Source organism: Diabrotica virgifera, chromosome 3 (genome assembly GCF_917563875.1).
Source record: "Diabrotica virgifera virgifera chromosome 3, PGI_DIABVI_V3a".
Taxonomy (NCBI): Eukaryota; Metazoa; Arthropoda; class Insecta; order Coleoptera; family Chrysomelidae; genus Diabrotica; species Diabrotica virgifera.
In genome coordinates this window covers 214828349-214972527 of record NC_065445.1, presented here as the reverse complement: position 1 = coordinate 214972527, position 144179 = coordinate 214828349, and the positions used below count along the sequence as shown (strand labels likewise).

The 144179-nt window shown below is 33.6% G+C and overlaps 2 protein-coding genes and 1 long non-coding RNA gene across 3 annotated transcripts in view; all 3 read left to right on the top strand.

The window, feature by feature from the left end:
- The first annotated feature begins 65288 nt into the window (after positions 1–65288).
- LOC126882362 (astacin-like metalloprotease toxin 5) lies at positions 65289–90461 on the top strand. Its single transcript, XM_050647255.1, has 2 exons — positions 65289–66225; positions 90252–90461. The coding sequence occupies exon 1, from the start codon at positions 65341–65343 to the stop codon at positions 66196–66198; it is 858 nt and encodes a 285-aa protein (XP_050503212.1). The 5' UTR covers positions 65289–65340; the 3' UTR covers positions 66199–66225; positions 90252–90461.
- Positions 90462–96790: 6329 nt separating this feature from the next.
- LOC126882363 (uncharacterized) lies at positions 96791–111104 on the top strand. Its single transcript, XR_007697296.1, has 2 exons — positions 96791–97561; positions 110890–111104. It is a non-coding gene; the product is annotated as an uncharacterized LOC126882363 (long non-coding RNA).
- A 31249-nt stretch (positions 111105–142353) lies between these two features.
- Positions 142354–144179, top strand: part of LOC114344770 (zinc metalloproteinase nas-1-like) — a 2945-nt gene continuing 1119 nt past the window's right edge. Inside the window, exon 1 of the mRNA XM_050647254.1 lies at positions 142354–143284. Within this exon, the coding sequence (XP_050503211.1) occupies positions 142393–143256 (864 nt within the window). The 5' untranslated portion in view covers positions 142354–142392 and the 3' untranslated portion in view covers positions 143257–143284. The remainder of the gene's footprint in view (positions 143285–144179) is intronic.

The following is a 144179-nucleotide window of genomic DNA, read 5'->3' as shown; positions in this document are numbered from 1 at the left end:
GCCTAAGATAAACAAGTTTGAGTGATGCGGGCCATTATAGTGTTCGCGGAAGATTCGATCATTAGCCTACGCTAAATAAGACTCAGTGAAATAGATAATAGGTCATTAAGTTTTGTAAAAAGTAGAAAGTAAGTTTAAATTGGGAAATGATTATTTTTTTCTTGAAATCCATTAAACATATTTAGAAAGATTAAAAGTTGGTATTGAGGAATACGGCGAATTAAAATTTGTGGTGGAATGTTGATTTTTGAATCTGGAAGGGATATTTAGAAAGTAGGGAAATGAATGAGGATGAGAGATCAGAATGTTTTGAGAGTGGAGAGGTGAAGTCCAATGGTGGACGGTAGTGTACGAAGAGTGAAAACGCCGGTATAGTTCCGTGAGTGTTGAGTACCCATCGGAACGAGAGGTAGGCCGAGTCGAGAGAAAAGAATCTCCTTGAGCAAAGAGTATCCCGGTGGCTGATTGAAGTGGTTCGAAAAAGGTAGAACACTGCATCACGAGAAAAGCAGGAACGCGAGCGATACGAGGTAGTTTTCAAAGGAGAACATTACTGGAGGCCAGGACGAGTTTTTCATCGCAACCAAGGGTAGGAGGAAACGGGTTTTGTGTGAGGACATTCGCAGTTCACCAGATAAAGGTCAGTCTCATTTGTCAAGACATGAATGTATGGGTTTTTGTATTAAATACCACATTAAAAATTGAAGAACATAATCGCTAATATCAGAAGATTTTCATCAAACTTAAATCAATTTGTTGCTAATAAATCCTAATAGTTTCATTATTAATAAAAGTTTTAAATTGGAAACCAAAAGGAAATAAGATTCCCATTTTTAAATGTTTGTATTAAATAAATATAAGATCTAACAAATATTAAGCAGTAATTGCCATTTATATAAAATAAACAAAATTTTGATTTATAATTGTAATCCATATGTGTGTATTATTTTATTTTTTCCTATCCCGATTAGGAACCACTGAGAAATACTTAGAAGTCACGAAAGTAAGTAAGTAATTTTATAATTCGCCCTGAGATTGAAAACATATTGATATGTGATCTGGTTGATTAATTAGATTATCATTAATGCATTAATTAAATTAAATTACATATAAGAATATCATCACATATAAATAAATGAGATCGCAACAGTACCTATTAAAAAAACAAAAAAAAATTAAGGTCATGTACACTCGACCTTCGGGTCCATAAAAATAGATGTTTTGTAAAAGCCTCAGATGTGCGTGTGAATTTTTTGTAATTTATAATTTAATTGCAAACCAACTTAAAAAAAATAAAATCGAAAAATTGACATTTTTTTTAATTTTTTTTATCACATAAAACGTAAAAAAATAAAAAATATATTCAGACTGTATCGACCTCAAAAAATATGATTAGACCTGCAGAAACCCTTACAAAACTTTAAAAAACATGGTTTTTGGGGGGTTTAAAAGTGATTCGCCCAATTTTTAAATATCGTAAAATACTCACTTATTTCAAATTATACATGATCTATCAACAAAATCTTAAGTCGATCTATTTTGAAGTCTATAAAATGGAGAAAGTCCCCAAAAACCCCCTAAAAAAACCGTTTTGCGGATTTTTCAAGATGGCCCAGTTGATGGAAAAATCTGAAAAAAATCAGATAGATAGTTTTTGATGAAATACACAAAATGCAAAAAAAATTGTACCTGCAGCCATCTTAAAAAAAAGTTATGTTTTAAAAAAATAAAAAAAAATTGAGGTTATGTACACTCGACCGACTAGTCCATAAAAAATGGACCTGGTTTGTGAAAGCCTCAGCTATACGTGTGAATTTTTAAAAAATTTTAAATCAATTTCAGCCCAACTAAAAAAAAATAAATCTAAAAATCTAAGTTTTTGGCTGTGGGGGAGGGGTAAAGGGGATGGCGAGCTAAAAATCTGGGTAATCTCATTTTTTAATTGCATAGAACGTAAAAAAAATGAAAAAAAATTGATTCTGGTAGTGAGGGCATTTTGCCTATCTTAACGGGGGGTATCCTTTGCATTTTCTATCGTAAAGTGTCAATGGAAAAAATAATATGTATTTTAATAGAAGGGACTCAAAAATGTCATTATATGGCATTATGACAAGTTATTTTGATTTAAAAAAAAGATTTTGATCAAATTTTATACTGTAGAAAACGTTAAAATACCGTTTTGACATTTTCTTCCATTCCCAAAATACGTCAAAATCGATTTGGCTGAAAATTTGCTCACAGATAGCCAAAACATAGTATTTTAAGTAGTTAGAAGGATTTTAATTATATTACAATACTAAAAAAGTTACATTCAATCATATCAGACTCAAAAGTATATTAGTCCAGTCGGGATAGCATTTGGCCTTGCATGCCGAGCTGCCCAAAATTTTATTTTTCTAATCTTTAGGGGGGTTAATAGTAGCCTAAATTTAAAATCGCTAATGAATTCCTCCGTTACGTTAGCCGCCATCTTGATTTTTTTTTGGAAAATGGGAACCTGTTTTGATCCATATCTCCACCATTTTTAACTTTGCGACAAAAATGGTAGGAACTGAAATTGTTCCAAATAAATCGTATTTTTATTACAATTTTTTTTTTAATTTTTGTCGTGAGGTCGATATTTTCCGAGTTAATTGTACTTAGAGTAGACGCCTATATTTTTGACTATGATATTGCATGTAACTTTTCTGGTATTGTAATATAATTTAAATCATTCTAACCACTCAAAGTCCTATGTTTTAGCTATCTGCGGGCAAATTTTCATTGCACCTACAACTACATACCCAAAGATCAAGACGATGCTGTCATCACATTCCTTTCTTGTGAGTCATTCGGTAATGAGTTGTGAAGATATTGGCGAGGAACTGATGTAAACACCTCACTCGCATCGATATCGCATTTCGGGCAATATTTCCGTCAGCGGCAGAAGCAGTGGCAATAGCTGAGTATAAATCCGGCATTAAAATAATAACCCCGCGATATTTCGCGAAATGAACATAAGATCGACAAACTCCAAAATACACGTATTCAATATTTTTGAAAAATCTATCGAACGGCACCAAACACTGCCCCCACGGAGGTGGGGTGGAGAGTTAAGTACTTTAAAATCTTAAATAGGAGTCCCCAATGTTTATTGCAGATTTGGATTCTTTACGTAAACATAGGCAACTTTTATTCGAGACTATTCGACATTTTTTTGAATTGTGGATAGATGTCGCTAAAATTGGAAAAAATGATTGTTGGAAATGGAAAATCAAATTAAAAAATGGAATGTCCCCCACTTTATGAAAAACTTAACTCATCTTTTTTTGTTTTAGGACCTCTTCATAACACAATATATCCCCATAACGCTCGAACATCTCCAAAATCAAAATTTTTATCGTCTACTATTAATTGTTTTATTGTTATTTTTTAAACGTTGGTGTTTAGAACAGTTTTATAAATACTATTGCTATTTATACTATTGCTATTTATAGATGCAATTTAATACGAGTGGTGTTTTAACGTTTTTTTTTACTATTAAAAATCGATTGCAAAACACGTTAATTCATTTGATATCAATTTAAAATTTAGTAATTGATAGAACTATTAATTGGATGTAGATATAGAACAGGGAACCAACCGCCAAATTTTGAAATATTGGTTTCTGTCGTTAAATAGATTTACACAATACCCCTGCACCCAGCTACAGAATATAAATCTTAAATAATACCCCTAGCGCCATCTATTGACGAAAGGTCTATGTTCTTGTACAGGTTCGCGAAATAGTAATTTTAGAACAAAGATCCACAGTTTTTAGATTACGATTTAGTGATTTCAAAATAATCTGAAAGTTTATAAGAATGTCGCGTGGAAAAAAATATGTAAATCTTTTAAAAGCCAATTCACATAATAAACAGCAGGTAAGTTTACAAATTATAACATTTTTATATGGATTTTATAACCTCGAATATGTTACCTGGTTCCTTTTTCAATAATGAAGTTAAGTGAAATGTGGGGGTTTGGTACTTTTTATTGTTGTTTGGTTCCATGTTCTAAAATGTCTAGTAGGATATATGGATTCTCTTCTTATTGGTTCTTTGTTCAGAAATATGATATTTATGGAATCCGAAGTGATGTACATATAGGTATGTACCTAAATGTTTCCGTATTTTCTAAGATGTTTTTTGAAGTACGATTTGCACGATAATATTTCTAATCATCTTATTCGATGAACACAAATTAGGTAATCAGCCATAATTACTTTGGTGTTTTGTAATAAATCAAAATATATTTAGATACCGTTTTTTTATAGTCAGTTTGAAAAAAATACTGGTTACCGTATAACGAGCAAAACTTTTTTACATCATTGCTTGCTAATTACGCTATTATAGATGATGTAGATGGTTATGATGGTGACGTGATTTTGAGTTTGAAACTGAAACTGAATAATGAGGCAGATTTTGTTAAAGTTCTATCAAAAATAATAATTATCATTTTTTTATTTTCTTTTGCCTTTATTGATACCTGTTTGTAGCATTAAATATTATTTTTACGATTTTGTACAAGGAACCACATTACTTTGTTCGAAAATAAATCTGTTTTATTTGGTGACTTGACATTTTCTTGTGTTCATTGAAACCCGTTCGTTTCAATATATTTTATGTTTCTTTATAAAAAAAATAATCCTACTTATGCATGGAACCAAGTGACTGGTTCTTTTTAAAATTGTATAAAAAATATTGAAATTTAATTTTTTTAAACGGAACCAAGTAGCATATTTATTTAATGAATGATATTTTTTAAACTACTTTCAGACAACAAAAGTATAAATTACCTATACTAACATTGGGCGTAACCTAAAATATCTTAAAATAACCGTTGTTCCAAATAATCGATTCTAACTGACGACAATCAATTTTGTTGATTTTCTCAGTTGTTACTGACTTGATGATGCTTGGTTGCCTGTTCTATATCTACATCCAATTATAATACACCCATGGTAAAAATTTATATTAAAGCGTAGGCGCAAAATTCGGGCCAACGCTTTTTAAATTATGCATTCATTTTTTTCGAATCGTGAGAAAAATTAAAAGGATTTTTGAAAATGTTTTGTTATGGATTTTTGAAAATGTTAACTATTTTGCTTGGAAAATAAATAAATTGAAATAGTTATTTTCCTAACAACTGCAGAAAGTCATACTTTTCCGCACGCAATTGCAGTTTGCGAAACGACGCGAAGCGTATTTCGGCAAGCAGTCGAGTGCGGAAAAGAGACTTTCTGCAAGAGTTAGGAACAATATTTTTTCTACGAATCTCTAAAAATGACCAAATCTAAATCAATTAATTTAATTAATATGATTATTTCATTCATAGGAGATTCTGACCAATAGAAGGCTACAGAAATAAAAATTAAACTGATGATTTTTGACAATTTCCCGTCGTCAAGTATATTACGTCAGATGCCCTTCGTTGCCACGAAAAAATACATTCAGTGACATTAATGACAATTAATGTTTTAAAAATTTTAAAAGTGATGACTTTCAACCGTCAAATGTTTATTATAGTCCAGGCTAATAAGCTAGAAATAGACCATGTTCGGGACACTCAAAGATCCAGGTAGCTGACTACTTTTTTAGTTATTATAGACCTATAGAAAGAAAACCTACCTGTTTCCTGCCTAGAGTTCACGTCCGTTTTTTAATTATTAACAATTTAGTGCAAAAATCGCGATTTTTTCGATTTTTTGCACCTCATTCAAAAGCTAAACAGTTGACATAAACCTACAAAATTTAATTTTTTAGAACATTGAAATCCCTTCAAAATGCCGATTTTTGAAAGTTAAAAAGTTAATTTGTTGCTACGCAAACTGCAAAATAAGCGAAAATCGTTATTTGTTAATAAGTTTTACTAAAACTACTTCAGAATTTTAGTGTTTCACCCAAAGTTGTGTATTGGGGTACATAAGAAACCCCCTCAAAACTTGGAACCAATCCATTAATTAGTTTAAAATTATTCTATTTGTTTTTCCCAGAGACATTTATTTTGCAATAACCTAAGACATAAAATAATAAAGATATGGCAATTCTGCGTATGTCAAATGAAAGTAGTCATTCGCCTAGTGAGAACAATAGTGACGAAACTTCAAAATGAACATTTAGAGATAATCGTATTTGAAGTTTTGATGAAACTGCTAAACAGTATAACTGACTTATAGGTAATCATTTTGCAAAATCTTTCTAACAATGTGCTTTCTAGATATGTAAACCAATTAGTAGAAGTAATTTTATTTGAAGAAAAGATGGGTATTGTATTTATTTTTGATTTTTTTTCTGCGTTACGCCATTATTGCACTATCGAAGATGTTTAATTTGATATTTCGCCACTATACTTTAATACTACTATACTACAACAGTTTAGTTTCTGTTTTAAATAATTAAAAAATTTACTTTACCCGCGGCTATCGAGAATACGAACCCGAAAACTTCAAACTGTTATCACACGTCTGCGTATAGGTCACACAAGATTCACGCACTCTCACCTGTTTACAAGAGACGATCCCCCTAAATGTGAAATTTGTGACGAAATAAATAATGTAAAACATTTTTTAATTGACTGTCCACTTTTTGCAAATGAACGAATTAGATTCAATATTCCTAACAACATCAACAAACTTTTAGGCACAGATGGTTACTATGACAATATCGCAAACTATTTAAAATGTATAGGGCTATATTATAGAATCTAAATTACTGGAAGTTATACCTACACTGTATTCTTAATTTAAGATACATACTGTAATTATAGATAATAATATCGATAATTATTTAAAACTCATAGAATTATATTATAGATTGTAAGTTATTGGAACTGTACTCCTACACTGTATTCCCGCTAATCACCTCTTGGTGGATGCGGTAAATTTTCAATAAAAAAAAAAAAAAATTTACTTTTAAAAATAAATTAAACGTATCAAATAAAATATTTTATTGTAGTGTAGGAAACAGAGGTTGAACCTTGCAAAATGGACACAAGTCCGGTTTTATTTTTTTTCTGGTAGATCAAGGGGTGCTTTTTATAAGACTAACTTTTTCTGAAAAAATTTCGCCCCGGAACCCCCTTTTTCACCCCTTTAAAGGGGGTAATTTGTGGTTTTTGCGGAACGTAGCCCTTCCTGTACCTTTTACAAAAAAATTTTTTTATAGAAATATGAAGAGGACTATATTTTCTATGATTTATTTTCCGACAGAATATGTCTATCATCCACCGTTTAGCGGGGGTGGCGCCCCAAAGTTGACAAGTTTTTAAAAAAGATGTTTTTAAAAAATATATATTTTTCCCTAACTGTAACGGAAATTAGGAAGAAATCCTGCGACAAGTATTCACAAATAAGTGGCTGATTTTTTGGTATAGGTTTCACGTAAGGGCAATTAGCCTATTTTTAATTACAGGGTGTTACATTTTAAAAAACTCCTTTTTATACCATCTGAACCGTTTATGCTAGAGTAAAAAGACTTTCAGCGATTACCCACGTACTGGTGCTATTTACAAATTTGTATAATTTACCCCCATTTTTTCCTCGGAACCACCCCAAAAAAAGAAGAATTAATAAATAAAGTGATTTTCTTGAAATCCTTCACACACAATGCCCTTTATTAATATGCTTCATATATCATTTTGTGCACGTTATTATTATTCATGCATGGAAACCAAAAGCGATTTCCTAGTGCAACCCCTGTAGCCAAAAATAAATAAATAAAATGGGGGTTGAAACTTTTTTTTTGTTTTTTGCTTTTTGATCCATACGGGCATATGCTTCATCAATAGTGCTTTTTAAAAATATATATGGTTATTGCAACATTCCTGCGGAAACCACCCCTATCCTTGAAAATATACTGCAGAAACTACCCCTATCCCTTCGCGAGCATGTTTTTACGATTTCCTCATTACTTATGCATTATTTTTAAACAAAACTTATACAAGGTTAAAGACCACTATTTACTCTAAAAATTAGGTTCTATTCATTTTTTTCGTATAAGCAACCGTTACGGCACAGTGGCGCCGTAAACTTCGTGATATGCTTTGGCGGGCTCCAGTTTTTGTTTTTTTATTTCGTCACTTGTTTGTTTTATTGATAAAGTACTTATGTAAAATAAAACAACACAGTGTAAGCTACAAATTATGACCTATACACATTTTACATTCTTTGCCCCCCAAAGCCACAGTGGTGGCCCAAAATCAATTTTTGCATATTTTCGCCACCTACACGCATTTTATTTCATTAATGCTACCTTAATAGCACAATATTTACCCTTAAGTGGTCGCTAAGCAGTGGTGTATCCAGGGAGGGGTGATGGGGGCGATCACCCCCCTCAAACCAAAAGTGATATTATATTTAAAGATTATAAAAATATTCATTTATTTTTATAGAAATATTTATATTATTATTTTTATAATGATGGCGTACTTTTTATGTTTTAGCGACAGTGGCGGATCCAGCATCGTTAAGGGGGGTGCCAATTGGCTAAATTTCTATAAAAATAAATGAATATTTTAATAATCTTTAAATATAATATCACTTTGGGTGTGAGAGGGGCGTGATCGCCCCCATCACCCCTCCCTGGATCCGCCACTGCTTAGCGACCACTTAAGGGTGAATATTGTGCTATTAAGGTAACATTAATGAAATAAAATACGTGTAGGTGGCGAAAATATGCAAAAATTGATTTTGGGCCACCACTGTGGCTTTGGGGGGCAAAGAATGTAAAATGTGTATAGGTCATAATTTGTAGCTTACACTGTGTTGTTTTATTTTACATAAGTACTTTATCAATAAAACAAACAATGACGAAATAAAAAACAAAAACTGGAGCCCGCCAAAGCATATCACGAAGTTTACGGCGCCACTGTGCCGTAACGGTTGCTTATACGAAAAAAATGAATAGGGCCTAATTTTTAGAGTTAATAGTGGTCTTTAACCTTGTATAAGTTTTGTTTAAAAATAATGCATAGGTAATGAGAAAATCGTAAAAATATGCTCGCCAAGGGATAGGGGTAGTTTGTGCAGTATATTTTCAAGGATAGGGGTGGTTTCCGCAGGAATGTTGCAATAACCATATATATTTTTGAAAAGCAGAATTGATGAAGCATATGCCCATATGGAACAAAAAGCAAAAAACAAAAAAAAAATTCAACCCCCATTTTATTTATTTTTTTTTGGCTACAGGGGTTGCACTAAGAAATCGCTTTTGGTGTCCGCGCATGGGTAATAATAACGTGCACAAAATGATATATGAAGCATATTAATAAAGGGCATTGTGTGTGAAGGATTTCAAGAAAATCACTTTATTTATTAATTATTCTTTTTTTTGGGGTAGTTCCGAGGAAAAAATGGGGGTAAATTATACAAATTTGTAAATAGCACCAGTACGTGGGTAATCTCTGAAAGTCTTTTTACTCTAGCATAAACGGTTCAGATGGTATAAAAAGGGGTTTTTTAAAATGTAACACACTGTAATTAAAAATAGGGCAATTACCCTTAAGTGAAACCTATACCAAAAAATCAGTCACTTATTTGTGAAAAATTGTCGCAGGACTTTTTCTTAATTTCCGTTAGAGTTAGGGAAAAATATATTTTTTTTTAAAACATCTTTTTTAAAAACTTGTCAACTTTGGGGCGCCACCCCCGCTAAACGGTGGATGATAGACATATGCTGTCGATTAATAAATCATAGAAAATATAGTCACCTTCATATTTCTATAAAAAAATTTTTTTGTAAAAGGTACAGGAATGGCTACGTTCCGCAAAAACCACAAATTACCCCCTTTAAAGGGGTGAAAAAGGGGGTTCCGGGGCGAAATTTTTTCAGAAAAAGTTAGTCTTATAATAAGCACCCTTTGATCTACCAGAAAAAAAATAAAACCGGACTTGTGTCCATTTTGCAAGGTTCAACCTCTGTTTCCTACACTATTGTACACACCAGTTTTGCGCAAAATGAAACTAAAGTACAATAGAAAAATAACAAAATAAGATCTTAAGTAATAATTATGAAAACGATAAACATGATAAAAGATAAAAAGTAAGCAAAAGAACTATGAATAGTAAAATTAAATTCATCATTTCACTCACCTATGTTTCGTATTTCAAACTACTAAAGAAATGATTGTGGGTAGAAGGAATTGATTTATTTTGTAAGACTTCTTTTTGGAAATGAATATTGGTTCTCGATAGTGTGGAATTAAACAATACTGATCCAAAGTGGATAGACGCTTTCTTGATTTGCTATTTCTAAGTACCTAAGAACGATTGAAACTGAGTTTCTCTGTAAGAAGTTTTATAAAAAAAAACACAAAAGCAAAAACGACCACATAGACAAAAGTGCTCATTCGCCACTATTGCACATTGTACTACTATCTTTAATAAAATATCTAATATTTCAAATACATGTAGGCACGGCGTAATTACAGATTCGCCAGTATTGATATAAAGTTTTGGTGTGCTTTCGTCGTTAATGCATCAAAATATTTGACAAATTCACAATACCATAAAGACTTGTAGGCGCCCTCTAGTAATAAGGAAATTAAATAATTGTTAGCCGATATTGCACATAAAAGAGGGCATATTTAGATGTCGATTGGTGGACTTAACTCAAAAACGTTAGTTTTCGAGTTTGGCCACTATTGTTCTCACTAAGCGATATAGTCAAATAGTCAAATGTCATATAGTCAAAAATACTAATGCCAAATTTTTGAAATTTTGTAGTTTATAATCATTTAGAACAACTTTAAAAATATTGTACTAGGAGCCGACAAATGCACGAGTTCAAAAACTAAAAAAGGCAACTTAAAACTACATTTTCTATATCTCGGGATCAGCTAAATATATCTTGATCTTTCTTTTTTTAATTTGTATGTAATTTTTCTTTACATTACAAATATTTAATTCGCCTATTTGCAATTTGACATTCATTAATTAATGAAAAGTTCAATTTTTTTAAACAATTTTTGAAAATTTTTTTTTCCCAAAAATCCATGTTTTTAATCAAACTATCATAATTAATCATACAAAAAGTTAAGGTATACTTTTTTTTTGTTCTGATTCTGGCCTTGGTTTCTAACCTTTAGCCACGTAATTACATATAAAATTATTATTCGTTCATAAGTACAAAATTGTCCCGTATACACTTAAAAATAAAGAATAATAAAAAATAAAGCTTACAAATAACAATGTCTACTTACTATGTTATTAAATACAATTATGCTATTTTTTTTCTTCACTACGGTAGGAACTAAATCCGATTCATCCTCTCGGAGATTTAGAAACTCTTAGTGATTTTTTTTATTTATTAATTTATTTTTTTTTAATTTTTAATTTTTTTTATATATATATTTTTTTATTATTCTTTTTAATCTTTTTTTTATTATTTTTTTTATCTTTCTTTTCCTTTTTTTTTGAACATAGATAGGTTACAATATTATATAATTAATTACAGGAAATATCTCATTCTTACATTACATAATACAAAGGAAATACCTATCCATTCAAACGATTAGTTTCACATTCACACTTTTAATTTAATTTTTTGAAGAAATGTCATAATTAGTTTAAAAATTTTAATGTTGTCTTCACTTAATAGTACATTTAAGTCTAGGGGAGTACTTAAACCTGCTTTCAGCAATTCTTGTAGCAGCCACATATACCTCGTCCAATTTACTTACCGTTGCACGTCATCCGCGTCATAGCCTGTGACACGATACCAACACGAAATATCTAGGCGGTAGGTGTGTTCCCCTTTAAAATCATTTTGATTCTAAAAAAGAACACACCCACCGCCTGAAAATTTCGTGTTGGTATCGTGTCACAGGCTATGGCGCGGATGACGTGCAACGGTAAGTAAACTGGACGAGGTATACTTGAATTGAGATGTAAGGGACCGTTACGAAATATGTGATTTAGATTAGCTATGCTAGTTCCACAGTCACATTTGCCTGTTGGGAGAACTCCGATTTTATGTAGATGCTTCGGAAAACATCCATGATCTACTTTTAATCTTAGGATGGTCGACACTGTATTTCTACTTAGTGCAGCAACTTTGTAAAATTGGTTAACAGCTACTGTTGGTTGTAATTTAAACAAATTAGTGCCTGTACTTTCAACGAACTGAATCCAACGTCTATCCCATTTACATTTAATATGCTGTTTAACACATGCAAAAAGATCACATGTGTTAAGTTCTTCAATCAATATATGAGGGTGCTTTAGTGGATTTTTAGCTATTGAATCCGCAATACTATTACCCAATATGTCTGAATGTCCCTTAACCCACACAAATTTAACACTATATGGTAAAGCTGATAATTTTAGTAATTGTTGCAATATTTTTAATATAAATATATTACTGTTAATTGTGACTTTAAAGTTTTGTAATGCATTTAATACTGATAGTGAATCACTGCACACAACAATTTTATTCCATTGTTTCTCACAACACCATTCAAGAGCTTTCTATATAGCACATGCTTCGGCGGAAAATATGCTGGATTGATTATTTAGAGTAAATTTATTTTTGGTACAAAGTAAGCACTTGTACAGTTTACTGATTTTGACCCATATTTAATAAATAAATAAAGGTATATTTAATAAATTATAAGGTATACTTTAATAAATAAATTATCTTCAATAAATAATTATTTAATAATAGTATATTACTTTATGAGGCGGAGAAGCATGACTTTTCTTGACGCGCCCGATATTACGCGCCGAACGAAGTGAGGCGCGTAATAGAGGGCAAGTCAAGAAAAGTCGCTTCTTTGCCGAATAAAGTATACTATTTTTTCTTCAAACGTAGCAAAATCTAGAATGCCTCAAACGACATGGGGGCTGGAAATCAAGCACGGTTGCCGAAGGATATATAGAGGATTCAATAAGAAATAAGAACGATAATGCTCAAAAAATTTTAAACCCTCATGATTCGCCAACATCGGGAATGATTGCTGAAAGTTGTGCTCGACCATCAGTATCATCAACAATTACTAATGCGTATCAAGAGTCGGGAACATTTTTGCACGGTTTCAATTTTGAAAATGCCTCATTAACTAATTGTACTTTGAATATTACTATAAATAAAAATGATGTTTAATTGTTGTTAATGACATTTGTATTGTTGCTTTGTGACATGTTTCATATTGTTGCCATGACAACATTTTTCCCTCCGCCGTAAAGAAATGGGAAAAAAAACTGCTGCCGGCGGAGACATCAAACTTTGAGAGGATCAAGTTAGATAAGTAATGTCATCATTATTTGACGTTTGAAGAAAAAAATATTTTTCATGGACTTTTATTATGATACATGCATAGCTTGGGTTACCTCACACTTTGCCTCGTTCAGAACAACCTTTACTACCGTTCAGCATAAAGCTACAGTCCTTAGTCATATTATTATGGCCACATTGGCCACCCATAATTTTTTACAAAAATCAACTATTCCACTAGGTACGTTTTGTTTAAAATATGATTTTTAGATTCAATTCTGTTACGTAATGTTATTGTTACGCATTAACTATATTATATTTAATAATAAACACCAATAAAACATTTTAAAATATTACATGTTTATATAATTTTTAATAATTTGTTGAAATTCTGACCTTAATCAGATGGAAAATATTTGGGAGCTTTTAAAACAAGAAATTTCTGATGAAAAGGTCACTAACGAAATTGTTTTGATTAAAGGACTAACATATCATTGAAACTACAATGACAAATTGAAACAAAAAAAATTAACTGCATTCAAAGTATGCCAAGACCTATATTATTTCCTGATGAAATATTCGATTTGGAATTGGAAGAATAAGAACAGTTTTTCATGAGACACAACTTTGCTTTTACTGTGTCGATAGACTTAATGAATACACCATTTTTTGCTAGAATACACCATAAGCTACATTTTGATAATATTTAATTCGATAAAATCTTATTTTTTGTGCTTTTTGCGAAAAACCGCAACATTTTCACTCGCAAATAACTTGAAAAGTATTGACTTATCTCTATAGAACAAGAGTTGCTTATAGTTAGTCAATTTATCCATTTCCAGACTTATTTTAAAAGTATGGTTTTCACCCCCGAGAAGGAGTGACTTTCACTCCCCAGCAAATACGTCGTGACGCTCATAATTACACTCCAAAACGGTCATTTACTGGGCTATTTCATGCACTGTTTAAGACAACTTGCATTTTTCATATGTATTGGTATCGTATAGAATAGAACGGAAATTAATAAACGATAGTGGATAGTGTTATTCTATGAGATAAACTTTCTTCGTTCACTACTATACTCGAATATATCTACAATTTTATTAATACATATCTATCCGTTGAGCAACTATTCAATACTGAATTGCTTAAAAAACGTTACGTAGTATGTATGCGTAAAATAATATAAACTTACGGGCATAAAAATCGGCCAATTTAAAAATTTGGTCATTTTTGAAGTCTCGTATTTCCTAAACCTGCTTAAGTGATTTTTTTAATATATTATAGCCTTATTCTTTATCAATATCGTAATAATGTCATTGCTAAACATGTAAGTGTCATTGTATACCGGGTGTAACAATGATAGTGTTCTTTTTCCTCAAAGTTCGTAACACCCTGTGGAATGTTCTAGAGTATATAAAATATTGAAATTAAAACCCGACTGTAGCCTTAGGCTTTCTTAACATTTTGTTTTTTGATTCATTCGCTTATGTTGGATAATAAAAATGTTAGTTATTTTAACAACTAGCAACGTTCTTCATTTATGGCTCCTCGTGCCACATTCCGGGCAACTGCATTGGCCTGCAGGCTAAACTAAGTGAGGGTAACCAGATATGGTGAAATCTACCGAATGATTGCCGGTATATGCAATCCCACCACTTACTGGCCAACGGCTTCGGGCGGATGAGCTAGTATGTGGAAGGGCACTCTTTTCTCCTGAGATCGAGAAATCGGTCTCGAAGGCGGATGAACCAAGGATGGTCAACGGTGGAAGGATGCAGAAGGCAACGGGGAACCACTGCATTAAAGACTCATAGAGTACCCCTAGTTAAGTCATTACGGTGTACACCAAAAATAGCGGAAACTCTACTGATCATGGGAATCGGATACCAAGATCCGGCAGAGAGAGAAAAGCACAAGACTACAAGACTCACTCGGTCGTAAACCTGCAAAATTCTTGTACAAAAATGCAGAAACCAACAACTTTAAGAGTTGCAACGTGGAATGTGAGAAGTTTGTTCTCTGCAGGAAAACTGGATAATGTTGAACAAGAAATGAATAGACTAAACATCGATGTTTTAGGAATCAGCGATACACAATGGCCAGGATCCGGGAAATGTTCAACACGAAATGATGGCGTATTTTATTACTCCGGAATCGACAACAACACCCATCGGCACGGAGTTGGAATCATCATTTCAAAGAAATGGAAAAATTCTCTGATTACCTGTACTCCTTACTCAGAACGCTTAATATTAATACAAATTAAAGAAAGACATAACTTTATAAATCTTATTCAAGCCTATGCACCAACAGCAGATAAAGATGACGATGAAATAGAACAATTCTACAACGACTTAGAAGAAATGCTGAAAGCAATAAAAAAGCAACACATTAACATAATAATGGGCGATCTTAATGCCAAGGTCGGTCAAGGTAAGGTAGGAGAACATGTAGGAAACTATGGACTTGGAAACAGAAACGACAGAGGAGATCAATTGATTCAATTTTGCCAGAGCGAAGACTTCGTAATAACAAACACCCTTTTTAAATTACCTCTTCAGCGATTATATACATGGACATCTCCACAACATACCAAAGAAAAAATAGTGAGAAATCAAATAGACTACATTCTGATAGCAAGGAGGTATCGTAATGCTGTTAAATGTACTAAGACGTACCCAGGAGCTGATATAGGCTCAGATCATAATCCGGTAGTTACTGTGATAGAGGCGAGACCAAAAAAGATAAGGAGACCACAAAGAAAGACACTAGATTTAGTTAAACTTAGAAACAAAAATATACAACAAGAAACAGGAGAAGAAATAAATGAAAATCTCAGTTCAGTGCAACAACAAATTAACGATACAGATAACGTTAACCAAAAATTAAAGTACATAAATACAGCTATACAAACAGCAGGAAAGAAACATCTGACAAAAACGACAACAAAGAACAAGGGGTGGATGACACAGGACATACTAGACTTGATGGAACAAAGAAGAAATATGAATAATTACCTAGACAAATACAAAGAAATAAACAAACACATAAAAAAGAGAATAAAAGAAGCCAAAGAGGCGTGCATTAAAGAACAGTGTGAATAAATGGAAACCTATGAGAAAAAGTACGATGCGTTCAATATGCACAAAAAAGTAAAAGAGATAACAGGAAGCATAAAGAAATGCCAAATAGGTAAACTTAAAGACAAAGATGGAAACCTTATTGTAGATCTAGAGAATAAAATAAAAAGATGGACAGAATACCTGAATGAATTATTTGAAGACGATAGAAACAACTTAACTCAGATAATCAATGCAACTGGGCCAGACATATTAAATAAATAAAATAAATAAATAAATAAATAAATAATAGCTTTATTGTCCAACAGGTATCCATTTATAGGACAATTTTATATTAACTATAAACTTGAAATTATATTATTTTAAGAGTTTACAATATTTAAAGAAAAGAAAAAAGAAAAGATAATTACCAAGTGAATTAAGAATTCAAATGAGACTTAGCCATTCTGACAAGTTAACTTATACTACAGTTGAATATATCACAATAGTTTACCAAACAATTATAATTTTCACACATAACAAATATGGGGGAGTTTAATATCAGGTTTGTTCTGGCTTGTGTAGTTCTGAACATGGAAACATTTCTAACAGGATAAGAAGGTACATTAAAATTTATTTGTTTTAGAATATCTGGGCAGTCAATTGAATTATGCAGCAATTTAAATAAAAATATTAGTGAAGCACAATTTCGCCTCATTTCTAATGAAACCATATCTAAACTATTACACAACTCACTATTTCTGATACCTCTCTCTGGATATATGCCGTTAATCTTAAATGATAAATATTTCAAAAATTTACGCTGCACCTTTTCAATCAACTGAACATGTGAATTATAAAATGGAGACCAAATTATAGACGCATATTCTAATTTACAACGTACATAAGAGAAATATAGTAATTTGACAGTTTTTATGTTAGTAATATTTCGGCTATTTCTGACTATGAATCCATATGATTTAAGTGCTTCAGAAACTTTTAAAGATATATGTTCAGTAAATGAAAGTTTACAGTCAAAAATTATGCCAAGATCTTTAATTTTATTCACATGTTCCAGTTCGCTACCATCAATAGTATAAACATAGTTTATACTATTATGTTTCCTTGAGTAACTTACAACTTTGCATTTATTTGCATTAAGATTTAAATAGTTTTCTTTGCACCATTCATGCACACCACTCAGTTCATTCTGAATAGTGTGACAATCATTGATATCGTTAATTTCTAAGTAAACTTTTAAATCATCTGCATAACACAAACAGGGCACAGAAATTTTCTCACATAAGTCATTAATAAATAACAAAAACAAGAGTGGACCTAGATTTGATCCTTGTGGGACTCCAGATGAAGGTATGTATTTGTGAGAGTTATAACCATTATAAGATACAAATTGAGTTCTACCAGACAAATAGGATTTTATGAAAGCGACAGCATCTTTAGAAAAACCAAAAAGGGACAATTTGGAAAGAAGAACTCCATGATGAATTTTGTCAAAAGCCTTTGAAAAATCAGTATATATAACGTCAACTTGGGATCTCCTATCCAACGCCTTAGATATGTACTCTGTTATTCCCAATAAGTTTGTAACTGTGGATCGATTAGCAATGAATCCATGCTGATATTGTGAAATTTGATTACGAGTGAAAGAGTATATACGATTATAAAGTATGATTTCAAAAATTTTGGATAAATTGCATATAATAGATATGGGCCTATAATTTTCTACACAACACTTTTCCCCATTTTTATAAACAGGACATACCTTTGATTCCTTCCAGATACTTGGATACTGTTTGTATAATAAACACAAATTGAAAATTTTTAATAATGGCTTAGTTAAAGCACCTATGCAATCTTTAATAAAAAAAGAGGGTATTTTATCAGGTCCAGAAGTCATCTTATTTTTTAATTTTTTGCTGGCTAGAATTGTTTCAGTTTCTTGAACAGGATAAAAATTTAGACATTCAGTGTTGACCGCTAAGATATTATTGCTGGTTAGTACATTACCTGCTTGATAAACATCATTTAAGTATTCAGCAAAGACATCAACTATATTTTGTGGTTCAGAAGTAGCAATGCCTTGATATTTCATTTCACCAGGAATCCGTGAAGTGTTATTTTTAGCATTTACGTATGACCAAAACTTTCTAGGGTTTACAGAAAGGGATAATTGTATATTTTCGATGTATTCGTTGTACGCCAATTTAATTTTTAGTTTTGAAAGATGTCTTAAGCGCTGAAATTCAAGCAGATCAGACTGGTTTTTATATAATCTAAATTTTTTCCTGTGCTTAACCTTTAGTTTGATACAGCTAATAATATCGGCATCAAACCAAGGTGGATATGTGTGGCTGAAGTTTTTGTAGACAGGAACATACTTATAAATAAAAGAAAAATTCTATTATAAAAAGTGTCTACAACTTTATCAACTTAAGAAGAGTCATCTAGAAAAGCCCAATCCGTTTCATACAATTCTTCGCAGCTTCGAACATTACTTCGCAGGCTAAATGTGACATTATTAGATCTAGCGATCTACCTAAGTGATTTACAACCCCATTAAATTGACCAAGACCAAAAGAGTGCAAGAAACTTAAAATTATAGAAGTTTTATCATCGGAAGTGTTATTTTCTATAAATTTAGGGACGTTAAAATCACCTAACACTAAGACATCATTATGTAAATAATCAAGTTGTTCCAAGCACTCAAAAAAATATTCAAATTCTTGTAAACTCAGTTTGTCTGGTAAATAAATCACGAGTACATACAATTTCTTAAATTTAATTTGAGATTTAACAATAAGTAAATCAATTAACGGAAATTGTAAATCAAATGCAGAGGTGTCTATAACTTCCGAAATAATAAAATCTTGTAACGCAAGCAATACACCACCACCCCGCTTCTTATTTACCTCCTGAAATTTGCGATCTTTTCTGAAAACAATATAATTACTAGGAAATAATTCAGAGTTTAATACATCACTGTGTAGCCAAGTTTCACTTAAAGCGATTAGATCATATTCACAGTCACTTATATTACGATTAAACAGATGAATTTTGCTATTTAAACCCCGAACATTTTGGTAGTAACAGGTGAGTTCTCGGTGACCTAGATCAGATGTCCTAGAGCTGTTGGAAATATTCAGTTTAACTGTTTCTTTACAATGGTGGGTTTGCCTCTTATAAACTTAATAGTCAGATCCTTTTCTCCGTTATCCGTTCTTTGATTCAGCTCAGTACGAAGTTCGTTTAACTTAGCTCTTTGCGCAGGTGTTTTGTCATCAGAAATAGAAATTGTTGAGTGTGCGGTTGTTGCTAATTTTTTCTTGTTACGTAAAATAAACTTGGCATGTAATGGTGATGAAAAAGTCACTTTAATTAGACGTGCTTTGTTAGAAGGTTTGCCAATTCTGTGTAAATTTATTGAATTGCATTGATTGCCATCATTACCTTGTATTGACATTAATATTTCATCTACTTTTTTTTTGTCTTCAAGAGAAGAGTTGGTTTCTGGGACATTATGTAGAATTATATTATGTGAACGATTTATGCGATCAACTGCCTCCTGAATTATGTCTTCATGGGCCTCTGATGTTACCGATGAATTAACTGAAGCAAATTTCTTTTCCAAATCCTGCATTTTATTTTCAATAAGATTTGTAAGAAATTCTTTTAATGCTTCGAATTTGTCATCAGTGGTATCACATATATTGCATATTACTTTTATATTTTTACTTCTCATACGGGTGATACGACTAGCGTCATCACTTTGCAAACCAATGCATGAAGTATGCAGTAATTTTGTACAACCTGAACATTTTATCGTTTGCGAATTGGCAGTAGATTGTTTACAATTCGGACATAAAGACATTGTATCTTCCTTTAAACTTGTTGACGTGAACGAAAATAAATATATTAAATTGTTTGGAAGCTCGTTAATGATAAATTGATTATACCAGTTTTTTCCGATAGCTGATAGACAAGTAGCTATTGCAATATGGGATCTTAATAATCGCAAATATTTTAACTTTAGCGATGCATAAGAACAAAATAAGTACTCACACTTGTAGATCTTGGGGTAACAGACACTGTGTAAAAATTTCACCAAACTAGGATTACTATTTCCCAATCAAAACGACAATTTTATACGATCAAAACAAATCACGTGCGTTCACAACAACTACCATTACTTACTTGTGAATGTAATGTGTACATATTGAAAGAAGAAGTGGAATACGCAATAAGAAACGCTAAAAATGGAAAAGCAAACGGACCTGATGAAATCCCTACAGAACTGCTGAAGCTTTTGAATGTTCAATCCGTAACCATAATATTGCATATATTCAATACAATATACAGTACTGGTATAATACCACAAGAATGGTTGCTGTCTACGTTTGTCACCATACCGAAGAAAACTAAGGCAGTGCAATGTTCAGATCATCGAACAATCTCCTTGATGAGTCACCTGCTTAAAATATTTCTTAGAGTCATCCACAACCGAATCTATCAAAAACTAGACATCGATATTAACGATACACAGATGGGATTCAGAAAAGGATTAGGTACAAGGGATGCTCTCTTTGCCCTGAACGTTCTAACACAGAGATGCCTAGATGTTAACCAAGAGGTACACGCCTGCTTTATAGACTTTGAAAAGGCCTTTGACAAAGTACGCCACAGTAAACTCAAAGAAATCCTGGAGAGTAAGAACATTGACACCAGAGACATACAAATAATATTAAATCTGTACTGGAATCAGCGAGCTAATATAAAAATAGAAGACCAAACATCGGACGAAATAGAAATACGTAGAGGGGTACGACAGGGTTGTATATTGTCACCGCTCTTGTTTAATATCTACAGCGAACAAATATGCCAAGAAGCTCTCTCATATGCAAACGAAGGGGTAATAGTCAATGGAGAAGTTATCAATAACATTCGATATGCTGACGATACTGTGATAATGGCAAGAACAGCGGAAGATCTACAACATCTAGTTGAAAGTATGAATGAGATATGTAATAACTACGGCATAAGGATGAACGTCAAAAAAACCAAATATATGACCTTCAGTAAGAATCCAATAAATGACACTAGTATCACAATAAACGGTACCCAACTTGAAAAAGTAAACGAATACAAATACTTGGGAACCCTTATCAATGAAACAGGTGACCAAAATCACGAGATAAAAAGACGTATTGAAATTGCCAGGTCTACTTTTATAAAAATGAAAAAATTATTTTGTAATCGTGATATTAGTATTCATCTACGAACTAGAATGTTAAAATGCTATGTATTCAGTACTTTGCTCTACGGTGTTGAGTCATGGACTCTTAAACAGAGGAATATTAAAAATCTTGAAAGCTTTGAGATGTGGTGCTACCGCCGTATACTAAGAATAAGTTGTAGAAGTAATATGAAGAAGTAATACGCAGAATAAATAACAAGCCAGAAGTTCTACTGAATATAAAAAAGAGAAAACTTGAATACTTAGGCCACCTGATGAGGGGACAAAAATACACATTCCTACAAAACATAATGCAAGGAAAAATCCAAGGACGAAGAAATCCAGGCCGTAGAAGAATGTCCTGGATGAGAAATTTGAGAGAGTGGTTTGGCTGTACCACTAACGAATTGTTCAAAACAGCAGTAAATAAAATTAGAATCGCCCTAATGATATCCAATCTCCGATAGGAGAGGCACTCAAAGAAGAAGAAGAACGTTCTTCATCAATATAGGGTGTTTCTAAATAAGTGCGACAAACTTTAAGGGGAAATTCTGCAAGAAAAATAATGACCGTTTCATTTACAAACATATGTCCGAAAATGCTTCGTTTTCGAGATACGGGATGTTACATTTTTTTTACAAACTGACGATTTATTTACTGTTCTAAAACCGGTTGAAATATGCAAATGAAATTTGGTAGGTTTTAAAAAGTAGTTTTTGTGCATTTTTTGGCATACAACTAAGAATTTTATATTTACCATTGGCATGCATACAGGTCATATTAATCGGTCATACTAACCGTATGCAGGCCAATGGTGCATATAAAATTCTTAGTTGTATGCCAAAAAATGCGCAATAACTACCTCTTAAAACCTACCAAACTTCATTTGCATATCTCAATCGGTTTTAGAGCAGTGAATAAATCGTCAGTTGGTAAGAAAAAATTTAACATCCCGTATCTCTAAAACGAAGCATTTGCAGACATAAGTTTATAAATGAAACGGTCATTATTTTTAAACGTTTTTATTTAGTTCAATAATTTTTAGACGTTAATTTGACTGCCTTTTCTTCAATGCAAATGAATAAAAATTTGCAGATGTATTCGCGGGAACAATACACGACTACTCAATAAAAAAAATTTTATGTCTATTAATTGCTTAAATAAAAAAAAACAATTTTAGTGGAAAATGCTTAAATTCTCTTGTTTTTTACAATGTAGAAACTTAAAACTTTTACCTTTTGTAGCTAATGATATGAACTATACATAATTTCAATTTTTACGTTAATTGTTTATGTTATGCTTCATAGATAAACAATGAAGTTTCAAATTTTGAACGATCATATTTGTTTATATAAAAATCGGCGCTCATGGTAGGGGAGCCCAAGCGGGGATTTTTGCAATTATTTGAGCGCGTCAGATTATCATATGGGGAGAAACATGGTACCCTGCAGATGTACCTCTGCCATATATTGGCTCTTAACACAGGGAAGTTCGTTATGGGGGGCCCGAAAAAATCTATCCTTAAAAATACTCGAAATAGTCAAAATAAGATAAGTTAAGTACATGCAAAAGAATGTATATTTCAAAAATCTGACGATTTGAGCGGGGCGTGAATCGAAAATTTCACACAAAAAAAGCGAATATTTCGCGAAATGAACGTCAGATCGAAAAACTAGAAAATACGTCTTCAATATTTTTAAAAATCGATTGAATGGTACCAAACATGACCACCACGGAGAGGGTTGGGGGGTAAATTTTAAATTTTAAATTCAAACCCACGATATTTCGCAAAATAAACATCAGATCGGAAAACTGCAAAATATAATTTCATTGCGTTCTTGAAAAATCTATTGAATGGTATCAAACATAACCTCCCACGGATTTGGGGTTGGAAGTTATTTTAAAATCTTAAATGGAAGCCCCAAATTTTTATTGCAGGTTTGGATTCTTTACGTACAAATAGGCAACTTTTATTCGAAATATTTTTTCGAGCTATGGATAGATGGCGCTATAAACGGAAAAAACGATTGTTGGAAATGGAAAATTAAATTAAAAAGTGGAAAGTTCCCACTAAAATGGAAAATTTTACTTATATATTTTTGGTTTTAGGACCTAATAATCACAACTCAATAGGTCCCCATAACGCTCGAGTGACTGCCAATTTAGCATACTTTGCTCCTCTATATTCGTGTCAAATTTCAATATAATACGAAACAAAACTTCCAACCAAACCTCGAATTAAAAAAATCCCTGTTTTTATCGTAGTCTTAGAAAAACCACCGGTAGAGAGGTTTTGTGCTACAATTAACATTAACGCATTCGTTTTGCCGTATTAATTAAACGCTTTTCTGTAGTTCAATCGTTTGGTTCAAATATTTGGACGTTAATTTAACTGCCTTTTGCTCAATACAAATGACTAAAAATTTGCGGAAACAATACACGAATAATCAATAAAAAACATTGTTTATGTTTATTAATTGTCTAAATAAAAAAAACGATTTTAACGGAAAATTATTAAAATCTCTTGTTTTTTACAATGAAGAAACTTGAAACTTTTACAGATTGTAGCTAATTATATGAACTATACATAATTTCACTTTTTACGTTAATTGTTTACGTTATGCAATAAAGTTTCAAATTTTTTGCCGATTCCGACTACTTTTCATGTTTGTACATCATATGTTTTATACATATTTTAATAAACATGACGATATATTTTAATGTTCGAAAAGTGTAAGACTAAAAAGTAAAAAATAAAAAAATATGAAAAAAATTTTTTTAAGAAACGCTTTTCTTTAGTTACGAGTGCCTAAAATTAAAAATATTATAAAAAATCAACTAAAAAGCAAAAAATAAAAAAAATTAAAAAATCTAACACATTCGTTAAAGAAAAGAGTGGGGCGAAAACCGTTTATTCGATGAAGACGCGCACCCCACGCTTTTCAATTTTTTTTATTTTTTGCTTTTTAGTTGATTTTTTATAATATTTTTAATTTTAGGCACTCGTTACTAAAAAAACGCGTTTCTTAAATTTTTTTTTCATATTTTTTCATGCACAATTTCGAATTAAAGTTTGTAGTATTTATTTAGAAACACCCTAAATTGATGAAGAACATTGCTAGTTGTTAAAATACCTAACTTTTTTATTATCCAACATAATCTAATGAATTAAAAAGCAAAATGTTAAAAAAAACGTAAGTCTATAGTTGAATTTTAATTTTAATATTTTATATACGCTAGAATATTCCACAGGGTGTTCTGAACTTTGTTATAAAAAAACACTCTATCATTGTTACACCCGGTATACAATAACACTTACTTGTTTAGCAATAATATTATTAAATCAATATTGCTAAAAAAACACAGCTATAAAACTTTTGTCCATAGGTATATAAGACGACAAGTTGGGGCCACTGACATATTGACCCTCCCCCCACCCCCCGCAAGTTTCATGCTGCGGGGGCCTCTGTTATGCCCCTGCCTGGAATATTATTATGTTATAGTCATTCAAAATCAGCCAATAAGCATTATTCGAAGCGTTTTGGGGGCTGAGCACGAATTTTATGACGGTGATGGTCTCCGAATTATCTGATGCCCAGGGTGGAACTCATTGCATGGAGTTTAATGTTATAATCATTAAAATCAGTCCATAAACATTACATTACGTTGGGCCATTGTCTATTTTGACCGGTTAATAACGTTAGTGACCGGATTTACGTTATTGTCCGTAACATATACAGGGTATCCCAAAAGTAGTGGGACGAGTGAATAATTCGCGAAATTAAAATTGGATTGAAAAACTGAAAAATACGTGTTCAACATTTTTTTAAAATCTATCGAATGACACTAAACACCATCATGCCCATTTTTTATTGCAGATTTAAATTGCTTACGTAAAACTAAGTAACTCTTATTCGAAATATTTTTGTCGGATTGTAGATAGATGGCGCTATAATCGGAAAAAACGATTTATCGTGATATCATAGGTAAATTAGAGAAACGGTCTGATATCTCGAGAAAAGCACATCCAATAATACAAAACCACAAAAAATACATAATATTTTTCACGAACCTATCGAATAATTTCAAAGACGACCCTCCACCCCGTCACCTGGAGGCGGGGTGCGGGGTAACTTTAAAATCAAACAGGAATCCCCATGTTTGATTGCAGCTTTGGATTCCTCATCAAAAAATATGTAACATTTATTCGAAACATTTTTTAGAATTTTTGATAGATCGTGCTAATAAATAGTATTTTCCGATTATAGCGCCATCTATCCATAATTCGAAAAAATGTCGCGAATAGAAGTTACTTATTTTTACGTAAGGAATCCAAATCTGCAATAAAAATGGGGGCCCTATTTAAGATTTTAAAGTCACCCCCACCCCATCTCCGAGTGGAGGATCGTGTTGGATGTTATTCGATAGGTTCTTGAAAAAAATGAATCACGTATTTTTTGGTTTTTTATTTGGAAGTGTAATTCTTGAGATACTATAGACCTGAATACCACGTACCAAAAAAATTGAATAACAACAAGCTGAAAATTTGTTAATAGCTTAATGGTGACTAGTCGGACAATCTTGGATGTACGGGAACACTGAAAGGGGTTTTACTTGTGGAACAGGTTAAAAATTTGGAATGTCCGACTGCTAAAAGGTTCGATGTATTTTGTCGGACAGAACTTTCAATTAATTTGTTACCATTTCATTAAACTCTCATGCAAAAATCAGACTGGTGTTGATCACCAACTGGGCATTTTAATGAGTGGAACTAGAAGAACATGTCAAATGACAAGAATCATGTTGGCCAATAATAGCAGTTTGATTTTTGCATAAAAGTTTAATGAAAGGGTAACAAATCAATTGGATGTTCTGTCCGACAAAATACATGGGACGTTTTCGTAATCTGACGTTTCAAATTTTTAAACTGTTCCACAATTAAAACTTCCCTGTTTCAGTGTTCCCGTACAACAAAGTTTGTCCGACTAGACACAGTTAAGCTACTAACAAATTTTCAGTTTCTCTAATTTAGCTATAATATCACGATAAATCGTTTTTACCGATTATAGCGCCATCTATCCACAATTCCAAAAAATATTACGAATAAAAGTTGCTTAGTTTTGGGACACAATGTATACGTTACGGACAATAACGTAAATCCGGTCAGTAACGTTATTAACCGGTCAATATCGACAATGGCCCAATGTAATGTAATAAATGTTTATTGACTGATTTTGAATTATTATAACAATAAACTCCAGGCGACGAGTTCCACACTGGGCACCATGTAGGTACCTCTGAGAATTTCCCTATGCCGCTGAGAATCAGCGTGACGTGCTGGATGAAATCTGGCAACACTGCCTTACACATCAACTATATATATATATATATATATATATATATATATATATATATATATATATATATATATAAAAACATAAGATGTAGATCTTTGAAACACACTCAGTGAACCAAAGATCCAAGGTTATTGGTTTAACGACCACTCGTACGAAATCAAATAGATGAAATAGAGAATGTGGATGTGTGAATTGTTCGTAAGGGGATTTTTCCACATTCTCTATTTCATCTATATTATATATATATATATATATATATATATTTATGCACAGATATCAAAGTGAGGTCCTGACATTACGCGCACTTAGTGAGGACCGGTAGAAAACGTAGACATAATCGTTTCAACTCTTCATAGTGACCTTGACAAGTCAATAGCAATTAAAAAATGACGAGTATACACAAAAAAAATTACGTATATGTGCCCCGTATTGTTCAAGTATATTGCCACCCAAGTGAGGCCATTATACGCAGCTATTAAAGTGAGACTGTATATACTTTTTCGTTATGCGCACAAAGTGAGGACAACTTTACGTGTATATTTCCTTACAGCTCATCAAGTGAGGACCATACAGTGTTGTCGATAAATATGAGATTAATCGTTTCTACTGCCTTTTTCTGTATAACACAGTAAGAATTATTATTGTTTCGATGTTTCAGTCACTTGTAGTTATAAGAAGGATGTGGACTCTTTGTTCTTGCTCGTACTGTTTGTTAATTTTATAACATTTTAGTACCTCAGCATTAAATCACGGTAGCCTTATCGGAGACTAGCGTTAATAAAGAAATAGTTTTATATTTTTTAATAATTTACGTTAAATATGGATAGGAAAGCAAGAATTTTGAAAATAGCGTTAGTTGAGAACAATAATAATCAAAATGGAGGATACAGTGATAGTTCAGTTATGTGAAATTTATATTGAACTTATCATATAAATATAAAAGCCCGACTTTTGATCTAAGGGGAACACAGTTTTTACGGTACATACATATCTGTCATTTGTCAACCCCCTCCCTTCCATTTCCCCCACCCCTTATTTTTAAATAGGGAAGAGGGGCGTGTGCTAGCTCATTTGAAAAGATATTCAATTCTCTATCCAGTATTATTAACATTGACATAATTATCTATACAGAGTGTATTTTAGTATAGGTACTGTTGCCCCTGTCGATTTTCATTTTGAAACGACAATTTTCCAACCTTAATTTTAGTATACAAGATGATTTACTTAATTTAATTAAACTTAATGTACCGTTTTTACTGACTTAATTTTACAGTTATTCCACTAGATGGCAAATACAGTGAATATGTGCATATGTTTTATTTCGAATAATCATTTTAAAATAGTTTTAGTTTTCTATTTTCTCTGAAAATTGTTGCAAGCTTCTTGTTCTTATACTTAAAATCATGTCACTACAAATTTATACGAGACTACATATTAAGAGTATAGAAAGTATTATAATATATGACATACATGCTTTTTTCCATTTATTGAAGATATTTCACCTTATCCTGAAACAATGCAATGTGACCAAGTGTCCTCAACTAAAAAAATATATCCCACTATTTTGATATTAAATGTATAGTTTGTACTATAAACCGTATTGAAATAGATTGCAACATGTGTGTGTGGTTGGGATATTGACTGCGAAACCTAAGGCTTCATTCGCCTAATCATATTTACCTTTGATTCTTATAACAATAAATAAAATGATTAACATTTTATATCAATATTATAAGTGTTTTTAAACAATATCAGTATGATATATCAGTATGATAAAGTCAAGATAAACAATACTATAACAGAAAGCTTTGAGGTAAAACAAGGACTGCGACAGGGTGATCCATTATCGTCTATAATGTTTAGCATATTACTAGAAAAGGTTATACAAGAAGCAAACATTAATAGAACAGGTCTGATCTACCACAAAAAACATCAGTGCTTGGCATTCGCAGACGATTTGGTAATCTTGGCTAGGAGCAAAATATAACTTATAGAAACACTCATGAAACTCGAGGAGAGGGCAGCAACCAAAGGATTGTATATAAATGAAGTAAAAACAAAGTATATGGAATGGACAAATAAGCAATTCGTTCGGGGGCAATACATAACAATGACAACAGCGAAGGGAACACAGTATAAATTCGAAGAAGTTGAGAGATTTGAGTACTTAGGAACTGTCTTCACAAGAGATCCTAACTGTGAAGAAAAAATACAAAAGAGAATTATGTCGGGCAACCGCGCTATATTTGCTTTTAATGGGTTGTTAGGAAGTAAACATATATCACTAAGGGCAAAACTAAGAACTTACAAGACCGTAATAAGGCCGATAGTAACGTATGCTTCTGAAACATGGGTCACAACAAAAAAACATCAAGAGTTGTTATTAGTTTGGGAGAGGAAAATACTGCGCAAAATCTTCGGTGGGAAAAACTTAAATGGACAATGGGTAAGAAGAACAAATAAGGAACTAACTGAGCTCTATCAAGATCCTAACATACTAGCAGTAATTAAGGCGCAAAGACTTAGATGGTTGGGCCATGTGCAGAGGATGATTCCATCTAGAATTCGCAGAATTGGTACTATCTAGTGCATTGGCAGGGAAAAGACAAAGAGGAAGACCGAGGTCACGATGGAGTAATGGAGTTAGAGAAGATATGAGAAGAATTAACTTAAGGAACTGGGAAACAAAAGCGACTGACAAAAGGGAGTGGAAAAGAATAGTACATCAAGCCATGGGCCTACTAGGCTCGTAGTGCTTACATATTATAATATCAGTTTTCTAATATTATCCAGTTCCATATCCAGTTCCGAATCCAGTGGTTATATTTATTCCGTATTGTTTAGTTTCGCTTCCAGTGATTGTATTTTTTTTTCTTGTTTTTTTTTGAAATATTTATTTATTATTTTATTACTATATTTTTTTATTGTGCTCATAATAGATTGCAACATTGTCTACAGACATGAATGCAGTAACAATAAATAAAAAAATCGGAGATCCACACCCCGGATTTGAAATCGAAACCTCTGCTTTACGAATCCGAGATCCGAGGTCTACCCACTAGGTCACTAGGCTATAGCTCTTAGACAATATTTTTTCCTGAAACGGGGAACTTTTAAAGCCGGGTCTAGACTATGTAACAAAACATGCTAATAACAAAGTTGTACAACAAATTTGTTGTACAACTTTGTTATGTAACTTGTTATAATATAGCATGAGTATCCAGACTATATAACAAAAAACAAAACAACAACATGCGCATAAATTTTGCAGCATTTTAGATGGATAGCTGGTAGGTTAGGTAGTATATAAAATTGCGTCATATAAGTATGGAGGATCTCTTCATAGCAACAGCAGCTTGTGTAATATTGTGGAGGCGACACCGGCGTGTTAAATTAATATTTTAGATGTGTCCTTCATTAGCAGCTCGAGCAAAATATAGGTAGTGGTACAGCTCTTTTAGCTGATCTGGAAAGAGATAACATAGACCCATCGACAGGAGACATTAAATGTGATGGCAGTTTTAAAAACTTCTTAAGAATAGAAAGTTCTGATTTTGAATTTCTTATAAATGAAATCGGCCATAAAATAGGCAGGAAAGACATTTCGAGATGCAATTCCAGTAAGAGAAAAATTAACAGTTATATTATTAGCAAAGTATATTTTTTAAACTTTTTACTCATTGTTTCAGAGAGGAAGTATAACATTTCTCTAAAATTTAATTCCTCAGTATTATCGTCTTCACCTGTTCATGATTGAGTGTCACTGTCTGTTTGAATTGGTGTAGCTGGAGAAGTAGCGGATGTAGGTGTAGTGGACGGAATAGAAAGGCTCAGATATATTGTATGATTGAGTGCCTGTTTGAGTAGCTGATGAAGCAGTCTGCATCTGTGTAGCGAATGAAGTGAATGTTACAGGTTTTATGTCTGAACACTCTGCTCTGTAGAGAATAGTATTTATGTCAAATTTAGAGTTTATTTGCACCGATTTGCTGTTAAGGTTCCGCGTACTGCTTTTCTTTTGTTGGCCTGAGTTATAGGCGTACGTGCATTAGTTTTAACTATAGTTTCTGTATCTATTTTCACTTCTATTTCAGTCTATTCATCGTGTTTTTTATTTGTTTTTTAAATCAATAAATGTAGCTCATCCCATAGCAATCCCATAATACTCGTTACTTACGAAATAGCTCAATTAAATGAGTAGTCAGTTCTTTCAAAAATTTCATCGCGTAAATAACCCTACGTGAACAGAGCAAAGAAAAATCTAGCACAATCACTCCAGAATGAACAAGGCGATATGACTCCAACGGTTGCTGCTCGCGTAGGTACTATGCCAGAGAAATGTTTCAATAACATGTTTTTAGGTGTATATAACATGTTTTATAACTTTCTTTGATGTTTACCGACATCTGTTGGATAACATAAAACATGCTATATAACCAGAAAAATGTTATACAACACTGTGTTATAAAACTTGTTTATTTAAAATTTTGTAACAAGTTACAAAACTTTGTTATTTAACATGTTTTGTTACATAGTGTGGACCCGGCTTAACGGTAACTTCTTATAGGTAATACACTACAATTTCTGAATATTTTTTCTGAAATCTATCGAATGGTACCAAACACGACCCCCACGGAGGCGGGGGGGAGGGGGAGGTTACTTTAAAATCTTAAATAGGAACTCCTTTTTTTTTATTTCAGATTTGGATTCTTTGCGTAAAAATAAGCAACTTTTATTCGAAACGTTTTTTCTAATTACGGATAGGTGGCGCTATAATCGGAGAAAACGGGTGTTGGAAATGGAAAATTAAATTAAAATATGGAAAGTCCCCACTAAAATGGAAAATTTTACTCAACTTTTTTGGTTTTAGAACCTAATAATCACAACCCAATAGGTCCCCAAAGCGCTCGAGTGACTGCATATTTAGCATACTTTGCTCCCCTACTATATGTATTATAAATAATATGCGAAGTAATTATTAACCCAAACAACCATAATTCAACTTTTATTTACTAATAAAGAACTGGACGAAAGTGTCACATCAGCTTTTATGAAACACATGAATATTTACATAAAAAGGTAAGTGATTTGCTTGAAATCGATATTCCCAAAATCATCTAAAAATTGTTTATACTTGAGTACTTTGAGACTCTTGTATGAAATGTGAATACCGAAATACGATTAGGAATCTCCATTATGTAATTTTTAAATAATACATAATTCTTAGGAAATGAAAGGTATTATACAAACGTGTTAAAAAATACTACCTACTGAAATTTTTTGATGGCAATAAATGATGAATTGGTTTATCGAATTTATTTTTAAGGTGATACAGTAGCGATCAACAGGTAGCCAAAACGCGTTCTAAGATTGAGGCTGTATTTTTGAATATTTTTTCGAGATATTTGGCACACGTATTTGTAATATAATAAAGAATGGCGGTACAGAGCCCAATTTGAAAAATATATTAATATGTGGAAATTACTCTGTAAATAAATACAATATTAAAAAAACGAGTCTGTACCGCCATTAAGAAGAACAAAAAAATACACTTTCTTCAAATAAACTTTTTTATCAGATGCCTAGATTTTGTGTCACTTTGGAACTACTAATGAAATAAAAAATTTTAGTAGTTCCAAAATGACACAAAATCTAGGCATCGGATAAAAAAGTTTATTTGAAGAAAGTGTATTTTTTTGTTCTTCTTAGTGGCGGTACCGGCTCGTTTTTTTAATATTGTATTTAATTACAGAGTAATTTCCACATATTAATATATTTTTTAAATTGGGCTCTGTACCGCCATTCTTTATTATATTACGAATACGTGTGCCACATATCTCGAAAAAATATTCAAAATTACAGCCGCAATCTTGGAATGCGTTTTCGCTACCTGTTGATCGCTACTGTTTCCTCTTAAGTAAAATATGTCATTTGGATATTTTTTTAAACTCGATAGATCCTAGGACCATGTCGGTAGGATCATCACTTTTGGGAGTTTTGGGAATATCCCAATTGACAACGCAATATACACCGACGCCGTCTACAACGAGCGACGAATCAGAGATGCCAGATTGGGGTACTTTCGCCCATTTTTAGGGTAATTTGAAAGCACATGGGAAAATATTTATAGGTTGAATTGGTTGGGGAATTTTTCGGGAGGAATATTGAGCAAACTGAATTGCAATATAAATGTATGTAACATATAACATTATATTAACATTATAACCTATCGAGTATTTGCTTCTGATTAAAAAAACCGAAAAATGGTTTTTGGAACAACCGCTTTTTTTGACCAGTTATAATCGCCAGGTTAAACCGTAAGTAAAAAACCGGTATAACCGAAAACCGGTTTTTTGTTCAACAACCGCCATCCCTACCTTGGTTGTTACAAATACAGTTCGCTGGAATAAGTTTTACCCCCCTTATTAACTTATTTATTTTTAGCACATAAGAAAAACGCTTGGATAGGTCGATTTTTAAAATAATCATAGTATATTATAGCGTCAATGTTTCGAACTTTACGCGATCCCTCTTCTTCAGGTGACAGGCACAACTTTGATTTTTTTAAATAGGAAAGTAAGTACATCATGTGACACCTCATTTAAAGGCTTTTTTCTACAACCGTGTTAAAAATGCAATTTTTAGAACTCCATACGTGCGTTAAAAATGCTACTTTAAGGCAGGGCCGGTTTTAGGGTTCTGAGCGCCCCTGGCAAAATAAAATTTGGCGCCCCTTCATATAAGAATATACAAATTTACTGCAAATATAGAAAAATAGGAAAAAATCAAAATTTTACCAAAAAGAACTATGTAAAAATATATTTATTTAAAAAATAGTAGGATAGTTATTACTTATAACTTATCCAACATAGGGCATAGTATAGCGAGCACATTTTAAGTTCAAGCGACGAAGAAGCGAGGTAAAAGATAAATGCACATTATCAACAACCAGTAAAAAATGTGTATAAATAACTATTTAGATGGAAAATAAGCCAAAAGTAAATTGAAAAAAATAATTTTATTATCGTTTCGACGCCCAAATCGGGTGTCGTTGTCAAAATACAAAATACTACTAAATTAAACAAAAATGTTGTTGCTTAGTAAAAAATTCGTCTAATAATTTATTTAATCTGACTCATTTATAACATTTAATGTGTATAAATCTTCTACAAGACCAAAAAACATGTTGATTGTGCGCAAGATATAGCTGCATCCCCAATAACTAAATTGAGGGAGTGGCATCCACTTAGCATAAAATAGCATGCGGATATTCTTTGCAAACGCGAGCTTGTACATCTTTATTTTTTCTCTTCCTTTTAGAGCCGTTGTGATATCCTTGGCCTTACAATAATCTATGCAAATTCAAATAAAATCATTCATTATTTTTTTTATTATCTCATGAGCTTTTTATTATCTCTATGACTCGATACCTATAAAACCAAGCTATGGTTTTAGGTATCGAGTTACTAGGACAAACAATATGCTGCATACTAAAATTAAACCCGGTACTGTGGGATAAGAACATCAGTATAAAAACAAAAAGAAGAATATAATATAACACCATGACAAAAAGTATTCTGAATAATGGGTGTGAAAATTGAATAAAAAGTACGAAAACCAAATGCAAAATAAGAGCAATAGAGATCGAATACCTAAGTAGAAGCTGTAGAAGGGATAGAATAAATAACATATAGATTAAGAAAATAATGGTAATGAATTCAAGGGATAATAGACAACATAGAACAAAAGAGATTAACCTGGTATGGACATGGCAGAAGAGCAGACCAAAATCGTTGATAAACAGAATAACAGATTGGAGCCCGATAGGAAGAAGGAAGAGAGACAGACCCCGAAAATCTTTTAGAGATAAAATGGACGAAGCAATATTAGAAAAGAAACCTGCAGGACTGGAAAAACAGAAAGAACTGAAAATAACGGTCAAGTGAAATAATACAGGAAAAACTATGGAAATCCAGGGTGGTCAAGAAAAAACAGGATGATTCTAAGTAAATGCGACAAACTTTAAAGGGTAATTCTATATGAAAAAATAATGACAGTTTGCTCTATAAGCGTATGTCAGCAAATACTTCGTTTCTTTCCGAGATATGGGGTGTTGACATTTTTCTTACAAACTGACGATTTCTTTATTGTTCTAAAACCGGTTCAGATATGCAAATGAAATTTGATGTGTTTTAAGAGGTAATTATTGCGCATTTTTTGACATAAAATTAATAATTTTATATCTACTGTTGAAATGGTGTTAATTTTTTTAAAGAAAAACATAGTACGCCACTGAGATATTTCAAATAACAAATCATTTTGGAATTACTCGTTCAATTTATGATATATACAAAAATCTATTATTCCTTTTTTTCATACGTCGTTCGTGCCGTTTTTATGCAAAAAGTGAAACATCTTAAGTATTCGAAATAAATTTCTATATATTCATATTATGAAAAAGAACTTGTCAATTCTAATTCATATAGATATACCTGGTTTGTTTTTTTTTATTTCAAATTACACACCCACGGACACACGACAATGTTGATAAAGCAAAGTTTACAGAACAGGAAGACAAAACTATTTAACCATCGAGGCTATAATGACAAGCAGCAGTATAATAATATCACTGACTATTCATAAATTTGTTGATACTTCGTAAATCTGATCTTCGTGTATTTTAAGTATGTATGTATAACATTGTAATACCATAAAAGTGATAGATATTACCTGACAAATGACCTTTAAAAGCCATAACAATTTTTAGGTTGCATTATTTTTATTAGAGAATTTTTGTGAGCTAGAAATAGTTTTCTTATTGTCACAATTATTTAATATTAATTGTCTTAGGAGTAATCTTAGCCCAAAGATAATCTATAAAGTCCAAAAAAATAGTGAATGTAAAAAATATTATATTTTTTTTTTGTTTAGCTAATGCCTCGACAACTAATGGCCATTGGCATGGTAGGTACGGTAATTTTGAACAGTTAGGTACCTAGTGTCATGTGTAAGTAGTGTGTGTGTTGAGTGAGTGGCTTGTTACTTTGCAATGTCGACGTCTTTGTCTTTGCAAAGAGACGCTAATTGTATCCGAACGTCTGCGGTCCCTCCGGTGAGAACCGATCCCACGAGGACAGAAACTATATTCATTTATTAATTTATAATAAATGAAAAATTTCCGACCCTGGTGAGATCCGAACCCACAACCTTTCGGATTTTTTCGATCCAAAGGCACGCGCTCTTACCACTGAGCCACGGAGGGGGGTAAATATTATATTTATATATCAGCGTCTCTCAAAATTTGGCGCCCCCAAATACTGGCGCCCCGGGCGGTCGCCCGGCTCGCCCGCCCCTTTATCCGGCTCGGCTTTAAGGCACTAGTGCTTTAAAAATTTTATGGCACTGCAATTCGTATTGATCGTATAGGCAATTTTGATGTAATGTCAAAAAAATATAAAAATGGAATGTCAGTCAAGTTCAAGTAAAAGTTTTTGTAGATATTGTCCTGTAATTACGTTTGTAGAAAAAATATTGCATGATATGCGTGTTAAAAAGTGCATTTTTAAGGCACTCATGTGAATTGCAGAACTCGCTGTCGCTCATTCTGCAAACTTTCACATGCGTGCCTTAAACGTGTACTTTTAACACTTATATCATAAATAACTATTGAAATACTGATTACAAAAATTTATAGTATTTTAAGCCTTTCTGAGAGCATATGCGCAAAAATTTCGCTCGAATTATTTTTAAATACGTTCATTTTTTTCGAATACTGAGAAAACCTTAAGTATTTTTAAAAAATTTAAACGCAGAAAGAAATATTACTGTATTATCCATGGTCGAAAGTCCTTGAGAACTTCTATAATATTTATTTTAATATGTAACAGGGGTGAAAAAAATAGTATGATTTTTAATTTTAAATATATATTACAAAAGAAACTTTTTGTTCATTATAAGGGACTTTCTGCCCTCGGGAATAATGTAGTCTTCTATTTTGCGTTTAAATTTTTTAAAAATACCTATTAGTTATCTCAGGATTCGAAAAAAAAATAAATGCGTTTAAAAAGAACTCGACCGAAATTTTGCGCCTACGCTCTCAAAAAGGATTAAAGTATTAAACATTTTTGTACTGTTTGAATTTATGCGACGATTGACGATCCACTGTTTTAAAGATGGGTTGAACAGATGTTGCCAGTTGTATGGTCCTCACTATGTGTATCGTAAGTTATTCAACAGGGCATAGAATATACATGGTTAGAAAATATACGCCAAAGTCAGCGCCTCTATGCGGAAAATCTCTGAACTAAAAATTGATGTGGACCATACAAAGTGAGGTCCCACTTTTTTTTGTAAAAAAACAGTGTTTGCTATCAGTACATGTCTACGAAAAAGTCTTACATTGATTGACTAAGTGAGGTCCGTATACTGGACCTCACTTTGTACAGGACCTCACTTCAACCGCAGTTTCTTTTGATATGTGGCTCACTTCATACGCTGGGAGTAATATATATATATATATATATATATATATATATATATATATATATATATATATATATATATATATATCTCTCTCTCTCTCTCTCTCTCTTTCTCCTTACCACTTTCGCCTTGCTGCATTGGTCAGTGTCAGCCTAGCAGCCTTTGAAGATGAAGGTCATGGTCGCTGTTACCGCCAATGTGAAACTCATGCTGTGATACGTTTTTTAATGTAAGTTTTTAATGTAAGTATATAATTTATAATTATTTTTAGTGCTTACAAAATATGCTGTAATCAACTTACCAATTTTAGTAAACCATTAAATTACATACCTGAAAAAAAAAATGAATAATTAGATAGGGGGTAATATAAAATATTGATAAAATTTTATTTAAATATCTTGATTTTAACAGTGTGATATCGCCTTTTGGGATGTAAGGGACAGTGATGCGTAGAGTTCGGATTTAAAAGCATAAAGAATCGCAAAAAAAGCGCTTAAAAAGCATAACAATTTTACGAAAAACATTTTTCCACCTACCTCTACCGAAAGTATACTTTTCCGGACCTGTTTGTAGGGAGCAAAGTTGTACTTTTCCTCCCTAGGGAGGAAAATATTTTTCCTCCCTAGGGAGGAAAAGTAAAAGTGACGTCATGGTATTTCATTCATGAAATGTAACTTATTGACGCCCTGTACAATATCTATTTTTTATTACGTAAGTTTCTATACATTTTAACGTTTATTTATAAAACACTCTGTATTTTGCATAATGGTAAAAAACAGTAAATTGTTATTTTGATTTAACAATGTTTACATTATTTATTTGACTTATATTTGACAGTTGACAGTTATATTGTACGTACTTGTTAGTTTTAGTTCTAATAAATTTTGTTGGTTAGTTACATAAATAAACTAAGTAAAAATGAAAAAATGACTTGTTATTTGAGGAAGGTGGAAAAACCATATGTATAACATGGGAGTAAAGTGCCTTTTCCTCCCTTGAATGATTACTGCCCTCCGCTACGCGTCGGGCAGTAAACTTCATTCTCGGGAGGAAAAGTAGCACTTTCCTCCCTTGTTATACAAATAGCTATTATTATACAAAAAAGCATGAAAATAAGCATATAAATTTTGACAAACCATTTTTTTTAATATATAATTATCTCTAGGCTTAGCTTAAGAACTAGTAAAGACCTATTATGGTAGGGGAGCAAAGTATGCTAAATGTGCAGTCACTCGAGCGCTTTGGGGACCTATTGGGTTGTAAAGAGTAGGTCCTAAAATCAAAAAAAGTTAAGTAAAGTTTTCCATTTTAGTGGGCGCTTGCCATTTTTTTATTTAATTTTCCATTTCCAACAATCGTTTTTTCCGATTATAACGCCATCTATCCATAATTCGAAAAAATGTTTCGAATAAAAGTTACTTATTTTTACGTAAGGAATCCAAATCTGTAATAAAAATTGAGGGCTCCTATTTAAGATTTTAAAGTAACCCCCCACCCCACCTCCGTGGGGGGTCGTGTTTGATGCCATTCGATATATTTTTCAAAAATATTGAATAAGTGTATTTTACAGTTTTTCGATCTGATGTTCATTTCACGAAATATCGCGGGATTCGTATTAAAAATATTTAATTTTCCCCCCACCCCTCTCCTTGGGAAGTCGTGTTTGGTATCATTCGATAGATTTTTAAAAAATATTGAGCATATATTTTTTAGTTTTTCGATCTGTCATTCATTTCGCGAAATATTCGCTATTTTCTCGTGAAATTTTTGGGACTCACCCATTTCCTTACGCCCGGTTCAAATAGTCAGATTTTTGAAATATACACTCTTTTGCATGCACTTAACTTACCTTATCTTAATCTGACAATTTCGAGTTTTTTTAAGGATAGATTTTTTTTTTCGGGCCCCCCTTAACGAACTCCCCTGTGTTAAAAGCCAATATATGGTAGAGGTACATCTGCAGGGTACCAGGTTTCTCCCCATATGCTAATCTGACGCGCTCGAGTAACTGCAAAAATCCCCGCTTGGGCTCCCCTACCATTATAAATTTAATAATAAAATAGAAAAAACAAAAAAATAGATAACTGAAACAAAAATGCTGTAAACTAATTTTTATCGACACGCTTTAGATGAAGGAAAGTATATCATTTTTGTTTAAAGCATGAAATAACTAATTACTCATTTAATGCCTGGTTGCACCAACAGGTCTTAAGCTTAAGACGTGCCTTAAGCTCAGCTTACGGAACATACGCGTTGCACCATTGAGTCTTAGATCAAATTTCAGCTTGTCAAAATGGATTGCCACGTGGATTTCATCTTAAAATTTGTCTCAGTTAAGACGTGCTTAGATAAGAAACGAAAATTATGGTGAAACGGAAGTGAAGCTTAGGCGGCCCTATCTATAAACTGAGCTGGGCTAAGCTGGAGCTTAAGATTTGTTGCTGCAACCAGGCATAAATATTTCATCGTAAATTTTCGGCACCTATCGCTCAAAACATAACGCTTATACTTTGCCACTACTGCCGTATCCATATTTATATCTTCAACGTGTTCCCAATTTAAAACTGAAAATATTTTCTTCATCTTTTGAAATCCTTCGTTTTTTGTTAATACATCTTTGAATTTTGTTAATATTATCTGACCAATTTTTTCAGGGATACCTTCCATCTTTTTTTCAAGACTGTTTATTTTTTGAATCGACTCAACTAATGACATTTTGCTGTTTCTCCAAATATTTTATTGTTTCACTCACAGAACAAAAGTTGCTTTTGATAAAAGCAAAATTGTTTTGTAATTATGTTTCACCTAAAACATCCTGACAATATTTTATCGATTTGCTAGCAGTCTCTTTAAGTTCCAATACGAAGCTATTTTAAAATTTTCGAAATATTGGGCGTAGTATAAAGCTACATCTAACCATCTACCCCACCGAGTTAACACTGGTTCCGATGGTAATGGAGAGTTAAGGAATCTGTCACTAAAGAGTTGCACCCTTAAAGGAGTGTTTTCCATTTTTTATCAACTCATTAACAAGTGGAAATTGCAGCCGTATAGTCTCAGCAACACGATTCAGGCCGTGTGCTAGAGACGTACAGTGAATTAGATTTGGATAAAACACTTTAAGATTTGATGCTGTTTTGATCATATATGGTGCAGAGTCGAAAAGCATACCATTTTGTTGGTGGGCACAGCCTCGGGAAGAGAAAAATTTGTTAAAGCGTCATTTACAAATCTGGGAACTGTATTGTTATATGTTGCTTCTAGTTCTTTTGAGCACACTAATTAACCCTTCGTCAAGATTTCTTCGTGAAGTATGGCTATGATTAAATTAGCGACGTATCTTCCACAAATATACGCAAAATTCCGCAAATTTATATCGCTGGATAGGTAAATGGCGGTTTTTTCAAGTTACAGAAAAATACACTGGGTGTTTCAATAAAAAAAGTCACTAACGTTTTTTTTTCAAAAATCCGCCATTTTTTATTTAAAAGCGACATAAAAAATGGTCATTTACCTAAAATCTTGAAAAAACGGTCATTTACCTATGCAACGATATAATTTTTTTTTAAATCGGTTGTCAAATGACTGAGCAATTAATTTTTAAAATGAGAGATGCAGTGTGGAAGTCACATAACATAATATCAATTTGCTTATTAGGCCAGGGTAATAAGACAAAAATATACCCTGTTCGTTACACTTCAGCAGCCAGGGTACTGAAGCGTTTTTTCGACAAGTAATACCTATAGGAACAGATTATAACTATTTCCTGCGTAGGATCTGGCGGCCATTTTTATTTATAACCAATTAACTGTCAAAAAATATCATTTTCCTTTTTTTTTCAAATCAATCGAAAACAGTGAAACTTATGATTTTTTTAGTACAAATATCTTTGAGATTATAGAAAAAGCTTTAAAATGACATATTACAAAGTTTAATATACTCATTTATTGTTAATATAATTGCGAAAAAAGGTCGGAATTGGAAAAAAAATATTTTCGCAATAACTGTCGTAAAAATTAGTGTACAGGTTTGAAATTTTTTTTCAAGTGAGGGTTCTTTGGTGCTTAATATGTGATAAAAATTTCAAAGCGATTCATACAATTGTTTAAATTTTATTCAAATTGTTTTCCCAGAGAGCATTTTTTTTTGCAATAACATGTCATAAGTCAGAAAAACATGACGTTAGAACCATTCCACAGGTGTCAAATGAAAGAGCATGATCTATATTTTCAACTTGGTTTAAAAAAAGCGAATAAAAAATGCATTTATTAGTAATAAATAATTATGCAAAAGTATCGTAAATCTTTCCTTATAAACTTTTTGGATAACTTTTTCCAAAAAAATTAACTTTTTTACCCTGTTTTAAGTGCATACTACCAAGTAATGTTATTTATATTATAATTGATAAAAAATTGTAATAAATATATATATAATTTCTTATATAACAAAATAAAAAGTTTATAAGGAAAGATTTACGATACTTTTGCATAATTATTTATTACTAATAAATGCATTTTTTATTTGCTTTTTTTAAACCAAGTTGAAAATATAGCTCATGCTCTTTCATGTGACACCTGTGGAATGGTTCTAACGTCATGTTTTTCTGACTTATGTTATTGCAAAAAACTACTCTCTGGGATAAACAATTTGAATAAAATTTAAACAATTGAATGAATCGTTTTGAAATTTTTATCACATATTAAGCACCAAAGAACCCTTATATGACAAAAATTTTAAAGCTGTATACTAATTTTTACAATAGATATTGCGAAATTAATTTTTTTTGCAATTCCGACCTTTTTTCGCAATTATATTAACAATAAATAAGTATATCAAACTTTGTAATACGTCATTTTAAAGCTTTTTCCATAATCTGAAAGATATTTGTACTAAAAAAAACCATAAGTTTCACTGTTTTCCATTGATTTGAAAAAAAAAGGGGAATTATGCCATTTTTTGACACTTAATTGTTTATAAATAAAAATGGCCGCCAGATCATACGCAGGAAATAGTGACAATTTGCTCTTATAGGTATTACCTGTCGAAAAAACGCTTCAGTACCCTGGCTGCTCGAGTGTCATGGGAAAAACCTTATTACCCTGGACTATACAGGGTGTTTCATTAATAATTGTCCATATAGTAACTGGAGAAACCTTAGCACAGAATACGAAGATTTAATATAAAACACTTAAATAAAATGTGGTTCCTTACTGAGTTACAGGGTGTTTTATCTAAAAATTTAAAAACTATTTTTGCTCAGCATTTTAAAACTATTCGACGTATCCTTTTTATATTTGGCAGGAAGTATAGGTACTGTACAAGCTACTAAATTATGTTAAACAAATGTTTCTGGCTATAACCAGAGGCGTACGACGGGGGAAAGTGAATCGTTGACCCTTTCCAAATTCTACGCCACTGGCGGAATTGCTATTTTAGTTCAATTTTTAGATTCTCCAATAGTTTCTATGAAAATAATATACTCTTCATTCGTAACGATAAACTCATTAGTTTTCGAGATCTTTGAAGTTAAAAATGAAACGACACGGTTATTTTGATTAATGTGTTGTGTCGCTTCATTTTTAATTTTAAATATCTCGAAAACTAATCATTTTATCGTTACGACTGAAGAGTATATTATTTACATAAAAAGTATTGTAAAATCAAAAAATTACAGGAAAATAGCAATTTCGTTAGTGGCGTAGAATTTGGGAAGGGTCAACCGGCCACTATCCCCTGTCGTACGCCTCTGGTAGTAGCTATAATCGTTTATTTATCTTAATTTAGTAGGGTGTACAGCGCCTACACTTTCTGCCAAGTATTATAGGGATACGCCGAATTGTTTTAAAGTACTGGGTACAAATAATTTTTAAATTTTAATCATACAAATCATAATCATAAATTAATCAAAATAACTGTGCCGTTTCATATTTAACTTCAAATATCTCGAAATCTAATGACTTCATCGTTACTAATAAAGAGTATATGATTTTCGTAAAAAGTATTGGAGAATCCAAAAATGGCGCTAAAATAGTAATTCCTCCAGTGGCGTAGAATTTGAGAGGGGTCAACCATTCACTATCCCCTGTCGTACGCCTCTGGAAGTAGCTAGAAACGTTTTTTGTCATAATTTAGTAGGGTGTATAGTAGTCGCACTTTCTGCCAAGTATTAAAAGGATACGTCGAATAGGCTTAAAATGCTGAGCAAAAATAATTTTTAAATTTTTAGATAAAACACACTGTAACTCAGTAAGGAACCACATTTTATTTAAGTGTTTTAGGTTAAATCTTTTTATTTTGTTCTAACGTTTCTCCAGTTACTATATGGACAATTATTAATGAAACACCCTGTATATGTTATGTTATTAGTTATGTTATTTAGGTATGTGATATCCACGTTGCACCTCTCATTTTAAAAATTAAATTAATTACTAAGTGATTTGACAACCGATTTTGAAAAACTTTATATCGCTGGATAGGTGAATGACTTTGCTTTCAATTTACAAAAAAATATACTGGGTGTTCCATTAAAAAAAAGTCAACAACGTTTTTTCAAAAATCCGCCATTTTTCTTTTCGTATTTGAAAGCGATATAAAAAATTCAATACATTCAGACAAAACTTTTACTAAAATAAAACATTTTAGCGAAAACCACATATTTCTATCTTGAGCCGTTTAGAAGTTATAGGCAGTTAAAATGGGGGAAAATATAAGTGGACACCCGGTATTACAGTATGAGAATAGAAAAAATTTATAAATTAAAAGTTAATAATAAGTGTTATGTATAATCCGAGAGTAGTTAGTAATACGTCTGATTTTTGGCAAAATAAAGCAGTTAGTGATTTTTTCCAAATACTCGATAGAGCTCGTATGCTAGTAATGATTTATTAAAATAAAAACAATATTATTATTAGATTTATTATAGTTATAACAAGTTAAAATGAGTTGCTATTCTGAGAAGGCTTCTTCATCATCGTCTTCTTCATCAACGGCTGGTTCCTGTGTTAAATCCGGTACATTCGCTGTTGGTAAGGAAGCATACCAGGCATGAAGTTCCTGAGGTCTTACTTCTTTCTTGCAAAGTTGTAACAAAGTCTCTTTTTTTTTAATGAACTGATCGGAATAGGGTGCTGATGACATGGTTTCTTAATTTCGGTAACATAGGGTTGACGACCTTTTCCACTTACATTGAGTTTGACGTAAGGTCCAGTGTACCCATATCTAAACTTTATAACTCGTGGACAAGCTTTTTCAAAACGTAAACATTTGACTTAAAGCCATTTAACTGTGTCATCATTTTCATCTTTTAAACGATTTCTTATTAAGAGCTTAGCAAGATCTTTCAAATCCAACATATCGAAAAAAACGAAGCTGTTTGATTTGATACGGATTGGCGGAGTTTCTCTTTCATTTGGATCTAGATTTTTTCATGATATTAATCCAATCCATAACAGAAGTTACAGTGGCGTGCTTTTTTTCTGACTCGATGGCGCTGTGCATACTGTCCACCTCCATAAATTTATGGAGGAATGTCCAGATTCCAACAATTTATGCTCAATGACATCCAGGTGGGAATTTTGTGATACAAAGAGAAAAAGTGCTGCTATGTGCTGGTTTCTATTCTAACCTCCGCATGTGTCAGAAAACAACGAAATTTCTTTAATACTATTAGTGAATTTGACGCGATAAAAAGCTTTGATAAGATGCTGGTTAAGTGATTACAACGTGTGAAAAATATTGACTTTATTAGCTCTAAAACACTAAATTAAACAGTAAAATATAAGAAGTCCGTTACACTTTGAACTGTCTAAAGTTTTAATAAACACGACACGTCCACTTTGAAGAGATATGCACGCTAAGAGGGATTGTTTCACCCATATGACTCTGGCCGTAGTGATTCGACACGTATGCTTTACGAACCTTTCTTGGGCGAATATGCTTGGCGACTGACATTGTCGTGTGAGGACATGTGTATATATCGGTATAAAACTACCACGTTGCCACGTCATAAAAAAAGGCAAAAATAAAGAAGAAGAGGGCATAAACAATTAGGAAGGCCAGTAATCCACTGCCTTAAGGCGGTGCAAATTTCATTAGTACCCCTTTTGCCATTTACTTCAGACCATACCATACAGTGTGCTTCATTTGGAGGTGTAGCTACATAAATGCATACATTGTAAATACACAGTTTACGGCTGTAATATAATAAAGATACATTTCCTGAGGGTATCTGAAGAACAGCTTGCATATCAATTGTTGCTGACGTAAACGTAGCATCTTCTTGTGACCTAATTTTGTCATTGGTTTTTGCCTCATAGGCTGCTTCTTTTCGTTGAATATGCTCATTAACCTTCCGATGATCAATCTTTTTTTGTTACGCTGATGACCCAGGGGGGAAAAATGACCCCAGGTCAAAAATGACAATTAACACAAAAATGAAGTTTTTTTTTATTTTAATTTTTTTATGGCATGGACTTTATGTCATTCAGCCAGTCACAACATGAGTATTAGTGTCATGTGTAGTGTGTATGTTGAGTAAGTGTCTTGCTACTTTGTAAAGTAGACGTCATTAGCGTAAAACTACTTGGAATTACACATAATAGACGGTATTTTACTAAACATCAACTTCAGAATATATTTTTTATTCGTAAAATATAAGGATTTTTTTTTATTTCAAAATATGAGGATATCTAGAATGATATTGAAGTCAAATAAAAAAATAATGAGTTAAAAATTAAAAATACTTTTGGATTTATTAAAGAAAAACATACGCTGGGATCACAATTTCCCCCGCTTGGTCATCCGAAGGTTAAAGCGCTGTTCCAGCTCTTCTGTTAGTTCTCCTGCTAATTTTGCCTCAGAAACTTTATTACACAATGGTTTTTCTTTGTACAAAAAATGACAAATTGTACGATTCACAAAAAACTTTTCGGTATACTGAATGACCCACTAAAACTTTATTTTTTTCTTCACATAATGTAGTATAGAGTGAGTACATTTTGCGAATAGATAACTTGGAGTCCAAGTAGTGTCTCTTTGTACTTTTCCTACAGTAGTGCGACTCCATTGAAGGAAACATATTAATATGTTCTTTGACAAAGTCAATATCAGCAACTTTGGTTTTATTTTTTTGGAGAGCGTTTACCACGGTTGTCTTCGTTTACTAAAACTCCATTTTTACAACCTTCAAACGCTTTATTAATGGGCCCATTGCTAATTTTCAACGTCTTTTGGAAAAAGTTTTGACACACTCTTAAATTTTTATTATTCTTTACAAAAAAGTATGATCCGCTACATTTGCGTTTTTAGCTTCAGGAGTATTTACTATAGGTCTGACAGGTAATTTTCACTCAACTAATATTAAAATAAAGTCTTTCTGATGATTATAATCAGCAAGAGCCCAGAAAGTTTGACAAATATTTAATCTGTCCGCCTCATCAAATTTTCCCTGACATTTAAATTTACATAATGCACATTTTACTGGTTGTGGAGCTTTTGCTGATTTTAATACATTTTTTTAGTTCTGTATGGTAAACAAGCAAATTTTTTTCTTTTTTCGACATTACGAGACCATTCGGATGGATTTGATTTAAGCCAACGAGAACGTTTAGGTGACGTTGTCGTTGGTTGTTGCAATGGATGATGTCCGCCATTTTCAATGTTGTTTTCATACTCTGCAATCTTGGTATTATCTTTTGGAGCACTGTTGTTTACTCGTTTAGCAGGTTGTTCGTCTTCGCTGCTACTTTCCGACGTATCTCTTGCATGCCAGTCTTTATCTTTTAGGGAATAATCAGATTGGCTCTGAAATATGTAAAGTATTTATATAAAACATACTGAAAAAACTACAATAAAATTGAACTGATCAAGTCATGACATAATGCACTTTATCCCACTTTACTCTAATCATGTACCGAACAGTAAGCATTTTATATTATAAAATACATTCATTCATTCAATACATCTACAGAGATCCGGTATTTTTTACCGGAGGGCATTCCCAAAATGTGGATTTCGTGGTAACCTCACCATTTACAAGTTCATGTGTCTCTGTACCTCTTGGGTAGTTTGTATAACAATGCTAGTCAAAGCGTGTAGTGTGTATTGTCAATATTTTCTTTTCTAGCACACATCAAAAATCTTAACCGGTAAAAATTATTGGATGTCTGTTTTAAGTAAGTATTTTTATATGAGTACTATATTTGTAAATCTTAAATGTTTATATTATTTTTTTGTGTTTTTGGGAAAAAGTAAAGAAATGGACTGTGGAAGTCATCCTGGACCTTCAATGAAGGTTAAATTTGAAGATAAAAATTTTGAGGCCACTTTGCAAAAATGGAATTGCCATTTAATTCTGTGATAATTTTAACCCTTGCAGATTTTTTCTCATGTATGTAAAATTTTTCGTAAATGCTATTTTATGTTTCCTTTGTCATTCTATGTTACCTTTATTTGTTAATTAAAAGTTTAAATTTTTGTCCATAGCATTGATGGCCGTTTGTTTTATTAGACCAAAAATGTCACCAAAATTCTCGTTTAACAGATTATCCTTTTATATTATTAAAATCACTCATTTTACCATTTTTACCATGTCTAGAGACTACAGAAAAATACATAATGCATATTTTTTCTTTTTTTATTATTAACTTTATATTTTGACTCTATTTTATAATGACCGGTAAAAAATACCGGGGAACTGTAGTTACGTGGTAATATTGGGATGTCTGTAGTTAGGGTTAAAAAATTGCTTTCGACTGCGTGAACATGTATCAACTTAACGGTAAAAATCCGATATCTTTTGAATGAGTGCCTTATCTACAAAAATCAAAGACGCGTTTTAAAGGTAGTGACAGCTTTCGTGTAAAATTTTTGCATTTTGGCGCAAATTAAGTCAGTTTATATACAGCTGTTAGGCTATTGATTATGTACTATAGAAAGGAACTACAACGTTAACGGGGTTTTATTATTTAATATGGTCATTGAATCTCTATATACGAAAAAACGGCGGAGTGTTACCATTTAGAGGGGTGCGTTTTTGAGAAATGGTTGAATTAGACCCTGGGCACAGGTTACATTAGGGTGAGTTCTATGCACTTTTGGTACAAACACGACTACATAAAAATTGTTCCTGGATAAATTTCCTAGCTAAATATCACTTTTTAAAGTCAAAGATACTTTTTTTACAAAAATATATTCAAAAGAAAAAGCACAAAGAAACCCAAAAGAAAGAAATTTTGTTTTTTGTCCCATAACTTTTGTCCACGAGGATATAGGTATAGACATTTCTTCACAGAAAAAAAAACTTACATATTTTCTCTTAAAAATGATGTTTCGTAGAGGTCATTAGGATTTACAGTTTTCGAAATATGATTTTTCAAAATTCGCCACTCACAACAATTATGGGCAATGTTCATTTTTATTAAATAACAAATATTGCAAATATTGTTCTGTAACTTTTCTCTACGTAACTTTGGGCATATGCAATGGTACATGTAAGGGGAATAGAAATCAATTACCTTTAAAATGTTCTACTGTATAATGTTGTACGACTTCTTTTAAAGAGGTTATCTTTTCAAGATTTTATACTTTTAACGAGTTTTTATATGTTTTACGATTATTTTTTAAATTTCCCATTATAATTTTTTTTCTACATTTAGGTATATATTATATAATAAAAAGAAAGCTTATTCTGTTTACTTTAAAATGGTGTATTAAAAAAAATTCTAGGATTATTTTTGAGTAAGATATGCTTTTTCAAAATGTAATAAGAACTTACAACGATTTTTGATTTTAGGATTATTTTTTAAATTTCTCATTATAACTTTTTTATGTGATTGTGTGTAATGATTGAATCTTATTTTTTATAGGTAATACTTTGGATCCACTTGACTCAGCCAGGCAAACTTCAAAATATGGATTAATTCCAATATTTACTGTCAAAGCTCCTGAACCACAAGCTTTGCTTAAAATAGCATGTAAATGTACCAAAGGATGTACAAAAAACTGCGGTTGTAAGAAGATAGGAATTAGTTGATCAATATTCTGCAAAGGGTGCATGTGCATGGGTACTAATTGTGGGAACTCTAAGATAACTGAGGGGTCGGAGGAAGATATTAAAGCTTATGCTAACAAAGAGATGGACTTTGATTTTGAAAATTTTTTAAATGTCAACGTTTAAATAATTTTAACTAAAATTTATATTTTCTAAGACTAATGTTTATGTAATTTTTGTAAAAGGAATAATTTTAAATAATACATGTAAAAAAATATCAAAGAATCACTCGGTTTCCATTATTTAAATATAGATGATACACCATTTTAAAGAACAGAAAGTAAGACCTCTTTATTGAGCAATATATAGTATATTCATGTACAAGAAAAGAAAATCGTTGCAAGTTATTACATTTTGAAAAATAATATCTTATTCAAAAATAATTAATAATAATAATAATAATAATAATGACTTTATCCCATTATCCATTATCCCATTATTTATCCCATTTAATGACCCATACCAGAAACTCAACCTGACAATACACAGCAGGAAAACAACGAGTTGCGCGATAGTCTAGAAAGCGAAATGGCTCGTGCCGTACAAGAGTTTAATGGAACAAATCCACTTAGCAGACCACCGCTACCACGAATAAACTCTTGTAAGAAACTAGGTGCGCTGTTACAAATTGTGAATACTGAAGTCCTACCCAATTATGTCGTAGAAGCCCACACATTGGAATATCTGCATATGCTAATCTACTGTGCAGCAACAGCAATTGCCAATGTAATGGGCGTTAAGATCAGAACACGACGGGGTACTAATAACGGAAGGACTGGTAACAGAATTGCACCCTGGGAAAAAAGACCTCTCGGAAAAATTGAATTACTGCGTAGGGATATTGGTCAAGTCACAGAATATATAAGAGGTGTAACAAGTAGAAAAGTAATTAAGAGAGCTGAAGAAATAATGCGGAGCACTGCAAGACACTCGAGATACGATCCAGAAAATAACACAGCTCAACAGTGTCTGGATACATTAAAACAAAAACTCTCCGTCTATTCAGGACGATTAAGAAGGTATAAAGCTAGTAACAACCGAAAATGTGACAATACACTTTTTGAGAACTCTGAGAAGGCGTTTTACCGAAAACTCAATTCCACCGTAGAAAGTGTCGACAAGTCTTACCCAAGCCAAGAAGAAATTCATGAGTTTTGGGGAAATCAACTCTCCACACCAGCTGCTCTTAACAACAATGCTGGGTGGATAGAAGATACGACGCACAACTGTCACCACTACGTCACTGCTAACTACGAACCATTCACGACTGAAGAAGTCTCAAATGTCATCAAAGAGCTTCATAACTGGAAATCTCCTGGACCAGACGGAGTTCAGAACTTTTGGCTTAAAAAGTTTTGGAGTATTCATGAGTGCTTATCAACATTAATTAATCATGTTATTTCTAATCCGCAGGAATTACCATCATTTTTAACTCAGGGAACTACTTATTTAATACCCAAGGATCAAAATAACACCCAAGATCCATCCAAGTACCGCCCAATTACTTGTCTTCCAACTTTGTATAAATTGGTCACATCCTGTGTAACCCGGCGTATCTACCAACACTGTGCTCTAAACAATATCATAGAGCCTCAACAGAAAGGATGCGCTAAGGGTTCCATGGGTTGCAAAGAACAGCTTATCATCGACTCAGTCATTTCTAACCAGGCATTCACTAAAAAAAGGAACCTTTTTACTGCTTTTATTGACTATAAAAAGGCCTTTGATTCAGTACCGCATGAATGGCTAATAGATATATTGAAAATATACAAAGTCGATGATAACATAGTGACCTTTTTAAGGCATATAATGAGAGATTGGAAGACTAAAATTCACCTCCAAATACCTGGTGAAAACAATATCGAAACCGAAAATATCGCAATCAACCGGGGCCTGTTTCAAGGAGACTCGTTGAGTCCACTGTGGTTCTGTTTAGCTTTGAACCCCCTTTCCCAACTATTAAACTCCACTGACTCAGGTTTTAGCATTAAAAGCAATAATACTGTAGTAGCGAAGCTCAATCATCTGTTGTATATGGATGATTTGAAATTAATGGCTTCCACTCGAGAACACCTAGAAGAGATGCTAAAAACTGTAGAAACATTCTCTAATGATATTAGTATGCAGTTCGGTCTAGACAAATGCCGTGTTTTGAATATTATTATAGTCAGAGGAAAGGTACAGCCCGGTGGATTCGATATGCAAAATGGCCAGAACATCGAGGCCATGGGCGGTAACGATATGTACAAATATCTTGGAGTAAAGCAGGCGCGGAAAATTGACGATAAGCAAATGAAAAATGAGATAACAACTGAGTTTATAAGAAGGGTAAAACAACTGCTTCGTTCACAGCTTAACAGTAAAATTTGTTTAAGGCACTGAACACCTACGCTTGTTCCGCGCTTAGCTATTCATTTGGTATTGTTAAGTGGACAAAAACGGATATAGAAAATCTTCAGCGAAAAGTACGAACACACCTCACAAAGGCACAAAAACACCACCCTAAAAGTGCAGTAGAACGAACGACATTACCCCGGTATTTAGGAGGACGAGGACTTATGGATATAGGTGAGCAATTAGATAAACAGATTGCTAATTTAAGAACTTATTTTCAGATGCAGGCTGAGACATCTACTCTACACCGCGCAATTTGCGCAGTAGATGACACAACACCGATCAAACTGAGGGAACCAGAAATGCGCATAAACCACCTTACTAAGGACGAAAACCTGCGCACCTGGATGGGTAAACCTCTGCACGGGCGACATCCCAATGAGGTTAGCCAAGACTATGTCGACAATACAGCGTCGAACTATCGGTTGACATCAGGAAAGATGTTCCCTGAAACGGAGGGTTCATTACTGGCCATTCAGGATCAGGTTATACCAACCAGAAATTACCTGAAATATATCGTCAAAGACCCTCAGGTTCAAAACGACAGATGCCGATATGGATGTCAAGCCCAAGAAACCATCCAACATATTACAGGGGGCTGCCAGGCATTTGCTGCAACTGAATACAAGGAACGGCATGACTCAGTGGGAAAAATCCTTCATCAAGAGATAGCTAACAAGCTGGGACTTCTCCAAACGGACCGTCTCCCATATTATCAATACGTTCCTGAGAGTATGCTTGAGGATGGCAACTACAAGCTATACTGGGACCGCAGTGTGCTCACAGACCAAACAGTGGCACATAATAGACCAGATCTCGTACTAGTTAATAAATTAACAAGACAAACAACACTAATTGATGTGGCGATACCTAACAACAATAATCTACGTAGTAAATTTACTGAAAAGATCGCCAAGTATAGAGATCTGGAAATTCAAATACGGAGACAATGGAGAATGCAAAGTACCCAGACGATACCTATTGTTATGTCTACTACTGGAGTCATTCCGAAGACCCTCCTCGAAAGCATAAAAAAGCTGGGTCTCAATGAACATATTTATAAGACCATGCAGAAAGCTGTACTACTTGCGACGGCCAGAAGTGTAAGAAAATTTTTGGGAGATACACCTGCATTCCAAGTCACCTAGGGCTCGATAACACAGAAAGAGTCCCACCAGAGCTCAATCCTTTTGATACCGTAGGTATCTGGGATGAGTCAATTTTCCCCTCAGAGGGAGTGTGAGCCGTATGGCTAAATCTGGATGACTTTATTGCTTTTTTTCAAAAAAAAAATACAAACTAGACAAACAGTAATAATTATAATAAAGCAAAAGGCGACGTTCGCTCTTAGATGATGTTCCTAGAAACACCAGCTAAGAAGCGCTCTTCCACGTAACCGCAATACAAATAATTACTATGCTAGTGTAACCTAAAGACCTTATTTACATGCTAAAATAAATTTATCGTATATGATAATAACACTAATTATCTATTTTTATTGAATAAATTTTTATTGAATAAACTTTGCAATCATTCAAACGAATGCAGCCAAATTTACTTGTTTATAATCTAAATTTTAATTTTATGCTATTATTAAATAGAGACTTGTTTACGTTGGATTTAAATTGAGAGATGGGTAAAGTTTTGAAATTTTCAGGGATCATATTGTACAGATTAGCAATATTGTAAGAGAAGCAAGATCGAAATAACGAGGTTTTATGTTTCGGTATATTAAGGGCCGGTATTTCAATAGCTACTTAAGCTTTTGCTTAGCTAAGCCTGTGTCAAAAGTTAAGGAGAAGCTTAAGCCGAATGCCGTATTTCCATCATTTCCTTAACTAAACTGATGCTCAACTGTAAAGTTAATTGGTTTGGTACCTCTGAATACGTCAAAATGCCAGAACTAACTGTTCTGAGGTAAAAACCACTACTGTTGACGTTTAATTTTATATTGTCATCTTATCAATATCAATGTCAATTACTTCACTTAATTTTGTGTACATGGTACATGTGTTGTTAGTTTATATTTTCTCTGGTTATATTTTATTGTTATTTTGCATAAGCAATAGACCCGTCTTTGTAATTGTGTTTATTGTAAATATATTCCTTAAAATGTCAAATTCGAATGTAAGTTTATTTTTGTAAAATAAATATACCTACCAAGCATTGTAGAAATAAATAATTTTCATGTGCCTACACCTTCCAAAAGTAGTAAAAATTTTAATAATCGTAATTACGGTTAATAAATTAATAGATTAATAGATTATCATTATTTAATATTCTACTAATAACGTTATTACTCAAAAGTTGGTTTTCAAAATAACTTTCTAATTAATAATCTATAGAAATAACCTCAAAAAAACAGAAAACAAATTTTAATCAAAGGCTTAAACCAACTCCCGCGCGAGCTTAAATTTGTTTTGTTTAAGCCTAGGCTTAAGCCTCAAATGGAAGTGGAAATACAGCCATCTAAGCTTAAGCAAAGGCTTAAAGTAAGCTTTGGCTTAAGTGAGGTTGAAAATACCGGCCCTAAGTTTATTTTTGAATCTGACATTAATATTATGTACTTCTGACCTTTTTTTAACTTTTTTATATAAATAATAGGGCTTTTTGGTTAGCATTATTTTATGAAATAATACTGATCCGTGAAGAATACGCCTGTTACTAACATTTAACCATCCTAGATCCGCAAGATGCTTAGAAGTTGGATTTCGACGTCTGATACCACAAATGAAACGGACACACATATTTTGAATTCGTTGCAAACGATTCTGATCTAGTTGTGTTAATGCTGGTCCATATATTACATCACAGTAATTAAACTGTGAAAGCACTAAACTATTGCAGAGCATAATTTTAGTGGTTCTATTAAACATTTGTCTATGTGAGAATAAAAGTTTTAAATTACAAAATGCTTTCTGAATTATTGATGAAATATGATTAGAGAACGTTAGGGAGTCATCTAATATGAGTCCCAGGTTTTTTTCACAATTAGATAGAATTACATTTTCGTTATTGATTTTTAAATGTATTTTATTATTTACTCGATTTTTCTCAATTCTACGTCCAAACAGCATGGCTTTGGATTTTGAGGGATTTATGCTTAAGCAGAATTTGTTTGAAATGTCTGAAATAGATTTTAGTTCTTTATTAATTTTAGAACAAGCATTTTCAACTTCTGATTCTTTAAACTCTAAGTACAATTGTGTGTCATCTGCATAATAGTGAGATTTCATATAATTTAAATAACTTGAGAACTGGGAGGTGTATATCGAAAACAACAAAGGTCCCAATATAGAACCTTGCGGAACTCCTCGTGATAGGTAAATTTTATTTGACGACTTTTTATTTAAAAACACGCTTTGACATCTTTGATCTAAATATGACTTCAACATTTTTTGCGCTTGTTTATTAAAAGACATAAAATTACATAGTGAGAGAGGTAGAGGGTGGTTAATTTTATCAAATGCCTTCGAGTAATCTAATAAAACTAGTTTGCACAGGTAGTTGGAGTCAATATAAGAGTAAATGTCATCTAAAACTTTAAGAAGTGCGGTAGTGCAGCTATATCCAGGACGGACACCTGACTGATGTTCTGGTAGGAGGTGAAATTTGGTAATGTGTTGCCTAATTTGTTCATCCATCACTTTTTCTAGGATTTTAGAAAAGGTACATAGAATGCTTATGGGACGCAGCTCATTGTAGTCAACAGGACTATCAGTTTTTGGAAGAGGTATGACTTTCGACTCTTTCCAAACAGAAGGGAAAATAGATTTTTGTAGACAAAAATTAAATATGTGAGTAAATTCTAGAATTTTTTGTAATACATCGTTTTAAAGTAAACAAAATAGGCTTTTTTATTATATAATATAATATATACCTAAATGTAGAAGAAAAAAAGTTATAATGAGCAATTTCAAAAATAATGGTAAAAAATATAAAAAATAATATTTGTTTTATATTACGTATTATATAATATATTGTATAATATTATATTATATAGACTATATGTAATATAATATTATATAATATATAATATATTATATAATAATATTATTTTATTTTTATATTATATTATAAAAAATCGTTAAAAGTATAAAATCTTAAAAAACCATAATTTCTTTAAAAAAAGTCGTACAAAGTTATACAGTAGACCGTTTTAAAGGTAATTGATTTTTATTTCTATTACGTGTACCATTGCATATACCTATAGTTGCGTAGAAAAAAGTTACAGAACATTTTGTGAAATAACAAGGAAAATTGCCCAAAATTGCTGTGACTGGCGAAGTTTGAAAAATCATATTTAGAAAACTGTAAGTGCTAATTAACTCTGCCAAACAGCATTTTAAAGAAGAAGTATGTAGATTTTTTTCTGTGAAGCAATGTCTATATCTATATCCTCGTCGACAAAAGTTATGGGACAAAAAACAAAATTTCTTTCTTTTGGGTTTCTTTGTGCTTTTTATTTTGAATATATTTTTGTAAAAAAAAAGTATCATTGACTTTAAAATGTGATATTTAGATAGTAAATTTAACCAGAAACAATTTTTATGTAAAAATGTTTGTACCAAAAGTGCATAGAACTTACCCTAATGTAACCTGTGCCCAGGGACTAATTCACCCATTTCTCAAAAACGCACCCCTTTAAATGGTAGCATTCCACGGTTTTTTTTATATATAGATGTCCGTTGACCATATGAAATAATAAAACCCCATTAACGTTGTAGTTCCTTTTAGCTATCTTATTTTGAATATAATCAATAGCCTATGTATAGAAAATAGAAAAATAAAAATTGCACGATTTTTGCAATTTTTTTCGATTTCTATGGATGTTTTAGGTGAAGCCCGGGGTGGGAGTAATTTTTTTGAGTCTGTTTGGGTCCCTGAATTAACTCAGCAAAATTCGGCTTATTCGTATGACTTTTAGAGGTTAAACCTCTCACGATTGGGCTAATAATGACAAATGTATTATACTAATACTATGACAAATGTATTATATTTTTGCAAAATTCTGGAATGTGTTTAATTCGTAGAACAAACCTAACATTTGTTCTTTTCAAGAGATTTACGTTCTCTAAAAGAAATTTCTTATGACTTTTGATGTAAAATAATTAGGGAATCAGGAACTCAACAATTGAAGGGTTAAGGGAAAAAACAAGGAATGTCGCGTTATCTTTGTTTTGAGAAAATAGGAAATTTAATGTTTGTAACTACATATCTTTAACTGGTCACTGTCCTAGGTATTCCCAACGGTTCACCTTAGAATTTATTAATTATTGTTGCACACATCACTGTTGTGGCTAGGTTCACTGTCCGAATTTAAACTGACATTGACATTTATAGATTTATCACTATCACACAAGTTCAAAAGGTTTGATGCGTTTGAGCCTGCGGACTAGGTCTTGAATATCTAAAAGTCCTAACACTTCCCTGTTTGTATGGTTGTGGAGTCGTTTTTCGTGACCCTTGGGAATCTTCTTTATTTGTTCTTTGATTGTTGCTATACAAAGTTCCCGATGTAGGTCTTTGTTGCGGATATACCATGGAGTTTGTTTCTATGTTTGGACATGTTTCCATACCATGGACTATGTTTCTTAGTATTCGGTTTTGCACTCTTTGAAGGCAAGCATAGTTACTCTCACTAGTACAGCCCCGTAACTGTAAACCATAGGACCATACTGGTTGGAGCATTTGTTTGTAAACTAATACTTTGTTTTTGATTGTAAGTTGTGAGCTTCTACCCAATAACCAATATAACTTCTTGTACTTCAGTTTTAGGTCTTCAGTTTTCTTTCTAAAATGTTCCTGCCACTTTAATTTGCTATCCAAATATAGCCCTAGATATTTAACTGTTTTCTTGTACGGAACGATTTTATTGTTTATTCTAACTGGGTGACTATTTATTTTTTTGTAAGTGAAATCGATATGGGCAGATTTCCCTTCATTGATTTTAATGCGCCATTTATTATTTCAAGTGTTTATTTTGTTTACTGCATTTTGGAGGTGTCTAGTTATTTCTTCGAATGTTTCACCGACTGCTAGTATTGCAGTGTCATCTGAAAATGTTGACAGTTTAATATTTTCTGTAACAGGTATGTCAATATAATAAATATAGTATGGGTCCCAGAACACTGCCCTGTGGGATTCCCGCTTTAATTGGTCGTAGTTCTGAATATTCGCCTTCCTGTTTAACTCTAAAAGTTCTATACTCCAAATATGATTGTATTAGATGAACATATTGGATGGGAAGATATCTTTTTAATTTTAGTAACAAGCCTTTGTGCCACACTTTGTCAAATGCTTTTGCTATGTCTAGAAAAATAGCTGAGCATATTTTATTGTCCTCCAGAGATCTCTCTATAATATCTGTTATTCGATGAATTTGGTCTATTGTTGTGTTTATTGCGAAATCCAAATTGGTGGGAAGAAACAATTTCCCTATGGTCGAGTATAGTTAATTTGGATATAATTGTTAGCAGAGATATTGGTCTGTATGTTTCTACATTATTGATTGGTTTTCCTGGTTTGGAAATCATTTTTTTGCTTCATTTTTTGAATGTATTTTTGTAGAAAAAAATATTTTTGACTTTAAAATGTAATATTTCTGTAATAAATTTAACCTGGAACATTTTTTTCTGTAGACGTGTTTGTACCAAAAGTGCATAGAACTCACCCTAATGCACCCTGTGTCTAGGGTCTGATTCACCCCTTTCTCAAAAACGCTCCCCTTTAAATGGTAGCACTCCGCGGTTTTTTCATATTTAGAGGTACACTGACCATATGAAACAATAAAACCCCGTTAACGTTGTAGTTCATTTTTGCTCCCTTATTGTGAACATAATCAAGAGTCTAATATTTTTATTAATTATCTAACTAACAGGGACTTCGCCTTTTCTTTGTCTATTGTTTATCATATTATATGTCCCAGCTAATAAGAATATGTAAAGAACCACTCCCACATCTTTAACCGATTCTAAGCAAGGGAGCCTTTGTTAATCGCATATGTGTTGACAACTTCTTCTTCTTCTTTCGGTATTTTTAGTGTTCTTCACAGGTAATACCGATCGTTTTTATTATTGTAGAATGTTGTGTGACTCTTGAAGATATGAAAATGTGTATTAAGAGAGGGGATCAAAATAAAAAGGTAATGGTTTAAATATTATTATAACGTGTGATCCAAAATTATTTTCACCATACGTGGCTCTGAATGACAGAGAGCTATACAGTGCATGTCAATTCTTAATTCACATATATACTTTCCAGTTTACGTCAACTTTGCAGTGTACGTCAACTTAACAAGAAAAGTTAGGTAGAGATGTTGGTGGTGGACATATTTGATTTTATTTATTATTGTTACTTATAAGTTATAATTTTTTTAATTTTTTTTATTTTTGATTAAAGTTTCGTGTTAATGGTTTTGACTGATTTTTTATGTTCTATAAGGTTAATCAAAGTTAATTGATAAACCAATGATATAAATTCAGATTAAAACAAGACATACGTAATTTTACTATTGTTACTATTGTTTATAACTTCGCCGCAAATGCCGGTCAAAGTTGACCGGTTGTATCTCAGGATCAGTCCTCGCAATTCAATTTTTTTTTCTTTTAAAAGGAGCGTCCAGTCGCGTTATTTCCAATAAAGTTTTTATAATTTAATTTAATCTAACAGTTGCCGAGATATTCTAGTTGTTTTTAAGCCAAAAAATTGCACATAACTTTAAAATATTCCTGAGGACGCTCAAATAGAAGTAGAATACCTATATAAGGCACTAGAAGTGCGTTAGTTAGATATAGTACCTTTTTATACGAAAATGATAGTTATTCTGGTGTAGGTATCTTAATATTGTTCTGGTTATTATTAGTCCATTTAACCCACGCTTTTTGCTGTAAATTTTAAAGAACCACTTGGATTGAAGTGAAATTTCATAAATTTCTCATATTTTCTCAAATTTTGTCGTATTTTTTTAAAATTACAAGAAAATAAAAGACTTCCATTCAGCCCCGTCTAATTCCATCTAAGCAAAATTAATTTTTTTGTTACCGGTATAATAACAAACGATATCAATACATGCGCCTACAAACTGATGTAAGAATCGTGAAAATCGGAGTACAATTTATAAAGTTATGAGTTGTCAAACTTAATCGAAAATGTTTAGTAGCGGAATTTTGTGTCGGTGAGTGTAGATGCAATTTAATACGAACGGTGTTTTAACGCTTTTTGTACTAACAAAATTCAATTGCAAAACACGTTGTTAATTCATTTTTGATATCAGTTTAAAATTTAGTAATCGATGTAACTATTAATTATAATACACCCATGGTAAATATTTATATTATAGCGTGGGTGCACAATTTCGGGCCAATGATTTTTAAATTATGCAATAATTTTTGTCGAATCCTGAGAAAACTAACAAGTATTTTTGAAAAATTTAAACACAGAAAGAAAGATTGTATCATTACCGAGGCCGAAAATCCCTTTAAACTTCTATTTCTATAATATTTATTTTAATAAGTTCTTCTTCTTCTTCTTCAGCCTGTTTGTATCCACTCATTGTCAAAGGTCTTCCCATGAGCTCTCCATTTTTCTATGTTTTGTGTTATTTGGTGCCAGTTTCTCCCCATTTTTGCTTTGATGTCATCTAGCCATTGTTATTGTGGGCTTCGTTTGCTACGACTGAGCTCGCGTGGTCTCCAATGTATAATGTTTCTCGTCCACCTTTCAACGTTTTGTTATGCCAAATGTCCTATCCAGTTCTATTTCATTTGCGGAATTCTTCTTATCAAATCTTCCACCTTCGTCCTAGTTCGCACGTCCTCATTTCGTAATATTTTCCCTCAGAGATTCTCCTAAAACAAGGGCGGATCCAGGGAGGGGGCCATGGCCCCCTCTGAGAATTTAAAAAAATATAAATTAAATATTTTCAGTTCAAATGTTTTTAATTTCAAACACATATAAGTATATTTACAAAACAGGTGATAAATATGTTTTCTGGACTAGAATTAAACAAAGACAGTAACAGAAGCTTCAATAATGTCATAGGATGTTTTTTTCAAATCAAAATGTTGATAATTTTACAAAGTGCCAATTAGGCATTCCAATGAACTGTCAAACATGGCCGAAGGAGGGCAAAATCTAATGTTTACATCGACATTAATTTGTAAAGAAAATCCTGTCTGGCTGTTTTTTTTTTTTGTTAATTGTGTAGGGAAATCTGCGAAATTGTGATAACAAATTAAATATGAAGTGGTTTATCGCCTACAGAACTGAATTATCCCATAGTAGTTACCAGTTTGTGTCAATAACTACTATGGCATAATTTGTAGGCGATAAACTACTTTATATTTATTTGCTATCGCAATTTCGCTGCACAATTAACAATAAAAAACAAAACCAAACAGGATATTCTTTACAAAAACTGATGTAAACCCTATATGAATTATTAAATTTTTGCCCTCCTCCGGCCATATTATATCACGTGATTTGGAATGGTCAATTGTTAGAACGACCTTGACAGCCATCAAAAACGTATCAGTTTCCATATTGTATACACACAAAGAATAAAAAAGTCACTAGCACGTAGAACAAAGGAGTTGGTTAGTATTTTCGCATAGTCAAAAGGAACTGTTTTACAAGTATTGTGTTTTATTTTTCTAATGAAAAGTATGGTCACAATAAAGGGATGACAGCCCAAAGCCTTGTCACGAACCTTTAACATCTTTCACCAAACTCATGAGCAAAGACGGAGCCATACAAACCCATGAAAAAACATCATACCACAAAGAGTGCGTTCAGGTTGAGCTGGGTTTTCTACAAAGTTATTGCACCCCTCCAAAGTCAGTCATTAACCAGATAGACTCTCAGAGGTCTAAGCAGATACAAAAAAAATAAAGAAAGACTACAACCAATAGTAAGGTCCTAAATATTCCTCTAAGAGACCATCGTGATGATGGCCTTCTGCTTCTGGACGAAGATGCTGGACCTAGCAATGAGGGGAATTATTGTTAAGGTTTAAAATCGCATTAGGGGATAAGACTCTCAAATTACACCTATCCACAGCATCTTCCTGAGCAACATACATTAGTAGCACCAGTCAAAAGCAATTAATAACATTTTGTGGTGAAGAAATAATTGAACAAATAATGAATCAGGTTCAAAGTACAAATTATTATATTAAAGTACTATCTGTCATATTTGACGAAACAACCGACGTATGCCTCGTGGAACAGCTTTCTCTAAATTTGAGATACATACACAATAGCAACATTCGTGAAGACTTTGTCAAGTTCATTGACGCTTGTGAGAACCTAAAAATAATTAGTGAAAATCAAGAAAGAGGGAAAGAACCTCTTCCCTAAGAGGGAAGTCAGGAGAAGCATTGGGAAAATAGTATTAAACTTGTTGAAAAGGCTGCACTTGGATCCGAAGAAATGTGTAGGAATCGGTACTACTGCAGGAATGGTGAATTTTAAGGCACTTCTCATACACGGTAAAAGTGTGTGAAAAGTGTAATACCATTGTAACACTAATTTCTAAAAATTACCCCCCGTACCTCCGCTACCTCTCCCCAAAAAAAGTTCATAGCCCCTCCCGAAAATCGGTCCTGGATCCGCCCTTGCTAACAGAGCTCGTTCGATCGCGCTCTGTGTCGTTCTCAATCAATTGGCTGACACCTCTGTTAGTGTAAGCCCGTCCGGAAATGGGTCGACGCTCGAAGTCCTCGTCTCAATTCCAGTCGCGTAGATCTCTCCCCGCCGCTCAAGTTCCTTCGTTGTGGCATTGAGCTCCGTACACGGAGCGTTTAGGATTGCAAATCTCCTCGTCTTGTACGACTCTCGTTCCATGCGACCAGAAGCGCACGAGAAAGTTCGAGTGAGACGCATTTTTCCAGTCACGGAGTGAAGTTTATTTTATTTATTTCCTTCGTTTTCTGTTGATTTTAGTTTTTTTTTTAAGATCGGCGAAAGTTATGTTCGTTGATTGTAGTGCTAGTAGCTTTGTACAAATGTATTGTTTGTAATATAAAGTTCTGATAATTAATGTTCCCACCAGGATAACAAACACATCCTCAAAATGTATTGACAATTTTTTTAGTAGTTTGGACTTAAATAACATAGAAGTAGTTGACTCATTCCTCTCTGATCATACATATCAAATAGGCTCTTTCATTGTCCCATTAATGTATAACTGTAATCATTCCTTTCAAACCCGCAATTTTATGGAATCTAATATGGATGCTTTCCGAAATGTATTATCTAGGGAAACCTGGGATGAAACTTATTCAGCTATCACTTTCAATGATAAAATATCAGCATTTTATGGAACATTTTTATATTATTACAACACAATTTTTCCTAAAATACAAAAACCAGCCAAATTGTATAGCAAAAATAAGTTTCCTAAGCACATCAAAAATGCATAATATGCTATGCAAAATGAACATATTACGCAAAAGATTAAATAGCCCGTTTTATACAGAACGCTGTAATACTTTTAAAGAGCAGTATCAACAAATCAGACAACAGTTTTTAAAACAAAGGAGTAATGCACGTATTGAAAATAGCAACAACACTGGACTCTACTGGACTTGCCAGTCACCGAGTATTCTTTTAAGTACAGTGGAACCCCGATAAGTCGGCCCCCGATAACCCGGAACTCCGGCTAACCCGGACCGATTTTTATCAGACAAACATTTCAACAATAAAAATGTATTGCTGTTACAAAATCTCGTGAACCTAATTCATTCATTTGGTGACGTCAATATACGAACGAAACGATTGATGAATCCGACATTACTGAAAATATCAGGGTGCAGATGGGACCCTGTCGCGCAATTCGCAGCAAATAAAATAGTATGTTTTTGGCTTCATTTTATTTCGGTTATACATACGCATTTTCAAGGTTCACGAGGTTTTGTACCAACTCTATGTAATATAATATTTGAGAGATAATGGAACCGGATTGAACTACATATACCATAGTAAAAATTACTCATGGCACACCACATTCATTGTCGAAAACAACAGGTATTATCCTTTATTTGAAACTGTCTTAGTTGAAACATTGTTTAGAAAAGACTATTAAAATTCTTTTTTTAACAATGGTCTTAGTCATCACTGTTATTAAATAACATAACATCAGAGACGGTATTGTGTGTAGTAAAGTCGTGTTTTGTAATCGTTCGTAAATTTATTCAGATTTTGTGTTTGCGTGTCTTTTGTCTATAAGGGCAACAAAACGTAAAAATGTTGTAGTGACAATGGAAAAGAAACTAGAAGCATTAAGTAGAATTGATAAAGGTGAATCTTGCAGCATTATATTATGGTGTCGGTACATCTACAGTATCGGATTGGAAGAAAAATAGAACTAAAATCGAAGAATTTTTTTTTTCAAAATGATAACAAAAGACAGTTTGGACAATCGGTGCAAAGCTAATAAAGCTAAGAATGAGACTTTTGACGACGCTTTGTATGTGTGGTTTTGTGTGGAATGCGAACGTGGTTTACCAGTGTCTGTGTGACAATTATAACGGAGTTTATCTGGAAGCATACCATATTTTATTAATTTTTACCATTTTCTCCGGCTAACCCGGATTTTCGATAACCCGGATCGGCGCGGTCCCAATTATTCCGAGTTAGCGGGGTTCCACTGTATACGATAAAAATGCGCCCATTTGAATTTAAAAATTTAGGTGTTCCAGAGTTTTTTCTATAACACAGACTGATGAGAAAGTACAACGTTGGGCAGAATACATCGACGAACAGTTCGATGATGAAAGATGGGACCTGGAACACATAGAACTTACTTCAGGAGAAATAAGTCCAGATATTATAAAATAAGAACTAACACACACATTAAAAACAATGAAGAACGGAAAAGCCCACGACCTGACATGCTTCCTATCGACCTTGTAAAAATTATAGGGTGGCAGTTTGAACATTGAAATTAAGCGAAAAGCAATGTTTATTTATCAAAAAACATTGTTTTATGTTTTGTGACAGCAGTAGAATGTATTTTGAATTAAATATATTACATACATTCTTCTTTTTGTGTCAATTAATTTAATTAAAATATGTTTTCTTGGACATCCTGTATAAATAATTATGTTAATGTTTATATTAGTGAATAGAGAATTGAATAAATTTTCAAATGAGCTAGCACACGGCCTCTATTCCCTATTTAAAAATAAGGGGTATGAGAAGTGGAAAGGAGGGGGTTGACATATGACAGATGTATGTACCGTAAAAATGTGTCCCCCTTAGATCAAAAATCGACCTGTTTCATCATTTCCTTAAAATCCAATAAATACTGCAAATTATCGGGGTAGACTTTTTTCTTTGGCCCACTCTGTATATGTTCATAAACTCGATTTATTGATTTTTAGAAAATTAAAATAATAAAACTTATTTTATTACTAGTTCAAAACAATTAATTTTTTGTATAAAAAGGATCGGTAAACTAAATTCTATTAAATACAAGTTTCATCTGTACATCGTGTAGTAAGTGAATTTCAAAGATGCAGCGTTTATTGCTTTTTGCTGTTATATTATATGTTACCGATGTTAACACTTTGCAGAGAAAAAATTTCAAAGTTGGTCAATGTACACTGCAGGGAGAACGTAAATATTCTCCGGAATCAAGTTTATGTTCAAGCTCCACGAAGTTAAGAAATGCTTTAACAGATCCTGCTCGTCTATGGGATAATGGACGAGTACCATATGTATTTAATGGAACTTTTACAGACCGTGAGAGAAGAATTATGAAAAAAGTTATGGACCTCTACAAATATTACACATGCATTGAATTTGTACCCAAAACAGAAAATGACAGATTTTATGTAAGAATTATCAATGAGGTTGATAAATGCTGTTCTGAAGTTGGTAAGGTTATTAGTGGTAGTCCTAACATAGTAGAGCTAGGTCCAAGTTGTTTTCAAGAAGAAGCTGGAGCTATAATACATGAATTTATGCACCTTATTGGATTTCATCATGAACATAGCAGGTCTGATAGAAACCGTTATATTAAGCTTATTCCGGCAAACATGGATCCAGAGTTTTCAAAAGAATTTGAAAGAAAGTTTGGCGATACGTTCAATCTTCCCTACGACTACGATTCAGTCATGCACTATGGTACTTATCATGGCGCTATCCATTATCCCCTGGAGAGCTTTTCTGTAAACGATGCTAGTGTGATGAAGTCCCGTTTGGGACAGATATGTGGATTTAGTAAACTTGACATAACAAAAATAAATATCTTGTATAAGTGCCCGCAGAAGACTGCCCAACTAAACCTCCAAGATGATCTTCTTTACGGGGTGGATATATCAACTGCAGGAGAAGTCAAATATTTTATAGAGAACTGTCTTACATGCTGAGAACTAATTTTTTGATACTGGTTAAAGGTAAAGTTTACATTAGTATTCATGTTATTTATACTTATAAAAATGTAATATTTTAATAATATATTTTATGGTGTACTAGTTCATTATTTTGTTTTTGTTGCTTAATAGACCAATCAAGTTAGTAAAAAATAAGCCGTTTTTCGACATAATTGAAAAGACGAGGATTGACAGTTGAAATGTGTAGTATGAGATATTACAAAAAGGCTGCCATCTTGGGATTCATCAATTTTTTAGTGGAACATTTTTTAAATAAACAATCAAAACGTCAAACTTAGTTTTTTGCTCATAACTTAAAAACTTGTTTATTTAGAAATTTCACGTCCACAGTTAACTTTTTCAGAAAAAAAAGATACGTCGAATGAGATACACCAAATTAAAATCGGTTGCTAAACAAAAAAGTTATTGCAAAACGGACGACAAAATCTCTGTTTTTGAATATTGTTATTAACAATTTTATTGTTTATCAAAATATGTTTAAATATACCTAGACTTGAGGGCATTATGGTGTTTGAATGGTGTGCAAAAAATGGTCCAGAACTGTTGAATAGTTTTTGCAAAATTTAATTTGTTTTTAAAATTTTTTGAAAAACGAGCTAAGTTCTGAGGCTGGTCCAGTTAATATGGCTGAATGTATCTCAATAATCAGGGACTCATTTCCTTCGTTAAGATGTATACTAATACCCTTTGAAAAAAAAATTTAAAAAAAATTACATGTACGTACAAAAAATTATTTGTTAATAAATAGCAGTTTTTAAGCTTATAAACAATTACAATAATTTCGTAGAAATTAGATCAAATTAAATGGCAATAGAAAATACTGAAAGCTAATAAAAAAACACAACTTCTATAAAAAACTTTAGGTCCTACGACCCTTGGGGTCAAAGATAGCCCTTTTTTTTTGAAAAAATCACTGTTACGTTATTTAACAACACTAAGATCTGAAATTAACCAATCTTTTATAAGAAAAGTCAAAGTTTCTAACAAAGTTTTTTGCAAGAAAAAATGTTAAAAATTGTTTAAACAGTATTGTTATAAAAAAGAGTATTTTACGTTCCGACTAAAGTAAAAAAAAATTATGGGCGCAGCCGAATGAGAATAAATTCGCGGACAGCATTCGCTAGCGCTAGACCGTTGCCAGCCCATTTTTAACATTGACAGTATACCGGATTTGAAGCTTAATATTATATTTATATATTTTGGTAGAAACTTGAATTTTATGAATATTGTTATGTTGCACATGTATTTAGTAAAATTATATTTTAAATAAATATATTTAAAAAATAACAATAAAAAGGCCACAATGTCAAAATATGCAACAGAAAAAAAGTTACGCGACCTTATAGACGAGTGGTACGTGGTACTCCCCCCCCCCCAAAAAAACGCTCATTTCTCGAGATATCAACCACGGTGTGGTGAATGGCTAATTTTGGTCTTGCTTTATACTTTTTATGGTGCTGAAAACGAAAATGAGTTTTATTTTAAATTTTAGATGGGGAAACATTGTCAAAATCGCAATTTTACCCTAAAAATAAAAAAAAGATGAAATCACGTTTTTCTTAAAATTAAAAGTTACACCATTTTTTTTTTCTATAAAACATTTTGTTCTCTGTACTCTAGATTTTAAGTTAAAAATAATTAAACAGCTAAATTTCAAATTTTGTTACTCAACTTTTGCGATTAAACTTTGCAATTCAAGAATCTGCACCTTTTACTTCAATCAATTTACAACTTTCTTTATGGCAAGACAGAAATATTGAAGCAGGTCCCATTGTCTTCAGAAAGGTGAGAAATATGTATATACTATAAAAATATCAGAAAAAAATATTACAATGGAACAGAGTTGTAGCAAATTACACTTAAAAGAAACGTGATTTTTTTTTATTCTTAGGGTAAAGTTGCGATTTTGATAATGTTCCCCCACGTAAAATTCAAAACAACCCTAATTTTAGTTTTGAGCACCATCAAAAATATAAACTATGACCAAAATTAGTATCAGTATCTCGAGAAATAAGCTTTTTTTGGGGTGTGCCGCTCGTCTATAAAGTCACATAACATTTTTCCTATTGCACATTTTAAATTAAATTTTTTTGGAAAACTTCTTCATAAATTTTATTTTATTTCTGTGTTAATTAAAATTATAAACTAAAAAGTTTGTCACTCAACTTTTTTAAGTAAACATGAAACTAACGAAATCTGACGACAAAATGTTTAAAAATTAACAACTTCTCTTTTAACGTGTTGTCATTTTGGACAAATCTCATTGTTATCTAAATGCTTCAAAGATAATACAATAAAATTTTCAAAAGGAAATATTTACAGCGACCAAAAATACAGTGAGTTAAAATTGAAAAATCATCAAAATTGATTTTTCGCATTTTTGCATAACATTTGATTTTTGAACATGTTCCACTAATTCTAGAAAAAAATTAACTCCATATTCGGATTCAGAGACCTCGAAAACATAAGGAATGACAAAAATTTGTCATTCATCTTAAAGTGGATTTTCGTGGTCGGGATAACGTAATTTTAATAGTTGCTGCCGCATGCCGGTCGCCAACCGTGCCCACTATTAAGTCAGTCGACTACGCCCGCTATTTTTTACTTTAGTCGGAACGCAAAATACTCTGTGTTTATAACACTCCTATTTAAACAATTTTTAACATTTTTTCTTACTAAAAACTTTGTTAAAAACTTTGACTTTTGTTATAAAAGATTGGTTAATTTCAGCTCTTAGTATTGTTAATTAACGTAACAGTGATTTTTTCAAAAAAAGGGGCTATCTCAGACCCCAATGGTCGTAGGACCTAAAAATTGTTTTTGGAAGTTGTGTATTTTAACCAGCTTTCCGTATTTTTTATTGCCATTTATTTTGATCTAATTTCTACGAAATTATCGTAATTGTTTATAAGCTTAAAAACTGCTATTTATTAACAAATAATTTTGTGTACGTATATGTAATTTTTCTTTTACTTTTTTTTTCATAAGCTGTTAGTATACATCTTAACGAAGGAAATGAGTCCCGGATTATTGAGATATATTCACCCATATTAACTGGACCAGCCTCAGAAATTAGCTCGTTTTTCAAAAATTTTTATAAACAAATTCAATTTTACGAAAACTATTTAACAGATCAGGACCATTTTTTGCATACCATTCAAACACCATAGTGCCCTCAATTTTGGGTATATTAAAACGTATTTTAACAAACAATAAAATTGTTATTAACTATATTCAAAAACAGTGATTTTGTCATCGGTTTTGCAATAACTTTTTTGTTTATTAACCGATTTTTATTTAGCGTATCTCATTCGATGTATCTTTTTTTTCTGAGAAAGTTACCTGTGGACGTCAAATTTCTAAATAAACAAGTTTTTAAGTTATGAGTAAAAAACTAAGTTTGACGTTTTGATTGTTTATTTAAAAAATGTTCCACTAAAAAATTGATGAATCCAAAGATGGTAGTCTTTTTGTAATATCTCATATTACACATTTCAACTGTCAAAGCTCGTCTTTTCCGTTATGTCTAGTAAAAACCTAACTTGATTGGCCTATAATTACCAACTACATAATATTATATTTGATTAGCCCGATTAAAGAACACAAAATTTAAGGAAAACCTCCAAAAAAATAAAGGAAGGATAAAAGTTTGGGAATATGTAGTTGAAATTGTATATTATTATATAAGATAAAGTTTAAAATTTTACACTAGCTCCCTTTTTTTACAAAAATTTAGAAACACGGGGTAAAAATCATTTGAAATGAATTTCGACTCAATTCAAGCTTTCTGCTTAACCCAGGTATAACATACCAAAAGGCACCGCCAGGAAAACATTCCACTTTGCGATTCAGAGAGCCCATATGAAACGAGTCTTTGTACTCTATGCAGAGTATGGCATTAACAAAATAAGAAAATCTACGGTTTCGTTTTGATTAAAATCTGTCTTCCTCCATCCCCCGATAGCACTATTTCTAGGTCTTTCTGTTGTCAAGGAGGCTCTAAGGAAGACAGATTTTTACCATTGCGACCGTAAATTGTCGATATAAATTAAAATAATTTATATCGCAGTATGGATAGAACGCCCTCTAACGGGGAATAGGCGAAATGAATTTCGGCTCAATTCAAGCTTTCTGCTTAACCCAGGTATAACATACCAAAAGGCACCGCCAGGAAAACATTCCACTTTGCGATTCAGAGAGCCCATATGAAACGAGTCTTTGTACTCTATGCAGAGTATGGCATTAACAAAATAAGAAAATCTACGGTTTCGTTTTGATTAAAATCTGTCTTCCTCCATCCCCCGATAGCACTATTTCTAGGTCTTTCTGTTGTCAAGGAGGCTCTAAGGAAGACAGATTCGTACCATTGCGACCGTAAATTGTCGATATAAATTAAAATAATTTATATCGCAGTATGGATAGAACGCCCTCTAACGGGGAATGGGCGAAATGAATTTCGGCTCAATTCAAGCTTTCTGCTTAACCCAGGTATAACATACCAAAAGGCACCGCCAGGAAAACATTCCACTTTGCGATTCAGAGAGCCCATATGAAACGAGTCTTTGTACTCTATGCAGAGTATGGCATTAACAAAATAAGAAAATCTACGGTTTCGTTTTGATTAAAATCTGTCTTCCTCCATCCCCCGATAGCACTATTTCTAGGTCTTTCTGTTGTCAAGGAGGCTCTAAGGAAGACAGATTTTTACCATTGCGACCGTAAATTGTCGATATAAATTAAAATAATTTATATCGCAGTATGGATAGAACGCCCTCTAACGGGGAATAGGCGAAATGAATTTCGGCTCAATTCAAGCTTTCTGCTTAACCCAGGTATAACATACCAAAAGGCACCGCCAGGAAAACATTCCACTTTGCGATTCAGAGAGCCCATATGAAACGAGTCTTTGTACTCTATGCAGAGTATGGCATTAACAAAATAAGAAAATCTACGGTTTCGTTTTGATTAAAATCTGTCTTCCTCCATCCCCCGATAGCACTATTTCTAGGTCTTTCTGTTGTCAAGGAGGCTCTAAGGAAGACAGATTTGTACCATTGCGACCGTAAATTGTCGATATAAATTAAAATAATTTATATCGCAGTATGGATAGAACGCCCTCTAACGGGGAATAGGCGAAATGAATTTCGGCTCAATTCAAGCTTTCTGCTTAACCCAGGTATAACATACCAAAAGGCACCGCCAGGAAAACATTCCACTTTGCGATTCAGAGAGCCCATATGAAACGAGTCTTTGTACTCTATGCAGAGTATGGCATTAACAAAATAAGAAAATCTACGGTTTCGTTTTGATTAAAATCTGTCTTCCTCCATCCCCCGATAGCACTATTTCTAGGTCTTTCTGTTGTCAAGGAGGCTCTAAGGAAGACAGATTTTTACCATTGCGACCGTAAATTGTCGATATAAATTAAAATAATTTATATCGCAGTATGGATAGAACGCCCTCTAACGGGGAATAGGCGAAATGAATTTCGGCTCAATTCAAGCTTTCTGCTTAACCCAGGTATAACATACCAAAAGGCACCGCCAGGAAAACATTCCACTTTGCGATTCAGAGAGCCCATATGAAACGAGTCTTTGTACTCTATGCAGAGTATGGCATTAACAAAATAAGAAAATCTACGGTTTCGTTTTGATTAAAATCTGTCTTCCTCCATCCCCCGATAGCACTATTTCTAGGTCTTTCTGTTGTCAAGGAGGCTCTAAGGAAGACAGATTCGTACCATTGCGACCGTAAATTGTCGATATAAATTAAAATAATTTATATCGCAGTATGGATAGAACGCCCTCTAACGGGGAATGGGCGAAATGAATTTCGGCTCAATTCAAGCTTTCTGCTTAACCCAGGTATAACATACCAAAAGGCACCGCCAGGAAAACATTCCACTTTGCGATTCAGAGAGCCCATATGAAACGAGTCTTTGTACTCTATGCAGAGTATGGCATTAACAAAATAAGAAAATCTACGGTTTCGTTTTGATTAAAATCTGTCTTCCTCCATCCCCCGATAGCACTATTTCTAGGTCTTTCTGTTGTCAAGGAGGCTCTAAGGAAGACAGATTTTTACCATTGCGACCGTAAATTGTCGATATAAATTAAAATAATTTATATCGCAGTATGGATAGAACGCCCTCTAACGGGGAATAGGCGAAATGAATTTCGGCTCAATTCAAGCTTTCTGCTTAACCCAGGTATAACATACCAAAAGGCACCGCCAGGAAAACATTCCACTTTGCGATTCAGAGAGCCCATATGAAACGAGTCTTTGTACTCTATGCAGAGTATGGCATTAACAAAATAAGAAAATCTACGGTTTCGTTTTGATTAAAATCTGTCTTCCTCCATCCCCCGATAGCACTATTTCTAGGTCTTTCTGTTGTCAAGGAGGCTCTAAGGAAGACAGATTCGTACCATTGCGACCGTAAATTGTCGATATAAATTAAAATAATTTATATCGCAGTATGGATAGAACGCCCTCTAACGGGGAATGGGCGAAATGAATTTCGGCTCAATTCAAGCTTTCTGCTTAACCCAGGTATAACATACCAAAAGGCACCGCCAGGAAAACATTCCACTTTGCGATTCAGAGAGCCCATATGAAACGAGTCTTTGTACTCTATGCAGAGTATGGCATTAACAAAATAAGAAAATCTACGGTTTCGTTTTGATTAAAATCTGTCTTCCTCCATCCCCCGATAGCACTATTTCTAGGTCTTTCTGTTGTCAAGGAGGCTCTAAGGAAGACAGATTTTTACCATTGCGACCGTAAATTGTCGATATAAATTAAAATAATTTATATCGCAGTATGGATAGAACGCCCTCTAACGGGGAATAGGCGAAATGAATTTCGGCTCAATTCAAGCTTTCTGCTTAACCCAGGTATAACATACCAAAAGGCACCGCCAGGAAAACATTCCACTTTGCGATTCAGAGAGCCCATATGAAACGAGTCTTTGTACTCTATGCAGAGTATGGCATTAACAAAATAAGAAAATCTACGGTTTCGTTTTGATTAAAATCTGTCTTCCTCCATCCCCCGATAGCACTATTTCTAGGTCTTTCTGTTGTCAAGGAGGCTCTAAGGAAGACAGATTTGTACCATTGCGACCGTAAATTGTCGATATAAATTAAAATAATTTATATCGCAGTATGGATAGAACGCCCTCTAACGGGGAATAGGCGAAATGAATTTCGGCTCAATTCAAGCTTTCTGCTTAACCCAGGTATAACATACCAAAAGGCACCGCCAGGAAAACATTCCACTTTGCGATTCAGAGAGCCCATATGAAACGAGTCTTTGTACTCTATGCAGAGTATGGCATTAACAAAATAAGAAAATCTACGGTTTCGTTTTGATTAAAATCTGTCTTCCTCCATCCCCCGATAGCACTATTTCTAGGTCTTTCTGTTGTCAAGGAGGCTCTAAGGAAGACAGATTTTTACCATTGCGACCGTAAATTGTCGATATAAATTAAAATAATTTATATCGCAGTATGGATAGAACGCCCTCTAACGGGGAATAGGCGAAATGAATTTCGGCTCAATTCAAGCTTTCTGCTTAACCCAGGTATAACATACCAAAAGGCACCGCCAGGAAAACATTCCACTTTGCGATTCAGAGAGCCCATATGAAACGAGTCTTTGTACTCTATGCAGAGTATGGCATTAACAAAATAAGAAAATCTACGGTTTCGTTTTGATTAAAATCTGTCTTCCTCCATCCCCCGATAGCACTATTTCTAGGTCTTTCTGTTGTCAAGGAGGCTCTAAGGAAGACAGATTCGTACCATTGCGACCGTAAATTGTCGATATAAATTAAAATAATTTATATCGCAGTATGGATAGAACGCCCTCTAACGGGGAATGGGCGAAATGAATTTCGGCTCAATTCAAGCTTTCTGCTTAACCCAGGTATAACATACCAAAAGGCACCGCCAGGAAAACATTCCACTTTGCGATTCAGAGAGCCCATATGAAACGAGTCTTTGTACTCTATGCAGAGTATGGCATTAACAAAATAAGAAAATCTACGGTTTCGTTTTGATTAAAATCTGTCTTCCTCCATCCCCCGATAGCACTATTTCTAGGTCTTTCTGTTGTCAAGGAGGCTCTAAGGAAGACAGATTTTTACCATTGCGACCGTAAATTGTCGATATAAATTAAAATAATTTATATCGCAGTATGGATAGAACGCCCTCTAACGGGGAATAGGCGAAATGAATTTCGGCTCAATTCAAGCTTTCTGCTTAACCCAGGTATAACATACCAAAAGGCACCGCCAGGAAAACATTCCACTTTGCGATTCAGAGAGCCCATATGAAACGAGTCTTTGTACTCTATGCAGAGTATGGCATTAACAAAATAAGAAAATCTACGGTTTCGTTTTGATTAAAATCTGTCTTCCTCCATCCCCCGATAGCACTATTTCTAGGTCTTTCTGTTGTCAAGGAGGCTCTAAGGAAGACAGATTTGTACCATTGCGACCGTAAATTGTCGATATAAATTAAAATAATTTATATCGCAGTATGGATAGAACGCCCTCTAACGGGGAATAGGCGAAATGAATTTCGGCTCAATTCAAGCTTTCTGCTTAACCCAGGTATAACATACCAAAAGGCACCGCCAGGAAAACATTCCACTTTGCGATTCAGAGAGCCCATATGAAACGAGTCTTTGTACTCTATGCAGAGTATGGCATTAACAAAATAAGAAAATCTACGGTTTCGTTTTGATTAAAATCTGTCTTCCTCCATCCCCCGATAGCACTATTTCTAGGTCTTTCTGTTGTCAAGGAGGCTCTAAGGAAGACAGATTTTTACCATTGGGACCGTAAATTGTCGATATAAATTAAAATAATTTATATCGCAGTATGGATAGAACGCCCTCTAACGGGGAATAGGCGAAATGAATTTCGGCTCAATTCAAGCTTTCTGCTTAACCCAGGTATAACATACCAAAAGGCACCGCCAGGAAAACATTCCACTTTGCGATTCAGAGAGCCCATATGAAACGAGTCTTTGTACTCTATGCAGAGTATGGCATTAACAAAATAAGAAAATCTACGGTTTCGTTTTGATTAAAATCTGTCTTCCTCCATCCCCCGATAGCACTATTTCTAGGTCTTTCTGTTGTCAAGGAGGCTCTAAGGAAGACAGATTTGTACCATTGCGACCGTAAATTGTCGATATAAATTAAAATAATTTATATCGCAGTATGGATAGAACGCCCTCTAACGGGGAATAGGCGAAATGAATTTCGGCTCAATTCAAGCTTTCTGCTTAACCCAGGTATAACATACCAAAAGGCACCGCCAGGAAAACATTCCACTTTGCGATTCAGAGAGCCCATATGAAACGAGTCTTTGTACTCTATGCAGAGTATGGCATTAACAAAATAAGAAAATCTACGGTTTCGTTTTGATTAAAATCTGTCTTCCTCCATCCCCCGATAGCACTATTTCTAGGTCTTTCTGTTGTCAAGGAGGCTCTAAGTAAGACAGATTTTTACCATTGCGACCGTAAATTGTCGATATAAATTAAAATAATTTATATCGCAGTATGGATAGAACGCCCTCTAACGGGGAATAGGCGAAATGAATTTCGGCTCAATTCAAGCTTTCTGCTTAACCCAGGTATAACATACCAAAAGGCACCGCCAGGAAAACATTCCACTTTGCGATTCAGAGAGCCCATATGAAACGAGTCTTTGTACTCTATGCAGAGTATGGCATTAACAAAATAAGAAAATCTACGGTTTCGTTTTGATTAAAATCTGTCTTCCTCCATCCCCCGATAGCACTATTTCTAGGTCTTTCTGTTGTCAAGGAGGCTCTAAGGAAGACAGATTTGTACCATTGCGACCGTAAATTGTCGATATAAATTAAAATAATTTATATCGCAGTATGGATAGAACGCCCTCTAACGGGGAATAGGCGAAATGAATTTCGGCTCAATTCAAGCTTTCTGCTTAACCCAGGTATAACATACCAAAAGGCACCGCCAGGAAAACATTCCACTTTGCGGTTCCGAGAGCCCATATGAAACGAGTCTTTGTACTCTATGCAGAGTATGGCATTAACAAAATAAGAGAATCTACGGTTTCGTTTTGATTAATCAAAACTGATTTGATTTTAATCAAAACGAAACCGTAGATTTTCTTATTTTGTTAATGCCATACTCTGCATAGAGTACAAAGACTCGTTTCATATGGGCTCTCTGAACCGCAAAGTGGAATGTTTTCCTGGCGGTGCCTTTTGGTATGTTATACCTGTGTTAAGCAGAAAGCTTGAATTGAGTCGAAATTCATTTCGCTTATTCCCCGTTAGAGGGCGTTCTATCCATATTGCGATATAAATTATTTTAATTTATATCGACAATCTCCGGTCGGAATGGTAAAAATCTGTCTTCCTTAGAGCCTCCTTGACAACAGGTAGACCTAGAAATAGTGCTATCGGGGATGGAGGAAGACAGATTTTAATCAAAACGAAACCGTAGATTTTCTTATTTTTTTTTAATTATTTTCTCGGAAGTTAAAAAATATATATTTAAAATATGTCCGGACTTGGATAAAATGGCTGATTCTAAGCAACTTTTGTTCCATAGAGTTTTTTCACCAACTCAATATATTTCGAGTTATTTGCGAGGGAATATGTCCATTTTTATCAAAAAAAAAGCATGTTTTTGGACGGTTTTTCGCCAATAGCTCAAAAAGTAAGTGTTTTATCAAAAAAAAAATATTCTTAGGAAAAATATAGCCTATAAAAAGTGAAAAAATGGTGTATGTACGAAGTGTGCAGATCCAGTATAATCAGATTTGTAGCTAATAAAAAGTAGGTTCTTCTTCGTCAAATTTCAAATAGAATATTTCAACCAAAAAACGAAGTACTTGTCGGGGAAAATTTATTACAACTTTTTTAAAGGGTGAAAAAAAATTTATTTTTGTTTTGTAAAAAAACTTTTAACATTAAAAGTACTTGAGTTACGCTCATAATATTGTTGGACCCTTTTATTTTTTGGTAAAAAAATCACGAAAATCACCCCCTAATTAGCTTTCCAAATAAAATTAATCGTTACTGCTTCACAAGTTGCTTTACTTATGTATTGTTTATATTATGATCTATAAGTTTCATTGATTCAAAATATTTGTTGTTGAAAAAAAATGGTTTTACAGAATTTTTTTTTATTTTAAAAAAATTCAATTTTTTTTTTAAGTAAAAATTATCTCTCAATTAGTAATAAAATAAACGTTTTGCTGTTCTGAATATTTTGGATTTTTTGTTTTCTTGTTAGACAAAAGATGGTTATGCTATGGCTGTTCAAAATTTGAATACAGTCGTGATTAGTTTACTCGTTTAAACCATTTTAACTACATCCATTTCAAACATAAGCACTTTGAACCGATGAAACTTACAGATATAAAAAATACATAAAAGAATTCATAAGAAAAGCAAATTGTGAAGCGGTAAAGTTTACATTTATTTGGGATGTTAATTAGGGGACATAGGCACCCATACCCATGGGCAGGGGGGCCGTGGCCCGGGGGGGCCGTGGCCCCCCTAGCTTTTCGGATGCTTTAAACTATATTATATTAAAACGTTGTATTGCTTCTTTTTTATCATGTAGTTTTACACGCAAAAAAAACTGCATGATACTACCAGAGAAATTCATATCAAGCGGGGTGTGAGACAGGGCGACACTCTCTCACCTAAATTATTTATAGCGGTCCTCGAATACGCTTTTAAAATGCTAAAGTGAGAAAATAGAGGAATAAAAATAGATGGAGAAATGCTCAATCATCTGCGTTTTGACGACGATATAGTATTTATTACCGAAGATCTGGGTTAAGCACAACAAATGCTACTAGAATTAGAAAACGTATCTTCAAAAATAGGTCTAAAAATGAACATCAGCAAGACCAAATTTATGACAAATTTAGTTCCCAGCGAACACCTAACCATCCAAAATCAAGTTGCAGAATTGACAGAAAAGTACATAATATATCTCGGTCATGAAATCAAAATAGGCAAGGACAATCAGACTTGCGAATTTCAACGACGAATAACACTTGCTTGGGCGGCGTATGGTTCACTAAGAGACATCTTTAAGAGCAACATCCCGACGGGTCTAGGAAAGTTGGTCGAGAACACTTCGTCGACGCAAAATTGGTCGACAACATTTGGTCGACCAACAGTTGGTCGAATGCACAATTCATCGAATGGACAATTCGTCGACGAACATTTGATCGAATGAAATTTTCGTCGACAAACTGTTATTTATCTTTAGGATAAAGGGATTAATGGTGACAAAAGACCGACGGGTTGTTGGTTTTTATTTTGTGAACTGGAATATTGTATTAGAGTGATTCCATTTCAAATCACTCAATTTTGGATCAAAAAAACTTTTGGATCTTTGTTTTTTCTGAAACTCGGTGTATAGCTACTGCGGGACGTAAAAATAAGAGATTTAAGGTCAAAAAATCTTCTTCTTCTTTTTTTTTCTCAAAATGTTATTTTAAGCGATTTTACAGTGATTTGGTATTTATTTAACAAATTTGCAGTTTCTCTCGTAAAGTATCTCGTAAAGTATCATTGAAAAAATTAATATTTTAATAAAAGGTACTCAAAAATGTCATTATAGGACATTATAACAAGATAATTTGATTCAAAACAAGCTTTTGATCAAAATTTTATAGTGTAGAAAACGTTAAAATACCTTTTTTACATTTTACTCCATTCCCAAAATACATCAAAATCGATTTGGCTGAAAATTTGCCCGCAGATAGCCAAAACGTAGGACTTTGAGTGGTTAGAAGGATTTGAATTATATTACAATACCAAAAAAGTTACATGCAATATCATAGTCAAAAATATAGGCGTCTACTGTAAGTACAATTAACTCGGAAAATATCGACCTCACGACAAAAATTGTTAAAAAGAAATTTTAATAAAAATACGACTTATTTGGAACAATTTCAGTTCCTACCATTTTTGTCGCAAAGTTAAAAATGGTAGAGATATTGAGCGAAAACGGTTCTCCTTTTCCAAAAAAAAAATCAAGATGGCGGCTAACGTAACGGAGGAATTCATTCGCGATTTTAAATTTAGGCTACTATTGACCCCCAAAGATTAGAAAAATAAAATTTTGGGCAGCTCGGCATGCAAGGCCAAATGCTATCCCGACTGGACTAATATACTTTTGAGTATGATATTATTGCATGTAACTTTTTTAGAATTGCAATATAATTAAAATCCTTCTAACTACTTAAAGTACTATGTTTTGGCTATCTGTGGGCAAATTTTCAGCCAAATCGATTATGACGTATTTTGGGAATGGAGGAAAATGTAAAAACGGTATTTTAACGTTTTCTACACTACAAAATTTGATCAAAAACTTGTTCTAAATCAAAATAACTTGTTATAGTGCCATATACTGACATCTTTGAGTCCCTTCTATTAAAATACATATTATTTTTTCCATTGACACTCTACGGTAGAAAGGCACTTTTAGATAGGCAACATGCCCTCACTACCAGAATTCAATTTTTTTCATTTTTTTACGTTATATGCAATTAAAAAATGAGATTACGCGGATTTTTAGCTCGCTATCCCCATTACCCCTCCCTCACAGCCAAAAAATTAGATTTTTAGATTTAATTGTTTTTAGTTGGGCTGAAATTGATTTAAAATTTCAAAAAATTCACACGTACATATAGCTGAGGCTTTCACAAAACATGTCCATTTTTTATGGACTCGTCGGTCGAGTGTACATAACCTCAATTTTTTTTATTTTTTAAAATTTACAATTTTTTTTTTGAAGATGGCTGCAGGTCCATTTTTTTGCATCTTGTGTATTTTATCAAAAACTATCTATCTGATTTTTTTCAGATTTTTCCGTCGACTTTCTCCATTTTATAGATTTCAAAATAGATTAACTCAAGGTTTTGTTGATAGATCATGTATAATTTGAAATAAGTGAGTATTTTATGATATTTAAACATTGGGCGAATCACTTTTAAACCCCCCAAAAACCATGTTTTTTAAAGTTTTGTAAGGGTTTTTGCAGGTCTAATCATATTTTTTCTGGTCGATATAGCCTGAATATTTTTTTTTATTTTTTTTTTCAATTCTAGTGTAGAAATTTAGGGAAATTTAGTAAAAAATTAGGCTGCATGTCTAATTTTTTTTGCGTTTTGTGAATTTTATCAAAGACTATATTTCTGAATTTTTTCAGATTTATTCGTAAGGTGCGCCATGTTCAAAAATCCGGAAAACTGGTTTTTTCGGTAGTTTTTTGGGATTTTCTCCATCATCTCACGGTTTTTTATAGGTTACGTACATATAATTTGAAATAACTAAGTTTTTAGGGATATTCAAAAATTGTGTAAAACACCTCTAAACCCCCCAAGAACTATGTTTTCTACCTACCGTACATACCTACGATCTCAATTGAATGTAATCATCGGCAAAGCCATCTATAGTGTCACCCCCAAAAATCTACCTGGTCTTAAAATGCAGGTACATACTTGTTGCGTTATAATTACCTAAATAGTCTTATCTTTTAAAATTTTGTAGTAGAGCATTTCTATAGCTATAGTGAGTTTATTGCCCTACCTCTTTATGTGGCTTAATGATTTGGATTGTAAACACAGATAAGAAAGGGTGTGATAGAACAGAGAAATTAGCAAATAAATGGCCTCTTTCGTAACATCCGTTGATACAGGTATCTAAGAACTGCTTAGGGTAAATTTGGTTACAACAATATCCAATATAAAAATTATGCAAAAGATCAAACGTACTTTTTAACTTATAAACAATATATAAACAATTAAATATCGCTATTTGATTTTAAATAATAAAGGTGTAGACCGGTATGCTGTATGAAAAGGTGATACAATTTTATTGAAGAAGCATAGAAAATTCTTTAAAATTAGTGTTTGAAAAGTTATTTTTGTTAATTTGTTGCTTAGTTACTGGGAAAATAGCTTCAAAAGTCGATTTTTTGAAAATAATTAATAACTTTTCTAAAAATACACTAAAAACTTTATTTTCGCGTAATGAAAGGAACAATATTAGAAGTATTCAGCCGTTAAAATTTCAAGAAGTTTTACATAATAGTTACTGCAAAATTGAAATTGTTTATCCCAAAAAGCTTCTATCTACAGCGTTATTATGCATAAAATATTAGGTCAACATAAATTCTAAAGACATCAAATCAAAGAGAAAGGCTCAATTTATCAAATTAGATCAAGTCTTGATTAAAAAGTTTATAATAAATATTATAAAATTATTTTGAAAAAGTAGTGTTATTTTAGGCTTATAAACAATTAAAATAACTAAACCGCATTAACATGTAGAACTAACTAATTTTGATGGGAAATAAGCCACAATTTTACTAAAAAAAAATGGTTTTATTTTGACAACGACACCCGATTTGAGCGTCGAAACGTTAATAAAATCATTTTTTTAGTAAAATTGTGGCTTATTTCCCATCAAAACTAGCTATAATTGCAAAAATGCCACAATAAAGTAGCTTCAGAACAACAACATGTAGGAAGTGAATTTTTATTTTCGACATGTTGGTATTCTTATGCCTTTGAGCATGGGATCACACATGTTCATTAACTCGGCCCATGGAGAGTTAGAGCCATCTTCTCTAACACTCACATGGGTAATTCCTACCTGGCGCGTCCATGTCGCGGGGGTGGGCACCTCTCACTTCAGTAGGCCGGAGTGAACAGGTGGCGAAGTTCAGGTAGGGACCCAGTTCTGTGGGGTATAACGCGGACCCCTGCCCAGGGATACGGGTGAAGACCACAACGGCGGAGACGGCGTAGAAGAGGATCTTCGGTTCGGCGTCAATGGCGGATGTGGCAGGCCTGTTTTTTCGGCATACCACTGCAGAATCGGATCTAAAATGGGCGGTTGTGGATTCTGGTTGGCGAAGAAACATCGACGGCGAAAGAAAAGGAGCAGATTGGGCTCTTTAGTCCTGTAAGACAACCAATCTAAAGGAAGAAAACCTTGATTACAAATTACCCGGTCCTCCTGGTAGGGGGTTAAGACGTCAGGCCGGTTCCCTGTCACTTGTAAAAATTAGAAAAATACCAAAAAGCCTAAAGATTGCCTCGGAATCTCGGACGGATTAAATAATAAACGACTTCGGCGACGGAAAAGGATTATGAACATTGGCACCTGGAATGTGCAGAGTATCAGCGGAAAGATGGAAGAAATAACTGAAGAAATTAAAAAACTAGATATGGATATAGTTGTCTTAACCGAAACAAAGAAGAAAGGGATAGGTATAGAAAAAGTAAACAATTATGTACACATCTTCAGCGGAGTTTCAAAACATGAGAGAGCGAAAAGAGGAGTATCCGTTCTAATACACAAAAAACATAAACATAAAATCACTGACTTTGAAGCAATAGACGAAAATATAATAAGAGTAAACATAACGATAAAAGAAACACCTATTACGATACTTGGGATTTATGCAATCAGTGATGATGAACCTTACACAAACAAAGATGAGTTCTTTGCTAAAGTTAACGACGAAATTACGAAAATTGGAAATAGAAGAGAATTGATAGTTATGGGAGACCTGAACAGTAGAGTAGGTCGTAAAGTAGATAATAAGGTGGTAGGTCCCTACGGAGAAATAAACCAGAATGATAATGGTGAGAGGCTAATTGAAATATGTGAAAACCATCAATTAAAAATAACCAATGGATTTTTTAAACATAGAGATGTACACAAGTACACCTGGACCCAAACTACAAGAAATTTAAAATCAATTATAGACTATATCATCACAAAACAAAATACTAATATGCAAGTACAGGACACAAGAGCATACAGAGGAATAACATGTGGTTCAGATCATTATGTCGTAAAATCAAAAGTAACCTGTCCATTTAGATATAAAATAACACATAATCAAACAAATTGTCAACCCCAACCAGAAGAAACTTTGGAAAAAAGAAGTTATAATTTGGATAGTTTGACCCAAGAGAGTACAAGAATACTATATCAACAAAGACTGGATGGCAAACTAATGAATATAACTGAAACATCAACAGTAGAGGAGGTATATGGAAACGTAGTCGTTAGCGTTAAAAAAGCTGCAGAAGAAGCACTCGGCTTTAACACTCAAAGAAAAAGTGAAAAACTATGGTGGAACAAAGAAATAGAAGCACTCGTAGAAGAGAAAAAGCAAGCGTATATCAGATGGCTGAGCAGTAAACAACAAAAAGATAGAGATGAATACCTGGAACTCAAAAGAATAACAAGAAGAACAACAGTAAAAGCAAAAAGAGAAATGTGGGATAAGAAGTGTCAGGAAATTAATACCTACCTGGGAGGCAGAAAATGTACAGAAACATGGAAGTTCCTCAATAAAATAAGAACTAACGAAAGGAAGAGCACAAACATTCAATTAATATCCACACAAAAATGGGAAAAGTACTATGGGGAACTACTGACAGAAAATAGGGACGAATACTTAACTCAATCACCAACAGAGGTTAACATTGAAGGAGAAGATATAACAATACAAGTGACAGAAATTATAAAAGCTATAAAAGAACTGAAAAACGGTAGGTCTCCAGGACCAGGCGATATCCCAGCCGAACTAATAAAATGTGGATCACAAAAATTGTTTGAAACCGTCACTTGGTGCATAAATCAATTTATAAATGGTTCTCCCATACCCGACGAGTGGAAAATTGCTTACATTTCGTCGATCCATAAGAAAGGAGATAAGCTTAAATGTGAAAACTATAGAGGGATATCAGTGACTAGTACATTCAGCCGTTTGTATGGACGAATAATTAGAGACCGCATTGAGAAGGAGTACAAAGACCAAGAGGAAGAAGAACAATCCGGTTTTCGAACAGGAAGAAGCTGTACTGATAATATCTTCTGCCTCAAACAACTAATAGAAAAAAAATTAAGCACAAATCAAGAAGCCCACCTCATGTTTATTGACTTGCAGAAGGCGTACGATACAGTTCCTGTAAACAAACTCTGGAACGTGTTACGACAGACGAATATTAGTGTCACCTTAATAAAAGCCTTAAGAAATTTGTATGAAGGGTCAACATCACAAATAAAAACTGGAAACAGATTATCGCAAAGCTTCCTGGTTAATAAAGGTCTACGTCAGGGGTGTTGTGTATCACCGACCTTATTTAAAATATATGTTGCAAAAGCATTGAAAGAGTGGAAACGAAAATGCAGAGGCATGGGCGTAGACCTTGGAGAGATTTGCTTATATACATTGCAGTTTGCTGATGACCAGGTTGTTATAGCAAACGATAAAGATGATTTAGAGTACATGGCAAGGAAATTACAAGAAGAATATAGAAAGTGGGGACTAGAAATTAATACAGAAAAAACAAAATACCTGCCAATAGGTACCGAACTATCGAACATCACATTAGAAAATAATGAAATCATCATGCCCTGCGACCATTACACATATCTAGGAATCGTTTTTGACACAACGGGGAAAGATGATGAAGAAATAAAGAGAAGAATAACACAATCCAGAAAAACAATAGGTTGTCTAAACAGCGTACTGTGGAATCATGAAATAGGAAAAAGAAGAAAACACAATATCTACGAATCTCTTATTAAAAGCAGTCTATTGTACGGAGCAGAAACTTGGCGGATAACCGAAAACAACAGAAGAAAACTGGAGGCAGTAGAAATGGACGCTTTTAGAAGATCAGTAGGAGTGTCACGCAGAGAGAGAATACGTAATGATGAGATAAGACAGCGAATGGGGGTTGACGGCTCTCTAACAACAGACATAGAAAGAAAACAGCTGATATGGTACGGACACGTCCAGAGGATGGATAACTCAAGACTCCCTAAAATAATTATGCAATGGGTACCACCAAACCGCAGAAAGAGAGGAAGACCCAAGAAATCTTGGAGAGAGGGAGTAACGAAGGCGATGAGCGCAAGAGATCTTAGAGAGGGCCAATGGGATGATAGAGTGTCATGGAAATTAGGCATCGGACAACGTCGCAAGACGTTTTAAAACCGATTGATAGATAGATGGTATTCTTATACAAACTTAAACAAAAATTTAATGCCCTACAACCCTTAAAACCCGAGTTAGCCACTTTTTTTTTCAAAAATTCACCGGGACTTTGTTTATAGATATTACAACATTTGAAAAGCAACATTTAAACGACTGAAAGAGCATGTTGATACAAAAAAAATTTAAAACGATTCTTGTAAAAATGAGCCGTCCATGATGCGCCAAAAGTGAAGAATTTAAAAGTAAAGCGATTCTTACCCTCTTGATTTTATTATCAAAAACTTAATTCACAACTACACATTTATAAAAGGCACAATACCTCCGGTTCTTACCAACGAAAATTGATGTTCTTTTTGAAGTGAATACTTCTAATCTCTTGGTATGGAAATTTGATGCCATATACTAAATTCGTATTGCGTCTTTTATAAATAGTGTGCAGTTGTGAATTCAGTTTTTGATAATAAAATGACGATGGTAAGAATCGTTTTACTTTTAAACCCTCCACTTTTGGCGCATCATGAATGGCTCATTTTTACAAGAATCGTCTTGAATTTTTTTGTATAAAAATGGTCTTTCAGTCGTTTAAATGTTGCATTTTAAATTTTCTAATGTTTATAAAGAAAGCTTCGTTTAGAAAGAAAGTTTATTTCAGTCGAAAACATTGTACGGAGTTACCTCGATTCCCTAACAATTTATTGACCTCAGCATCTCGCATATTTCGTCTTGTCCGCAAGTGCCCCCAAATTTGACTTGTCCGGAAATGCTCCGTTCGCAAGTACGCCGACACCAAAAAGAAGAACGGTACAACATCACTAATTAAAATATCGGTTTATATTTGCTGTCTACTCTCCCACCGCGGCCAATTTTTTCATTAAATGTAAAAATAATTAAGATTTAGAAAAAAAATTAACAAAACCCAAAAAAATAAAATATATAATACAATATTCCAGTTAACAAAATAAAAACCAACAACCCGTCGGCGTCGTTTGTAAAAATAATTAAGATTTAGAAACAAAATTAACAAAACCCAAAAAAAATAAAATGTATAATACAATATTCCCGTTACCCGTCGTTTGTCACCATTTCCTAAATCCCTTTCACCAATCCCTTTATCCTAAAGATAAATAACAGTTTGTCGACGAAAATTCCATTCGATCAAATGTTCGTCGACGAATTGTCCATTCGATGAATTGTGCATTCGACCAACTCTTTGTCGACCAAATGTTGTCGACCAATTTTCTATCGACGAAGTGTTTTCGACCAACTTTCCGACACCGCATCCGGGTAGCTATGAAACGGAAGAAATTTGACTAATGCGTTCTTCCTCTTATGACATACGGAGCAGAAACTCTAAGGCTACGGCTCCACGGGCGGGAAATTGACGCTAGGAGTAGCAGTAAAATGAACTTATGGTTCCGCGGAACGGAATGGGAATAGCCGAACTGAACCGACTACGCACAAGTCCTGTAGTCGGTACAGTTCGGCTATCCCTATTCCGTTCCGCGGAACCTTAAATTCATTTTACTGCTACTGCTAGCGTCAATTTCCCGCCCGTGGAGCCGTAGCCTTACGCTCACAAGAACAACAACACTAAAAATGCGAGTGGCACAAAGGCGTATGGAAAGATCGATTCTCGGCGTGACAAAGAAAGACAATATAAGGAACCAAGACTTAAGGAAAACAACAGGTATCACTGATGTCGTTGAACGTATAGCCAAGCTGAAATGGAATTAGGCGGGTCACATAGCGCGACTGAAAGACTCCAGATGGACCAGAAAACTAATTGACTGGCGCCCAAGAGAAGACAAACGCAGCAGAGGACGACCACGAACACGCTGGATGGACATTAAACGAATATCCAAGAAATGGCAACAAGACACACAGAACCGTCGATAGTGGCGAAAAATGGGAGAGACCTATGTCCAGCAGTGGACAGAAGAGGTTGCATGATGATGATGATGATGGCTTCTTTCACGGATTCTAGGGGGATGTGGTGTTGAATCACCTCGTTGGATACATTGTATGGTATATTTACTATGGCACGCAGCACCTTATTTTGGAATCTCTGCACGATCGATGTTTGTATTGGAGTCGCTAGTAGTGCCCCATAGCTGAATCCCACAAGTTCCGGTCCGGAACAGGAATGATGTAACTGCAAATTTTGTCAATAGGGAACTTGCACATTTTTTTTGTTACATAATAATGTTCAGTTTTGTTTAAAAATGAGATTTCCAAAATTTCACGCTTCAAAAACTCGTAATAACTTAGAAATACATATTTAAAGTCTTCTGCGGTATAAAATAGTTCATACGACCCGTGACGTCACATAGTTTTACATTAGTTATTATTATGGTTATATTTCGCTGTGTCTAGGTACACTCTAACGTGTACGCAAATAAATAAGTTGGGTACACGCGAATTAGACTTGATCAAGCCAGTGACTTCATTATTTAACGTGCGCAGTGACTGTATATTTTGGTACATGCTATTTTGATATATGTTTAGTGTTTGTTTGATAGAAAAATACTTGTTAAGGGAAGGGAAGCAGAACTATTTAGATGTTTCAAACTTAATTGTAATAAATCAATGTATATATAAAAGTATATATTTAGGTTAGCAAAATAAATATATGTATTTAGTTGATATGACACGTACAAAATATTGCTAAAATAATTTTTATACGTAAGTTAAATATTATAATCAACTATTCTAAATGGGAAATAAGCCACAATTTAACTAAAAAAATGATTTTATTAACGTTTCGATGTCCAAACCGGATGTCATTGTCAAAATACAAAAATTAGTCAGATTAAATAAATTATTAGAAAAATTTTTTACTAAGCAACACCATTTTTGTTTAATTTAATAATATTTTGTATTTTGAAAACGACGTCCGATTCAGACGTCGAAACGTTAATAAAATCATTTTCTGGTTAAATTGTGGCTTAGTTCCCATTTAGAATATTTGATTACAAAAATGCCACAAGGATAATAGCTTCAGAGCAAGTTAATTATTATTGTGAAAGCTTTAGGTCTTCTTTTTATTTTAATCTTTTACGGTAATATTTCATTTATAACTAAAAAAATATATATTAATTTATAGTCTCTTATCTTTTTCGTACTGTTTTAAAATGTTCTTAAACTCATTAAAAGAACTAAATAATTGTCCACACTCCGTAGTTCATTTAAAACAAACACTAAACAAATAAAAAATAAGAAATCACTGACACTCTAACTTTTTTATTTGCGTACACTTATCGTCATATTCTATTTAACTCAGTGCGTTGTATGACAAAGATAGCGAATGTTCGGTTTGGAAAATATCACCACGGACATGGTGTCCATTTTTTTCGAATCCTGAAAAAATTAATAAATATTTTTAAAAAATTTAAACGCAGAATGAAAGACTAAATTATTATCGAGGGCTGAAAGTACCTTAGAACACATAAGAAGTTTCTTTTGAATGAAATATTTGAAACTAAAAATCACACTACATTTTCTCTTAGTTTTTCACCCCTGTAATTTATTAAAATAAACATTATTGAAGTTTTCAGGGACTTTCGGCCCTCGGTAGGAACGTAATCTTTCATTTTGCGTTTAAATTTTTCAAAAATACTTATTAGTTTTCTCAGGATTCGAAAAAAATAAATCCCCATTTGAATAGCATTCCAGCTGAAAATACGTACCTATCCCCTTAAGTTTCCACGAATATCATCATTTTTTAAAATATTCTGTACTTCTTATTATGTTTATAAATGACATTGTTAAGTATTAAGGTTAATAGATGTACTCACGTACTTTTAAATGTCAATATTGATAAATAAACAAATTATGAATTCTTAAACTGGGAAAAGCTATCTCGGCAAAAAATACTTCTAGAAAATTTGTATTTTTTTGTGGATACGTCAAAAATTACCTAGAATAAGAATATCGAAAAATAATTTAAAAATTTTTATTCCCGGCGATGTTAACAAATTATACCAATTTTCAGACGCCATTATGGAGGGGTGTTTAATCCAAATTGTGATTTGTCAATACATTTATCGAAAATATACATAAAAGCTAAACAAATGAGACCTTAAAAACTTGTATACTCTATAGGCAACAACCGCGTTTTTGCAAATGAAAAAATTGTAATTTTTTATAAACAAATTAAATATCTCATAAACTACTCAATATTTATCAACCAATTTTTTTGTCAATTTATTGTGATATCATAGCGCAACTTTTTCTGCAAAACAAAATATTTTATAGTGCTTATTTATATTGCAAATAATATTTTTTTGGAAATTTGTTTTTCAATATTGATTTACAATTGAGAACATTATAAATGTACCTTTACCATATATTGGCTCTTAATACAGGTAAGTTCTTTAACGGGGTCCGAAAAAATTTAATGTATCCTTAGGAAAACTCGAAATCGTCAGATTAAGGTAAGGTAAGTTAAGTACATGCAAAAGAGTGTATATTTCGAAAAAACACAAAGTTTCACAAAAAAAAAGCGAATATATCTCGAAATGAAAAACTAAACAGTACGTGTTCAATATTTTTCAAAAATCTATCAAATAATACCAAACACGACCCTTCACGGTGAGGGGTGGGGGGTAAATTTAAAATTATAAATACTAACCCCGCGATATTTCGCGAAATGAACATAAAATCGACAAACTGCAAAATACACGTATTCAATATTTTTGAAAATCTATTGAACGGCACCAAACCACTGCCCTTTCGGAGGTGGGGTGGAGAGTTAGGTACTTTAAAATCTTAAATAGGAGCCCCCAATATTTATTGCAGATTTGGATTCTTTATGTAAACATAGGCAACTTTTATTCGAGACATTTTTTTGAATTGTGGATAGGTGTCGCTATAATTGGAAAAAATGATTGTTGGAAATGGAAAATCAAATTAAAAAATAGAATGTCCCCCACTTTATGAAAAACTTAACTTAACTTTTTTGTTTTAGGACCTACTCTTCACAACCCAATATATCCCCATAACGCTCGAGCATCTGCAAAATAAAAAATTTTCATCCTCTACTATTAATTCGTTTTATTGTTCTTTTTTAAACGTTGGTGTTTATAACAGTTTTATAAATACTATTGCTATTTATAGATGTAATTTAATACGATTGATGTTTTAACGCTTTTTGTACTATTAAAAATCGATTGCAAAACACGTTGTTAATTCATTTGATATCAATTTAAATTTAGTAATCGATAGAACTATTAATTATAATACACCCATGGTAAAAATTTATATTAGAGCGTAGGCGCAAAATTCGGGCCAATGCTTTTTAAATTATGCATTCATTTTTTTCGAATCCTGACAAAAATTAAAAGGATATTGGAAAATATTGTTCTGAAGCTATTTCCTTGTGGTATTTTTTAATTAACCATTTTGATTGGGAAATAAGCCACAATTAAATTGAAAAAATAATTTTATTAACGTGTCAAATCCCAAATCGGATGTGGTTGTCAAAATACAAAACATTACTAAATTAAACAAAAATGCTGTTGCTTAGTAAAAAAATATTCTAATAATTTATTTAATCTGACTTATTAATATCGGCAATTCAGACCTATATTATACATTTTAAAATAGAAGACTTTAAAATGACATTGCCAATATTTATGAATCGCGTTCTTGGGATGACTTTACTGAAAGATAGTTAATTCGATTACATGAAATCAACCCCAACTCAAGAGTATCCGTCACAAAAACATCATAGCATGTGATCTGTCTTTAAAAAGACAACCAGATGCAACGGTGACAGTAAAATTCTCGTGTTAGAGATTAAATCTCTCTCTCTCTTGTCGTTTCCCCATTACTGAGGATCGTGATTTCTTCCAATATTCCTAACAATGTTTCTCCATTGGTCTCTATCTTCAGCTGCTCTAAGCGCTTCCCAGAATGAGTTTCCAGCTGAATTCTTTATTTGGTCGGTCCATCTTGTTGGTGATCGTCCTCTTCTACTAGACTACTTCCATTGGATTCAGTGACCCAAAAAACCTATAATACCACCATCAAATTGCGGTGAACTAAAAGTGTCCACGGTCCCTATGTTGCGACTAGACTAACAGAACGTAGAGACATGGAGATCACAAAGTGAGTGGGTAATATAATTACAAACCAGAAAACATTTTACACTATAACAGAACAAAGGGTGCAGCAAGCATATTTTAAAGGGCCCTTACACTAGGGTGACCAAATCAAAAATTGAAAAAACGGGACATATCCACGGAGGGTTTGGGGGTGATACCCTTCAGCTGAAGGGGGTTCCGAGGGAACTTTAACGAGACGTAATATTGTTAACCCATTTTTCGTGACACTGAGGTGGTTTTTTATCTTTATCACTAATGGTGCATCACTAATGGTTCAAGATCAAATAGCGAAGTATTATTTATGTTCTCATTGAAGTAGTTTCTTGAATTTTTTTCCCAATATTGGGAAACTCCTTCAAAAGCGTCCATTTATATTTTGCGAAAATAAGAAAAACGGTTTACTCCACTTTTCAGGATGCTGTATGCAGGTTTAATAAAAGTAATTAACATTAGTTCTGAAGTTAATTTCGCCTTATTGCGTACTACCACGCTTAAGAATGGATTTTACATTAAATGATATGAAACGTTTCTTTTCTTCTGGTCAAAACTGTAAGAATAGGTTCCAATACACATCATTAACTTCCATAACACTTTTTCTTCTTTCTCTCTCACACACCGACTATAATTAATACTGATGCGCTTAGACGCAATCCCCCACCTACACCTTTAGAATCTTTCAACTGTATAGTCCTGTCGCCAGGGGGGGTACAACGGCCTCGTTAATTCAGATGGACTTACCCAAATTTTTTTTATGTATTTTGACCCGTAGAACACGAATTTTTTGGGTAACAGTTGATCCGGATGTCGATAAGATTGTTATAGACCAAGAACTTGAGGAATCAAATAACAGCGATTTTTGGCAAAACAAAACAATATTTTGTATTTTTTGGGTCATTTTAAGCAAAAAATATTTCTACAAGTTTTTTAGTAGGATGCACAGTTTTCGAGATAAACGCGGTTGAACTTTCAAAAAATCGAAAAACTGCAATTTTTAAACCCGAATAACTTTTGATTAAAAAATAAAATAGCAATTCTGCTTAGCGCCTTTGAAAGTTCAAGTCAAATTATGTCGGTTTTGATTATTTGCATTGCTAAAAATTTATTGTGTTATTGCTAAACAAAGCTACAAACAACTAGTGCGTGAGTGATGTTTCTATGATTTCTCATTTAAAATCGAACGAGTAGGTAGAATAGGTACTAGTGCAATCAAGACTATTTCTACGTTACATGCGTTAAAACGCATGTAAAAGCACGGGAAACCCTACGTGTTTATAGCTTTGTTAAACAATAAAAAAATAAATTTTTACCAATGCAAATAATCAAAACCGATATAATTTGACTTAAACTTTCAAATGCGGTAAGCAGACTTGCTATTTTATTTTTTAATCAAAAGTTATTCGGGTTCAAAAATTGCAATTTTTCGATTTTTTTAAAGTTCAACCGCGTTTATCTCGAAAACTGTGCATCCTACGAAAAAACTTGTAGAAATATTTTTTACTTAAAATGGCCCAAAAAATACAAAATATTGTTTTGTTTTGCCAAAAATCGCTGTTATTTGATTCCTCAAGTTCTTGGTCTATAACAATCTTATCGACATCCGGATCAACTGTTACCCAAAAAATTCGTGTTCTACGGGTCAAAATACATAAAAAAAACTTGAGTAAGTCCATCTGAATTAACGAGGCCGTTGTACCCCCCCTGGCGACAGGACTAGTATGTAATGTATTTAATTCAAATTATATTTGACTGCTGTCCTGTCAGAAAACAGAAAAAAATGTTTGTTTGATAAATAATAATAGGTGAAGCACTAAAAAGCCCAAAACCTAGGAATTTTGTGCAGTTAGATAAATCGTCATGGAACTTTTGCATTCGATTCGAGAGAGTGTCAGGTAATTTTGTGAACTAAATTTATCTCCGGCAAAAAATTTTGTGTAGAAGCAAATGCTTTTTAAAATGCATCTCGAAGAGATGGAAAATGAAAAATGAAAAGCTTTAGGAAACTTTAGGAACTTTAGAAAATATTGACAGAAATGTGTTTAATTTTTATGCTTGGGGGTTTTGGAGGTCACTGAACACGAATTTTATGACACGGCGATGGTCTCCGAGTTACCTGGTTCCCAGGCTGGAACTCATCGCCTGGAGTCAGTGGCGTAACAAAATCGCCCCCCCCCCCCCGCAGGATTGTAAATGGGGCCCCATTTAAAAAATTACTAAGTGTGAAATGTGTAACAAAAACGTATGTGTTAAAGAATAAAAAACCGCTAAACGCCGTAAAAATGAGTGGCGCATACAATATTCCAGCTACAAAAGATCTGATATGAATATTATGTGGCGCGAAAATGTATTTTAATTTTGATGCAAAATAAAATTCTAGTTTTATTTTAAAAAAATGTTTCATAATATTTGCTCATTTTGAAGTAAAACGAGCCACAAAAGGGTAATTTTGTTATAGTTTGAATTTTGAAACTCTTTTGTGGCGCGTTTACTTCAAATTTAAATAAAACTAGAATTTTATTTTGCATCAAAATAAAAATACATTTTCGCGCCACATAATATTCATCAGATCTTTTGTAGCTGGAATATTGTATGCGCCACTCACTTTTACGGCGTTTAGCGGTTTTTTATTCTTGGATCAGGAGTTTTTCAAAGTTATTTACAAATTCAATGTATAAAGTTGAATGTAATGTCTCTCGATTACGCGTTAAGATTTATAAATGGTCGCTTTTGTCGCATTATCTCCCAAAAATAATCGAGTTTCCATCGAATATACACTAGATTTTTTTCTATTCGAAACAGATTGAAAAAAATATTGGGATGGCCGGTAAATGAACTCGGATTGCCCGTTGTCAGATAAAATTTAGCGTCGTAACCACTACGACTACAATACGGTAATTTTAACAGGTAAAAACAGGTAATTTTATTTTTAAAATAAAATTACCTGTTTCTGCATACATGATTTGGACGCTAGGTCTAATTGAAATGTAAATGGAAAGTCAGGTAATAAAATTCTAGAGATTAAGCTTGATAAGGTTTATTTGTCACTTTGAAATAAATACGACATACATTTTACGAAATGGTATCGATCGATACAGTTAGTTTGATACTCATGTATCCTATCTCTAACGAACATAATTTTTTTTTCTACTCTTTGGATCTTTAAGTCTATTACTTTCATGGACACTATTAATTTTAATGTAAGTTTCAGTTTGAAAATTTTTTAAAACATCAATAAAATGGAAAATATTTGGATGAGCATGGTAAAAATTATCATTAAAACGCGAGTGGAACGATTCACAAGCATTAGTTGTTAATTCTAAACTCTCACTCATCGTAGCCCACATCTCCGGCGGAAATGTTGCGTGGTCGCCAATGTAGTTGTCCAATAAGTAGTCGGAAAACTTTTCAATTTTTGCATCCTTTGGTTGAATAGCCATAAAATCATATATGAAAGATTCTTCGACTTCTGAGGGAGGTAAAAATGGCAGCCCAAAAATATATTTCAGCCATTTAGATATTTCACTGTCTGCCAATTTATATTCCCGAATTAAGCCACAACTGCCGATATTACGATACCAAGCTTGCATAAGATGAAAACGGCACCCTTTAATGTGCACATTTGGAAATTTAAAACGCGCGGCACTGTGGATAGCAATTTCAAAATCGGAGAAAATGATTTTTGGATTGAATTTCAGACCAATTACTTCACATTTGCTTTTCAAAACATTAAATAGTTTTATATAGGTTTCTTTCGATTTGTCGGGAAGTAAACAATAACACAATGGTATATAATGTCCGTTGATAAATACGGTGTCGCGAAAAAAGGTCGCCAACAATTGGTCGAGCGAAAAAATGTCGCGCACATTTGAGCGCGTATCAAAAGGTCGCCGGCGAAAAAACAGCGCCGACGAAATAAGGTCGCGTGCAATTGATCGCGCGAAAAAAGATCGCGTCATGTTTTACATTATTAAAACCATTCAATTGGTTTTCAAAAAGGTTCTAAAGAAATTCTATTTGCATACTTTAACTTTATGCATTATGAGCCGATTAGTCTTGGAATTCCATCTAATTACTTTTTAATGTATTTTGGATGTATAAGAAGATGGGAAAAATAACGTATATCTAAATACTTTTTAATGTATTTTGGATGTGTAGGAAGATGGGAAATATAGGAGAATGGGAAATTATTTCATATGGTATTTTCAGGTTATTCAAGTGAATATACTTGAAAATTGAACAATTTTTAACATGAAGAAAGTATTTTTTTTGTTCTACGTGAATAATTTTAATATATGGATCTAAATTCAGAAAGGTACTTTCCTTCACACTTTTTACAGGCTTAGGACTGTCAGCAAAAAACTGGCGTGTTTAAAAGTGTTTGCTCTTCCTAATCTGATATCGTTAAAAATGTACAGTAATAATAGTTCTATTTACAGTATATATTACATACAAACGAATACCAGGTACCAGTTTACCTATTTTTGGTATTTTCAGAGACCGGTAATTAGCATAATTGGTTCTTAGTAGAAAGTCGTTATGCAGATTAGTGAAGAATAAGTAGTTTAGATAAGGGCACCTTATTGTGTAGGTATTTATTAGGAATTCCATGAAGTCATTACGATAAGACATTATTGGAAATGCTAAAATAAATACTGTACAAAAGTTCTTTGTCTAATTGTGCGTTATTCACTAATGTGGTAATTATTATTCCATATTCGTGAAACGTACTTTTATTACTTTTTAATGTATTTTGGATGTATAAGAAGATGGGAAAAATATCGTATATCTCATTATTCATTAGCTTGTCGATTTGTCAAGATGGTCTTAACTTACGTAAAGAGTCAAAAAGGTGCCAATATGTTGGTGTATAATGGATGTATCCATAGAAAGGAAAAAACGATTGATCAAAAGACAATTTGGAAGTGCGCTCAGTACAATAAGCATAAATGTACCGGGAGAGTTCACACAGTGGGAGATGAAGTAGTGAAAAGTACAAGTCACAACCACGTTGCCGATGCGTCAATATTAGAAGCAAAAAAGGCTTGTAACAGAATGAAAGAACTGGCTCAACAAGTTGAACTAACAACACAAGGAATCATAGCTACCGTTTCACAAGAAGTGTCTGTGGGTGCAACTGGGCAGCTACCTTCTATTTCATCCCTAAAGCGAACTATTGAGAACACACGCCAAAGAGTGGAAGCTATTCCGGCAAATCCAAGAAGCTTAACAGAGCTTATTATTCCGGAAGAATACACCAGAAACAATAACGGCGAACCGTTTCTTTTATTTGACAGTGGTCCAAACGAACAGAGAATTTTAATATTTTCCACTGAAAGAAATTTAACTTTGATGGCGAGCTGTGAACACTGGTATGCCGAGGGAACATTCACATGTACTCCTCTATTGTTTGGTCAGCTGTATACAATACATGGCGTACAGTATAGCAACGTTATTCCAACTGTTTTTGCTCTACTTCCTAATAAAACTCAGGCAACATACACTCGACTCTTCCATGAATTAAAAACGTTACGACCAGGTTTACGTCCTACAACAATAATGGTGGATTATGAAAAAGCAGCAATTAATGCTTTACAACAAGAGTTTCCTGAAGTCAGAATCCGTGGATGTTTCTTTCATTTCACACAATGTTTGTGGAGAAACATGCAAGGTACAGGACTGCAACAAGTTTATACAGTGTTGCAGTTCCGCAATTTTCTTTTAACTTATGGCTCTCCCCGTATAGTTAAAATACTTTCTTGAAAACGTTGGTTGCTCTTAGATGTCGTAAAAAAGGGTCGGGTCTAATGGATGAACTGTTATGAACTATAAATATACGAACTTTTAATTATAACTCGGTTTATTACTATTGGGAACGTGTCGACATCACATCGGTCTAATTATGGTTAACTACGTCGCGGAACGAAAATAATGAAAAATTGGTAATAAACCAATATCGAAGAAGAGACCCCCCTAAAAATGTGTTTATTTAATCCCAGTTAGACGGGACTAAGTCAGTAGTGCACAGTTCGTTGAGCGAAGAAGGTGTTCTTCCTTTGGTAGCAAGGGCTACCCTGCGTCCCATGACGGGATCCAGACATCATCGTTCCTGAGCTAGGAGGTGATGTCCTTGCCAATTACTACAGCAATCCTGCTGCATTGTACGTCCCTGAGAGGAGTTTTTAAGGTACCAAAACATGTTTTAAAGTACATTTTACGTTGCTGCGGTATCATCAGATACCCCTTTTTCTCCAAATAACTTTTAACGTCGCGAAGTGCGCGAATTTGCAAAGACATTGGGTCTTTAATCGTATAGACATTCATTTTAAACGTATCTCTATATTTTTCTGTGTTGTATCATATTATAATAATAATTATTGCATGTGTTTTATTTAGCATTACACTTTATTGACATATATTATATCCATATATTGATTTTATTGATTTTAATAGGGTGCCTTTCTCGTAATAAACGCTTGTTAATATTTTCCTTTCATTATTATACTCTGGTATCATTGACCTAACCGAAATTCGATATTGTTTTGCCCTAATAATTTACGACCATAAAATTCTTTCTTTAAAAAAGGGGCTGTTTATCGGTATCAGATTCGCTCCGGAGATTTAACGTCTTAGCTGTTTAGAATACTATTAATTATTGTTGTATTTCCTTTACGATATTTCTAACAGCTGATTTGGTAAGGTCAATGGCAATATTGTATCTATTAATTGGGTCAGTGGTTTTTCTGAACTTTTCATAATTTGTATCTATTTGTCGTGATTGTCAATATATTTGTATGAGTTTATAATTTATTCTTTGTTTCAACATTAAATGTATTTTGAGCTATTTTCATTTGTTTCATTTTACTTGATCACAATTAGAATAAAACAGTCCACTTCAGTCCGCTTCATATAATATTATATTAGTATACACTTTATTCGAAGGGGAAAAAACCAGCGAGTTCTAGACTGAATTTACATATCCACCCCCCTTCTGGTGGTCTCAAATGTGCATTTAGAGGCCATCGTCTGTGCAGAAAGCAACAAATGGTCCTTCGAGCCGGATCTTCTTCTTCTTTCACTATACTTTTTGTTTATTTAGCTTGTTTTCGTGTAGATACTTGTTTTCGGTTAACTTTAACCGTGTCTAGTTTGCGGTCTTCTTCAGCTTGAAGCCCCTAGTCGGTTATTGTAACCATTGCTTTATTTTGTTAATTTTAACCATGTCTAGTTTGCGGTCTTCTTCTGCTTGGAGCCCCTAGTCGGTTATTTTAACTAGTTTACATGTTGTTTCTTTTTTCGGTTAATGTTAGCCAGTTTAGTTTGCGGTCTCCTGCTGCTTGGAGCCCCTAGACGGTTGTTTTAACCATTTTACATGTCGTTGCTTAAGGTTTTATGATTGCAGGAACCTATTCAGTTGTGGTAACCATTTCAGGTATTTCTTTTCTCTGAAAAGATACCTATGTAGTCTGCCGAAAGACATATCTACTTTGCTACGATAAAGGTGCTCTTATGGTAGAGACCTTTTTTGCGGTTATCACAACCATAGTGTATTCAGGTATTTCTTTTCTCTGAAAAGATACCTAGTCTGCCGAAAGACATATCTACTGTGCTTTGATCAAGGTGCTCTTATGGTAGAGACCTTTTTTGCGGTTATCATAACCTTAGTTTATTCGGGTATTTCTTTTCTCCGAAAAGATACCTAGTCTGCCGAAAGACATATCTACTGTGCTTTGTTCAAGGTGCTGGTTATAAAAACCATAGTTTATTTAGGTATTTCTTTTCTCTGTAAAGATACCTAGTCTGCTGAAAGACATAATATATATCTACTTTGCTTTGAACAAGGTGCTCTTATAGTAGAGCACTTTGCTTAGGTTAGAGCTTTTTGCGATTATCATAACCATATTTTATTCAGATATTTCTTTTCTCTGTAAAGACACCTAGTCTGCTGAAAGACATATCTACATACTTTGTTTTGGTTAAGGTGTTCTTATGGTAGACACCTTTTTGCGGTTATAAAAACCATAATTTATTCGAGTATTTCTTTTCTCTTAAAAATACGTAGTCTGCTGAAAGACATAATCTACTTTGTTTTGATTAAGGTGCTCTTATGGTAGAGACCTTTTTTGCAATTTGATTTGATGCAAATGTTTTTCTTTTGGTCTGAAAAGATACCTTTTTTTTTTTTTTTTTTTTTTTTTTTTTTTTTTTTTTTTTTTTTTTTTTTTTTTTTTTTTTTTGGGAGGTGGGAATCTTCTCAAGACCGTCTGGGAAGGTGTCCCAGGTGTGTCGGATTCGGTCCGTCCTATCTGTATCACGGGCCGCCTACCGACTAAACCCACCCCCTCTTTTCTCCAGCCGACGGGTCTGGGACCGCTCTTAGCGAGCATATCTGACCCGTCGACCTTACTCATATCTCCCCTCCGGCACTCCTAGCGTGCATTCCATGAATCAGTTGGCCCCCGGGTCGACCCCCCGCCCACGCCCCGCACCAGGCCAGTCAGCGTAGCGACCGTCTGGCGCAACCCGTGCGCAGGTAGGGCGACAAGGAGGCCCCCAATCCCGGATAAAAACAGCCAGAAGATGTCAGTTGGCAGTTACGAGCAACTCCAGTCGTTCATACTTTCATCTATGCACTCTTTCTCGTCCGCTCCTTCATACTTTCTCTCATTTCCAGTTCGGAAATTAAAATGGGACAGTCGATGGTAAAACGATACAAGACATAACACAAAGGACTAAACGAGAGTGAAAAAAGAGAAGAAAAGAGCAGAGATAAAATGAGAGAAGAGAAAAGAAAGAGAAAAGACATAACGAAAAAGGAAAGAAAAAATAAAGGACAGTGAAGAAAGAAAAGATAGAACACATAGACAGGAAAAACCAAAAATAAAAATTGTTGGAAAGAAATATTAACTTATGTAAATAAAATTAAAGAGGTAAATAAATAAAATACGATAAAATAAATAACTAAAAATATGAAAAAGTAAAATAAGTAAATAAAAAAATAAAAATAAAAATGGGCAGTCAGCGTGGTTTGGATGTAAAGGGTCCGCCCCCCGCTGGTTGCCCGATCACAACACAAACACATTTTAAGAAAATAAATATAAAGCGGTCATCCCGCTTGCAGCCGCCTCTCTTTCTCTTCTTTGTGCTTTATTGTCTTTGTGACGAAGGCAATGATCAGCTCAAAGTCTCGTTTGCTGTCGATAGCTCTATCGATCAGCTCATGAGGCTCGCCTAGTGGAGATCCCAGGCCCAGCTGCAGTTCGGTACGCCCCGCGCGATAGGCAGGGCATACGAACACGACATGCCGCGCGTCATCCACCACACCACACTCGGGACATAGATCGTCCCTAGTTTTCCCAATACGGTGGGTATATTGTCGAAACGATCCATGCCCCGTCAGAAACTGTGTAAAGTAGTAGTTGACGCGCCGATGCCGACATCCGTACCACCTCACTACATCCGGGATCAGGGATCTCGTCCAGGCGGCCCTTCCGACTTCGGCTGCCCATTCCCTCTGCCACGTCTCTAAACTTCTAGCTTTCTCCAGTGGTCCTGAACCTATCGCCCCGTTGCCCCTTCGGTACATTTGGACTCTCTCCCTGGCCAGGATGTGCACCGGCAGAGAACCAGCCACTACCTGTAAAGCAATGGTTGATACAGTCCTGTACGCGCTGCACACTCTGATCAGGGGTTTCCTTTGAGCCCTCAGAAGCATGTCTTTATACTTTTTCATCCGGAGGACCTCATGCCACACTGGGGCCCCGTATAATATTATGGATAATATTGATTGTAACATCATTAGCCTCTTCTGGGATCCGGGCCCCCCTATATTTGGCATTAGTTTATTCAGCGTTGAGGTCCTCTCCTCCGCCTTTCGACATGCTTCTATCACATGTTGTCCAAATGTCAATCTCTCATCCAAAGTTATGCCTAAATACCTTACTGTCCGTTGGGGTCTTATTTCGGAACCTTGATATCTGAAAACTGTATCATCTCTTTTTCTTGGTCCCCTCAAGATTATTATTTCTGTCTTTTCTACTGCTAACTTTAAATCGTTTTTCTCTATCCACGCCGCGGTCTTCTCTATAGCTTTATTTACTTTTTCCGTTATACCCCGACTCATATCATCTTCCACCAGTAAGGCTAGATCGTCCGCGTATGCTATCGCTCTAACTCCTGTTCTCTTGTGAATTTCTAGTACCCCGTTATATAATATATTCCAAAGTAAGGGTCCCAGGACTGACCCCTGGGGTACTCCCGCGGTCATTTGTTTCTTTTTCTTCTTCGATATGCATACGGATCTCTCAGATAGATAGTCCTTAATTATGTTGGACAAATATTCCGGAGCACCACATTCGCCTATTCGGTTCACTATGAGGCCCCAGTTTGCTGAATTAAAAGCGTTTTTTATGTCCAACAGAACAAGGACCACCCATCTTTTCTTGCTTGTCTTAGCCGCATCCCTTATCCAGGTAGCGGCATCGACTGTCGATCTACCTTTTCTAAACCCATATTGTTGACTAGATAAAACTGTCTTATCTTCCAACATGCCCTCCAGCCTCCTCTTGACAAGTCCTTCATAGAATTTACCAAGACAGTCCAGGAGGCATATTGGCCGATAAGAAGTTGGTGAATCAGGGGGTTTCCCAGGCTTTAGGAGTAGAACCAAGTTCGCTTCCTTTAAGTCCCTGGGAAACTCTTGTTTCTGCAGTAACTCATTACATATTTTTCTGATCAAACCTGGTTTCTCTGTTGCTATAATCTTTATTGCCTCTGGTGGCAGCCCGTCAGGGCCGGGAGCTTTCCCTGTCTTCATTTCCTGACCAGCGGTTTTTATTTCCTCTTCCGTGAACTCCTCGACCATGGTAGGAAATACCTTAATAAAATTCTGTGGTTCCTTAGTGGGGAAGAGGAGCTCAGCTGATTTCATCCGCTGGTCTTCGTCGAGTCTATATGGGGCCATTATCTTCAAGGTTTTCATTGTAATCCTGTATGCGTCGCCCCATATATCCTCGTCCAGTGCTTTTATCAGGGTCTGCCACTTTTCCTTTTTCTCTCGTTTTATTTTATTATTTAATGTTTTCTTTAAGTCTTTATATATTTCTTTGAGCTCGAGGTTGCCCTGGCTTCTCGTGTAAATCCTTCGAGCTCTGAGGCATCTCTCCCGTAAACCTTCTATCTCATCCGTCCACCAGTAGGGGGATTTTTTATCATTTTTCTTCTTAACGGTGGCCAACTTTGCTGCATTTTGTAAAGCTCTTCTCAGTTGGTCAAGGTCAGAAATCTCTTCTTCGTTTATTTTTCTGACCTCCGATAGGTACTTGCTTTTATTGAAGTATGATTCTGTGTGACCTATCGTCCGTTTTAATCCCCCTTTAACCTTTATCTCATATTGTATGTAACGGTGGTAGGTAAATAATTGATCGTCGAGGACGTCCCATCCGTGCACCTTTCTGGATAGCCCTTCGCTTGCGAACGTGACGTCAATATGTGATTGGCTGGCCCCCCTTACGAATGTAGGTTTGTCGTTGTTTAATACTTGGAGGCCAGCCTGGGCTATCCATTCATTCCATAGTTCCCCCTTTTTGTCGTTTATGGGGGAACCCCATAATCTGGACTTCGCATTAATGTCCCCGGCGATCAATATTTCTTTTTCGCTTATGGCGGTGCTCATTATTTCATCAACGATGGCTTCGTATCTCATCATAGGGATGTTCGGAGATATGTAGCATGCCAGGAGGCTGAAACCCTTCAACCCGATGAGGATATGATTCCCCCCCCTGACAATGCTCTGCACTCCCACATCCCTATTTCTAATGAACACCGCCACGTTCTTTCCATTGTCTTGAACCCAACCACCGCCCGACGTAATCTTTATGTTTGGTTCGGGGACGATGAGCAGGTCTATGTCTAGCTTGCAGGCTTTTGCGAGGACAAGGTCGTGCGCTCGACGCGCCCTGCCCACGTTTACCTGCAAAATCCGTATACCAGGTTGATCCTTGAGGTCCACTTTGGTTCAGTTCCCTGAGGTCGTTTCTGCAACGGATTCGCGTCTTTCTACTGAATTAAAATTCCTACAAACTACAAAAAATAAATAAATATATATAAATAAAATAAATAAGTTGGTAAAATAGTTAAAATTTGTATAAATAAAATTATTTAATAAATAAATTATATAAATAGGTAAAGAGAATAAATAAAATGAAATAAATAAACTAAATAAATGAAATATATAAACAAAATTTGTATAGATAAAATAATGGGGTGTTTGATTTTCAATAGAGTCTATTCTTCGCGAAACTCTGTGAGAGGTGGCTTCCTGTTTCACTGGTGGACCGTATAGGGGCCCACTCCCGTTCTCCAGAAAGCAACCTCTCACCTTTTCACTGTTCTTTCTATTTTTATTTTTATTACTCACCCTTCTGGAGTTCCCCATTTCTTCCCCTGCCGTACACCCACGCCCTATAGGCTGGGCATTGCATACGGTCCATCCTGTGTCCCTCTTCTTTACAGGTTAGACAGTATGACGCACTGCTACACTGTACCGCAGTATGTCCCGTTTTAAAGCAGTTGTAGCAGCACGCTACCCTGCTCTCCCCCTTACATTCGTAGGTGTTGTGTCCATAGTGAAGACACTTGTAACACCTTGTGGGGGTGTATCTTTCCATTATAGGGCATGACACCCAGCCTATCACTATCGCATTATATTTGCGTAGCTCCTCCGCTTTTGTAGGGCGCACGGCTATGGTGGCAACCTGCTCCCCTTGTCCATTTGTTCTTAGCATTTTTATACTTACCTCTTCTTTGGGTATTCCCGTATAGACCTTAATGGCATCGTGCAAAATTTCTTCTGTGACCCCTGGGTGCAGTTTAGTAATCGTGAAATTATGCTCCTTTCTCCTAATTGCCATATTCATGCCGGACATCCTAGTATCCATTTCCTTTCTTAGCTTTTCAGCAGCTCCCTTCCCCTTTAATTTTACGAGGATATCCCCCCCGTCTGTCTTCTTCATCCTGTCTACTTTAATTCCAATTTTTCCTATATCGATCTTTTGGTTCATTTCCTTCAAGACGTCGGTATATTTCTTCCCACCAGTTTTGATTAGAAGGGCCTCTTCATGTTCTTGTCTAGCCCCTTTATCCATTTCTTTCCCTCTAATCACGATTTCCCACGTTATATTTTCTCCCCGACCCACGAATTCTAAGGCTTTCCGCACGTTTTCTTTATTTATTTCATTATTTATGATTACACGAATTGTTTCCGGCGGTTCTTCCCTCTCTTTGATTTTCTTCATGGCCCTCTCGGCCATTTCATACATACCTTGCTTCCTAGTTTTTGCTACGTACGTGTACCACAGCCTTTTTCCGGTGGCCATGGAACTTTTTTTCACATTTTCTATATATTCAATGCTTCCCTCTTTACAACCTTCAATAATTTCATAAACATCTTCCCTGATTGTGCGTATGGCGCTTTCTACCCCTCCCTCTTTTATATCGTTATTCGTTACTATCAAACATTCCTTCTTCTCTATCGTGTCTTGTAGGCCCCCCTGTTCCCATTTTGTTTTTTCGTATACTTTTTCTTCCCATTTCTTTTTGTATATTTGACTAAAATGATTAATGTTCCCCCCTTCGTTTAGGACTCTTAATATTTTTTCCGTTTCTTTTTTTTGTCTTTCCTGTTTTATTTTGATTTTACATTGTTCGCATTTCGTGTCTTCTTCCTCCCTTTGTGTCGTTTGATTTTGGGTTTGGCTAGTCTTGTTTTGTATGGTTGTTATTTCCCCTATTAACTTTCTCGCTTTCGCCTTTTTTTCTCCTTCTATGGATCCATTAGCATTTAGGATTTCTAGTACCTCCTTTAGCTTTCTTTGGATCCTCTCATTTTCGGTTTCCTCGGAATATGTTAGGCTTTCTTCTCGCTTCTCTTTCTTGAATTTTTCATTTATTTCGAGGCTATCCCCTTTCCTTTTTTTATTTTGTTTTATTTCTTCTTTATCCGCCTCATCGAACAGAAGAGCCGACAAGACGCTCTCTTCTGTGTCTTGCCACTGTACATTCCTTTGCTCTTCTTTTTCCCTTTTGGCTTCTGTTTCTTCCTCTTCTTCTATTTGCACTGAAGAATCATTCTCCCCTTTATCTTCTTCTTCTTTCTCTTCTTCTTTGTTGATTTCCTTTACCATATCATCCCCTACCAGTGTCGAGTGTTTTGGGGTACATGACCTGTTCATCTTTGGCTGCCTATTATGCCACTCCAACATTTCTTCTTCGAATCTTCTTTGTTCCTCTTCTTCTGATCTGCCGTCTTGCGGCTGTTCTTCCCTATTCTCATGTTTCTTGGTTAATTCATCGTCCTTTTTCACTTGCCTGTAGTCATCTTCCTGTTTTCCTATTTCTTTTTTTGTTTTTGTAGTATCCATATAAGTCCCACGAGTCGGGACGTGTTACATGTCCGGCGCGGCAGTGCGCCCTTACCGCGCTAAGACTGCATTACTTCGGGAGGTCGCCAGGTATCCCGAAGGGATCGTTTGCGATGCTCTAACCCTCGCATCTCTCATATCTTTGGCACGATGCCTTCCACCGTGATAGTGGGGATTATTTTATTGAGGTTTACTCCTCTAGGCTTTTTATCACGGTTGCCTCCGGACGCAGTGGCAGTCTGTATTCACAGGCTACCTGGAATTTCCGCGTAACTGCTGCCTCCCCTGTCACGCGGGATTTGGAATGGATATGTGGTAGGAAAGGTACTTTGGTGGGGTAAGACATGGCGACTACTCGCAGTGGGTATGTCGAGAAAGTTCTCGAATAAAGATTTGTGATCGGAGTTCGACGTAGAGCCCCAGCATGGTGCGTGGGGCTCCCCCTCGACCTCCGGCAACAATGCTGGAGTGGGCGAGAATAACTTTAGGGATTACAGTAGTCGTAGGGAAGTTGGAAGGTGAAATACAATAGCTGAAGGCGAAGGCGTCGCAACTGCTCACCTCAGTTGCGACGCCTTTTAGCGTCCAGCGGCGGTGTCCGGCGCTCACCCGGTGCACAGTCGCTGGACGCTGGGACTGTTCTTGGTTTCATCGGTCGTGCTCCCCTCACAGTTTTAGGGACCACGACCGGTTACTCGGCCCTCCCACCGTCGTCGAGGTAGAAATACAGCCCCGGGGAGGGCTGAAAAGATACCTAGTCTGCCGAAAGACATATCTACTTCCTTTTGATTAAGGTGCTCTTATGGTAGAGACCCTTTTTGCGCATATCATAACCATAGTTTATTTAGGTATTTCTTTTCTCTGAAAAGATACCGTCTGCCGAAAGACATATCTACTTTGCTTTGATCAAAGTGCTCTTACACCTTTTTATACCTTCTTTTTTGACGGTTGTTATAACCATTTATTGCGGTAATTCTTTTATATTAAAAGATACCTAGTCTGCCGAAAGACTATTGCATCTTCATGTTCTTGTCGAAATCTGATTTCTTGGATGGTTTCTTATGATAGAGACCTTATTACAACCATTTTACAGTGCTGTATTTCCTTTATACTAAAAGATATCTATTCTGGTGAAATACTATTTTTTTTATATTATTTTTTATTGTGCTCTTATAACAAAGACCTTTTACCGATTTTCATCTTATTGCGGTTATCTTAACTATCTATTCGGGTATTTATTTTACCTTAAAACATACCTAGTCTGCCGAAAGACATCGTTACATTTTCTTTATTCAAGGTTTTTTGTGCTAGAGATCTTTTTCTGCGGTTTGTATAACCATTTGCATTGGAGTATTTCTTTTGTCATAAAAGATACCCAGTCTGTAGCGACATTTCTTATTTTTATGTTCGCTAGTTGTTTTACGAGTGCTAAAATTAATTTCAGATATTACAATTATTTTCTTTTATTAATCTTTCCTGATTGTAGGAATATTAATATCATATCGTAATCATTTTCTGTTAGGGTATTTCTTTTATTTTATAGGATACCCGGTCTGTAGAGACAGTTCTTGGTTTTGTTATTGTTTATCATTTCTTATTGTAGAAGAGACCTGTTTCGTTTCTTACAAACATCTCCTTGGTTTTTTTCTGTAGTAGATAAAATCCAGGGAACTAAAATACTGTTTCTTCTTCGAAATTCATTTCATATTGTTTATTAATTTACCTGTTTCTGCTCCATTTTGGATCTAAACTATGGACACTCTCATATTCAAGAGAAAGTTCGCAAAGAATGCAATCATTCGGCATTGTCATTGGACTATAAAAAATGTCTCATTAGCTGACTATTACCTATTAAAAGTTCGTCGTAAATATTTACAGATTGAGTATGATAAATATGAATGTGCACAGGATGCAATCGAAAACTTAATGTCGGAAAATCCTTCTTCAGATAGCGAGGATCGTACTATTATAGATGATTTATGCTGTAAGGCAATGGGGCTCATAATATGGGAGCCCATCTCAACATATGCATACTATAACGTAGGTAGTACATCTCAAGATAGTTCTCCTAGGTTACATGTGGGGGAAAGACCCCTCTCTCTCATTTCTGATCTAGGCCATCTAGTTGATGGATTGAAATTTTCTCAAATTAACATATCAAAAAACTCATCCTCTTCTCAGCATCAACCTTCTGTCGAGACATCTACATCTCAAACATCTCGTGTGAGTATGCCTAGTTCGTCAGGTCAGCAATCCTCGACTTTAGGTCAGATAGATACTGTCCCTAAGGTGTTACCTAATGACCTTAGCAGTAATGCATTTTCTCTTCCACTTGTTGCAGTGGTACCAGATAGTGACTCCTCCGACACTCGTGTTATCGAGACAAGCGCGAGTTTATCTACGAGACTATCCTTTAATGATTTACCTTTTACTGGGCCTCAGGTCCATTCTAATATTCAAGCCTTGTCGAAAGACTTTTCTTTGCAAGGTGGAGCGTCTGATGACGACGCAGCTGATACAGCTTCGCGGGGAGCTAGCCCCGGTATTGTTGCTTCAACGAAAACTTGGCGTTGTGAGCCAAAAGTCTTGTCGTTTCGGGGAACAGATTCTTCGAAACCTATCGACTTAGATTTTACGACCGTAATTGGGTCAAAATTCCCTAGAGTGGTTTTACACCCTTCTCTAGATCTAACATTCAGGGTACACAGTTTTAAATTGTACTCTTTCATTTCTCTTTTGCGCCGAGTAAAGGCATTTGTTTTCCATTTCACCAGAAATATTGATAAAAAGCAAGCGGAATTGCTTATCGTTCGAGACGTAAAAAGTTTTTCATTGCTTCGGATGATAGAATCGTTGTCATCCGGTATAACTAGTTCAGATAAGGAGTTGGTTCCTTTTAATTTACTTCCAGAGGAAAGTATTGACCGCATTAAAGTTAGCGGTACGTTGAGAAATTTTTATCTTCCTTTTGCAAAGAAGTCTATTCTTCTTTCTTCGAACAGTCTAGTTGTTTCACTGATCTTCGATAACCACGTATCGTTGGGTCATGTAGAATCCCAAGGTACGTCTAATTTAAGACATTATTTCGGACTTAGTTATGGTGCATTTTATGATTTGGAACGTCCCATATATCATTGCGTCACTTGTACTAGATTTCTTTTTATTGCTGTAGATTATGGGATATACATTGTGCATAAAGCTTTATTTGTTTGTATGTTACCGCCGCGTTATGTTAAAATAATGACTTTTAACTTTGGAGAGCCAAAGTATTTTCTTTTCAAGCTGTGCGAATTCTATATACTGCAAAGAATTCTTAGGAGCTGTACCGTTCCTTGTTTATTTCAGAATTGCCTTATTTTTTAAGCTTTGTTACTTGAATAGTATAATGTAGTATGGTATCTATTCTCTTATTCGTACTAGTTTATCCTTTAAGAATTGTCGTTTTAAGTTTTGTTAATTGAATAGTAAAATGTCGTATGTTATCTAATCTCTTATTCATCCTAGTTCGGATTTATCATAATGTTATAATATATTCTTAGTAAGCTTCTAGCTATTTAAAATTGTTTGCTTATTTTTACCCACAGGGTGCCAGTCCCAACCTGAGATTTAATTTGTTTATTGCCAATTTAGATTATCAATCTTCTCATTTCTAGATAAAATTCATAGAAGAAAATAGTTTCTTCATTTTCGTCATGCTTATGTCTGTCCAGTAGATTAGGGATAACTAGGGACAATGCTATACTTTACAGATTGATCTTCTTCTGCCTTTGACGCTTATTTGTTTCGAATGTTGTAGTGATTAATAATTATTCTGATGCTATAAGTTAATTAGTTGTCATCACGTGGAGTCATTCTCTTAGATTTGTTAACCAGGATATTCATCTTCTGTCAATTCTCCGCTTTCGGAATATTTTATAATGGAATGTTAGTTGTAGAACTTATATATTTTATCTCGTCTCTCGTTTATTCCGAGACATTTTAACGTAGCCTTCTAATCACGTGCATCACTTCTCTTTCTTCCTCGTTCTTCATAGTACAGTCTCGTTGGTTAACTTGGCCGTACATGATACTCGCTTGAATCGCCACATCTCGACGGTGGCGTCGAATTAATGTATTTTATCCTAGGATAATACGAAAAGGCACTTCTTATTATTGAGGAAACTTATTTATGTAGAAATCTGTGGTATTGTTAATTACAGTGTTGTATTTACCTGTGCAATCCTTGATAGTTTGTAACTTTTATGTGGGCACATAATAGGTTCTCTTGTTGCGCTTGTGCCTGTCTGTTTAAATTCACAATAATATGTTGATTGCGTATATGTCAATAATAGTATCTTATAACAATACGAGAAGGCACTTCGTATCAGATAAGTGTGTAATAGTAATTATGTATGTTTGGTAATTACTTATGTATCCTAATAATGTAAGCTATTATCTTTTGTATGTCTATTGTTCTTCTTGTACCTTTGTAAATATGCATCTTTTGTAATCATGTAAGTATGTCGTTCGGTTCATAAACTTGTAAGTGTTTACAGGTTCCGATTTTGTGCCGTGTGTCGCGTAATACGCAGTTATGGTTTCTTGGCAAGTCTGCCAACGCGGGGAGAATGTTGCAGTTCCGCAATTTTCTTTTAAATTATGGCTCTCCCCGTATAGTTAAAATACTTTCTTGAAAACGTTGGTTGCTCTTAGATGTCGTAAAAAAGGGTCGGGTCTAATGGATGAACTGTTATGAACTATAAATATACGAACTTTTAATTATAACTCGGTTTATTACTATTGGGAACGTGTCGACATCACATCGGTCTAATTATGGTTAACTACGTCGCGGAACGAAAATAATGAAAAATTGGTAATAAACCAATATCGAAGAAGAGACCCCCCTAAAAATGTGTTTATTTAATCCCAGTTAGACGGGACTAAGTCAGTAGTGCACAGTTCGTTGAGCGAAGAAGGTGTTCTTCCTTTGGTAGCAAGGGCTACCCTGCGTCCCATGACGGGATCCAGACATCATCGTTCCTGAGCTAGGAGGTGATGTCCTTGCCAATTACTACAGCAATCCTGCTGCATTGTACGTCCCTGAGAGGAGTTTTTAAGGTACCAAAACAAGTTTTAAAGTACATTTTACGTTGCTGCGGTATCATCAGATACCCCTTTTTCTCCAAATAACTTTTAACGTCGCGAAGTGCGCGAATTTGCAAAGACATTGGGTCTTTAATCGTATAGACATTCATTTTAAACGTATCTCTATATTTTTCTGTGTTGTATCATATTATAATAATAATTATTGCATGTGTTTTATTTAGCATTACACTTTATTGACATATATTATATCCATATATTGATTTTATTGATTTTAATAGGGTGCCTTTCTCGTAATAAACGCTTGTTAATATTTTCCTTTCATTATTATACTCTGGTATCATTGACCTAACCGAAATTCGATATTGTTTTGCCCTAATAATTTACGACCATAAAATTCTTTCTTTAAAAAAGGGGCTGTTTATCGCTATCAGATTCGCTCCGGAGATTTAACGTCTTAGCTGTTTAGAATACTATTAATTATTGTTGTATTTCCTTTACGATATTTCTAACAGCTGATTTGGTAAGGTCAATGGCAATATTGTATCTATTAATTGGGTCAGTGGTTTTTCTGAACTTTTCATAATTTGTATCTATTTGTCGTGATTGTCAATATATTTGTATGAGTTTATAATTTATTCTTTGTTTCAACATTAAATGTATTTTGAGCTATTTTCATTTGTTTCATTTTACTTGATCACAATTAGAATAAAACAGTCCACTTCAGTCCGCTTCATATAATATTATATTAGTATACACTTTATTCGAAGGGGAAAAAACCAGCGAGTTCTAGACTGAATTTACATATCCACCCCCCTTCTGGTGGTCTCAAATGTGCATTTAGAGGCCATCGTCTGTGCAGAAAGCAACAAGAAGACGCGAATTTTGCTCTACATCTGCGACAATTGGCAGCCCTAGCCTTCGTACCTGAAGTAGATGTTGTTGCAACATTCGGAGAGCTACTGGACAGCGAGTTTTACACTCAAAATGAAAATTTACTAACACCTTTAATAAACTACTTTGAGGATGTATGGATAGGCAGATTGGATCCACGACAACAAAGAAGACCGCCAATGTTTCCAAGGAATCTTTGGAATTGCTTCGAATTTATAGAGGAAGATCTACCGCGTACTAATAATGCTGTCGAAGGTTGGCACAACAGCTTCTCCTCGATATTAAATGCAGCACACCCAAATCTATGGAAGTTTATTACGGGGCTAAAGAAAGAAGAGAGTTTAAATCGATTAAAAGTGGAGCAATACATAGCTGGAAACCAACAACCTCAAAAAAAAATTTATAAAGATACAGCGCGGCGAATAAAAACGATTTGTTTGCAATACGGGAACCGGCCAAATCTAGAATATTTAAGAGGAATTGCCCAAAATTTTCAACTGCAAGTATAAAAAACTAAAAAACAATTAAAAAAAAATTTAAAAAAAAAACAAAAAAAAATAAAAATTAAAAAAACACAAAAAATAAAAATAAAAAAAAATAAAAAAAAATAAAAAAAATAAAAATTAGAAAAAAATAAAAAAATTAAAATTAAAAAAACTTTTAAACACGCGAGTTACTAACTGCCAGTCCTAAGCCTGGATAAAGTGTGAAGGAAAGTTAAAGTATGCAAATCTGTTATTAATATAAATGTATTCTTTAACTATGATATCTTCAATAAGTACTCACCAGTGACAATGTATTAATGAAATTGTGCCTGTTATATAATTTTTAACCACAATATCATTATTTTATTTGGGAAATTTTATTTTAATAAAGATGGTAGCCCTTAACCTACCCTATCTATATGTAGTATATACCCTGTAAAATATATTAAGCTTATATTAAAACTTACTCTTAAATAACCAAGGGTAAATTTTGCGACACTGCCAAGTCGTGAAATAATACCTCTAGGTACTTTCCCTACAACATTTACAGTTAAAATTACCTTAATTCGACCATTAAATTGGTCGAACATTTTACATGATCAATTTCAAATAGGATTATTTACTTCCAATTATTTTCCTATTATTTAAAGTGGAAAATAAAACTAAAGTCATTTAGAAGTCAATATTGGGTTGACGAAATATTTTTTACCAATAGGTTAAAATGACTAATAAGAAAATATTTAACTGTTTGGGTCATTATTTAACAGCAATCCTTTAGTTCTATTGCATCATCTAAATCTGACCTAAGCCTGGATTAAGTGTGAAGGAAAGTTAAAGTATGCAAATGAAAACATATTTTCTGACGCGATCTTTTTTCGCGCGATCAATTGCACGCGACCTTATTTCGTCGGCGCTGTTTTTTCGCCGGCGACCTTTTGATACGCGCTCAAATGTGCGCGACATTTTTTCGCTCGACCAATTGTTGGCGACCTTTTTTCGTAGATCCGATAAATACATGTATAATCCAGGGCGCATCTGTTTTGAGATGGACGTTGAGAGGTGGCTCAATTTTTTTTGCAGAAATTGCTTGAAAATAACTCGAATAATAATATTTGAGTTATCCTCCCACTCAAGATGGTCCGGAACATTGTTTAAATAATCAAAATGTCAAAATATGAAGGAAAAATTCGATCTTTTTATTGGTTTTTTGATTATAACTTTAAAACTATTCATTTCTGAGAAAAGTTGTACTGACATAAAAGTTGCGTAATTAAATTTCCTACGATACAAAATTTAAAAAATAGTGACCCTTGTTGCAAAGTAGCAATAATTGCAAAAAAAACATACAAAAACAAGTATTCGCATTTTACGTTTTTCAACCATTTATGCTACACTTAGGACCTTCATATTTTACCCAGAAAAACTTTATGATATAGTAAAACAGCACTGTAAACTTCACTAAGATCAGTTTAATACATTTTGAAAAATAAATTTTGAAATCCAGCTTTCGCAAAAAAATTCATTTCTTTAAAATGTTGCAGGACTGAAAATAAAGCATATATTCTTTTTCTCATGATCATCTTTCAGTGCGTCACAGTTTTTCGATTTCTTTCTAACGTATTCAATTGTATATGACAGAAAAAAAGGCACGTCGGTGATTACTTCTAGTTCTGTGATTATTCTAGTTGTCGATAGATGGCGCCATAATTAAAAAAAATAATTTTTTTTAATTAGATAATAATATTACAAATATAATCTGTATAATTTATAAGACTATACAAATCAAAGAAAATACCATTTTATAAATGCAAGAAACACATTTGATTTGTTTTTATTCTAAATTGAAAATAAAATGTGACAACTGTCAGATTTAACTAAAATATCATGTTAGAATAAATGTCATAAATGTGTATTATCACGGACTTACCCTTTTTCCTATCATTTGTGACGCACTGAAAAATGATCATGAAAAGGACAATAGCAAGTTGAATTTTTTTTGCTTATAGAAGTGTACTATACCTTTCATTTACAGTTTGCAAAATTAAAATCGATTAATTACCACGGCGTCAGGAAGTTTTTTAAATAAACATTAATTTTTGGTGCTACGCGCAGGACAGCGGTGTTCGATTCACAGAAGTTGATTTCCACCAAAATTTCTTCCAATCTTTATCTAATATATTATTTTCTTACTCTATATTTTGTTGTATTTTAATATTTTAATTCCACAAAAATCAAACTAATTTTATTATTGTTTTTGAAATATTGTTTAAACAATTGCATATGTTTAAAAATAATAAACTTTTATTCTCTAAGTTAAAATATATTAACAAAGAAAATTTTTGCAAAAAAAAATGTTATTTCAAAGGATAGACTATGTGTTTTTATTTTGCAATAAACAAATTTATTGATTTATATCGAAATGTAATAAAAATTAAAATGTATCAATCATTATCAAAGGTCATTGGAATGCCCAATCAGAGCAAACTATCCGCTGTCCTGCGCGTAGCACCAATAATTAATGTTTATTTAAAAAATTCCTGACGCCGTGTTAGCTAATCGATTTTAATTTTGCAAATTGTAAATGAAAGGTACAGTACACTTCAATAAGCAAAAAATATTTCAACTTGCTATTTGCTTTATTTTCAGTCCTGTAACATTTTGAAAAAATGAATATTTTTTGCGAAAGCTGGATTGCAAAATTTATTTTGCAAAATCTATTCAACCGATCTTAATAAAATTTACAGTATTGTTTTACTGTGTCATATAGTTTCTCTGGGTGAAATTTGAAGGTCCTAAGTGAAGCATAAATGGTTGAAAAACGGAAAATGCGAATACCCTTTTTTTGTATGGTTTTTTCGAAATTATTGCTATTTTGCAACAAGGGTGACTATTTTTTAAATTTTTAACCAATTCTATATTATAGGAAATTTAATTACGCAACTTTTATCTTGGTACAACTTTTCTCGGAAATAAACACTTTTAAAGTTATAATCAAAAAACGAATAAAAAAAATCGAATTTTTCCTTCATTTTTTGACATTTTGATTATTTAAACAATGTTCCGGACCTTTTTGAAAGGGAGGCTAACTCAAATATTATTATTTGAGCTATTTTCAAGCAATTTCTGCAAAAAAAATTTGAGTCACCTCTCAACGTCCAAATATACTAATATTTTTACAGATGCGCCCTGGTCTAGTATGGTAACATCTACGCACAATCTGTCTATTAAGCGTCTTGATATCACACTCGTGATTATGTTCTAAATTACTTCGGATCACTAACTTTTCTGGCCCTTTCGTAAATATCTTCGCTTTACGCGACCGTTTTACGCACCTCCAATACGTTTCTCCCGATTTTAGTACTTTATCTTGAGAAAAAGTAAAACTGTTCACTTTGAGCAAAATTTTACCACGATTACTTACTAACGTTGAAATTTCCATATTCACTATTAGTTTATATTCCTGTCTAGTACATGAGTTATTGTAAATAGACACAGGTTTATGGATTACAAACAAATTACTAGTTTGTTTTTTGCGGGAAACGAAAGTAATTAGTCTCGGTAGTACCGTAAATAAATTATCAATATGTCATCAGATGTGACTATACAGAATGTCTCACCGAATAAATCCTATTCTACCTCTTACTCTACATCAGTGGAATTTATACAACCCGTTGGATGTGCATGATTTGGACGCTAAATTTAAAACACCCAAAGGAGGGAGACCTAACCCTTCGGTCCTAACTTTACTTTCTGGCAGCGTCCAAAACACGGGTACTTTTAAGACCCTCAGGTACTTTAGCGTCGAAAACATGCCCGCCCCGACTACATAAACAATTTCGGGGATAATTGCTAATTGGATGACACTTTTGTAGCTTGATAATTTCTAAACGGCTTAACCGATTTTGATCCCTAAACATGAGTTTAAAACGTGTTGACAAGTAGTATATGATACATCTAAGGTCAAGTATGATAACTAAAGGTATTTCAGGAATTATTGAGCTTGAAAAACCGTTTTTCCCGTAGGAAATAGATATGATCATATTTATGAACGCTATAACTTAAAAATTCGAATTTTCTTGGATATGAGGTATACACCGTTAGATGCGCCTAGAGCCCTTCTACAAACGCTTTGTTCTTGGAGCAATTCGTAGGTTGAAATTTTGAGTAATTGCCGGAAAACCAAAATTTTCAAAGTTAAGTTTTTCAGTTTTTCGGCTATACTGAGCCGTGTGTATGTCTGATCCTAATAGCTTAGACACCATTTGAAAGCTTAACTTAACAGTATTGATTTGGTGTATTTGCGGTTATTTATAAACCAAATTTGTGCAATGTAATACTGTACGTTCTTTAAAGGTAAAATATTGTAAAACTTCTAAATTTTAAAGAACCGCTTAGATTGACATGAAATTTGACATACACATAGTTAACAAGTCAAAGAAGAAAAGTGATACTGTGCCGATGTGTGCTTTTGCCCTAGGGGTGAGTTTGATCCCCTTTTGGGGGTGAAAAATACATGTTCGAAATAAGTCCGGAAATGGATCAAATGACTAATTCCAAGCAACTTTTGTTCTATAAAGTTTTTTCACCAAGTTAATAATTTTCGAGTTATTTGCGCGGTGAATATATTAATTTTTCTACAAAATAACCACGTTTTCGGACGGTTTTTCGCAAATAACTCAAAAAGTAAGTATCTGGTCGAAAAAAAAATTCATATCAAAAATATAGCACGTAAAAAGTGAAAAACATGGTGTATATATTAAGTCACCATACCCAGCAAAAGCATAGTTATAGCAAATGAAAAATAGGTTCATATTCGTCAAATTCCAAATCGAATATTTTAACGTGCCATAACCAAAAAACGAAGCCCTTTTTTTTGGGGGAAAACTCATTTTACCTTTTTTAAAGTGTTTAAAGAATGCTTATTTTTGTTTTTAAAAAAAAATTTTAGCATCCAAAGTAAGCAAGTTACGCTCAAAATAAAGTTGGTCCTTTTTTTTGGTAAGAAATCAGAAAATCACCCCCTAATTAGTATTTCAAATGAACTTAATTGTTACCATTTCACAAGTTTTTTATTCGCGTATGTATTAATCATATGATCTGTAAGTTTCATCGGTTCAAAGACCTTATTTTTGAAAGAGCTGTAGTTAAAAGGGCTTGAACGAGTCACTTATCACGAGTGTATGCAAATTTAGAAACACCGAATCTTAACCAATTTTTGTCTTACAGAAATACAATACAAAGTATTCAGAAAAGCAAAGTCGACTTTTTTTGTTGTTTAAGATCTTTGGTATCTCTAACAATCTGTGTAAATTGTATGAACTTGACCCCCTTTCTCCAGGGAGTCAAACAAAAAATCTACATAAGTTAATAGGTTCAGCTCAGTAGATATATGGGTTCTAAACCCAAATTGTTTATTCATAATTTTAGGCTCGAGTTAATGAGTTAAAAGTCACAAACCAGACTCTCAAACACTTTGGGTATCACGCCAATGAAGCTAATAGGACGATAATTATTAACAAGAGATTTATCCCCATCTTTAAACATACATTTAAGAAAACTTTCTTTCCAGTAATCTGGAATTTATTTCTTCTTCTTCTTTTTGTATAGACATGACTCTGTCTGTTTTTTCAATGTCCCCCTAGTAAGTTGTCGTTCCATGGCTTTCGTGGTCTTCCCACTGATCATCTTCCTATTGGGGAACCGTCTCTCGCTGTCCCTATTTGTTGTCATTCGGCTTATGTGGTCATTCCATTCTATTCTTCTGTTTCTTACCCAGTTATTAATGGTATCCACCTTGAATCTCCGTCTTATACCTGTACTTCTAGCTCTGTCTCATAGAGTCATACCATCGATATTTCGAAGGCTTTTCATCTCCGCTGTTTCGAACAATCTGTTTGTCTGGAATTTGAAGGGAACAATTAAATATGTGATACAATGCAGAGCCGGATTTAAGGCAGTGGAGGCCCCTGGGCAGAATTATTGTGGGGGCCCTACGTCCTACTATTAAAAAAATGTTGATCTATTTTTATAAATATCTATATTTTTAAATACACTAAAATTTAAAATTAAAAATTGTTACAGTAAAATATTAAAAATAAACATAGTAGGATGTAGGGTTGAAGTCTGGATACTTTTCGAGATTTTTTACTTGAACATTCCTTGACTATGTCGGACATGTCTTATTGCTTTAAGACATCGTGTTCAATGCTCATTATAGAGAGATGATTCAAACGCTCTTGGCCCATCATAGACCGAAGTCAATTTTTAATTAACTTAGGTTTTGAGAAACACCTCTCCCCACTACAGTTAGTTGGTATCAGAAATATAAACGGATACTCTGGGCTAATTAGCAAAATACAAGGAAAAGTTATTTACCAGCAATTTTATTGCTGGAATCGAATCTTATTGTTGTATGTATTAATAATATAGGTATGCAAAGTCCGCAGATAGTGTGCTACTTTTTTTATAAACAGAATGGCGCCCGAAAATCGTGTTTTTTCAATTTTTGGTCTATAACTCCAAAGATTTTAACTTTACACCAAAAACACCCAAATAAAAATTCACCACAATTAAATTCTGCATAGAGACGTGTTTTTCCCGATTCCCTTCGACGAAAACTTTCCCCGTAAAAAGCGGGTTTTTCCAGAAAATCTTTAATTTTCAACTAAAATTTTAGATAAGTAATTGTTAAACAATAATTAAATAACTTTGTAATATAAAAGCCCTTTTTGCATAGACTATAATTCCAGAAGCCGATGGAAATTGAATGAACAGTTTAGCAACAATTGAAATGTTAATTAAAAATTTACGGTCGCTATAATAACGACAATAATTATGATGTATAAGAATAGCTATGATTTTTTTATAAAAAGACACTATACCTATCTAATGTACTTTACAGAATTGAAATGGGACTATTTAAGCGGCCTCAGGAATATTTTAAAATTATAAACATTTTTTTGGCTTAAAAACAAATAGAATATCTCGGGAAATATTAAACTAAATTAAATTGTAAAAACGGTATTCGAAAAATAGCGGCAGGGAGCTTCTTTTAAAAGAAAAAAATGTTTAATTATGATGAGTAGTTCCTGAGATACAACCGGTCAAAGTTGACCAGAATTTACGGCAAAGATATAAACAATACGATCATAATTTTCAAACCGTCACCTTTTTATTTTTGTCCTCTTTCTCCACACCAATTTTCATATCCTTAAAATACTCATAACATATATTATTATAATAAAAACTATCGATAATACGTGTGAAAATTGTCAAAAATAGCAAAATTCGAATCAAAAATTAGGTTGGAGAAACTGTAACCCTCAAAGTTCAAAATGGGTATACGTTAAAAAATGCATTTTCTCGGCTTACCATGGAGCAATTTCCTTCATTTTTTTTGTTCCCAAGTAACTCGAGTAGAGCCATCGAACTGACGCATTTTTAAATGTCAGACTTGCTTTTGTTTTGTTATAATAGATTAATATATTTATAACAACAGAAAACTACATAGTTTTTCCAGTTGTTGGCTTTTTTACATAAACTTACTACAAGTGTACCTTTTAAAGCTAAAAACATAAATATTCTCATTTGAAAGCTGTATAATTATTTAAACAATTTTTATTTAAACAAATTATAATTTTGTGTTATAATAAATAAATTAATTAATTATAACAAAACAAAAGCAAGTCTGACATTTAATAATGCGTTAGCTTGATAACTCTACTCGAGTTACTTGGGAACAAAAAAAGAATGAAGGAAATTGCTCCATGTGAAGCCGAGAAAATGCATTTTTTTAACGTATACCGATTTTGAACTTTGAGGGTTACAGTTTCTCCAACCTAATTTTTGATTCGAATTTTGCTATTTTTGACAATTTTCACACGTATTATCGATAGTTTTTATTATAATAATATATGTTATGAGTATTTTAAGGATATGAAAATTGGTGTGGAGAAAGAGGACAAAAATAAAAAGGTGACGGTTTGAAAATTATGATCGTATTGTTTATATCTTTGCCGTAAATTCTGCTCAACTTTGACCGGTTGTATCTCAGGAACTACTCATCATAATTAAACATTTTTTTCTTTTAAAAGAAGCTCCCTGCCGCTATTTTTCGAATACCGTTTTTACAATTTAATTTAGTTTAATATTTCCCGAGATATTCTATTTGTTTATAAGCCAAAAAATTGTTTATAATTTTAAAATATTCCTGAGGCCGCTTAAATAGTCCCATTTCAATTCTGTAAAGTACATTAGATAGGTATAATGTCTTTTTATAAAAAAATCATAGCTATTCTTATACATCATAATTATTGTCGTTATTATAGCGACCGTAAATTTTTAATTAACATTTCAATTGTTGCTAAACTGTTCATTCAATTTCCATCGGCTTCTGGAATTATAATCTATGCAAAAAGGGCTTTTATATTACCAAGTTATTTAATTATTGTTTAACAATTACTTATCTAAAATTTTAGTTGAAAATTAAAGATTTTCTGGAAAAACCCGCTTTTTACGGGGAAAGTTTTCATCGAAGTGAATCGGGAAAAACACGTCTCTATGCAGAATTTAATTGTGGTGAATTTTTATTTGAGTGTTTTTGGTGTAAAGTTAAAATCTTTGGAGTTATAGAGCAAAAATTGAAAAAACACGATTTTCGGGCGCCATTTTGTTTATAAAAAAAGTAGCACACTATCTGCGGACTTTGCATACCTATATTATTAATACATACAACAATAAGATTCGATTCCAGCAATAAAATTGCTGGTAAATAACTTTTCCTTGTATTTTGCTAATTAGCCCAGAGTATTCGTTTATATTTCTGATACCAACTAACTGTAGTGGGGAGAGGTGTTTCTCAAAACCTAAGTTAATTAAAAATTGACTTCGGTCTATGATGGGCCAAGAGCGTTTGAATCATCTCTCTATAATGAGCATTGAACACGATGTCTTAAAGCAATAAGACATGTCCGACATAGTCAAGGAATGTTCAAGTAAAAAATCTCGAAAAGTATCCAGACTTCAACCCTACATCCTACTATGCATTTACTCGGTGAAGCCGAGAAAATGCATTTTTTTAACGTATACCGATTTTGAACTTTGAGGGTTACATTTTCTCCAACCTAATTTTTGATTGAAATTTTGCTATTTTTGGCAATTTTCACACGTATTATCGATAGTATTTATTATAATAATATATGTTATGAGTATTTTAAGGATATGAAAATTGGTGTGGAGAAAGAGGAAAAAAATAAAAAGGTGATGGTTTGAAAATTATGATCCTGTTGTTTATATATTTGCCGTAAATTCCAGTCAACTTTGACCGGTTGTATCTCAGGAACTACTCATCATAATTAAACATTCTTTCTTTCTTTTAAAAGAAGCTCCCTGTCGCTGTTTTTCGAATTCCGTTTTTACAATTTAATTTAGTTTAATATTTCCCGAGATATTCGATTTGTTTATATGCCAAAAAATTGTTTATAATTTTAAAATATTCCTGAGGCCGCTTAAATAGTCCAATTTCAATTCTGTAAAGTGAGTTAGATAGGTATGGTGTCTTTTTATGAAAAAATCATAGTTATTCTTATGCATCATAATTATTGTCGTTATTATAGCGACCGTAAATTTTTAATTAACAATTTAATTGTTGCTAAACTGTTTATTTAATTTCCATCGGCTTCTGGAATTATAATCTATACAAAAATGGCTTTTACATTACCAAGTTATTTAATTATTGATTAACAATTACTTATCTAAAATTTTAGTTGAAAATAAAAATTTTGTTGGAAATACCCGCTTTTTACGGGAAAAGTTTTCGTCGAAGTGAATTGGGAAAAACACGTCTCTATGCAGAATTTAATTGCGGTGAATTTTTGTTTGGGTGTTTTTGGTGTAAAGTCAAAATCTTTGGAGTTATAGACCAAAAATTGAAAAAAAACACGATTTTCTGGCGCCATTTTGGTTATAAAAAAAGTAGCACACTATCTGCGGACTTTGCATACCTATATTATTAATACATACAATAATAAGATTCGATTGCAGCAATAAAATTGCTGGTAAATAACTTTTCCCAAAAATGGCCTATTCTCCGATAATCAGCCCAGACTAGAAGTATCACCTCAAAATTTGGAAACGCATCATTCACATTCTTTTCTTCTAGCAATCGGTACATTTAAAGTTATTTGCTTATATTTAATGACCAGATATCCTCTTTGAAAAATTCTATAAATTGTATTAGTTCGACACCTAGGATTTCATCCAAATCATTGCTACAAATATCAGTATCATACCTAGGCTTTGATAGCTCTGAAGCTAAATGATGTCTTCTTCTTCATGTGCCGTGCTTGATTATCGAGCATTGGCTATAGTAATTTTGTTTACGGCAGCTCGGAAAAAGGATGTAGAGAATCTGTTAAACCATTCTCTCAGGTTTTTAAGCCATGACGTTCTTCTTCGACCTGCCCCGCTTCTTCCGTCTAACTTGCCTTGAATTATTAAATGAAGTATATTATAGTCTTTGTTTGAATTTCGAACGAGACCGTCGATATTACCAGTTTGCTTATCTATAGTTAAATATAAATACAAAAATAAAAATCCAGTTTTTGTGGTGAAACAAATTAAACGATTGTTAATGGGACCCCAAAAGCGAAAATGGATTCCGCTTCGACGGCGATAAATTGGAATATTCTGCAATCTAACGAACCTATGCAATGCGACGCAATGGGTACTAGTCAGCAGCCAGTGGCGTACGCTCCAAAATACCAAATGTGCACTGATCAACAATTACAAGGTAATATGCAAATTTCTCAACCATTAAACACATCTTACTCTCAACCCTTAAAGCAACCCCAATATACTAACCCACCTTCCACCTCATTAAATCAAACCGAATGGAAAACAGTCGAAAACTCCAACAAAAGACATCGAACTAGTCCAGACAAAAGATTTGTAAAGCAAACAAAAATAAACGATTACTGGCTGAACTCGCCGACTACCACTTCTAACAGATTCGAGGCACTAAATACCGAGTCAAAAGATGATGAAATAAATGACAATGAAAGCACAAGTGAAAAAGAGAAAATAACCAAACCGCCTCCAATATTTATTAAGGGGGTTAAAAACATACCCCCACTTATCGAATTACTAAACCAAATTGCTGAAAATAATTACGAATTAAAAGTTCTTAACTCCGATCAAGTTAAACTTCAGCCAAAATCTGCTGACTACTATAGTACAATAACAAAAGCCCTATCGGAAAAAAAGACAGAGTTTCATACTTATCAAATAAAAAACGAGCGCAGTTTCAGGGTTGTTCTTAAGAACATGCATTACTCGATGGACAAAAATCTTATAAAAAAGGAAATAGAAGAGAAAGGCCACACTGTTAGAAACATTTGGAACATCAAACACCCTAAAACTAAAGATCAGCTATCACTATTTTTCGTCGACTTGGAACCTTCTGATAATAATAGAAATATATATGACATTGAGTTCCTATTAAACCATAAGATTAAAATTGAACCACCGTACCAGAAAAGAGAGATACCACAATGTTCTAGATGTCAACGATACTGACATACCAAATCATACTGCCACCTTAGACCACGATGTGTAAAGTGCACAGGGGATCATGCAACAGAGCAATGCACTAATAAAGAAAGAAGTGCCAACGTCAAGTGCGTACTCTGCGAGGGAGACCACCCAGCAAACTACAAAGGTTGCAGGGTATACAAGGAGCTACAAACGAAAAAATTCCCAACGATTAGACCCAGGCCTAGCATGCCAATTAATCATGCACAACATGTCCAAGCAGGAGTTACCTACGCCCAATTCGTTAATAACTCACAACAAATTACGAATAGTAATACAAACCAAACAGAAGTAATTACTACCAATACTCCCGGCTCAAATGACATGGCTGAACTAAAGAATATGTTAAAAGTCCTGATGGAACAAATGGGTACACTGTTAAACCTTCTCACCACCGTCGTCACTAAATTAACAAAATGATCAAATTCTTAAAAATAGCTATTTGGAATGCCAACGGGCTAACAAATCATGCTCAAGAAGTTAAAGCTTTTATACTAATACACAACATCGACATAATGCTAATATCTGAAACACACTTTACAAATAGAAGCTATCTGAGAAATCCCAACTATGCAATATATAACACCAAACATCCAGATGGCACTGCACATGGAGGAACTGCAATCATAATTAAGTCATCTATAAAACACCACGAGTTAAATAAGTTTAAAAGAGACTATATACAAGCAACAAGTATTAGCATAGAAGACTGGAACGGTCTTTAAAAGTAATTGCAACATATAGTCCACCACGACATACTATAGCCAAAAATCAATACCAAGAATTCTTCAACACACTTGGAAACAGGTTTCTAGCAGGCGGCGATTATAACGCAAAACACACTCACTGGGGATCCAGGCTAATAACTCCGAAAGGTAGGCAATTATACATGGCAATGGAAACCAACAACCTTAAATACATATCTACTGGCGAACCCACATACTGGCCCACAGACACAAACAAAATTCCAGATTTGGTTGATTTCTGTGTGACTAAAGGAATACCACTTGAATCCCAGACAGCACAATCTTGTTTCGATCTTTCATCCGACCATTCTCCTGTCTTGGTCATGATATCTACGAATATCCTCGAAACACAACCTCCACCATATCTAAGTAGTAAATATACCAATTGGATTAAATTCCTGGCTATCCTTGATGAGAGACTGGACCTAAACATCCCACTAAAATCGGATGGCGAAATTGACGAGGCAGTAAATCAATTAAATAGGATAATTCAGGAAGCTGGCTGGAGTCAACACCTAAACAACCAAGAACAATCATACACAAAGATTTACCCAACGAAATAAAAGAAAAAATCGCAGAAAAAAGAAGACTAAGGAAAGTATGGCAAAGAACCCGTGCACCCCAGAATAAAAATAGATTAAACCAAGCTACAGCGCGACTAAAAACTTTGTTAAACAACAATAAAAACAACGACATAAAACGATATCTACAAAATCTATCTGCTACGGAAACCTCCGAATACTCGCTATGGAAGGCAACACGAAAGATTAACAGACCACAACTCTCTAATCCGCCTATCCGGGCCAGTAACGGACGATGGGCTAAAAGTAACAACGAAAAAGCTACAGTCTTTGCCAAATACCTGGAGGAACTGTTCCAACCACATGCCCAAAACAACAACTCTGATGCAGAAGATAATATTCAATTGTATTTAGAATATCCATACCAACTAGAAGCACCGTTGGAGAAATTCACAGCCAAACAAGTTTTCAACCAAACAGATATGAATCCGAAAAAGTCCCCAGGGTTCGACTTAATCACTGCAAGAATTTTAAAAGAACTTCCCAAGAAAGGCGTGCAATATTTGACACAGATTTTTAACGCAATCTTAAGAACTGGTTACTATCCCCTTTTGTGGAAAGTGGCACAAATCATCTTAATACCCAAACCAGGCAAGTCTGTAGAAGAAGTTAAGTCCTATAGACCTATCAGTCTACTTTCAGTGATGTCAAAGGTTTTTGAAAAACTCTTACTAGACAGATTACAGCCAATCCTCGTGGAAAAGCAGCTAATACACAACCACCAGTTTGGATTTAGACAACAACATGCTACCACCGAGCAAATTCATCGAGTCTGCAATTCCATAAACAAAGCCTTAGAAGAGAAGCAATACTGCTCTGCAGCCTTTTTGGATGTCTCGCAGGCTTTTGATAAAGTCTGGCACACTGGCTTGCTATACAAAATAAGAAAAGTCCTTCCTCTCAACTACTTTCTAATCCTCAAGTCCTATCTCTCCGACCGCCATTTCCTTGTAAAAGTTAAAGATAAGTGCACTAACTTATATCCAATCAACGCTGGAGTACCTCAGGGTAGTGTCCTTGGACCAGTTCTCTACCTACTCTACACAGCAGATCTTCCTACAAGCCAAAACATCATCACAGCCACATATGCAGATGACACAGCAATCATTGCAGCTCACTCAAACCCGTACATCGCCTCGCAACTGCTCCAGACAAATCTCGACAGTATAAATATCTGGTTACAAACATGGCGAATTAAAGTAAACGAAAGCAAGTCAGTACATATAACGTTCACTAATCGAAAAGATACGTGCCCAACCGTCTCAATAAATAATCAAGTACTACAACAAAAGGATGACGTAAAATACCTAGGTATGCACTTGGACCGCAGATTAACGTGGAAGAAACACATATTCACGAAAAGAAAACAGTTGGGTCTGAAACTCAATAAAATGTACTGGCTGATAGGAAAAAGGTCACAACTGAGTTTGTACAATAAAATTTTAGTATACAAGGCAGTGATTAAGCCAATATGGAGCTATGGTATCCAACTGTGGGGATCTGCGTCGAGATCCAATATCGACATCCTGGAGAGATTCCAATCGAAAACCTTGCGCATTATCACAAATGCACCGTGGTACATGCCCAATGAACACATCAATCGTGATCTCCAAATGAAGACTGTCAAAGAAGAAATTGCCAGTTACGCCCAAAAATACGACATCCGACTACAAAACCACCCCAACAGGCTAGCGAAGAACCTAATGAGACCCCAGGCAAACAGAAGGCTAAAGCGCCACATTCCAAGCGATCTACGAACAAGATTTTAAATTTTAAATTTTAAATTTTCAAAAATATTATATTTATTATAGAGTTTTATTTATAGGGTTTTATTTATTAGTCACAAATAATTTTGTTAAGTACTAAAATTATGATTTTATAGGTTATTGTCACTGGACAGTCTCCTGCAAGTCTCTTTTAATTGTTAAACAATTTACTTATTGTAATCATTATTACAGATTGTAAATAAATGGGATGTTAAAAAAAAAGTATATTATGCCTCTCTTGGTGTCGCATAACATGGCCAAAATATTGTATATATATATATATATATATATATATATATATATATATATATATATATATATATATATATATATATATATATATATATAGTGGTTTGAAGTTTCAGCAATTCGGTCATGTGAAATAAAATTCTATTTGTTATTTCTCAATATTTCGTCACACTTTTGTGACTTCTTCAGGAGAAAACTGTAAATTTATTAAGATTAGAAATTAACAAAAGCTAAATATTTAGTTACTTACAACTATAAGAGTATTAATTTAGATTTTTTTGAACATATCGTAAGGGACATTGACTTAATTTTGATTTTGACATTTATTATTTCGGAGTTATGGTAACTGTAATAAATTTTATTTTCATAGAATATTGTCTGATATTTAAAATTCTTTTTTTAATAATGAATAGGTCAAAGTAAACAAAAGAAAATATTAACGGAATTTTAAGGTGGAAAAGTATGATTATTAGTAGAAAAATTTTAGAAAGGGACTAGAGTATATTAAATTGATCTATAAAATGTAAGTGATGGTACATAGTGAGTTAGTATAAGGCTGATATTTTTAGAAATTAAATAAAAATTAAGATGGATTAATTATTAGATGAATAATTGAGTAATTTGTTTGAATTTTTACACTTTTTGAAAATATTTTAAAGGTTATTTATTATTTAGAATGTTACAGTAGATATTACTCAAATGGTTAGTATCAGTCTTATAATTAATAGATTCTGGAGTTTTGATAATATGTACCATCTCAAGGAAGAGTCGTTTTTTATAATTGTCAACTTGCTCCAAGATTTTTACATTGTTAAAGTCAAATTATTGTCCCGTCTTTAAATGGTGTTCTACCAAGGCACAACAGTTTTTTCTGATATTACAGTCACTTTTATGTTGAGTGACACGTTGCTTAAGCCACTGTTTACTTTGACCTATATACTTTGGCTTAAGCAACGTGTCACTCAACATAAAAGTGACTGTAATATCAGAAAAAACTGTTGTGCCTTGGTAGAACACCATTTAAAGACGGGACATAAATTTGACTTTAACAATGTAAGAATCTTGGAACAAGTTGACAATTATAAAAAACGACTCTTCCTTGAGATGGTACATATTATCAAAACTCCAGAATCTATTAATTATAAGACTGATACTAACCATTTGACTAATATCTACTGTAACATTCTAAATAATAAATAACCTTTAAAATATTTTCAAAAAGTGTAAAAATTCAAACAAATTACTCAATTATTCATCTAATAATTAATCCATCTTAATTTTTATTTAATTTCTAAAAATATCAGCCTTATACTAGCTCACTATGTACCATCACTTACATTTTATAGATCAATTTAATATACTCTAGTCCCTTTCTAAAATTTTTCTACTAATAATCATACTTTTCCACCTTAAAATTCCGTTAATATTTTCTTTGGTTTACTTTGACCTATTCATTATTAAAAAAAGAATTTTAAATATCAGACAATATTCTATGAAAATAAAATTTATTACAGTTACCATAACTCCGAAATAATAAATGTCAAAATCAAAATTAAGTCAATGTCCCTTACGATATGTTCAAAAAAATCTAAATTAATACTCTTATAGTTGTAAGTAACTAAATATTTAGCTTTTGTTAATTTCTAATCTTAATAAATTTACAGTTTTCTCCTGAAGAAGTCACAAAAGTGTGACGAAATATTGAGAAATAACAAATAGAATTTTATTTCACATGACCGAATTGCTGAAACTTCAAACCACTATAACACAGTACGGTCGAAAATATTTGTACAAATATATATATATATATATATATATATATATATATATATATATATATATATATATATATATATATATATATATATATATATATAAACAAATGAAATAGAGAATGCGGAAAAATCCCCTTACGAACAATTCACACATCCACTACTTCGGGCGGGGAAAAATTTTTTGAATAGAATCGAAGATCCAAACACCAGCTCTTAGAAATGTGTTTCGCCCTCTTCAACCTCTATGGGCTCATCGGTGAAGATGAGAGGTTGAATATCTTCAGACACATTCCAATCAAAAAACAACATTCGAGACCTAGACATAGCAGGAACGTAAATCTACGCCCAACCTGACAATGCCATTCTCAAGTTTTAATTCCCTAATTACTTTAGAGTAAGTAAGATAATGTTTATGAAAAAACAAAAGATGTAGATCTTTGAAACACACTCAGTGATCAAAAGATCCACAGGTACTGGTTTGGACGACCACTCGTACGAAAACAAACAAATGAAATAGAGAATGCGGAAAAATCCCCTTACGAACAATTCACACATCCACTACTTCGGGCGGGGAAAAATTTTTTGAATAGAATCGAAGATCCAAACACCAGCTCTTAGATATATATCCAGATATATATCCACCAGCTATATATATATATATATATATATATATATATATATATATATATATATATATATATATATATATATATATATATATATATATATATGAAAATTACTAAGTTCTCGGGAAGAACCGCGTTGAGAATTTATAACTCGACGTTTCGGCACCCTTTTTGGAGCCATTATCAAGAGGGGTATGGTTCCGTTCGAGTTCGGGGTCTCAATCTGCCTACTCCCCTCACTCGTGACGTACCAGTAGTGTCTTGTTCTCTAGGAGAACGGTCAAGCGGCACTGAGGTCTCAATCTGCCTACTCCTCAGTGTCGAGTGACGACCTGTCTTCGCCTGTGTAGCTCCTTTTATACTCTCAGTGCGCGCGGGAACTGTATGCGCGGGAGAGGCCTCGGGAACTGTATGCGGGAACCGCATACAGTTCCCGCGCGCACTGAGAGTATAAAAGGAGCTACACAGGCGAAGACAGGTCGTCACTCGACACTGAGGAGTAGGCAGATTGAGACCTCAGTGCCGCTTGACCGTTCTCCTAGAGAACAAGACACTACTGGTACGTCACGAGTGAGGGGAGTAGGCAGATTGAGACCCCGAACTCGAACGGAACCATACCCCTCTTGATAATGGCTCCAAAAAGGGTGCCGAAACGTCGAGTTATAAATTCTCAACGCGGTTCTTCCCGAGAACTTAGTAATTTTCATTTACCTGACCGCGGAAATCTTTCCGAACATATATATATATATATATATATATATATATATATATATATATATATATATATATATATATATGCATGACCAAAATATATCTAAATAATGTAAAAATCCAAAATTTGAATGAATGCATTTATATGCAGAAAGCCTCTGACTTAAAGAGGTAATGAGGCGATCTATAATAGCGATAAAATTTTGAGTCCTAAATTGCTCTGGTGTTATCATTTCAGTCTCTTGAGATGTTCCATAATCCAGTGAAGTCAGTCGAATATTCCGTAGTCATTTTCTATGTGTCGAATAGTCTTGACTTCCGCTTACCATCGCGCCTCGTGTCTCATATATTTTGAAATTGTCACGTCTTGACTGTATAAATTCTTTAAGCGGTCTAAGTGCTGCCACTCTGAATTAGCGGCAATATTTGGATCTTAGAGAATACGACTTGAACTGTTTGTTTTCTCTAATATTTCATTCCAAAATATTGCAAATATTCCTGTTTACAGTAAGCACATTCGATTATACAAACAATTTGTATCGCTACGAGTTTTAAATTGTTGCTTCTGAAATTTTGGATAAGTCTACTTTAGTCTGATTATAATCTTTAACTAGTGCTTTTTCGGTATCACTTCTAAATAACCATCTAGTAGTATTTATTCTTTTAAGAACAATAATATTTCTGCCGCGGTCTGCCTTGCTGTCGCTTAAAGATACAGCTTTTAAAAATTTGATTAACAAGTCGTATCTATATGTAGAGGAAGTGAAAATACATATAGTTCTTCTAAGAAATCAGATAATGCTGTAGCAGCAGAACAAGTGTTTGTATAAAACAAAAATAATTCTATGTGAATAATTTGCTGATATTTTTTTGCGTCTGAGGCTTTGTGGGGGCCCCCGGAATGTGGGGGCCCCGGGCAGCTGCCCAGCCTGCTACCCTTTAAATCCGGCCCTGATGCAATGGCCTGGTAAGGTTAAAACTGCATGTCCTTAAAAACAGAGGAGGTATACTGGGCTGGGCCCTTATTAATATCAAGAGAAGAGAGCTTGGTGTATATTTCTGATATTAAAATTATATGTTTAGTGATATAAATATCGGATGAACATAGTTCATGATCGGGTACTTTGAGATTAAACTGAGAATAAACTGGAAAAATAAACTGGAAAAATAATCAGCAAAAAATTTCCAATATCTTTGCCTGAGTGGCAAGATTTGTCAAGATATATAAGTCCACTAGGAAAAGCACTATGTTTTCTTTTATTGTTTACAAAAAACCAGAATTTATTAATATTTGAAGATATGGCCGTTTCGGTAGACTGAATAATATGAACAATATAATATACTGTGAACAGCGTTCCCCAGTCAAATCCTTGTGCAATTGTCTCACCCAATAAAACTCTCAATGGTCAGTCAAAGAACCAGTTGATTTACATTTTTTGTATAATTTTTTCTCTAAGATAATACAATCTTTTGAAACCAAAAGGAGTCCGCTAGTTTCGTCTATACTAAGTGGTCACTTGTCACGAAAAAATCTAAGAGGCTGTTGTGTATTGTCACATGATGATTACATTGTGGAAACTGCAAACATTTGACATAATCTGGATGCCCTTCTTGTAATGGTATCGAACAACATCAGTTTTATTTATGATAAATATTTTTACGAAAAAGTTATTTTTTATAAAACGGTCTACATGGTCTAAAAACTAAGATGCAATAAATATATTTTACATCCAGAGTAAAGAAACCCAAGAAAAATACATGCGTTACATGTGACAAATTGAAAATGAAAATGTGCAAGAATTAGGAATAAACTAAAATGTAACTAAAAGAACAGTGGAACAAACACCATAATTTACAAGCTGATCAAGGGTATACAAACAAAGAAGACGAAAAATTTCTGACTAAGAATCATGTTGCAGTAGTGAAAAGTAAAAATAGTGGACTCAATTTCACGTTTCTGGGACTTGTCTCCAGTGTGAACTTTTATGTGATTATTTAAATTTGTTTTTGCAATCAATTGCTTACCACAAATATTGCATTCATAAGGTTTTTACCACTGTGTATTGAAATATGAACTGAGATATTTATGCTGATTTAGATTAGATTTTAGAGTAAAATGCTTAACAAATTTCACATTGATATAGTTTTCCTCCAGTGTGTGTTCTTAAATGTGTTGCTATGATAATAGCCAAAAACGAAGTTCTGAGATAATTGACCATGAAGTTTCATGACATCATAAAATACCATTCAAAATTACAATTTTTGGATAAGAGGTCAACAGAAGAAACCAAATACTTGACAATGTGTTAGATATTACATTTTTTTCCATTGTAGGAATTTCGAGAATTTTGATATAAATATGCCACTAACGAATTCAAGTTTTACAGTGTCTTGGCAAAGATGGTCGGTCGTAAGTAGTGGCATAAAAAGTTCATAAAATAAACGTTTTTATTTTTAAATTTTTTAATCATGTTTTTATTCGCACTAAAGATATACCTACTTACTATATGAACACAACAATACTTTTCTTGCTAATAACTAAAAAAAGAATCTTAAAATGCTTATAAGTTATAGAAAAACCTTGTTTATAGAAACAAGAACAAAAACGTGGAATTTAAGTTGATGTAAAATTCACTGTGATTTTTAATAATTGCAATGGATCGAATAAAATAGGTCTTCGATTAGATCTTCATACTTTTTTCTGGCAATTAGAATTTAATTTTGATAGACTCTATTCATTTCAATGTCTAAGAGAACATTTTGTTAGGATTTATGGTTCGTATTTCTTTGAATAAGCTGACCATTTTAAAATAAAATTCGTGAAAGGAAGTTTTATAAAGGAAAATGCTATGATTATCCTTTTCGACTTTCAGTATTGAAACATCACTTAACAAAGACTTCTACATAAAGTCGAAGTGAAAAAACTGTGTACATCCTTACTCTTGTACCTTGTTTAATAAAATAAAAAGCATTGTTATTGGTTCTTCCACCACTATTTGCTTTCCATGAATGCCATTATAGGTGCTTGGAAATGTCTCACAAATCCCAGTATAACTTTAAACGGTCGTCTCTCTTCTTTTGTGCATTTCCGGTACATGTTTCCCTGCATTTTGTGATGTTACACGGATCCTTAATTGATTTGGATGGAACGTCTATCTTCCTGATGTACACTTGATAAGATTGTCCAGAGTTTCGGAGGCGTTTAATTCGGTTTTGTATCCACTGAGGAGGTTGAGCTTTCCTTGTTTTCGTTTTCTTCTTACTTTCTAAGTAAAATATAAGAAAAAGTAAACCTATACTGACACAACTTTATTCTTTCATGGCATAAAGTAAAGTATTTGAATTAAAGTAAATTCTATAACGACACAACCTTATATTTTAGTGACACAATTAGTATGTTTTTGCCAAAATATTCATTCCATACTGGCACAACTTTTAATGTGCCGGTATAGGCTAAAATTGAGATATTTGTATTGAAGGTTATAAAAATTATAAAGTGGCATAACTCTAGTTTTATTAAAATGTGCCGGTATTTCACGTAAAAGCAACACAAACACACCTAAAGTCAACGGCATATTAAATATGGACCGGTATAGTGCTGCTGCTCGAGCGAAATGGAGGGAAATTTGCACGTGGTACAACTCTATCTAGGGGATTCTACGCAAGCTTTCTTTATGCCGGTTTCGTTCAATTATAAAGTGAAATTTCGTAATTTTTAAGTAGTGGTTATTACAAAACACCATTCTTTGGAAATGTGCCACTTTAGAACTCAGTGAGCGAAATGTGTTCTTAAATGTTTTTTCACACAGGTCTACAACAAATGTCAGATTTTAATTGTTTCTTTTGCACACTGGCTACTTGATGGGTTGTTCTTTTTGTCATGAATGTCCAGCCACCGGTTTTATAATAATTTCAGTTTTTTCTTTTACTATAAAAAAAATCTAAAAGAAAAAATTAAGTTTAAAAAATATGATTATATTATTTATATTTATGTGTACAAAATCATAATCATAACCAAATGTAGTCCATCATACTGATTTTGATCTACCTTCATTATTTTTGAAAGAAAAAACCATATCAAGTCATTTTTAAGGAATGTTTAAAAATACATATATAAATATTTGCAAATAATTTTCTATTAATAGTTTTTTATGGTCTTCATAACAACATCATTATCATAATTTGCTTGAAAAATCTTAAGTCAACCTGTGTCTGCTACATGTAAAGTCGTCATTTCTTCGTTGAGAATCGCAAGGTCTGCTTATACATCATTCATACATCAGGTCAAAACAAGAATAGTTGTAAATAATAAATAAATTATCATCAAGGAATATAGATACTCTATGATTGTTATTATTTAGAAAAAACTGATATCTTTAGCATACTGAATTTTAAAAAATCCTGATAATTTTATTGATATGGTTATTCCCAAATAAATATATTAATATTTTACATTTTACAAGATTTTGCGTCGGTCTAGACGGTCTAGTTAGATGAGGCGCAGTCGATTTTTCTACAGTGCACCTTCATAATTATGTTGAATTAAGGTGGATTTTAGGCTACAGTGCTCGACAACAATGCAGCTAAAATTTACTTTCACTAACACAAGCACATATTATATAATTTAAAACAAATTTAGTTATTAGAAGTCTAATGATCAAAAAATGCCAGTAGGTATCAGATCTATAGTTGGCATAGACATTGGATCTTTTTTTTTGTGTACAGTCCGTCTAATTTACTTACCGTTGCACGTCATTATCTACGTTAGAGATTTAAGTTGACATTGTTGCCCAATTACAAAAAATTCTTGAATTCATTTTAAATCAAATGCATCATACCATTTTTGCGGAAGTGGATTATACATCAAAACAAATTAATATTCAATGTAAATAAATAAAAACTTTAGAAATAGAAAACAAGAATTAAGTTATAATCTTACGTTAACCCGCGAGTAGTCGCGCGGTGAGATAGAATCTCAATTTTTAACCTTTTTCGCGATAACTTGATGAAAAATTTTGCAATTTTCAAAAAATTTCGTAAGTGCCTCGAGGAAGGGTGTAGTAATGCGTAGGAATTTAAAAAACAATTTTTTTCTTCTTCTTCTTCTTTTTGTGGAATTTATGGCTTTGGGGAGAGCCAATTAGCTTTAACCCGCGAGTAGTCGCGCCGTTAGATAGAATCTCACATTTCACCCTTTTTAGTAATACAGTAAAACCTGTCAGTAACGGCCACTAAAAATGAAAGAACTATTGGCCGATATAGAAAGGTGGCCGCTATTGCCAGCTTTTGTGTCTACATATAACTCGTTTGGGAAATTTTTAAACTGGCCGTTAGGACAGGTGGCCGATGTTGGCAGGTGGCCGTTAACACAGGTTTTTTTAATAAAATTGTTACAAATATATATTTTCAATATAAAAAGTAGATAAAAATAGTAGAAAATTAAAATTTGTTTTAAATTCGTATTTTGAGATAGAATCTCACGCGCGACTATCGACGTTACAAAAGTGAGCGCGACTACTCCCGGGTTAAGAACATAATAAAACAGTAAATATAATGAAATAAATACTTATAGTAAAGAATATAAACAAATATGAAGTGTCAACACCGCAACTGTCAAAGAAATGTTACCAATTTATGCCAAAATATCACCTTCGTTCGATTATAGTTACAGTGTATTCCGAACAAATTGCTTCATAAAAACGCTTTATAATCCATTTATACAAATTAAATGAAACATATTATTGTGTATTTTTTTAAGTTAACATTAATAGAAAACTTTAAATATGATTTCTACGCGTATATAATAAAATATGTCTAATAGTGGCTGTCATGCCAGTGTACTCGACAAAGTGATTCTAAAAAAGAACACACCTCTCGCCTAAATATTTCGTGTTGGTATCATGTGACGTCACGGGCTATGACGCGGATAACGTGCAACGGTAAGTAAATTAGATGGAGTATACCTACCTATATTTTTAAATGTAATATATTATCTAAGCCCATACAAGTACTTAGTAGGTACATATATTACATGTATAAACTCCATGTTAATAATGGAAACTCCAATCATAGTTCACGAACATTGGCCTTTGCATGAGTTAATTAATGTTTTAAAGTTTATTTATATTATTTTATTTTACTACATATATTGAAACATAATCAGAAAAACTTACCATTTTCGACAGGAATTAAGTCACATTTCTTATCCTCCTTTTATTTGATGTCTTCAATATTAATTTCTGTAAGCATTTATTTGGTCCAAAGAATTTCCATCATAGAAATAACTATTTTTATCGGTTTTAAAGACTTTCTTTTTTTCAGTTTTTACAGATTAGGAACATCCTATATCATCACACAGGTGGTCAGTATTTCCGATTTTAATTTTACATTCGTGTTTATAAAAATTGTTTTCTTCTTGCATTATTTCCATTTTAATGATTTTAGAAAATAATATCATACTCACAGCACATAATATTAATATGAAACATATTATTAATATGAAAATGAAGTAGTAAATTAACCAAAACAACACAATTCTCAAACACAACCTCAAAAAATTCACGAAATAAAATCAGATGACGATGACGATCCGACCAATCATAGCAAACGTAGCCGATCCGCTTTTATCGGATGAGCACGGTGAAAAGAATTATTTTGGACGACTTCGTGCATCTTCGGAAAAATTGAACAAATTTTTCGACGAACAAGCTTACTGATTCCTCCTATACTGTGCTAGGGAACTTATCATGCTGCTATCAAATATCTCTTCGAGAGCTTTTCTCTAAAAGTAAGAGTGTGGTGAAGTCCCATTGGGACAGATACATATGTGGATTTAGTAAACGTGACATTACAAAAAAAAAATCTTAAGATTAAAAAGGGTTCAAGGCAGGTTTTGTTTATATTCGATTCAGAGTCGGACTACCATCTCCATATAGCAACTATTTCAGCATCCTTATGCATCATCAGTGAAGTTTATGCAGTCACAACTCTGAAGGGAATACAAACATTCTGCCTCTTTTAAGGCAAACCATCGCGATGCAATGAACCCACCTTTTGAGACGCAATCCAGCGACGTCTCTCGTATTACGAGGAAAACAACGAAAAGCCCTCGAAGCCCCAGTAGCACAAAAAAAATCTCTTGTATATTTTCCCGCAGAAGACTGCCCAACTTATCCTTCAAGATTATCTTCTTTACGGGTGGATATATCAAGTGTAGGGCAAGTAAAATATGAAATTATAAATAAATGTATTACATGCTGAGAACTAATTTTTAGATACTGGTTAAAGGTAAAATTTAAATTAGTATTCATGTTACATATTTATATACATTTAAAAATGTAATATTTTAATAATATATTTTTTCTACAATCACTTGATAAAGAAGAATTATGTTTTTAATAAGATTTCTGCTAATAATTCCAAAAGTTTTGGTTTTATCAAAATAACTTTACTTAACAAAAATGTACCTTTTGAAAAAATAAACAAAACCGATTTTTTAAATTCTCTTTAGGACCAATAGTAATCGAGCTATACTTTATTATATGTTAGCTCTTCTTCGTCAAATGCTAAATATTGTAGTTTTAAAGTCAAAAGACGGGAAAACTATGCATTTTTCGAGGACAACTTGTTTAAACTAATTTAAAGTACTTAAAAATATCTATCACCAGAAATAAAAAATGTCTCTAGCTCAAAAATTAGGTGACTTATAATGAAAAGAATGTCAGTCCCCATTTTTTCAGCGAAAAAGTGATCGCAAGCAACCCCCTAATCACCACCGTAATTAAAATTAGTCATTAACCTTACTTGACCTTTCTTACTTATGTATTAATAATAGGTTCTAAAAGTTTGACCGGCTTAGAATGATTAGTTAAAAAAAAATTAAGTTAAAAGCGAATAACGAATTTTTGTAGTTTGGGAAAAAATGATTTCTTCTTCACAATAACAAAATTAACATCCGAGATACAAAAAAATGTTTAAAAATGAAATTGTGGCTTATTTAATTCCCAAGAACTTGATTTGCAAACATTTTTTCTACGGCAAAAATTGAGTGAGCTATTAACAATTAAAACATGACAAAAACCAACTTTACTAACCCACTCAAAGTCACCTCTTTTTGCGACTGAGGATTTTAAAAAGATTTAATATTAATAGGCTTATAGATCCTGTAAAATATTATTTTTTTACCAAACCTTCAAAGATAAAAAATAAAAAATTTACGGTCAAAAAATAATCATCAAATAATAAAAAAAGGAGAAATCCAATTGAAAGCATAATAATGTAGGTTAGCGGTGTTTTTGGTCATTGGTCTTATTTATTTTTATTTACATAGGTATTATTAATAGATTCTAGAAGTTTGACTGGCTTAGAATGATTAGTTTTTAAAAAACTAGAGTTAAAAGCGCATAAAGAATTTTTGTAGTTTGGTAACAATGCTATTTTCTTCGGAATAGAAAGATTGGCATCAGAGATACGAAAAATATTTCGATATAAAATTGTAGGTTATTTAATCCCCAAGAACTTGGTTTAAAAAAATTTTTTCTACGGCAAAAATTGAGTGAATCGTAATACCGAAAAACATTGTTTTTTCTATACAAAACTAACACTCTCCATAGCGAATAAATCGAAAACTATGAATTTTATCAAAAAACTTTATAGAACATTTTTTGCTGAGAATGAATGTTTTTATCAACTTTTGCGGTCAACATATAATAAAAGATTTCCACCCCCGAGATGGGGTGGCAACCACCCACATGGCAAAAGCGCCTTTCGGCATCATATAGATTTTGATCCTTGGACTATTCACTACTTTTTATCAAATTTTCAAGTAAATCGATCCATTCTGTAAAAATTGCGAGGTGAAAAGCTTCGGTTCCTGGCCTAATTGAACACTCAAACTGAAAGATATAAAAGTTAATGTTATGAAATTATGATGACGGATATAAAATAGTTAAAATAATAGCTCTTTTTTCACTTAACATAGTTATACAAAGCTGCTCGGACGTCAATCAAGATTATATATGCGTGTTTTATGGAATATAATAAAACATTCGACAAAGTGAAAGCAGGAACAATAATTAATGCATGTCCTGGAATCAATAGAAGATAGACTACAATGACCTTAGGTTTGTATCGAATTTATACTATAAGCAAGAAGCAAAAGTACGTGTTAACGATCAGCTCTCAGAGGAAATTGGAATCAAACGTGCAGTTGGACAGGGATGCGTGTTGTCGCCAATCCTTTGTAATGCCTACTCGGAAGAGGTCTTGAAAGAAGCTCTTGAGCAGGGGTTCCCAAACTTTTTTGTACCACGCCCCCTTTTTTGAAATAAAGCTTCTCGCGCCTCCCTTACAATAAATTGTATGCGCCTAAATAGGAACAAAACAAAAACAAATAAGTATTAGCTTGAAAACAAAACATTTATTTATTCTGCCATAAGATACAACAATATCAGTTTCCATAAAATACAAAAATTATTAATAAAAGAAAAATAGATTATGTTGCTTAGTGAGATGAATGTGCTTGCATTTTATTTACTAGTATTCCTATTCGTGGCTGAGTTTTAGTAAGTGCACAGCACAAGTCACTAGCAACATCAAGTTTATTCCGATACTTTGTTTTAATTGCCACAAGTGTTGAAAATCGCACAAATAGTTACTTGAAAAAGGCAAATATAAATGAAGAGCTTCCCGTGATACACTAAGATACACTTTGAAATATTTTAACCAAAATGAAGGTTTGGCCATTATAACAAAGTATTTGGCAGAGGAATCGTGCAAAAAATCATTTGGATTTATTTGCAAAGCATCTTCTTGAAGTGATTCATGCAGGGAGTCTATGTTGACATGGAATGGATCAGTTGACATTCTGTAAATAAAATTGTCACAGGTGTTTGGGAAGTATTTCTGGAACTCTTCAATTAGGCTCTCCAAATGGTTTGATATTTGGATTTTCAAACTTGATCCTTCATAAATCTTTCCTCTGCGTGTTTCTTCTGAGATTTGCTCTACTTTAGAGAAATTTGAATAATTTCAGGGGTTTGCTGATATTTTACGCCTCCAAAGTGGAAAGCCTCCATCACAATGAGTAACTACTATATTTGAGTCTCTACCCTGCAGTTTTAGGTTGAGGATGTTCAACGAGTCAAAGATGTCTGACAAATAAGCCAATATTACTTGGGTACAATGTTTTTTGAAGGCCATGTTTAGCTTATTTTGCTTTTGATGTTTCAAGGTGATTACTTCATCTCAAAGGTCAAATAGTCTTGCCAACATGTTTCCTTTTGAGAGCCATCGTACTTCTGTATGAAGTAGCAGTGTTTTGTGATCACTTTCTAAATCTTCACAAAGCGTTTTAAACAGTCGAGTATTCAACGAACTCTTTTTTATGTACTTCACTACTTTAATACACAACTTTAAGACAGCCATACGTTCATTTGGAAGGGGTTTTGCTGCCAAGGCTTGTCGATGTATAAAACAATGTATCCCAATCACACCAGCATTTTTCTCGATTACTAATTGCAAATAGCCTGAGCGAAAACCTAGCATTGAAGGTGCGCCATCTGTACATAAACTGATCAGTTTTTGTCAAGAAAGTTCATGTTTGTCAAAAAACTCTCACACTGCTTTCATAACATTAATAGCTTTTGTCGTGGTCTCCAGTCTCCAACTCTGTAGAAAAGATTAGCTTGTCTTTCATTCTTTCGTTTTGAATATACCGAACATAAACAATTAACTGATAACATTGTGCTATGTCAGTACTCTCGTCTAGCTGAATAGCAAAAAATGGCGATTATTTTACTGCATCAACTACCTGGTTTTGTACGTCTTCGGTCATATCATTAATGCGGCGTTTCATGCACAGTGTTGTCAAAAAGAGGTATTTGAGATAACTTTTGCTTACTCTGCGCTACCACACAGTTTAACAAGCGGTTAATATTGAATTTTAGAAAAATATAACTAAATTTAATTTAATGTTCAACTTGTCTCGCGCCCCCCCTGATATGTTCTCACGCACCCCAGGGGGGGCGCGCCCCCCAGTTTGGGAACCGCTGCTCTTGAGGGTGAAACAGCTGGAATAAAATTAAATGGAGTTCCCATTAACACCATTAGATATGCGGATGACACTGTCATCTTAGCTGAAAATATTGAGTATCTTTACAGGCTGGTCACCAGAATAGCGTAGTTTAGAAAAATATACGGTCTAACAATGAATGTCAAGAAGACAAAGTTATATACATACTTTGAAACAATGATCAACTCCACAGAAAATTACTTACAGGAAATAAAAATCAGAGTAGAAAATGCTAAAGCAAATTTTAACAAAATGGGAAAAGTACTCTACACAAGAGATTTGAAGTTAGAGCTAAGAGTAAGATTGGCTAGGTGCTACGTTTTATAGATTTTGTTTTATGGAATGAAAGATTTGACCTTGAATGCTGCATCATTGAAAAAACCAGAGTCACTCGAGCTGTGGGTGTACAGAAGAATTCATTCTGAAAATATCGTGGACAGAACACGTCACAAAAAAAGAGGTTCTGAGAAAGATGAATAAAGAAATGAAAATCCTAAGTACCATCAAAACAAAAAAAAAAGGAATATGTCTGACATATTACACGTGCAGAGAGATACATCTTGCTCCAATTGAGTATGCAGTGAAAGATTCAAGAAAAAAGAAGAGACGCAGAATATCGTGGCTGTGCATTGTACAACCTGAGAGAATGGTACAAATGTACATCAGATGAACTTTTCAGGGCAGCCGTCTCTGAAATCCGAATATCTATGATGATTGCCAACCTCTGTCGCGAAGATAGCACTTAAAGAAAAAGAAGCATTTTTTCTAATTTTCGAAAATAACAACACAAACAATTTTATACCAAAGTGGTTTCCACCCTGTATTTTTTAAGGATATTTTATTATTATATTATATATATTCATAAACTGGATTTATCGATTTTTAAAAAATTAAAATAATAAAACTTATTTTATTACTAATTCAAAACAATTAATTTTTTCTATAAAAAGGATCGGTAAGCTACATTCTATTAAATACAAATTTCATCTGTAGTGTAGTAAGTGAATTTTAAAGATGCAGCGTTTATTGGTTTTTGTTTTTATATTACATGTTACCGATGTTAACGCATTGCAGTTAAAAAATTTCAAAGTTGGTGAATGTACATATGAGGGAGAACGTAAACTATCTCCAGAACCAAGTCCATGTTCAAGCTCCACGAAGTTAAGAACTGCTTTAACAGATCGTGCTAGTCTATGGGATAATGGACGAGTACCATATGTATTTAACGGAACTTTTACAGATCGTGAGAAAAAAACTATGCAAAAAGTTATGGAACTCTACCAACATTACACATGCATTAAATTTGTACCCAAAACAAAAAATGACAAATTTTATGCAATAATTGTCAATGACCGTGATGAATGTTGTTCTGAGCTTGGTAAGCTTCCTAGTGGTAGTAGACCTAGCGTAATAACACTAGGTCCAAGTTGTTTTCATGAAGATGTAGCTGGAACTGTAATACATGAATTCATGCACCTTATTGGATTTTATCATGAATTTGTCAGGTCCGATAGAGATAATTATATTGAGGTTACTCCGCTAAACATACTTCCAAAGCATAGAAAGGAATTTAAAATAGAGAGTGGCAATACGTTCAATATTCCCTACGACTATGATTCCATCATGCACTATAGTGTTTATCAGGCCGCTATCCAATATCCCCTCAAGAGCTTTGTTGCAAAAGATAAGAGTGTGATGGAATCCCGTATGGGACAGATATGTGGATTTAGTAAAGGTGACATAACAAAAATAAATATAGTGTATAACTGCCCGCAAAAGACTGCCGACCTAAACCTTCAAGATGATGTTCTGTACGGGGTGGATATATCAACTGTAGAAGTAAAATATGAAATTTTAGATAAATGTGAGGTATGCTGAGAACTAATCTTTTAGATTCTAGTTTAAGGTAAACTTTACATTTGTATTCATGTTACATATTATACTTTTAAAAATGTAATATTTTAATAATATACTATGTTTATTTAATTTATAGTATATTTAATAATATACTTATGATTATAATTACCAACTGTTATAACAGTATTCTTTATGCACATACGGACATAAAGTGCTAATCTGGGCAAATAATCGAAAAAAGGCCATTTTTGGGAAACGTTATTTTCCAGCAAATTTATTGCTTGAATTGTCTCTTAAGAGGAAACCGTAGCGATCAACAGGTAACAAAAACGCGTTCCAAGATTGCAGCTGTAATTTTGATTATTTTTTCGAGATATTTGGTACACGTATTCGTAATATAATAAATAATGGCGGTAGAGAGCCCAATTTGAAAAATATATTAATATGCGGAAATTACTCTGTAATTAAATTCAATATTAAAAAAACGAGCCTGTACCGCCATTAAGAAGAACAAAAAAATATACTTTCTTCAAATAAACCTTTTTATCCGATGCCTAGATTTTGTGTAATTTTGGAACTACTAAATTTTTTTATTTCATTAGTAGTTACAAAATGACACAAAATCTAGGCATCGGATAAAAACAGTTTATTCGAAGAAAGTGTATTTTTTTTTTCTTCTTAATGGCGGTACAGGCTCGTATTTTAATATTGTATTTAATTACAGAGTAATTTCCACATATTAATATATTTTTTAAATTGGGCTCTGTACCGCCATTCTTTATTATATTACGAATACGTGTGCCAAACATCTCGAAAAAATATTCAAAATTACAGCCGCAATCTTGGAACGCGTTTTCGCTAACTGTTGATCGCTACTGTTTCACCTTAAGATTTCATTTATACACAATAGTCCAAAAAAATAAGGATTTTCTCAGGACACGCAA

What these genes read in the sequence shown, in the direction of transcription:
- LOC126882362 (XM_050647255.1), top strand. Translation starts at nt 65,341, where the DNA reads ATGCAGCGTTTATTGCTTTTTGCTGTTATATTATATGTTACCGATGTT.